This window comes from Rattus norvegicus, chromosome 1 (assembly GCF_036323735.1).
Source record: "Rattus norvegicus strain BN/NHsdMcwi chromosome 1, GRCr8, whole genome shotgun sequence".
Classification (NCBI taxonomy): Eukaryota; Metazoa; Chordata; class Mammalia; order Rodentia; family Muridae; genus Rattus; species Rattus norvegicus.
The window spans coordinates 147,982,320-148,092,469 of NC_086019.1; the positions used below are offsets into that span (position 1 = coordinate 147,982,320).

A 110,150-nucleotide genomic window follows, 5' to 3' on the forward strand; every position below is an offset into this window, starting at 1 on the left:
TATTGAGTTTTAGTCTGAATGACCTACCTACTGTTGAGAGTGCCATATCAAAATCACCCAAATTATATCAGAATCTATGTTCTTTTTAAGTCATTGGTGTTTGTTTTACGAAACTTAAGAGCTCTATCCAAACTTTAGTGCATATAATTATTACTTTTTTAAAAGATTTATTTATTTATCATATGTAAGTACTTTGTAGCTGTCTTCAGACACACCAGAAGAGGGCATCAAATCTTATTACAGATTGTTGTGAGCCACCATGTGTTTGCTGGGATTTGAACTCAGGACGTCTAAAGAGCCATCTCTCCAGCCTGATTGTTACATTTTATATACTTTTTATTAATCTGTAGTTAAGTGAGTAATCTTTTTATTAATAAGTAGCATCTTAGTTTCTTCTAGTTTTGATTTGACATCTACTTTAGCAATTATCAGAATAACAGTGTCCTATTCACTTCGTAAACTGAGTGGTACCACACAGGTTTGTTCTTGGAGACAAAAGACAGTTGGTTCTTATTTTTCAGTCCAATCAACTAGTCTACCTCTCTGAACTGAGAATTGAAGATAATTTACTTTAGGTAATTGCTAAAATCATTGTTATTTACTATTTCTTTTATTTATTTATTTATTTGTCAAGGTTCTCATTCTGGTGCTAAGGCTAGTAGTCCGGGCTAGTTTCAAAGTTGTGCCTACCTTTCAACCTCAACTTCTTGAGTAGTGGGACTGCGGGCATCATCACTCCTAGCAATTCAGGCTATTATTGAGAGAGGCATACTAATTCCTATAAATGTTGTAGGTGGGATGTTCATTTCCCCCAGTTCAGACTAGGAGTTTGCTTACTTGCTGTATTGGACACAATGGACTGTTCCTTAGTTCTCCTTTGCCTACATATTTCTGTCACGAAATTTACTTTTTACTGTTTGCTTGGCTAGTCTATGTTTCTTCACCTTCTGTGATTCTCCAAGTATACTCTGTAGTGCTGCTAGCTTAGTGGTCATGAATTGCTACTATTTGTCCTTGTTTGAAATGATGGTGTTTTCCCATCTGTTTTAAAAAGCAGTTTTGACAGGTTGGCAGTTATTTCCCTGCAGGACTTAAAACCTATTATTCCATGCTTTCTTGACTTTCAGGATTTTTGTTGAGAGGGTCTGATGTTATTCTGGATACATTTGCTTCTGTGACTTGATACTGTTTTCTTATTTCTTTCCCGTTGTTTCTTTTGTACTTTTGTACAATGTATAATGGAGTTCTCTGGCCAACTGCCGATTCTAAATGCCCCTTGCAATTGTTTTTTTTCTGTAGTATAATTTTTTTCCTGTAATTTCATTAAGCACATCCTCTGTGTTTTCAGTTACTTCAGATCCTTCCAACCCATGGATTCCTAGATTTGGTCTCTTATTTACTCTTGTAAGTTGTGATATGCTTTTATTTTTTGTTTTAAAGCATGTCTTTAATCCCAGCACTTGGGAGGTAGAGGCAGGTGGGACTCTGTGAGTTCTTTTATGTAGTGAGTTCCAGGTCAGTCATGGCTACATAGTAAGATCCTATTTCAAAACAAACAAAAACATTCTCGATTCTCATGCTGACTTTCTCATCTGTTTTGCTTACATCTCTGTTGCTCTTTCCGGGACCTGAAGGCATTTCCTTCCTTCATCTGGTTATCTGTATACTCCCTGAAGACATTAACCATTTTCACATGTAAAATTTTCAAACCTTCATTCAGAATTTTACCTATTCCTCCCCTCCCTCCATGTATATGTGTATGTCAGTGTCATGTAATCCTTGTTGGCTGGCCTTAAACTTACTCTGTATCTGAGGACTATCTTGAATTCTTGAGCCTCCTAACTCCACCTTCTGGGTTTTGAGATTGCAGGTGTGTACCATCAAGTCTAGGAACGTGGCTGGGGATAGAAAGGGCAGGTGCTCTACCAACTGAACTATGTTATCAGCCTGTCAACTCAAAATTACCTTACAGTATTCTGGAAGTCTCATCTGTAAGTCTGCTTTGTTTTATGAAAGTTCAAGGTTTATGTGTCTACTTGCTGTTTGAATACCTAGTCACTTCTCCCCTGCTGGTTGAGAAGGCCCTTCATCTCTTGAGATCAGTTTATTTTGTTACATTGGCCTATTTATGAACTGTTCTATCGGAGATACAGTCTTCCACCAGTGTCAGGTCTTCATTATAGAATCAGTGTGGTTAAATTTTGGAGTCTGTGTCAATTTTCACCTTGCAGTTTAAAAAAAAGTAATTCTGGACCTTTTAAATCATATTAAATCATTTAAATCAAACATAATTTGCTGGGATTCCTGGGACTGCACTGAACTTACCAGCCAGAACAGAGAAGAGATTGAGTCTGCATCAGTGAACATGGACCAGCTCTGTTCCATCTAGCTTTGATTTCTTGTCTTAGTTTTTCCTGACATCAATGTTATTTACTTTACTTAGACCTACAAACAAGTACCCTTTTTGAAGGTAAAGCAAACTTAATTCCTTACTCGAACCGTTCATGTTGGCATGAATACTGGCATGTTTATATACTTTAATCTTAACAGTTGGTTCTAGTTATCAGTTATGCTAATTCTGTTAGATTTTCTAGATAGCATGCAAAATGCAAATGAATACAGGTTCTCTTCTTTCCCATTCTGAGTAGCTTTTCCGAGTCTAATAAATGAGCAATATGAAATAGTATGGAAAGGGGGAGCATTTTTACCTCATTGTGCTTCAGGGGTTAAGTATTCTTTTCTTTTCTCATTACTTAATATATTAGGTAGGCTTGGGATATATTTTCCCTTTTCTTTTTTTTAATCTATAAAGTTCCTTTATTTTTCTGTTTTTTTTTTTTTTTTTGGGACCATGAATGGTTGTTAGATTTTTCTATCTATATCGCCATGATGATGATTTTCTTAGGTTGATGTGCTATCGGATATACAACTAGCCCTGTAGACCAAGACTAAATCCCGCCAGATTATGGTATATAGTTCTTAAAATACATTTTTTTTTCTGGTTGAAGTTTTTGTTAAAGACTTTTGCACTAGCATTTATGAGAAACACAACCTGTCTGACATCTCACAATGTATTTGATAGGATACCTTTAGAAATCATTCTCTCAGGGCTGGAGAGATGTTTCAATGGCTAAGAACACTTGCAGCTCTTACACGGAACTTGAATTTGGTTCCCTGTAATTCCAGTTGCAGAGCACCCAATGCCCTCCCTTGACCTCTGTAGTAGGCTGGCATGAGGTGCTATGGTTTGTACATGCTGGGCCCAGGGAGTGGCACTATTAAGATGTGTGGCCCTTTTGGAGTAGGTTTAGCCTTGTTGGAGTAGGTGTGTCACTGTGGGTGTGGGTTTTAAGATCCTCATCCTAGCTGCCTGGAAACCAGTATTCTGCTAGCAGCCTTCAGATGAAAATGCAGAACTCTCAGGTCAGTCTGTATCACGCCTGCCTGGACACTGTCAAGCTCCCATCTTGATTGAATCTCTGAACCTAAGCCAGCCCCAATTAAATAATTGTCCTTATAAAAGTTACCTTGCTCATGGTGTCTGTTCACAGCAGTAAAATCCTAAGACAGGTACACATACATATGTGCACACAAAATAGCCATAGTTTTGAAATCTCAAAAAAAAAAAAAGCATAAAAGCAAGCATTCATTCTGCCATTACATTGTACAAGAGATTGCAAAAAAAAAAAAAAAAAAAAACCCAAAAAAACCCCCAAAAAAACAAAACAAAAACAACCCAAAAAACCAAAAACCAAAAAACCCCCTTAAGTTTAATTTCTGTTTTAAGTGTTCAGATTCACTAGCTTACTTAACAGGACTTTTCCTTTTATTAATTATACATTCTCTTTAATGTATAAACCCAGTTCTACCTATGACCTTAAGAGTTTGTTCCTGTGGCTGGGTTTTCATCAACTTGACACAAATCAGCATCATCTGGGGAGAGGGAACCTCAGTTGAGAAAATGTCTTCATCAGATAAGCCAGTAGGAAAGTGTGTGTGACATTTTCTTAATTAATGGTGTAGGAGATCCCAGCCCCCATCACATTGTTGTCAGTGCCACCCTTGAGCAGGTGGTCTTGGGTAAAACTGAGCAATCCAGAGGGAACAAGGCAGCTCCTCCATTGTTTCTTCTTCAGTTCTGGACCTTACTGACTCCCTTCAGTCATGGATGGATTGTGATCTGGGACTTATAAGCCAAACCATCCCCTGCCCCAAGTTGCCTTTGGTCATGGTGTTCATCACAGGAGTAAACAAACCAGGATAGGAACTTTTAAGGAACTGGCCAGTTTGTAGGCATAGAACAACATATATATATATATATATATTATATACACACATACATATATACATATATATATATATATATATATATATATACACACACACACACACACTATTCTATATTACCTACCTACCTACCTACCTACCTACCTACCTACCTACCTACCTACCTAAATCTTTCCATGTTCCTGGTATCTATACTGATGGCCCTTCTTCCCTCCTGATAGCAAGCACTGCCCCCTTTTAACATTACAGATTGTTAGTGATCATTGGGAACTCTCAGGGTTTTAGTTGTAAAGGTCTTTCATTGATTATATTCTATTTATCTCATCTACACATTCCTCATTCCACTTGATCTTAAAAAACATTTTTTAAAAGATTTATTTTGTATATATGGATGTGTACCTGGGAATTACAGAGACACTATGTGAGATATGAGAATCCAACCTAGATCTTTAAAAGTAACAAATATTCTTTTTTTTGGTTCTTTTTTTCGGAGCTGGGGACTGAACCCAGGGCCTTGCGCTTCCTAGGCAAGCGCTCTACCACTGAGCTAAATCCCCAGCCCCAGTAACAAATATTCTTAACTGCTGAGCCATCTCTCCATCTTTCTGAATAACCTTAATATCCACACATTAAAAGAGGAAAAGCATAAATCTAAGAAGCTGGTATAAAAAGGATCAAGTACATCGATCCTTTCCTAAAAATCCAAAGAATATTCAGTTAAATTATCTAGAAATTCTACACAAGAATTCTAGCCATTATCAGATTTGTATAAATTATCTTTACATCAGGAAAATGGGGCTCTTGCATTGTATTCTTGGAGTAAAGGAAACATTCATGCAATACAAGTGAACAGCTCGAAAAATTAAGGGACACAGAAACTGCACATCAGCACAGGAAGAACTAGAAATAGCAGAAGTAATTTCTTTTACTATTTAGCACAGTGAAACTGGAGGACTAGAATTTTATCGAAAATAAAAGTAACGCTTAAGCTGATTCAGGATTTTTTTTTTAAGCATCACCCAATTTCAAAATGAGGTCATCAAACATCTTGATAATTAACATTTTCCTTTTTACTACTCATCTTCAGGTAAACAAAACAGGATTAATCATAATCTTTGGTTCATGATACTTTGCATTGGTTCAAAAGCCTGCTTTGGCTTATCAACAAAAAAAGACTAGCAGGTCTTGAACCTGCTAGCTCAAAAGCTGGGGCTGCCACTGCCACTCCCCAACCCCGCTGCCTCTCATCTAAGGACAGTGCTTCAGTATCGCACTGGCACCCTTCTCCCTGCACTGGGGCATGCCAGCTAAGTGTCCTCTACTGAGCTGCTCTCCAGCTCCTATTTTGCACTCTGCACGGAACTCACATTCTACCCACTACTTCTTCAGTGAGGACTCAGGTTATTTCTAGAGTTTAAGTTTATCTTAACGCACATGTAAGTTTTTCTTGTGCATGTAGTGAAACTTCTAGAGTACAGGATGTATGAAAAGCACAACTTTAAAAGGTACCCCACAAACTGACCAAGAGTCTTCACAAACAGCTGCCACTGCTTAGGCTTCAAACTTTTTGGGCAAGTGGTTGGGTATAAAGTTGTTATTCCCTTGTGGTCTTGATTTGCACTATATATAGATTCTTCCACTGTGTAACCTGCCTTCCCATGTTTCTGCTGGTGAGTACCTCCAGGTCTGTTAGAAGGTTTTACTCTCTCGAGTTGTAAAATGTTGCTTTAGATTTAACATTTTCCCTAGTGTGAAAGCATTGCTTCCCTTTTTCTACAATAACCACTGTTAATCCAACTCTATTTGTCTCCTTCCCCTGAAGCAGCACACTAGCACACTGACACCGAAGCAGAGCTGCTCCTTTTCTAGAGATCTAGTGCATCTCATTGCAATCTCAAGGTAACTGGTGCAGATCTGACACTACCGCAGGAGGTTATCTTCCGGTGTTTCAGTTGACTGGTGTAAAACTGTGACAACTGGTATTATCTTGCTGCCTTTATTGTGTCTACTGATCTCATTCTCGATTTATTAAGGTTTGCCATTTTTTAAAACAAATCATAAAATGTTCAGATATTGAGTGCTTCTTCTGGCTCATGGCGTTTTGCTCCAGTGGTTAGGATATAGAACAGCACCATTCTAAATATAAACAGGAAAATGGGGCAGCGTGTCTGTTCCTCACTATGAAATAGTCTCCACTTTTTGGGAGATTTTTCTTTTTTTGGAATGATAGAGCTTTTTACATAGTATCAGTTTAAAGGCATTTCTTCCTACAGTTTTGTTTCTTAACTATACGTGTGTGTGTGTGTGTGTGTGTGTGTGTGTGTGTGTGTGTGTGTGTGTGCCTACCCTTGAGTGTGGTAGAGGTCAGATGACAACTCTGGAGTTCGGTTCTGAAATCAGGCTCTTTTGGCAAGCACTCTCACACTTAGCTATGTCACTGCCCCCCCAAGGATATAGGTCTGTAGAGTGCTGGCCTAGTGTGCAGTCTGGACGACATCTCCAGCATTACATACATTTGCATAAATTAAGCATAGTGGCAGATATCCTCAGCTACAGATTAAATCCAAGGCTGGGATACAAGACTCTTCAACACCCTCTCCCCCTCTTTATGGTTTTTGATATAGAATTTCTCTGTGTAGCCCTGGTTATCCTGGAAGTCACTCTATAGATCAAGCTGGCCTTGAACTTAGAGAGATCTACCTGCCTCTGCCTCCCAAGTGCTGGGATTAAAGGCCTGGACCACTAACCAGCTAATAAATCTCTTTCTAATCCTGTTATTTTACTAATTACAAATAAGATCTATTTTTATTTTCCTTTCAGGATAAAGTCTCACTGTATATAGCTCTGGTCTGTAGCTTACTGTATATACAGGCCTGATTAGCCTTGGGCTTGCAGTGATCTATCTGGTAAGTGCTGGAATTGCAGGCACATACCACCATGCCTGGATTATTCTATCTCAATCTACTGAGACACACTGTGGTTAATCCTCATTTAAATTTATTCATGTGATCAGAATATATACTTTTAACACTAAATCATATTATATATATGTTATTAAAATTAAACATTTTTCCATCAAGAAATTTGTACTGTAAAGTACAACCATTGTTATTTTTAAGCAGGCTAACTTCTAGAAAAGTTTGGAAGCCAGAGGACAAATAGGTCTTTGTAGGGTCTTTCTAGTACATAATTCTCCTACTGACACAATTTGAATGCCTCTAATCCTACAAAGTAAAGAAGCTCATTAGATTTTAATTTGGTGTAAAAGAGTGCAGGACAGTCAGATGAGGGTCAAAGTATATCACATCCAAGTTACTTGGCTTTGAAACTATTCTAATGTCTTCACTCACAGGAATATAATTTGTCATAACACCTAAGTCATAACTAGAGGTGAGACAAGTAATAGTGGTGCTCTTACCATATTAGGAAAGCAAAGCCCTAAAAGATTTAACAAGACAAATAACTACCAGAAAGAAGAGGGAAAAGTAGCACTTTTTTTTTCTGGTTTTCCTTTTTATTTAATCAAAGACTGGTGAATAAACATAAATACCGCACAATGACCAGATCATTCTTCATACTGTGCACACACAGACCAATGAACAGTAATCGCAAAGAAACTTGCAGTCAGCAGTGAAATGCACTCAGCTTTTCTTTCCCTTGTTTAAAAAAAAAAGGAACCGAAAGCCACAAATTTAGAATCTCGTCAGCACATATTCTGCTGTGACAAATGATTCAAACATAAATAGTGGATGTAAAGAAACTATATGCTAACATATGTATAACCTTTGTTAATGAAAAACCAAACAAACAGAAGCAGCCGTAATGATTAAGATACATTCAGTTACTGATAACTAGTTGTACCCAGAAGGGCCTTATCAAAAGGGAATCGTGCTGCAGAGAAAAGCTATATATACATACACAATGAGAAATAAACTGCAAGATCAACGCATGCATGTTTAATACTGGAAAAAAATCACAGCCCTCCAGAATTTCTCCACATTTGTTATAAAAGCCCTCTGCACTCAACTAAAATTAAAATGATCTTAAAAGTATAATACTTCTTTTCAGCCACAGAAACTGCAATGGAAATAAATGTTCAGAGTCATTTTCAAAACAAAAACAAAAATCTATTCTTCTGATGACATGCATGATTCAACGGTCTATGCAAGATACGGTGCTCTACATTCCCAAGGACTAGGAAAAAAAACCTCAAGTCAATGTTTAGTTTGCAGATAGTCAAAGGATTTTGTATTCCAGCAGGAGTTCAAATCTTCTGGATCTTTTCACCAACAACTACTGGATTTTCTTTTCTGATTTTCTCAGCAGCATCAGCTTTGTAATTGTAAGAGCAATTGTGAACATCTGAGTAACGGTGCACACCACAGTAAACATTTCCACACCGGCATTCAAACCCTGGAAATGGATGAATATGTGTACAGCATGGGTTAGACAGGAGCGTGAGATATTAAGTTCTTCCCACAGTTAATGCTAAGTAACCCTGTCTCTAAGTCTCTGAAGAATACTGTAAAGTTTCAAGAGCTTCATTCTCAACTCATTATCAGATAGCTTCCTGTCTTGCTCCCATCTACATATACTTATTTGTACGAGGGCAAGGCTGATTTTTTCTCCAAGCTGGTTTCTTCACTTGTGATATGCTCAGTTTCTTCCTAGGAAAAGGCTGCTAAACTGAAAATGGATCATTTTTAAACTGAAAATACACAATGTAGAAACAAGCCTACTGTCAGAACAACTGTAACATTTAATTGACAGCAGACCAGTGACTCCAGAGACGTGCTGCTGAGTGACCTTTAATTTCCCCCTCTGCTAAGCTCTCAGGAGCTCTCTAAGTGAACAGTTCTGTCTGGGGAGATGAAGAAGACCCTTGAAGCAGATTTCTGTGGGCCAATATCCTCAGAATCAGAGACAATTCACTAAGCTTCTCTAAGTCTCACATATGCACTTTTTAAGGGGTCATGAATTACTCTAAGGACCAGGTGAGTGTCCAATATACAAAAACACCCAATAAAAGCTACTTAATTTTAGGGCTATGCCCTGTGAGCTCAGAAACTCAGAGTGACAGTGATTGCTTTTATGTTAGTGTGCATTTGGGAAAACAGAGCTCAGGAATAATCAATATCTAATCAACAATTGACATTCACTGTCTTTACCACATTTTTAACTTTAAAAACATATTCTGAAACTAATAGAAAATTGAAGCAATCAAAAGCTAAATTAGATGAAAACTAAGTCCTAAGCCTTGTGATCAGGAAGTCTGAAACTTCATGAAACTTTTAAATGATGTCTTTGATATTAAATATGTACATCTTAAATTAAATATATATTGAAGGAATGGGGAAGTTTAGGTTATCTTTGACATCATACTTTAATCTCCTCCCTCAATGCCAACTCATGTTTCAGCAAGAAGTAGATCCTAAGGTATCATTTTTTTTTCTTCTATTTTTGCGAGAGAGGTGGTCATGTAGCATATGTTGGCCTTGAACTTCTGATTCTGCCCCCAATTCTCAAGTGTTGGGATTATAAGCATATGCTACAATGAAGCATACTTTTCACTCAAAATCTTACTGTGCTCTGTTCATACACCTGATTTTTATACCTGTATTTGGTACTATGCCAAAATAAATAATAAAAAAAATCAGCAAAACTATTTTTAGTTGCACCACTTTCCAGTGAATCCCAGAGAATCCCAGGCTTACGCTGGCCATATCCATAGCGCTGATGTCAGAGTGGAGGGTGCACTCCCCTTGACAGGCCTCTACTTCCCTTTGTTTATATAAACTGACCACAGAACTCCTGTCCCTGAATGTCCAGGGCAGTCTGACTGAGTTTAATGGACATTCTTTGGATAGTTCCCCCTTAACAATTATGACAGCTGAGTTACCAATAATATATATACCAGTGGTGGCTTCTATACAGCACCAGGCTGCTTTGCTTTTACCTCAATGACCATGCGTGGTCTATGATTAGCACCACTTTATAGGAAACACCTCACAGTTCACCAAAGGCCCCCAAAATACCATCCCCTTGAAGGCAAGAGATGCACCTTTGCCCTTTTCCAGCATTCACAATAGCTTTACTTGTCAGATACTCTACAACCCAACTGAAGTAAATTTTTAAAAGCTTAAAAAAAAAAAAGAAAAGCAGACAATCCTAAAACTGACATGTACCTAATTCCAATGCTCACAGAGGCAGCAGCTATCTTAACTGGTCAAAAACAGTGTGCATAAGTTATTCCAAAGCGTGATCTTAACTTTAAATCATCCAAAGAGGCCCTTACCAGTAAGTCCCACTTTCTTCCTGCACATGAAACAGCGATTCTTTTTTTGTTTTGGTTTTTCAAGAGACTTGCTTTGCTCTTCAGATGGCTGCTGTGTCGTATCTGATACTGAAGCTGACAAAAACAGGAAGGTGGCAAATTTAGCTACTTAGTAAGATTTGGAGTTTGGGTGGTGGTTAACTCACATCCCATATTATCCTATGCATCTGTAATTTAAAGACTATCTGAGGAACTGATTTATAGGTAGAAAAGATACTCAATAATTTTCCACTATTTACAAAACAAGACCATCTGATCATTAAACGTTATGTGTACAAACAGGTAGAAGGTAATCTGTAATAGACAAATGGTGCTTCTAAACACTTGCTTACAGATTTTCTTCTTTTGGTGGGAAGGGAGAGAGACAGAGAAAGACTGCCTGACACCCAGGAACTCTGAGGGAATGTACAAGAAGAAAACAGCCATATGAAAACTTCTTAACACTGCTCACAGTCTTCTAAATAGACTTCTCAGAAAACAGGAATACTAATGTTCTTAGAATGTTTCACATTTTTACGTGAAGTCACTTAAGCCAAGTGTTGTGGCACATGCCTATAATTCAGTACCCAGAGGATTGCTGTTTGAGCCTTGTTTACAGGATAAGTAAAGTCCAGGCAAAGCAACAGAATGAAAATCTTTCTCAACACTATCCCTAGTCCCAAAAGCTTTTAAGATACTAGAAAAAAGAATCAGATACATGGAAACTTTAAAATGATGAAATTATGATGAAAACTTAAAAACAATACATTTTCTGCCTAAAATCAAGAGCAGATGCACTAAGACTCAGGTTGAATGGTTGCTACTAAACCCTGTAGATGTGTCCTTTCCTGTTACTTGTCACTCTGGCCCTCCTAAGTGCCCCAGAGACAGAGTCTATAACCTACTTGGAAACTGTAAAAGGCCTTCAAATGGTTTAAGTTCAACTCGCCCATTTTGTCATAACCAGGGCCTCCCAGGAGTCACTGCTCTTCCAACTATACTGGGAAGAGCAAAAGGCTTTCCCATTTCAGCTATGTGTGTTCTTCAATGTCAAGATCTAATACCCTTCCCTCATCAACACTCTGGGCAGCTTTCTACTCTATTACCCCTGCTATTGGCACCAACCCAACCCTCTCTCTATTTGTCTGCTGCAGTTCACACTCTGATGGCTCCCCACCATTCCCCATTTTAAGGTCCAAGGACTTTCACCATTCCTGTCACTCTCTCTGGCCACATTAGATCATTCCTTAAGCTGCCATTGCTTGAGCCATGGGAGGGCTGGAGTTCCTATGATACCTCTCTCTCACCTGTAAGATCTTGTGAGGTCCTTGTTGTGCATGATCTTTAGCTACTAACTCCATTTTGTCTTTCCTGTTTCAGCTGCTGTAACCCACAGTTTCAGAATAAGAAACCCTCTCCTGAGCTCCTGTGGTATTTTCTAACCTGGCGTAACTGGATTCTGTGAAGGCAGGAACCTGTCTCATCATTCTTGTTACCAGAGCCTACCCTGCTGCTACTGCCACTCAAGGAATAACTGTTGGTGGATCAGTATTAGATCACTTACCTACTATATCTATGAAGGACACTCCCACAGCCACAGTACAGCTCCTCTTAGAGAAGCTACTTACAGCAGATACTCAAATACAAGAGTGGATTATAACCTGCTTATGTTAACTCATCTAGTATTTAAAAATATGACACAAACAAACGCCATAAATTGTAAGTGAATGGATGGTAAGGAAGAATTTTGCATACAAAGCCTCTACTAGACAAATGAAAACAAGGCCAGAGAAATTTCTATTAATATACATCCTTATTTCTTACTTATGGATTTTGAGACAGGGTCTTAATTCTGTGGCCCAAGCAGGCCCCAAATTCACGGTAATCTTCTTGATTCAACCAAGTGCTTGGATTACAGGTATGAGTTACAATATCTGGCTATACTGTGTTTTCAAACAAAATAGGTACACAAACTTTTTATTTTCTATAAACAAGTGCCCCTAGAATGTGAGCTTACTATGGACAAAGAGTGAATATCTTGTTTAAATCACCGTCTTTAGAAAATTATTAGGTAAAGCTTGACTCTGTAAACAAACTCAAAAATAATTATTTAAACTATATTCAGAAATAAGGCTGAATATTGTCTTTAAAACTTGTAAGCTACAATATCTAATCTGTTCTCTATAAAATGTGGTAGTCAAAAAATTAATTCTCAAATGTCAATAACAAATGGCAGATTGTAAACAAAATTGGTTTAATTACTGAGACAAATATTAGAAGTATCTGGAAATGAAGAAGAGTAAAAATTCATGTTCTCACTCTGAACACAAGTGGTATCACACACGTCAACAGTAAATCTGCCCTTAGCCTGAATACCTAAGACCAATCACCAGGGCAGATGCAACTTTGAAGGTAAAGACTGGACAGCTGTGTGGAAATGCTCGTAGCTAGAACTCGCATTTAGACTGCTGAGTCCTGGATATAGCACCAAGAGATGATGGGAGGGAACATCTGCTCAAGCCCAACTCTTAGTACAACCTTAAACAAGCAACAGCTAAGTTTAAATAAATTCACAAGTCAGAAATCTGTGAAAGACAGATTCCAAGACATTACTGTTTCCTTGGGTTATAGTTAAGATATAAGACCAGAGAATGCCTTATCCAATTCTGTTTATATTGAAGAACTAGTCAATCATGAATAGAGAGCTATGTAGTAGGCAAAGAAGCCAAAGAACCATAGTCTTTCTGAGTTTAAAGCCAAAGTCAGGACAGTTTCTTCAGAACGAGATAGGTTTTCATATAGGAAAGTGAGAATTAAAATTACACCACCAACTGTTAGTAATTAAGAACACGTGACTGTCTAGTCACACCCACTGGCCATACAGGTCTGTGGAGGAGGCCAATGTAACAATGTAAAAGAGGAGAAATAAACTGTAGTATGCTTTCTAGCTGAATTGCTAACTGGAATCCTGCTAGACACAGTGTACTGGCCATTATTGTTAAGATACTTCAAAAAAGCACTAGACAGGTAGGAGTGGTTTTACTACCCACATGGAGGATCACATTCAAGAGGAACAAGGCCCTCTGCTCTGGGTCCTGTAAACAGAAAAAGAATAGAAATGTAATAGTAAGTACATAATACAATTTAAACCCTAATTCTCTTTGGGGTATATTCATAAACACAATGAAAAACTAAGCTGAACTTAAAATGACATTGGTAGGTAACCGCAAACACTATCTTAGTATGTTTACTTTCTCTTGGTAGGATACAGTACCTCTATATAATAGGATGTATTTTTCCTCAGACAATCTTGGCAGTTCTCAAGAATTAGACAAAGCTTTTTTGGCACTGAACATTTTCAGGACCCAAGCACGTAAGAGAACTTGACCATAGAATTCCAACCCAGTGAAGGGCCAGAAGAGTGTTTCTGAGGAGCTCAATCATTCGGTTTACTTCTGCTATGCATCTAGTGAAGACATAGAACAAATGCTCCCGAGGCATTCACTGCAGATAGTTACAACCAACTAATCTTAATTTTTTTAAATCTGGATCTCATTTTCCTAGATGTGGGTTTAAACTGAGTAAAATGTAAGTTCTTCCTAGTTTAAAAATCCTATGTAAAATAAGAAAAAAAGTTAACTTCCATGAGAAAAATCACATTAGCACTGAGACTAGCATTCAAGAGAAAAGCGTGCCTCGTCTATTATTTTCTAGGAATACCATTAATTCTAGGCCTGGCAAGACAGCTCAGTGGGGAAGGCACTTACTGGCACACCTGATGCCCTGGGTACAAAAGGAAAAAAGAAAAAAAAAGCCACACAATGAAAGGACAGAACAACGCCAGCAAGCTCCTCACCAAACAAGGGTGTGCTTCATTCTCTTCAGAACTCTAAGTGAAGATGAGTTCACCTGGCAATTATCCTTAACTCTTTGAGAAAGTCTAGTTGCTTTTCAAATCATCTACAGTATTCAGAATTCCCATAATGTGTAAGTGTCCTAGTTTGCACACAGTAAACAATGCTTGTTATTGCTACTGCCTGCAGCACTCTGCTGGGGCACGTGTTAATTCATTATGGGTTTGCTTTTGCAGTTCCCTGGTGACTACTGATGCAGAGAATTGGTTCATTTGCTGACAGTCACTTTGTACATCTTCTGTGGAAAAATATCTATTCAGACCCTTTGCCTATTTTTCTTTCCTTTAAAAACATCTTATTAATTCTTTGAGAATTTCCAAAGCTCTATTAAACATTTTTATTAGATTCATAAATTTTTAAAGATTCATAGAATTTATGTGAGTGTTTTGCCTACATGTATTATGTACCACATGCATGTTTGTGCCTTTCCAGCTAGAACTGGAATTTTGGATGGTTGCCAAGCAAGCACCATGTGGCAACCCTTTTTTTCACTGGATTGTGTTATTCTGCTTTCTTTCATTCTTTCTTTCCTTATTTTTATAGCCACCACAGATTAAAACTATGAGCCCATGCATGCTGCCCAAATGCTTTATCGTCTAGGAAATTTTATTTCTTGTTTATCCATCTTTATTAAATGGGTGATGTAAAACATTCTCTGTACTGCTTTTCCATTCTTTTCATGAAAACAAAATCATCCATTTATCCTCTTTGGTTGCTATTGCTTTAGGTGTCTTATCTATGAAACTTCTAATCTAAGGCCACAAAATTTACACTTGCCTTAAGAGTTTTTACAGTTTCAGTTCTTATATTTATGTAGGTTTTGGATACGTTGTGGGTGAACTTTTACATTTCTTTATGAATTCATTCTTTAATCAGGCTTTCATTTTCTTACTGGATGACCTTAGACTTTAATATAGACTGCCCTTAAGCTTTTGAGTGTATTTCTGGACTATCAATGCCATTCCACTGGTCTATTTGAGTCCCTTCACAACAGCACTTTACTCTAGATTACTGTATCTTTTAATAAAGCCTGAAGTTGGGAACTATTAAGTACTGTAACTTTTTCAAGACTGTCTTGGCTGTTTTCAACCATTCTTTAAAATCAGATGAAATCCCTGATTTCTACGCCATTTAAGCTTTCCTAAATAGTAGTCCCAATTTAGCTAACAGTTCCCCCACCTGCCATGACCTACTGATCTAACAACTCTCCCTAAGAATCCTGGTTCTCCCTGCCTTATTCTTTTTTTTTTTTTCTTTTTTCTTTTTTTTTCGGAGCTGGGGACCAAACCCAGGGCCTTGTGCTTGCTAGCAAGCACTCTACCACTGAGCTAAATCCCCAACCCCCCTGCCTTATTCTTGACAGCCCAACCTTCCAAAAAGCGGATTTATTCTACACTAAAAAGGTCTACAGTCATCTTTTATCCTAAGTCTCCTTTAACTCCCAGATCAATTGAACAACAATACATAAAACAAGAATATCCTTTATTGGTTGTACAACAGTCGAATAATTTTAAATTTCCCGCTAGGTGGGCATGATTCAAAAATAGTGAAAATGCAGAGGTGAAAAAATGTCAGGGAAGGATAAAGATATGAAGCCAGGAGCTCTACATCTCAACCCCATCTTCTTTTCAGCCTGCAACACCCAAGACCTGGGAGGGCTGTAAGGGTAACCAAAGTTCAGCTCTATCTTCAAGGAAGCCAATCCAGTTCAGCATTGTTGAATATACCAAGATGCATATATAGTTTGTCTTTAAGCTAGTTTTTGTAAACTGGAAATCTTAGATTGTTTTAAGAGCTTGAGAAACTGCTTGCTATTTTTTAAATTTTTTTTAAAAAGATAATTAGATAACATACAGCAATAGGCTAAATTTTCATTTAAGCATGAGAATTAGAGCCAAGATGCCAAACGAAAGCATCACCACCTACCTGGAGGCATCATACCATAATAGATATTACTAACAGATGAAATGCTATTCTGAAAGCCCCAGTGACACTGGAATACACATGGATAACAGGCAGCTTGTCTAACCAGCTGACCCTACCTACTTGGGGAACAAAGAGGACTGGACATGCCAGCAAGATGCACACAGTGAATCCCAGCTCACAAGCATCTCACTGTCTTGTGGAGGGAACACGGTCACAGTTGGTGCCGGGGTTCCAGCTCCCTGGATCATGTGCCTGTGCTGCAGAGGCCTTTCTGTTTTTTTTCAGTCACTCAAAAGATGAAATGATGAAGCATCATTCTCTGCTTTGTTCAACAGGCAAATCATGTGTAGGGCGTGTGTACTTTTAAGTATCTATATACAGAGGAGCATATTTACATTTGTGTTGACAAAACAAAGAAAATATTTTAAATTTAAAAACAAGTTAAATGTTTTTAAGGAGGTTATTCAGGGATATAGCTGTAGGTCAAGGGTTTGTTCTGTAAACATGAGGATCCGCCTCAGTCCCCCAGAACCTACACTTATGAAACAGCTGGGTCCACTGGCACATCCTTGTCCACTTGTCACTTTAGACAACTTGGTAAACTCTGGCTATGTGATAATGAGAACAGTGGATGGCATCTGAGGAAGACGCTCTCATGCTCCAGCTTCCATGCCTACACTAACTCACACAGACATCAGAGGATGCTACTGAGAGCCTTCACAAGCTGAAAACTAAGTCTTTCTTAACTGTGGGTGAAACTGAAACTTACATCTGATTTGTTGAAGATTCTGCTATGCTGAAGTTTGAATGCTGTCTTTAATGAACTTAAAAGTTAATACTTATCCAAATGTCATTCAAAGCATTCTTATAAAAAGAGTGTCTAACTTTGAAAAACATTCTGCGGTCTTTCTAATGACATAACGACTATCCCGGTTAATGCACTCAGGGTGAGCTGGAGGAAAACTTTGATGTTCTCCATACATCAGAATGGTGTAACGTACCTACATTATTGCACTATTAACTCACCTACCTTTATCAACTATTCAACTCCCATTGCATCTTTAATCTTTGTTCATTTTGTTCATTTTGTTTTGTTTTTCTAAGACCAGGTCTCACTATGTCCTGGAACTTGCCATGCAGAACAGACTGGCCTTGAATTCACAGAAATATGCCTGCCACTGCAGGGATCAAAGGCATGTGCCATCACACCCTTTAATTTTATGATTCTTTTCGCACACAGCACAGTTCTGTTTAAGACACATATAACTCTCCCGAGTGAGTGGCAGCTTTGTTCTTTTTCTTCTCTGCTAACCTCCCTCTCAAAACTGTTTGCTCCTGGGATCTCCACTTGGTTGTGTCTGTGGCCTGAAACTAATCAGGATCCAGATGGCTGTTTTCTGTTCCTTACCTTCCTGCTTTGCTTTTAAACTCTATTCTCACTTTAACAGCCTATACCAGACCATCTAAAATTCAGCAACAATCTTCTTCACTTTCCTTTTACCTACCTACGCCTTCCAAATATTCTCTCAAATTTTACATTTACCATCTCTGCCTCACTCAAGGACATTTTTCTGTAATAGGCTACAGAGATGGCTGAGTGTTCAGAAGCACACACTGCTCCTGCAGAGGACCCACATTCAATTCCTAGCACCCACAGTGAGCGGCTCACAACTGTATGCAACTTCAGCTCTGGGAGGACCAGATGCCTCTGGTACCTGTACTCACATGCTATGGTCATACACATAAAAATACATATTTAGAAAACCCTTTTCTGTAACTAATACCTTTCTGTTAGCCTCTCCGTCAAAAGCAATAACATCACTGTCACTGTAATAAAGCTAAGCTTTGTTAGCACTGTTACTCTTTATAACTAGTAGATAACCTAACATTTCCCCTTTTCTGAATCTAACATAACCTACCATCCTTACTTTCCTTAAACTTTTCTACTTACAAAAATACTGTACACTAATTATACTTTATGAATTTATAGTAATATGTGAGTTAGATCAAAATATTTATGCTGGTCACATAGTATATTCACTTCCTACTTCAAAATCTGCACAAATAGGAAAATATGGTCAAGGGCTGACTAGGCAAGAAATAAAGGATATCTATATTATTTAATATAAAATTCAATGACCAAGTTGAATATTTCAGATCATCTGTCAACAAAATGCCTTTAACATTCACGATGCAGAAGTCAAGGTATTGTCTTTTTAGACCCTGCCACGGTGTCGCACAGCCCTGAACTTATCTTTGCATAGTAAGCTCCCTTGGCTGACAGGATAATAAAGCCTAGCAGAGATCAGGAGCCTCGTAAATGCCTCCCCATTGCAAATGCCTTCAGATACATTTCTCAGAGTTCTTGGGTCACTTGAATCCATGAAACCAGGATGAAAGCATGGGGTGTCACACTGTGAATGCAAGTAGCTGGATGTGACCACCGCACTGTAGTTCACATGGGGAGAGGAGTGCCTGGGACCAATAAGAAAAGCCTCTTGGATAATCAGTCAAAGCCAAAATCAGCAAGGTTCCTGCAAACCAGTAGTCCCAGTGCTTCGAAAGGAGAGTTTTGGTATTTAACTATTTAACACAACTGAACATAATAATATAATACTTCTATTTGGTCACTTGAATTACATTTTTCAAGCATATTTGAACCTTTACTCTGATCTAATTATGTAAGTGGAAAAATGAATCCCAACATTCTAGTCAATTAAGTATTTGAGAATATAAAATACACTTCTCATAATAAAACTAACAAAGCATATACGAAGTCCCCACATCTATGCTAGTACCTGGCCTACAGAACTCAAGTGTTAAACACACACATGCTATCATATGCAAACCTTGCAGGTCTTCTGTCTCGGATACTGCTTTGTCCACTGATGTACTGTCCACTTGGGAAGGTGCTACAGATTCTGATAAAAGTGACTGATTTGATACAGGGCTAGAAAAGCAAAAGATATATTTTTAACATAAAGTTTTTTAAAATTAGTTTCCTAATTTTAAAGATAGGGGCAGTATTCTGTTGTCCAGGATGGTGTTAAACTCAAGCTCTTGCCTCCTTTACGTAAGTGCTACTGCACTTAATATTTCAGTCTGAATAGATCTTCTAAGTACACGTACAAACTAGAAGGACACAGTTAAGTACCACTTCTTCTAGAACACAGACACACGTGAACCTAACATAATCATAGGGCTTGGTAACTACAGGCTAATTAGGGACAAAAGGTTATGTTCTGGAAACCAAAGCAATAGTGCATTGTTTTTGTTTTTTTTTAATACATTCCAAATATCTCATGAATGCTCTAAATGAAAACTAACGAGATGCAGCCTTGCTTTAGAAACTTTAAAACATTGTAAATGAACACCTACAATGAATTTTTAAAAAGAAAGCACAGTGCAAAAACTTAATTAGCCTACTTTATAACAGAAAATGGAAATAAGTCTGTCCTTCCTTCCTCCCTTCCTTCCTTCCTTTTCCTTCCTTCTTTCCTCTTCCTTCCTTCTTTCCTTCCTTCCTTCCTTCCTTCCATGCCTAAGGAGAGCCTAAAACTGCATAGTTCAGCCTAGCCTTGAATCCCAGTCTTCTTGCCTCTGTTTCTGAGGCAAGTCTGAGATTATACAGGCATGCACCATGACTTTCAGAACTTAAAACACGTATTTCTGCATGTATCTCTCTACCTCTAACTTTAGAGCTAAAAGCAAAAATATATTATAATAAAACGGAAAAATTAGTATTGCTTCATGATAAAAACAAAGAATCCGAGGCAATCCTCTTCTGATTCAGGGCACTAATATCTGCAGACCGAGGACTGCAGTGTGAAGAACGAACTTCAGAAGCAGACCAGTGTGCAGTGTGAGAATAAAGGAAAAGACGTCTGAAAGGGGCACTGAAGGCTTGCAAGAGCTCTCGTTCAACAACAAAGAACAGTACAGAGCATCTTGCAGCTAGTGAGTAGCGAGCAGTCAGATAGGGTTCTAGGCCAGCAAATCCTGCAATAGCTTTAAAGTGTTCCTTAGTGAAGTGATTACAAACTATCTTAAGATCAATACTCTTTAGTTTCAGGTATCTTTCAGAAAGTAACCTTACCCTGGCTGCATAGATGAAGACGTAGAATCTAGCGCCGACTGAGCGTCTGGGACACTGCCATCTGCGCACTGTACTGGTAAGGATTCAGACAGACTGCTGACAGAAGCTGCTGCAATACAACCACATTGCAGGTTAATATTCTGAGAAAAGCAAAGGAAGACCAATTCCCCACAAAACACAGTACATAGGTTTCCCTTCTTTAGTATGTCCTACTTGGTTTTTAATTTTGTTTTAGTGATATGAATGTAGCACTCTATACATGACAGACAGTGAAAGGAAGTATTACATATACCCCATGTGTTGTCATGAACACTGCTGTGCTTTAACTGGATTACTTACCAGGTGGGCTTATTCTACCATTGCTACTGTTCTGTCTTTGAAGATGTTCTTTATAGCATACTGAGCACATGCCATTTGTACGAGGGTTTCCATAAAATCCGCAGCCAGTGGAGCAAAGCATAGGTGCTTGGCTGTGATTAGTTTCTTGCGCCATGTTCTTCTGTTGCACACCTGAAATTGGCACAGAATTAGTAAAGAATCCCAACACTAGACTTCAGTGTTACATTATCCAAATCTGCCTTCTATAATGAAGGGAAAACCATCGACATGCTCTTTCTCTAACTATGCTATGCTATCCCTTGACACAGGGCGAAGGTAAAGAGCAAAGGACACTTGGTGAACTCCTACTTCAAGTTACTCTCTGTAAGCAGGTCTGTGCTGGCTCAGAAAGTATACAACTTCCCCAGAGGAAGCAACCTTTACCACCCCAAAGTTAACTTTAGTGTGGACTCTTAAAATAACACTTTATGTTTTGCTATAAGTTATAACTATGCAATTTCTAAATATTTAAAGTTTTGTTCAAGTCTGCCTTAACTTGTGATTTATTATGTTTAAAGATTACCACCTAATATAATTTTTGTTCTGGTGAATATGGAGAACTGGGCAGAATATGTTGGTGAAAGGAGAAATGGGAGTTAATCATTTTGGAAGGTAATTTAGCAGTTCACCTCAAGAGTCCTGTAGAAGACAAATACTGCTCTCTGAACCAGCCCTCTGTTTCATTAAGCATGATAAGCTACAGAATATCTATAGTATAATCAGAAAAAGAACAAAGAATACACAAAGATGTGGATCGTGGCATGTTTATAATGTAATTAAGAAAAATGTTTACTTTTTAAAGCATTTATAATTTTAAAGAGTAAAATTAAAATCTACTGGGACAGAGACATTAGTCACTGCATGCTGGGACTCAGGAAGTATTTGGGAACCACTTGAAGGTGATAATCAAAGCAGATGGAAGAATTTCACATGGTTTTTCTCCCAGAAAGCAACTGGTGACTTGGCACAAACAACCCATGGCAGCAAACAGTAATAGCTGGCTTATTAAAAAGAACATCTTCTAAAAGAAGGTTATTACAGACCAAAAAATAATAGATACTCGAAATAGAAAATGCTTTGTTACTGAAATTGCCTTGACTTGGTTAAACACCAAAGAAAAGCATTCACTGTTCACAAGGACGAGAGTTTTCTCCCTCTGAACGATTTGAAGATTGTTGAAGGTAAAGATATATCAAATTTAATAATCAATAATCACAAGGCCCTTTGTCTAGGTTACAAAAAGAGGCTGCAGACTTAATATCCACCATTAAAAGCAATGTCCCAGATCACCATGGTAGAGCACTCTTTAATCACAACACTCAGAGGCAGAAACCGGCAGATCTCTGAGATACAGTCTAGCCTGATCTACATAGCAAGTTCTAGGCCAGTCATTGTTACACAGTAAGATCCTATCTCAAAACAAAATAATGAAGGAAAAATAAGAAAGAAAGAAAAGATCTCGCTGGGTGTGGACAAGGTAATGCATACCTGTAAATACAGCACTTGGAAGGCTGAGTCAAGAGGATCCCTAGTCACTGATCTAAACTATACGGAGTTCCAGGCCAGCCTGGGCTATCTAGGAAGACTCTGAATAAAAACAGAAAAACAAAAGCATAAACTTCAAATAATGGAAAAGGTCTCTATGCACCAGTGTAAGAAAATGCTAGGGTGGTGAGCCAGAGTGGGAGGGTGGGTGGAGGAAGCACCCTCATAAAAACAGGGGAAGGAGGGATGGAATAGGGAGTTTGGGGAGGGAAATCCAGAAAGCAGATAACATTTGAAATGTAAATAAATAAAATATCCATAACAAATAATACAAAATACTTCGGTGTAACTCTAACCAAGCAAGTGAAAGGTCTGTATGTGTATGACAAGAACTTCAAGTTTTGAAGAAACAAATTCAAGATCTCAGAAGATGGAAAAACCTCCAGTGCTCATGGATTGGCAGGATTAATATTGTAAAAATGACCATCTTGCCAAAAGCAATCTACAGATTCAATGCAATCCCCATCAAAATCCCAAATTAATTCTTCATAGAGTTACAAAGAGCAATTTGCAAATTCATTTGGAACAACAAAAAACCCAGGATAGCAAAAACTACCCTCACAGATAAAAGAACTTTTATCTCTCTTTCTCTCTGTGAGTGTGTGTGTGAGAGAGTGACTCTGTCTTCTTTCTGTGTGAGAGTCTCTCTCTCTGTCTCTCTCTTTCTGTGAGTGTGTGAGATTCTCTGTGTATGTGAATCTCTCTCTCTCTCTCTCTCTCTCTCTCTCTCTCTCTCTCTCTCTCTCTCTCTCTCTCTCTCTCTCTCTCTCTCCCCCTGACCTCAAGCTGTATTACAGAGCAATAGTGGTACAGAGAGAGGCAGGTAGATCAATGGAATAGAATTGAAGACCCAGAAATGAACCCACACACCTATGGTCACTTGATCTTTGAACAAAGGAGCTAAAACCATCCAGTAGAAAAAAGCATTTTCAACAAATGGTGCTGGTTCAACTGGAGGTCAGCATGTAGAAGAATGCAAATAGATCTATTCTTAGTGCTCTGTACAAAGCTTAAGTCCAAGTGTATCAAGGACCTCCACATAAAACCAGATTCCTCATAAAACTGCAAAGCTTCTGTAAGGCAAAGGACACTGGCATTAGGACGAAACGGCAACCAACAGATTAGGAAAAGATCTTTATCAATCCTCCATCAGAGACGGGGCTAATATCCAATATATACAAAGAACTCAAGAAGTTGGACTCCAGAGAATCAAAAAACTCTATTAAAAATGGGGTATACAGCTAAACAAAGAATTCTCAGCTGTGGACTATCGAATAGCTGAGAAGTATCTAAAGAAATGTTCAACATCCTTAGTCATCAGGGAAATTCAAATCAAAACAACCCTGAGATTTCACCTCACACCAGTCAGAATAGCTAAGATCAAAAACTCAGGTGACAACAGATGCTGGCGAGGATGTGGAGAAAGAGGACCACTTCTTCATTGTTGATGGGTTGCAAACTGGTATAACCACTCTGGAAATCAGTCTGGAGGTTCCTCAGAAAATTGGGACATAGTACTACCTGAGGACCCAGATATACAACTCTTGGGCATATACCCAAAAGATGCCCCAACATATAACAAAGACACATGCTCCACTATGTTCATAGCAGCCTATTTATAACAGCCAGAAGCTGGAAAGAACCCAGATGTCCTTCAACAGAGGAATGGATACAGAGAATGTGGTACATCTACACAATGGAATATTACTCAGCTATCAAAAACAGTGACTTCATGAAATTCATTGGCAAATGGATGGAACTAAAAAATATCATCCTGAGTGAGATAACCCAATCACAAAAAAATACACACACGGTATGCACTCATTGATTAAGTGGATATTAGCCCCAAAGCTCAAATTAGCCAAGATACAATACACAGACCATATGAAACTCAAAGAAGGATGACCAAAGTGCAGATGCTTCAGTTCTTCTTAGAAGAGAGAACAAAAATATCCATAGGAGGAGATACGGAGACAAAATTTGGGGCAGAGACTGAAGGAATGACCATTCAGAGCCTGCCCCACCTGGGATCCAGCCCATATACACACAGCCACCAAATCCAGACAATATTGCTGATGCCAACAAGTGTATGCTGACAGGAGTCTGATATAGCTGTCTCTTGAGAGGCTATGCCAGAGCACGACAAATACAGAGGTGAATGTTCACAGCCAACCACTGAACTGAGAACAGGGTCCCCATTGGAGGAGTTAGAGAAAGGATTGAAGGAGCTGAAGGGGTTTGCAACCTGATAACAACAACAATACCAACCAACCAGAGCTCTTAGGGACTATACCATCATCCAGAGAGTTCAAATGGATAGACCCATGGCTCCAGCTGCATATATAGCAGAGGATGGCCTTGTTGGGCACCAAAGGAAGGTGAAGCCCTTGGCCCTCCCAAGGCTTGAACCACGCCCCCAACCCCAGTGTAGGGGAATGTCAGGGCAGGGAAGCAGGAAGGGGTGGGTGGCCAGGTGGGGGAAAGGGTATAACATTTGAAATGTAAATTTAAAAAAATCCAATAAAAAAAGAGAAAATATCCAATAAAAATGATTGTTTAAATAATAAAATAAAATAAAATAAAAAAACAAAGATATCATGAATTTTGCAGGCAAATGAATGGATCTTGAGAATATCATTCGAAAGAGAAAAAAGAAAAGAAAGAAAGAAAAAGAGAAGAAAAGGTCTCAAACTATTAAGGGATGCTACTTCACACCTTTACCTGGGAATACAATCTAAGATTCTGACAAGCTTATTTTTCACTCCATGACAGGTTCTCTCAGAATCCCATCCTTGTCAGAGAGTGGGGGGTGAGGTGAAGAGGGAGAGACAGAAACAGACGGAGGGGGGAGGGGTGGTGGCAGCGCAGACAGAGACAGAGAGAATATCATGTGTTGTATCAGTCATCTCTCTCCTGCAGTCCTATATATTCATGTCAAATTAAAAAGCAATTACAATGTAGAGAAGTAGTATGATGGCAAGATGTTCCTGATGGACATTAGTCTATTCTCTTTTGAGTGTGTATGTGTTAATATGTGTGTAGGTGCACGCTCATTTTGTATGTACATCTGTGTTTAGGCTAGAGGTTAAAACTAGAATGAGTTGTTTTCCTCAGTCACCTTCAACCCTACACTTAGAAGCAGTTCCTCACTAAACCTGGAGCTCACCAATACAGCTAGACTGGCTGGCTGGCCAATGCCAGGGACCCTTCTGGTTTTTCGTTCCTAGCACTGGGATTACATAGGATGCAAGTTGCAGTGTTTTGCTTTTTATGTGACTGCAGAGGATCTCAACTCAGATTCTAATGCTTGTGTATCAGACACTTTATCCACTGAACCATCTCCCTAGCCTTATGTTCTTTGTGTTTGTCTAGTTTTTTAAAATCAGCGTGACTGCTAACCATGATAAAGATAATTAAGTAACGGAGCTGGGATTCATCCACATAGTCTGGCTATAGTCCAGGTTCTAAGCTAGCAGTTTTAAAAGTATGGTCCATGAGCTGGTATGGAGGTCGACACTATACTCAAAACAACATTAACAAGTTACCTGCCTTAAAACAAAACAAAACCCATACTCTGAAGGATCCTTTGTAGTGGTGCAAAAGCAGTGTTTTTCAGCCAGAGGCTTTCAATGAGCCGAACAGGCAGTGGAACAATGTACTAGCAGACGTCATGTTACACCCAGAGCAAAAAGCAATTTATTTGTTAAATCTTGCACAAGATTTTTTTTTTCTTTTTTTAAGAATAGATTTTCTGAGGGGTTGGGGATTTAGCTCAGTGGTAGAGCGCTTGCCTAGGAAGCGCAAGGCCCTGGGTTCGGTCCCCAGCTCCGAAAAAAAGAACCAAAAAAAAAAAAAAAAAAAAAAAAAGAATAGATTTTCTGGTGTCACCTATTTGCATTTTGGAGAACTGTATCTTAGAAAAAATGGTTGTGCAACTATTTGAATTGTAAGGTGACTGAATTACCCTTTTAATGAACAACTTTATTTAAAAGAATGACTGGCACACTGGTTATTAAGACTTGAGTCTGACATTTTCTAAAAACAAGGGACATGTAGGATACCTGTCACTTTAAACAACCAACTGTAAGTAGCCACTACAAGGATAGAATTCAGTCATTCAGACAGAAAGGGCTTAAACAAGTCTCCAATATTTTGAGTGTTTTAGTGATATTATTGGCATTAACTGAATGACACCGATCCAACATTTAAAGACCTCCTTAAATCAGTGAATCAAGTACCCAACGTATGTCAGTATAAAAATCATTCATGAACAAAAGAACCATTCAAATGGAAAGACACACCAACAAAAAGACAAAGAGGTTTTACATGCTACCAGAGTCTAAGCTGCAATCATCCCTAAAGAAACTATCAACTGTCAAATTTTGGTGTAGTATTAAAGAACACCATCTTTTATAAAGCTGGGAAGGTTATTAAAACATTCTTTTTTCAACTCCAAGAGCCCAGATTTTCTTTACAGCACTGTATATATTAAATTCAAAGCAACCACTAAGATCTTATTTTATTAAGCCTTTTATCACTAAGAAATGTGTAGGGAGGGGCAGGTTCACTTTCCACTAAAACATTTAAAATAAGTTAGTATTAAATTTTTTCCCTCAGTTTTACCTGTCATATGCTAAAAAGCACTAAATATAATATTTAAAACAAAATCTCTTCACGTTATTCATTAATTTTAGAAAGCGTTAAGATTTTGGTACCAACATTCTGAGAATTCATTGCTGCATGCAAAATGTACATTTCTCAACACAGGCTAAGGCAGTTCAAGAGAGCTAACAGACTTTTTTTTTTTTTATTTGTGAAAAGAGGCACAAAACTGACTTATACAGTATTACCTCTGGACTTAAAATTTTATATAAGTGGAGACCACTTGGGGATGGGGAGAGCACCTAGTAAGATTCCCTGGGATAATAGAGAAAAGACAATGTAAAAATACAGGTTCAACCTGTTACTGTACCATGCCACTAAGCAGCAGATTAAAGTAAGATACAATAAAGGAGTTCCCCCTACCCCAATATAGATAAACATGCCAGTATAACTGAAAGCCACAACATCCAAAAAAGAGAGATGTCATTCTATGAATACTTCAGGCAAACACAGAGATAAAAGTGAAATATGACCATCAAGCTTTTCTGCTACAATTAACCTCAAAACTAACATTAAAACTCAATGCCATCTAACTGTAGCTACTTCCAAAGCCAAACTATCCTGCACAGTAGCAAACAGTAATTTTTCAGAATTTAGGAGACACAGGGGATTGATTATAAAATGATTCATCTTACTTATTCATTTTCAAAACATTGAAAACATACCTTTGGTAAAGATTCAAAATGACCACAAAAAAACCAAAAACCAAACTAAATCAAACCAAACCAACCAACCAAACAAACAAACAAACAAAAAAAGAAAAACCAGCCCAAAACCAAAACCAACCCCCCCAAAAAAAACCCTAAAAAACAAAAACAACCCCAAAACCACAAAGGGTAACAATTTCTATGAAGGCAGTGGCACAGCAAGGGTACTGGGGAAAAACCCCAGGTCAGCCCCTCCTGCCATTTCTGATAGGTGAACAACTTGCAGGACATAAATCTGGCACTGAAATGATCAGGGAATAAAATGGGTAAGGGAAGAGAAGGAAGATCAATTCTTCATACTGCACTGTGGGACTCCACCGCTGCAAATCCAAGCTCTTAGAGCAGTGAAAGCCAGGCACAGGAGTGAATACTGCCTAGCACAGTGTAGTCATAAAACAGCTCATGAACTGAATCCAACGTGCTGAACTGACTTGTCCCAGTCAAAAATCACAACCTATGTTCTCTAATACTTCATGGTGATTCAGAATTTACTGGGGAACTGTTGTTTTGTCCTTATGCCATTTATTTCTACACAAATTTTCAAGATGTCACTATGAGACCCCAGTTTAAGGGAGTTCTTTATGTCTTTCTTGAAGTCCATCATCATGATCAAATGTGATTTAAAATCTAGATCTTGCTTTTCAAAAATATGGAACGCTTCACGAATTTGTATGTCATCTTTGCGCAGGGGCCATGCTAATCTTCTCTGTATCGTTCCAATTTTAGTATATGTGCTGCAGAAGCGAGCACGAGACCCCAGTTTAAAAATGGACCAAAGTCATATAACTGGTGAACCATCAAGTCAGTCTTTTAATATTAAAAAATTAGGATGACAGCCTGTTGTATTTAAAACAATTTTGAGACATTCATGAATTTTTATTATTTGCATTTAAAAATGAGCTTAAACTTTACTCAATTGTTCAATCTTAAGATAATATGCAACTTTAATTAGCTGTAACCTACTGTACTCAAAATAATTAATTTTTCCATTTTGTCTTTTTCCCTAACGAAGTCCTTATCTATATAAATATTCAAGATTGTATAATCTGAGAATGCAAAAAAATTCATTACAAATTAAATTCCTACAAAAGAACAACAGTGAACAAAGGCAAGAGACAATTCTAAGGACATGCCTTTGTTTCATTTCCTAGAGTGAGCTCACCAGTTCCAGTGAGTTCTTTTGGGAATCTCGGGCTATTTTACTTCCCATGCTAATGCTGAGTTTTGTCCCTTCAAGCAGGTGGGAGTGAGGAGCCTAGAGATCGACTTCTATGGATACAACAGCTGTACTATGTTTAATTTTTCTGTTTTACTACCTTGCTTCCAGTTCTACTGACTTCAGCTCTCCTGGAACACCTAGTTTGAGTTATTGTACAGTAACTGTCCTTGAAGAGTACTCAACCAAGCATTCATGTTCTGCATAATGTATCCAGCTCAGTCTACTTTCCACACAAAGTATACTGTGTAAAATGAGAATAGTCTTGGAGTCAGTTAGCAACAGTGAAATTCCCAACTTGGTCCTTTTCTTGTCTGTAAGAGTTTGGACATTGTCACTATCCTACCCTAGGGTTGATGCTCTAAGAATACATGGATTACCTGTCCAACACATGAAATGATGCATCCAGTGCCAATCATACAAGTAAAGCTCAATCACTGCTCTAACTCAGCTGTGCCTAGAGGGAGAAGCCAGTCCTTTGCTCCATCTAGACTGCTCATTCCTAGCTCTTGCTTCTCCTTTTCTGTAGATGTTGTCTGCTGTGGCATCTGCCCAACAGTCCTATCTATTTCAGGAAGTCAGTTTCTTTTGCATTCCTTAGAAAGCTGCTTGTGGCACTCTTTAGGATGTTTAAATCTGACCACAGGCAACCTTGCGACTCACATCCCAGCTATATGAAGCTTCTTCAAATCTCTTTTATGCCAATATGAATCTTATGAAATATTTATTGACTAACCACATCTCATTATTATGAAAGTAATATGGAAATGCTACTCAGAACAGATGCTTAAAGTGGTTATAAAATGCATGCATACACACCCCTATTGTTTTCCTGCCTTCTTCTAAAGGAAGAAATAGTTTACAGTGAGTAGTCAGTCCAGAGAAACTGTAAATTTAATCTTACTCAACCCTGTTTCTGGTTGGCCAGCAGATATCAAAATTATTTAGCTATTAATCGTCAAAAATTGGTGAATTCCACACGAAAATTTCAGGTTTCCAAGTAAAATAGGAAAAACTCACAGAGTGAGCTTATGTTCTAAAAATTGAAGCTAGCTAGGCAGGCTTAACTCTTTAGGATGACCTATGTCTGCTCACTAGCTCATCAGTCTTATTGTTTGTCAGATCACACACACTCACACACCACACACACACACACACACACACACACACACAAACTTTATTAGTTCTTTGAGAATTTTGTACAGTGTTTTGATAATATTCACCTTCTTCCCCAACTCTTCTGAAGTCCACCCCAACTCAACTTTGTGTCACTCCCCAACCTCACCAAGGCCAATTTGTGCTGGCCAAACAGTCTTGGATGTGTGAACATTCACTGGAACATGGTCAACTCACCGGAGGCTATACACATACTCTTTGGGTACTTCCTCTCCTAGCAATAGTTTAAAAAAAAATTATAGACACACCTAGATAAATGCACATGTAAGATGTGTGCCTGGTGCTTGTAGAGGCCAGAAGGGCATTGGATTCCTTGGACCTGGGGTTACAGATGGTTACACACATACACATGCACAGGCACACACACAGGCACACACACAGGGGGCGGGGATTGATATACTGAGATATTCTTCAGGATATCCAAGAAGGTCACAAAGCAAATAGAAAACACACCTTGACAGAAAACACTTGGGAGGAAAGCTGCTCACTCAGATGAAAGAACAGGGACAGGTTAAAGTTCCTACTGTACTGTAGGCTTGGTAACTCTGCATAGCAGTCCCCAGATCCCTAAGTCGAGTTGTCTTTCCTGCTGTTGCTTGCACTGAAAAACAAAAAGGCCATTGAGTCTACTACCTAACATATGGTAAGATCTCTGGGAATATTTTCCTAGCAAATATAAAGCATAGCATTCCTACATGTAATTACATCAGTGTTAGACATGTTCTAGTATAAATCCCACTTATCTAGCTACTGCTACAGGGAAATTTCCACAGGCCTGGATGATAAATCTCATTAAAAAGGGCCACTATAGCTGGACATAATGATATACCTCTACTTCCAGCTCTGCAAGTTCAAGGCAAATAGCAGGGGACAAGGTGGGGAAGTGTCCAGTTATGTACATGCCTGAGTACATGCTATACTCAGTAGCTTTTCTGGCTCTTAAACTGTAAAGGAATTATATAACACCTAATATTATGAAATTCAACTATGCTCTTTATGTAATTGTGGTGTATTTATTCTCATCTCTACGCAGAATGTTCCATGGTGTAAAGGACTATCTAATATTGATGGGAATTTTCTTAAACTTTCTTGTCTAGGACTTCTAGAAACATAGCTGTTGGGAATATTATTTATGTTACTTCTGGCTACAATGCATCCATACTTAGCCTGAGTACGTACCGAAGAGTGGGAATGTTGTATCACAGAGAATGTGGACTTTCAACTTCAGCAGAGACCACTAACAGCTTCCCAAAGCGGTTACCTATCTTCACACATCCCTCAAGTAAAAGCCCCCAGGATATCCCTAGCGTACTCATCCTCAGTGCTGTCTGTCTCCTGTATTGGGCTGTATGTCCAATACAAAGATGTCCATACCCTATTCTCTGAAGCTCTAAGTATTTTCTCAAACAGAGGAAGAATGTGAGGAGATCTCACCCTGGATTAATCAGGTGAGTCCTGAAAGACAGGCAGAGCAAGCTTTGAGATGTTCAGCAACAGCTTCATTTCTGATTTCTGGACTCTAAAATCAAGAGAATGATTTTCTTTGCTTTTTACAACCTGGATTGTATTAGCTGGCCTCAGAAGCCCCGAGAAATTAACCCTTCTATTTAAATACTGGGTGTCTCCATGTCTTAACTCAGCACCACCTTGTAGCTTCACCATCACTGGATGCTCTGACTACTGAATATCCTCTTCTGTCTTCACTGCCTGTTTTCTGTTGTATGATTCTTTTGCTTATTTTGCCCACTATGTGCCTTGTGTCTTGTCCATTTTAAGTGAGGTTTGACTCTACAAGCTGATGTTCTAAATGTATGTTCCCTGGCTGGTAGCACTGTTTTGGGAGGCTGCAGAACCTTTAGGCAGTATGGCTTAGCTGGAGAAATGGTTCCTTGGGGACAGGCCTTTGAAGGTAATACCAAGCCTCTGGTTTCAGGCTTATACGTTTTGCTTCCTGGTCCATTGTGATATGAGGGGACTATAACACACTCTTCTAATCCCATGAACTTCCCTATCATCATGGACTGAGGTGCCCTGAAACTATGAGCCAAAACAAATTTTCCTCCTGAAAGTTTCTCTATCAGATATCTCACCATAGTGATACTAAGTTACGTTAACAATGTCTGTATTTAGTTGGGTAGTATTTAATAACCTACTGCCTATTCCAAGATCATGAAGACATTGCATACTTCTAGACTTGGCTATTTTATCTTTCACTGGCAATTTATCTGGATTTAACATTTTTTTTAAAATGTGGGATAATGCAAGATTATGTTCTTCTCGTTTATAATTAACCCAAAGACTATCCTTTGCTTACTGCAGGTCATGTTTATCCATATGCTTGTTACTGTGGGGAAGCTGGCTGCTGCATCATAAAGGCTCGTTGGTAAGCAGCTGAGAGCTCCATTCAATAGTTAGCTAGCTATGTGCTCTCAAAACTGAACTTGGTTCTGCACCAATTGTCTTCAAAAAAGTCAGTGCTTATCTACATAAAGTCACTCAATATCCTTACACAAGAGTCAGAGCTCCCCAGCGGCTGCCTCATTCACAGAGGTTCACCTGTTTCTCAAAACATCCTTGCCCCACAAAACCCCAAATATAAAGAACGGTCTGTAATACACAAGACCCATACCCATAAGCCCTTTCATTTCCTCCTCTTTGACCTTAAAGCTTCTAAACCATCCAACCGCCACTTCCATGTAGTCATTTAGTATGCAGGTAGCCTCATCTCCTGCTTCTATATCCCTTTAAGAAGATCTCTTCACCTCCTTCATCTCTGAAACCACTTTAAGTAAATCTTTAACTTAGTTTACCACCTTTACGAATGACTGCCTTGCTTAAGTTCTTTAGTTCAGTAACATCTTTCTTGAAACCTCTCAGAATTTTATACAATGATTTTTATATAAGTAGCTCATTTTATTACAGATAAAAATACTTAGGATTCAACCTAATCTCTCAAGCTACTGGCTACAGCCTATTCTCTAAACCATGTATGCAAAGCCTACCTGTGGAGTACTGGGGACCCTTACTGACTTTAAGGAGGTCAAAACTACTTTCAATAATTTATAGTCCTATTATGTACCTGCACTTCTAGGTACTGGAAAGCTGAAGGAAGAGATCACTTCCATTGAAATTCAAAGCCACCCTACACAATATAGTGAAACCCCCACTTCAAAAAAGCACCCAGTGCAGAAGCACAGAGACAGAATTAACAATACTAGGAAGACCGAGGCAAGAAGATCAGACAGCAAGTTCCAGGACGGCCAGTGCTACACCTACCTTGTCTCAAAAAATAAAACAAAGAATTTGTCTTTTTCAATCTGTTGGCATATAAATCAGCAGTATAAAAAAGAGGATAAAACAGCTGATATCTTAGAGGTGGCACTGAATTGTGTCAGAAGTTGTTATACACTTTATTATTATACATTAAACATGAAAGACAACAGTTCTTTTTGAAAATTCATTTTATATTTTAAGGCTCTCATATAGCCTAGGCTGGCCTACGTAGCTATTTGGCTAAATTTTTATCTAAACCCTCTACCTCTCAAGTGCTAAGATTACAGACATGTGCTACTACTTACAAACTATTGCTGGTGATGGAACCCTGGGCAATCATTCTACCAACTCGGCTACCTCTAAAACTCCTGGGAAGGTCTTTATCTCTTCTTAAAAGTTAATCTTATAGAGGTTAGAGGGATGGGTAGCTATGTGAGCATGTTGCTCAGAGGAAAACCATTACATAAAATCATAACCAATCAAAACGCAGAGTCATGAAGTCCCACTGGATGTATCTACAAAACATTCCTGCACCCAGGAGTATTCTGCTCAAGGAGTATTGCAGAAGAGGAGGCAGAAAGACTGTAAGAGCAAGAGGATCATGGAGGTTGTCCTTTCTTCTAGTAATATCAAACCCATAAAGTCTTACCAACATGAATGGAAGAAAGTCCATAAGGCCTTAATCCTACACAATCTTTTAAGTTCTTTTGTATTAGTTCTCAACTAAGAAATGATGGCAGCAGGACTAATAGTCTTCCCCAGGGCAAAACACACCAACTGACTACTGGATACCATATGATTAGTCCTAAAATCATACATATAAGTAACATCATATACACTGAGCATGTTATATTTAGGCATGAATATACATGAATATGTGTGTGTACATGCAGGTAATGAAGACACCATGAATTTGAAAGAGTGTATGGGGGAGTAATATGGGAGTTTGGAGGGAGGAAAGGAAATGGAGAAATGACATAATTATATTATAATCTCAACATTAAAAGGGAAAAAAGTATACTGCTCTCTTTTTTAAAGGCTTATTTACTTTATGTATATGGGTGCTTTTCCTGGAAGTATGTCTGAATACCACATGCATGTCTGGTGCCATGATATCAGAAGAGAATGTTGGATCTCCTGGAACTAGAGTTCAAGATGGCTGTGAGCCTATGTGATGGTTTAAGTGAGAATCACCCCCATAAGCTCATATTTGAAAGCTTAATCACCAAGGAGTAGAACTATGTGAAAAGATTAGGAGGTGGAAAGAAGTATGTCACTGGGGATGGTCTTTCAGGGTTGGAAAGCCCACAACAGGCCCAATCTATCTGTCTCTATCTCTTTCTCAGACTTTGGATCAGCTACTCCTCTAGTACCATGTATCCCTTTTATGCCTCCATGCTTCAAACCACAACAATGCAAGAAACCTTGGAAAGTGTAAGGAAGCCCCCAATATAATGCTTTCTTTAAGTGTTGCCTTGGTCATGGTATCACTTTATAACAATACAACAGTGACTAGGATAGCTGCCATGTGGGTGCTAGAAACTGATTCTGAGTCTTTGCAAGAGCAGAAGGTACCCTTAACTGCTGAGCTATCCCTCTATTCCCAAATATTAGTTCCTAATGAAACAATACAATTATTAATTTTATTTAATCTTTTTACAGAGTCTGCCAAAGTTTATTCCTCTTTGAACCTTTCTGGGGTCATGGCACCCTAGAATAAAGCCTTCTTCGTGGTAGTTTCCTGTCCATATGATACCAATGGAAGTCTCTTTGAACTTTTCATGGCTCTCATTTCAGAGAACAGGCCTGCTTGCTGAGGAAACAGACTCCTACAAACCCAGAGGCAGACTGTTACAGCTACAGCTGCTGTAATCAGGAGCAGTGCCTTCAGGATCAACTGAAAGTTGAATGATGGACAAATAACCTGTCTTTGAGGATAGAAAAGAGAAAAATCAGATTTAATACACAAAGCATTTTTCTTTTCTTCTCAGAGTTGTATTTTCGATTTTCTAGAATAGGGTTGGCAAACTTTTCCTCTAAGCACCAATAATAAATACTGGGCTTTGTGAACTATACGGTCTCTTGGGCAATTCTCAAGTTCTACATTGGTAATGAAAAGAAACCATATACAAATGTTAACAAATGAGTGTACTTACAATAAAAGGTGACTGAGAAGGATGGGTTAGTGGGCCAGGGTTTGCCAATTCCTGCTTCAGGTTCAGTGCACCTAGCAGGTACTCAAGTAAAGGATGAATACATGAATGCTTTCAAAACTTCTTTGGTTAGAAATGTTAATAGAAAAAACACAGCAAGACTTCTTGACAGCAAATCAGTTTTTCTTTTGTTATAGCTTTATTCAAGGATGATACTCTGACCTGTGCTGTCTACTGTTCTGCTGGTTACTGTAATAGAAGTTTTATGCCACAGCTTCTGCTCACAAGAGTCAATGAATGAGCTGAGAGTGTAGCTCTATGGTAGATCAATGGCTGGCACGGATTCAATCCATAGGTACAAGGACACAAACATGAATGTCTGATTTTCATGTATCTACAGAGACACAGCCATCTACCTTCAAAATCAAAGCAGCTATAAAACCAGTGCTAACAAGTACTCAACAAATTTTAGAAATATAATCATTCTAACTTCAGAGTTTATTTTAAAGACCAAAATGAAGAGCAATGGCTGAAAAGAGTGGTAGAGTTCTTGTTAACCTGCACAAGGCCTTGGATTTAATCCCTAGCACCACAAAATAATCGGGCAAATAACAAAACGCATGGCATTGCGAAAGCTAGTTTTTCTCCCAGTGAAGATGCAGTCACTTGAAGTAAGGGATAACAAACATCCTAGAAAGAAACCTGTCTACAGTTCACAGCACAACAACTATATATAAAGGGTCACCTTTGTGTACAAGGCAACACAGTGAGGAGAACAATGAGCTCGGCTTCATTCTAACGCAGCTTGATTATGACGCTGCCTTTTTAGTGCTTAGTCCAAGCCCTTCACACAGAGGTAGGTGTGATACCTGTTTTTCTACCCCACGGATTCTGAGGAAGAGCCCATTAAATAATGACTATGAAAACACAATGTAACATTTTTTGATATTTGGTCAAACCCCCTCACCCCCAAGCCCCAGCTCAGGACCGAACCCAGAGTGCTCTACCACTGAGCTAAATCCCCAACCCCAGCACATAAAACTGTACAAAACGCCCATCAGAACTGGATGACTTGTACATCAACAACTGCAGTTCATAATTAGAGGGAGGGGTGCAGTCGTTACTCCAAGATCATTTATCTGTAGCCCAAGGTTCAACAAGGACACTGCCTCAAGGCCTGTTTACCACATAATAGATCACTTGTTAGGAATTAGTTGAAAATGCTTCACCTCTACCTGAGATACCACCACTTTCTCAATTAGGAGGCAGGAAATGTTACAACCAAAGGTCATAAAATGATGTGTCAATTATTTGACTAACGCAAACTTGTTTATAGTGAGCATTTGCCATTGCAGAAGGTTAAAATCACGCACAGACACACTCCACACAACAGCATTTCAGTAAATGGCCAAAGAGTTCCATAGGTTATATTGCCCGGTAATCCCATTACCGCCTCAGTTTTCACTAGTATATGCTTATGTGTGTCCGCAGCTAACAAATGCATGACTGCACTCTTCCTGGGGAAGAATTCTATGCACTTGGAATATCAAATGCTGGAAATAAGCTTAGAAAACAGAATAAGGTAACATTGTGAAAAGCTTATTATCTGTGCCAAGGAAGAGTTTGCTGTTAAATAACAAGCAAACAAGGAAGTCTCCAAACTTGTAATTGGAAGGAGTCCTAAAAGTATTACTCACTACACACTACCATTTAACTTACATGTTTCATAATTGTTTTGAAGAGAGTTCGCAGGAATAAAAATGAATATTGCATGACATGAAAAGTAAATAAAAATGGCTATCAATGGAAAAACGAAATTAACTTGGTTAACTTGACTGGATTTAGAAATCACCCTGGACATATATACCTCTCAGTGTACCTATGAGGGTGTTTTCAGTAGAAGGAAGATGTACCATCAAAGTGGGCAGAGCCATCACACGGACTGGCATCCTGGACTGCATAAAAAGGGAAAAAATAAAACTAAACAAACAAAGGAAAAACAACAAAACAAAATCCAGAGCACCAGCACTACTGGCTCTCTGCTTACCTACTATGGATACAATGTGATAGCTGCCCTTCTCTCCTGCCCTCCTAACTGTACACACACACACACACACACACACACACACACACACACACACACACACACACACACACACACTCTACTGGTAGTACTAAGTAGACTCACTGGCTCTTTGGGTTTATAAAAAATAAAAGGCACAAGAGAGAGATGGTTCATCATTAAAAGCATGTACTGTTCTTCCATTCAGTTCCCAGCAGCTCCACCAGACAGCTCACTATTGCCTGTAACTACAGCTCCAGGGACTGCAATACTCTACGGTTTCTGGGCATCTGTGAGCACATGCACATTCCCATCTTCCTCCTCACACACACTTAAAAATAAATCAGTGGCAGGGCACATGAAATTGGAGGGAATAGTTATAGAGAATGGAAGAAACTGGAAGGGAGTATGGGAAGATTTGATAACTTACATTCTTAAAATATTAAAATGTATTTGTGGTGGTTTGAATGAAGATGGCTCCCATAGGCTCATAGGGAGTGGCATTACTAGGAGGTAATGCTTTGCTGAAGGAAGTGTGTCACTGGGAATGGGCTTTGGGTTTCAAAAGTTCAAGCCATCACAATGTCTTCCTGCTACCTACCCATCTGGATATAAAACTCTCAGCTACCTCTCCAGTACCATGTCTGCCTGCATGCTGCCATGCTTCTACTATGACAATAATGAACCAGTCCTCCAAATGTAAGCAAGCCCCAATTAAATACTACCTTTTGTAAGAGCCTCATGGTGTTTCATCACAGTAATAGTACCTAACTAGGCAGTATATATGTATTTGTGAGAGAGAGAGAGAGAGAGAGAGAGACAGACAGACAGACAGACAGACAGACACAGAGAGAAGCGTGTGCCATAGCACGTGTGTGGAGGTCAGATGTGTAGAGGTCTTAGGAATCAGTTTTCTCATTGTACCATGTGAATCCTGGAGATCAAATGTAAGTTGTCAGGCTTGGCAGCAAGTGTTTTTAACTGCTAAGCATCACAGCTGCCCAAGGATTTTTCCCCCTCTTCACAAAAGTGAGAAAAATCAACCAATATACTGTCACTAAATAAAATTACATAAGTCAATATGATCTGCTTACTAATTTGAAACTAGTTGGTATTATTCCTCCCACCAATTAGTACAACTAATATGAGTACTTGAATACTTAATTGGCACAATATTCTAAAAAAACTAAATTACTCAGGAGAAACAAACTTTAAGCTTCACCTGGATAATGTAGGAGACCTCCTACAATCTGTAAGTAGAAAAAATATGATATCATGAATAACATCTATAAAAGGAAACACGGGACTCAGTGCTTGTTTTCTGATACCATTTTTCAATTTCCTATGTACAGTATCATATAGTTTCAGATAATAGCCCATCTACTAGAAGCCAGTTACAAACTTAAAAATTAAAAACAAAAAAATACACAACAATGTACATAGTTTTTGTGAATCTTATCACAGGTAATTCTTCCTTAGGTTTATGTGATACAAGTATGTTTTTGTTCCATCAAGTACCCAGCTGGAGGAAAAGGGTGCAGAAAACAAAAACAAAAACAAAAACAAAAAACAAAAACAAAATGCTGAAGGGGCAGAGTGTACCGCAAATCTGCCCCAACAGGTCCTTTTTGGTATTTTCACAATTCAGAAATTTCCAATTTCTAGGAATGATTTTATTTGAACAAAGGAGTTCAAATGGCTAAAATGTATTTGGAAACACTATTCTATATCCCTAAGAGCCAACCTGGATGTGGCTACCCTTCATTTTCATACAATCCAGAATGTAGTCAATAACAACCTCAGTAGCTGTACTAATGCCTGCTTACCTACCAATTTCAACTTTAACAACTACTACTGCAGGGCTGGGGAGAGGGCTCGGAAGTTACAGGCATGGTACACTGCTTTTTCGGAAGTTATAGGCATGGTACACTGCTTTTGCAGAGGACCCAAGTTCAGTTTCCAGCACCACATCAGGCAAGACAAACAGGAATGGCACCATCAAGAAACATCAGACAATATGGACACTGCACCCGGTGTTATCCTATAAAACAGCACTGTCTTAAACAGTGAGTCACTAATCACCGTGTGATTCTAGATCAAGTGTGAAATGGGGGGTACTGGCAGCAGAATACTGGTTCAGAACGGGAGGACAGATGAGTAAAGCTCATCACTCACTGACTTGGGGTGATTTACGGTACCTTAGCTGAAAAAGTTCATCATTTCTGAATTCTTAATTATCGGGTTGATGAGGGATGTCTCAGTGGGTAAAGGAGCTTGTAGCCAACCTGGTTTGATCACCATAAACTCACGCATGCACACATGCACACCTTCAAAGTCTATTTTTGGGGGCTGGGACTATAGCTGTGAAAAGAGTACATGCCTAGCATGAATGATCAATCTCCAGGTTCAATTCCCAGCATGACAAAAACCAAAGAAAACTAAACTATCACTTTGAGGGTTCATATCTCCTAGTATTATTCTCCTCAAAGAAGAAACAGAAACAGAGGCTTCATAGTATTAATGGTAATCATTTGCAAGTGCTGTGAGTCACTGAACTTTACCATTGTGTTAGGTGGGAATTATCATAGTGTTAAGGAGAAGTTAAGTGATTCCTCAATATCATCAGGCTATTAAAAGTAATACCTAGGATGTGAAACCAGGACAGACTGACTATAGTATTGGCGCTTAACCATGACCATTTGTTCTCATGTAGCCAGAACTCCATCATAACCATACTGTACACTAAATGCAAAAGCAAATACATCTGGGTAGTAGAGACCAGGCTCAGCAAGCCTATACACCTTCCTGGTAAGGTAAATAAAGGGCAGGGGAGAGAGAACAACATTCATATCATTGGCACCAACCTCTGGTTGAAACAGATTGTATGGCTCTTTAGTTCTGCCCTGCATACCTGGATAAGAGAACTACAGAACAGACTCACTCCAGAGTGGCAGGAGGCGGAGGGAAACCTGCCACCAATTTCCCTAGTTACTTTGTTACAACATGCTTTCTAGTTAGTTGGTCCGATTCTTCTTTCTCCCTATCTGACTTTAGAGACCACACCCCAAAGCCTTCTTTGACCTTGAATTTTCTTTATTTTTGACTCTAAAAAGATAGGAACAAGTATAGGATTCTTGATTTTCCCTCCTTTTTCTTTTAAAAGTGCAGCACCAAACAATTTGTCATAGTTTTACTAGTTAAGTGCCAAACAACTGGCTAAAGAGATTAATAGGCCAGAGCATCAATACAGTGAGGCTTGTCATTCTTAACCAAGGGATTATAATATCTCTCCTTTGAAGCGTCTCAGACACTTATCTGTGTATCACCTGACCAACCAATGAAAAAGAGAACCAGCAAAGGAATTATGCATATTCAGAATGCATTTATCACTGCTTTCTGTGTCTTCTAGTTCACTGCTTTGAAGGATAGTCCATTTGTGACATTAAAGAGAAAGCGACTTGTCTTAGATACAAATACACTAAGCAAACAACCACTGATACTCTTTGCCTCACCCACAGTTAAACACTGAGTCTGTGGACAGGCTGATCACTCTGCTCAATCCCTGCATACTTCTAGAAATCCATCCACACACACACCACACATTCTTCTGAAGAGAGAGGAATCCAAATTAGAGCTTCATTCCTAAAATCCATCATCAACAACAAGAAAGGGAAAAAAAAATTGTCTTTCCTAGAGGATTCTTGAGGTGATAACTCTTAGCAAAGGAGAAAAAACCTTTTCCCCATTTCTACGATTTTAACTTGTCCAAGTACTTTCATAATAAAATATAATAAAACATTTCAAACTGCACTAAAGAAATAAGTATCCCTTTAGTTTGAGGTAATGCTCTTTCTATATTACTAAATTATAAGGAAAAAGTTCCACATGAATATCACCTAGTTCCTAAAATAAATTTTATAGTTGGCTGAAATTAACTGTAAAATAAACATCAATCTAAAAAACAACATCTTTCTCTTCACAAGAAAATTACCATGCAGATGCTAACTTAGAATAAGTTCTTAAAGACGTATGGTCACTAGCACCGTGTTACTGCTAACAGTATCTAATGACTAAATACCACCCACGCCACCCCTCACATCCTACCCACCAGGAACAAGAGGCCTTCAAGTCTTAGCATGCTGACTTAGCTGTAGCTTCACAAACTTTAGATTTTTTTTTTAAATTAAGTTTTATGTCCACTTATATAAGGTTACAGGCTTAGGTCTCTACTCACACAGTTGAGGTTGATGAGCAAACAGCTGTCCTGTGTCTTGAGACAGACATTAGCTTCCTGCCTTCCCTATCCTCATAAGCAGCTACTTAAAGTTTGACTTTTACGCAAGAAAACATTTTAAAGCCTTCAGTGTTTTACTGCAGCAGACTTCAGATTCATTCCTGTAACACATTTAACATGAAACAGAGTTGAGACAGTTAAAACTTATAATGTAAATTAACATTTTAATCATTAAAAGTTAAAGGAATGCTTTCATTATTTCAGTGACACAAAAGGAGGTGTTGACAGTAATGAAGGAATGTAGTTAATACATAATCCTAACCTAGCAATTCTTCTTCTACACAGGGCCATAGACTATGTGAGCAAGAGTTACTTTTTATAATCGTTTGACTCAAAGTTGGTTAACTAACTAGGTATTCTTCAATTTTTCTGAAGCTTAGCAATTTATTTGAGTAACTGCCACATCAGTTTATTTAGAATAACTTTTCTACAAGTGGTCAAGGGCCTTCAAGGCTCCAAGGACAGCTCGTAAGAGACACCTAGTCTTATTCTTAGAGCAGGAATTACTACTTTTGTGCCTGACATGTGCCATGAAGACCTGCAGCACACACAGGCCCCAGTTTCTGTCCTACAGTACCACCACTGCTGCAGATGAATAAGCTGGGAGGAGAAGACTTCTCTGGAAAAGAAGACTGCATTTCTGTAAGAAACATGTAATCCTACTCAAACCGAACCACTAAAATAAACACAAGAAAATCACAATGTTTACAGATTAGGAGGTAATTACAGTAAAGATAAAATCCTATCTCCATTTCACTAATGTATACATAGGCAGTCAGAATGACAATTTGCCCTGCAGAAACAAATTGACATTACTTTAAAATTTGATGCAAGAGTACTAGTAAGTTAAATCATCGGGGAAGGACTCTTCCAGCTTGATTCCTAGAACTTACTGATCAAAAGAACCCATTCAAGTTGTCCTTGGGTCTCCACATGCATGCTCCGCCCATGCTTCCCACAATAAATAAATGAATGTAAGAAAACAAGCAGAGTATTTGGAATGTGGAATTAATTATTGCCCACATCACCACCCAATTTATGTTTTAAATTCTAGCCTTACTCTCCATCCAGCAGGGAATGAAGGCAGATGCAGAGACCCATAGCTAAACATCAGGCTGTGGAAGAGTGGGGAACGAATTGGGCAAACCTGACGGAGGGAGTCAAGGACACCAGGAGAAGACCTACAGGATCACCTAGGATCACCTAATTAGGGGATAACAGAACATGCAATCAGGGAGAATGCTGGATGAACCTAGACCCCCGACACATTTGTGGCAAATGTACAACTTGGTCTGCATGTAGGTTGTCCCTTAACATGTAGAGCTGGAGTTGTCTAGGTCTCAGTTCCTTGTCACTGAATCCTCTTTCCCCTACCTGTCTGCCTGTTTGGGCCTCAGTGAGAAAGGATATGCCCAGTACTGCTGAGACCAGATGTCCTAGGATAGGATGGTACCCAAGGGGAGGGTTCCCTTCTTTAAAGAGGAGAAGGCAATGGGGAAAGGGATTTGCAAGGGTGGGACTGGGGAGAGATGAGGGTGGGGGACTGTGACCAGGATATAAATTGAATAAAAAAATAAACAAAATTACTAATTACAGTACAAAAAAAAAATCCTGGCTATGACAGAGAGTTACACACATGAACAGACTTTAGGCTCAATGCTTTTCTTTCTTATTGGCAATAAACTTTAGGCAAAATAAATTTCAATAAAATTGTCCTTGAAAGTCCAGATAACTATCCTTTATCTATATGTTCAGAGACTTTAACATACCTATACTGTTCTCATTATCTATAATAAAGTTTAGGACATGTTTTTACTATTTCATGAATATAAGATAAATACTTAACAGATACAGCATGATTTAAAAAAAACACAAGCAATAACTTTCAAGGTTGGTAATTTTTACAACTATTTTAAATACCTTACATTATTTAATGCTAAAATACTGCACATATGCTATGCTGTAAAGACTAAATGAGTTTATTCAAAACAAATATTTATTTATAATCTACATATATAATAACACAAAATATCTAAGAAATAATTCAAGATTTCACAAAGTTTGTATGCAAGTTCCTAGGAAACCTTTTACACAAGAGCTTTGCAGATACCCTCCAACCTCTTTCCTATAAGCATTTGTTCATCACACACTCTTTGCAGACTATGGAGCTGAGGCTGGCTTTTTGTCTCCTAAACTCATTACTCTTTAGCCTCAGGCTTGATTAGATGACAGGCCACAGTGATCCACTGTATTTACAGCAAGCCACTTCTGGAATTATCATATAGTCAAGTACAACACTAGTAAATAAATTAGCTTTATCAGGAACATGAAAGGATGGCTATAAATTCAGAAAGATATCTCTTTGGAATAACAATTATGGGAAACTGGAGGAGCAACCTCAAGAAAAGAAAATGGAACACAACTGAAGTACTGTTAAAGAGAAAGGAAAAGAGTAGATTTATCTTGGAGGGTGCAAAAGTGCTTAAAATAAACTGAACAAGTTGAACGAGACAGGTCCCTGTTCAACACTAAACTCTTTAAAGCAAAGGGACACAGCAGCTGAAACAGGTTCTGTTTTGCAGTTCACACAATTAAAGACTTGAGACTAGTCACCCGAGTCACTACAACTACGGTTAATGATTCAGGCAAAATTATCAGAAGGGTTAACAACTCGTGGATGAAGGTTATAATGAGGGCTGCTACACCAAGTATCAAGGTGCATCTCCACAGGTGACTTATTTGAATTTTGAAGAAGAGGACCCCAGCAGATGTCATACTAATGAGACAACGAAAGTTTACTCCTGACAAAGAAAGACGCAGGTGGATACATGCCTCCTGATATGATACAATGAGAAACTCATACCATTGCTATTTCCTAACCTCAGTCATGAACACACTGATGAAACCAATCTGATGAATATTTCACAAAATGTTTGCCACCCATTTTAAACATGTCAATGCCTGTAAAAAACAAATAAAAATTAAGGAAATGTCTGTCCCTAAGAACACGAGTGAGGACAAAAGAGATGTGACAGAAAATGTCCAGGTTAGATTTCCTGGACTGAAACAGACAACCTAATGAACATTTACTGGGGCTGGGAATATGGGGTCTATACATCTAGCATCTAGGTTCGTATGGGTTGCACAATTGCACATACAGTACACATATATGGAAACCAGGAGACAACTTCAGAAGTCATTCTTTAGGAGACATCCACCTTATCCTCTGAGGCAGTTGGTTTCCCTGATGTGGGGCCCATTAAAGGAGGCTGTCAGGCCAAAAAAGCATAGGGATCCCCTGTCTGGCTTCCCAGCACTGTGCTCCACTGTTTCCTGTTATTTTTGGTTTCAGGGTAGTTTGGTGTTTGTTTGCATGGAGGCATTCAACCGTCATGAGTTTCAAGCCAGTTTGTGCTTAAGAGTGAGAACGGATCTCAAAATTCAAAATGAATGAATGAATGAAGCAAGCAAGCAAGCAAGAACAACAACAGCAACCAAAATAAACAGTATTGAGAAAACCAGTAAAGGCAGTTGGAGAATATTGGTTTTATATTTTCTTAATTCGGTAAAGATCTTATAAAATACAATATCCTTGTTTTAGGTGTTTATGATAACATTCATATGCTAAAAAAAACACATAGTAAAAGAATACAATATAATGCACATAAGTCAATTCTCAAGGCAGGAAAAACACTAATTGTTGGTACAAAATACTTGCTGTTCAAGAACAGGACTTGAGTTAGACCCTATAATCCATGCAAACCAACCAACCATCCCCAAACCAAAAATAACAGAAAACAGTGGAGCACAGTGCTGGAAAGCCAGATGGGATCCCTATGATCCCTATGCTTCCCTGGCCTGACAGCCTCCTTTAGTGGGCTGGCCTCACGTCAGGGAAACCAACTGCCTCAGAGGGTAAGGTAGATGTTTGTCTAAAGAATGACTTCTGAAGTTGTCTCCTGGTCTCCACATATGTAGACTGACAGACAGACAGACAGACGCGCACACACACACACACACACACACACACACACACACACACACACACACACACATTGTGCAGCATACACAACCACAGAAACCAGCAACTAGAATCAACTATTCTGACTAGAATAATACAATAATACTTTGGACAAAATATTATGGGAGGTCAGACTCTGCTAAGTGGCATGCAGTAATTATTTACAAGGTTGCTGTAATTTTCTATAAGCTTAAATTTCAGAATATTTAAGAAACAGTGGAAAGTGATATTCTAATAATTCCAAGAATCTAGTAAAAACAAAACCAGATTTCCTATCTTCCAACTGTAACCAAACTCATCTAAGTTGAGCTGACTTATGATCATCATTCACAGTTGAGTTACTGGAAACGAAAGGTCCTACATTACTGATACATGCCACATAATGATGACAAGCTATGATGCACAGATTTGGAATTTCCTTCCTTCCTTCCTCCCTTCCTTCCTTCCTTCTTTCCTCCCTTCTCCTTCTTCCTTCCACTCCCTCCTTCCTTCCTTCCTTCCTCCCTTCCTTCTCTTCCTCCCTTCCTTCTTTCTCTTCCTTCCGTCCTTCCTTCCTGTACTGGTGCAACCTTTCCCATACCTCACCACAGTTCAAGAGGTAAACCTCTCTACCAATGCACTGCCTTTCATAATCTGTAAGCATGCCTCCTTGCTAAAAACTCCAAATTCAGCTAATTTCTGTTTTTTCCAGGTAGTAAGAGAATATCAAAGCAACAGCTAATGATCAATCAAGAGCACCAATGGAAAATATTAAGACACACCTTCTACCTAACAAACAATGCTGTATTGATACCAGTAAGGACCAAGGAATACACATGCACTACAGTGCATCCTGTATCTGGAAAAGACAAAGAATGCTAATCATTGACATCAAAACACTAGTGACAAATCACAATCATTTCGTGACATAAAAGAAAGAGTGTAAGTAAAGGAGGGCAGAGTGGGTGGTATATCCTAGTGGTAGTGTGCTGCTTTACCAGATTGCAGATTCAACACTCAGCAAAGATAATATGACCACACTGCTCATAATTCCTTTCCCTTAAAACTTCTGTGAGAGGCCTAAAATAGCAGTCTCTGAACTTGGAAAACCTCACAAACACAGTAGACGGGAGTGTGGTAAACTGTGTACCCTGCTCTGTTTCATAGAGGAAAGAAAGGCAAAAACTGGAGATCACTAAGCTAACAAGACTGGGGAAGCATTCAGCTTCTTGGGCTAAACTAGATCCAGCTTTCACCAGGCCATGTAGTACCTCAGCTGCTTTTAGGCCTCTGCTTTACAGCTATGTTATGCCTTCTTTTAGGCAGGTCTATAACAGACTGACTTATATTGTGTCCATAGCATACAACATTACCAGTTCTTACAGAATACTCTGTAACAAAGCTTTTTTATTCCCATCCTAAATTTAATGACCATTTCCTTGATTGCAGTAGGTAGATGTTGACATAAAAGAATCAGAATAAATACACCATGAATAAAATCAGATAGTTTAAACCTAACATTAATTTAACCCATTTAATTAAGTTAAAACACACACACACACACACACACACACACACACACACACACACACACACACACACCACAGTTTCTTCTCCAGGTATGAAGGGTCAGACCTGTATATCCAAAGCACTAAGAGGCTAAGACAAAATCCAGTCCAGCTCTGCCACTATGTCCTTTGGGGCTAAGATGGGTGGCCTGTGCCTAAGCTGAGAGTCAACCTGAAGAAGATCAAGGTCTCTCAGGGAGCTGAGAGCTTAACAGTACTGCATGCACAATGCTTAGAGTCCTGCTGGTTGAGCTTCCAACTAGAAATAAGCCATTTCCAAGCTCAAATCCTGTCTTTACTCTGAAGACTGCAGAGAGAAAGTTCATTGAGGAATGTCTTCAAACTCACATTCCCAAAATATCTGCCTCCTGTCTCAAGAAAACTCTTCTGTATTTAAATGACTGAGATATTTAGGGCTCTTCCATGGCTTGTTCTAATAGCCAAAATTCTATACAAACTAGTGATTTTCTATATTTAGGGCTCTTCCATGGCTTGTTCTAATAGCCAAAATTCTATACAAACTAGTGATTTTCTATCTAAAATAGGGAAGTGGAGTGAAAGAATCAAGTTTTCAGCAACAAAAGCCTTAGTCTTCTGGCGGAAGTATTTTATAATAAGGAAGAGCAGAAGAATCACCAAACACACTAAAATGCGTTTACTTCCCAAGAGCAATGCTGGCGCTGCTGTGTCACTTTACTCATACGTTTATAGTTAGGGGGGAAATACTTTTATCAAAATAAAAGTGTGCTTATAAAATGTTGTTCCTAAGACTTTAATGCTATGACAAGCTTTGTTCTTATGAATTTATAATTACATAAAAACAAAGTAGAAAATTGGGAAGAGATAGAACTTTACTAATCAATGTTTTACTTTCTAAAGGAGAAGGTCTTCATTTCTAAATGAGAAGATTGTTTTATCTTTAATACTAAACTTTAAAATCAATATGTTTTGCCAATGTGGATGGGAGAAATCTCACAATTCCCCAGCCCTAATTGAAAAGCTACAGGTAATTACGGACTGAGAAAGACTCTATCTGCTTAAGGGACAAGGCCCTGACAGTGGATCTAGATCTAGTTCCAAAGAGTCAGTCCAAAACACATATACATGAGTTAAACACTAAATGAACTCAGCAGGTTAGATTTATAAATTTATGTGTAAATAACAATAACAGTCAAAGAATAAGAGGCCTTGAATTTGAGAAAGAGGGAAAAAAATCGAAGGAAGAAGAGGGGGGAAGGAAATATGTAAATACAGTACTCATTTAAAATTTTCAAAATACATTTTTTTGAGAAAAGAAACTGAGGCTGTTTCTTAAGAACATGTATTTGAAAGGAGTAAGGATACATGTTTAATTAGGTGATTCCATCTTTTACATGAAACAAACTGAATTTTGAATTCTTACATTTTACAATTATATTTGAATCTTAAATATGTCTTTTAAAAAGTTCAAAATGTGACTTACACAGAGAACATTGCAAATGGTTAAAAGAAAGAGATATGAAAATTTTACAACAGTTGGTTTTTAAAAGAGTCCAAAAATTATTCTCAATGCTGTTGTAAGTATATTAATATTGCCTAGATACATACATACCAGGTCCATCATCTTCCCCAACACAAATCACTCATTATGTAAGATGTGCAGTCTTGAAGTAAATAGACTGCAAGAACAATCCAGCTGTGTGAACAATAAGCCCCCACCTAAGTCTTAACCAATTAGGATACCAGATAAATTTTAAACTCTACCACTTACCTAACAGCAACAACAGAGGGCAGAAACAGCTCTTCAATACCTTGGTCAGGTTTCTTAAAAGCTTCTAACAATTACTAAACTTTTTTTACCTATAAGTCCCCTGACCAATCATCATGGCTAATAGTTACCTCACAAATGCTGTGCGCTGGTAGTGGATAAATACATGTGAAGAAAAGTAAATATACAGAATCATAGACATTTCCCAAAAAGAAAGCAGTGGTCAATAGGCTATATTCTACTCTATTCAATTCAACCCACTACACTGTGCCTGTCTTGTTCATCACTCTGTGGCATTTCTAGCCTATCAGTTTAAAATAGGCATTTTAGCAGACACATTAGAAGGCTTGTGTGACAAAGTAATGCTTAACTTACATTCTTTCCCTTTACATATCAAGTACACTAAATACAATCACTCTCACAAAACTCAAGTTACCAATGTCCTTGCTACCATTAATTTTTGTAGGGTCAGTGACAAAATGATGTAACAGTGCAGCATACACTAACCTGGTGTAAATCATCTCCTTTCTTCTGGATTATTAAATAATCAGCAGAAAGTTAAACTATGATAGTCTAAAATGTAGTACAGTAGATGATAAGTCCTTGATGTGCAAGATTTTTCTTGTCTATCCTATATGCCCTTCAAGAATTTAATAGTATCCAAAGCCATTTAAGGAAAGAAATTAACATAAATTACAAGTGGGGTCAAGGCAGTCTTTCCTTTCCAGCCCATTACACTGTACCATGTGTCAAGTATTTTCACTATTTTTAATGCTAAAGTCATTACCACTTTTACCAATATCGAAGCTTTCCTTAACCAGGAGAAAAAGTAGAAATACATTAATTCTGAAACTACTTAACAGTCAATCAGACTGATTGTACACTAATCTGACCTCTATACTGCATGGTCACAACCTTGACAACTCAAGTTCCTGAAGTAGGAGACCAGACATGTCTAACTCTGTCACCCCCAAGCCAGGCTTTTCTCTTTTGTTTGTTTGTGGCTTGAAAACCCACAAAATGAACTGTAAGGTACTAAGTTTTCTCAAGTCAGTTAGCACCAAATTTCTACTTCTCTAGCACAGGGCTCAGTAATAGCTCTTTAGTGGTCTTAAAGTTGAAATCCATTAGACTCCAGCATAAATACAATGAAGCTACAGTCCCAAGGCCTACCTTTAAATTGGCTAGAACCAAAGGTTAAAGAGTGCGTAAAAAGTGTTTGCTGCACAAGTCTCAAGACTGAGTTTAATCCCTGAAACCCAGATTTTAAAAGTTGGATATAACAGCATATACCTATAATCCCAGCACTCCTATGGAAGTATATGGACCAGCAAGCCTGGAATAGAGTGGCAGAAACAAGGGAGACTGCTTCAAGAAGGTGGACAAGAACCAACTCCTCCCAAAAGGTCTTGACCTCTGCACACAGCTGCCCACCAATAAATAAGTGAAAACAAAAGTCAAAACAAAGATTTTTATTTAAAATAAATTAGAATGGGAGTCAAAGTTTCAAGAGGTAAAATCTAAAACACTGGGAATCTTCTGCAATGATTGCTAAACATCTTTTGCTATGCGACGTTAAGATGGGAATCTCAAAGCCCAGAATCAAAAGCATCAGAGATGTAAATCCCTTACCAACCCTATTCCTAAAGAACTGGTTTTGGGAAACCATTCAAATCCAGCACTTCCCAGCTAGTTCTCAGGGGTGCTTAAGACTCTTCATGAATCATAAAGGGAAAGGTAATGTTTACCACAGAATGCAGTAAGTATAAATTTACAGTAGAAATGAAAATGCTTTTGAATTATTATAAAGGTGTTACCTTCGAAATATTTCAGTTCACAAACAGGCCAAAGTGTACACTTCCAAAAATATCCTTCTTTGATATCTTGGTATAATCTTAGTTTGTGAAACAATACAGGAACTTATTCCTTTGGTAATCCTTAGTTTGAGAAACAATATACAAACAGAGCAGCAGTGGTTCACTGCGTAAAAGCATGTGTTGCACAAGCCTGCAGATGCAAGTTTGGTAGACAGAGAGAACTGATTATCTTTTGAGAGTTCTCTCCTGCCTCCACACACATGGTATTCAGGCACCCACCCTTACACACATCACACACAAAATAATAAATGAAATGTAAAACAAACATACTTATGTATATGTAATATATAAAAACTGTTGTTTGCTGAATGTTGGCTCACACTATCAGGGAGGCTAGCTAGACTGAGGCAGGAAGTTGCAAAAGTTTGTAGCCAGTTTGGGCTACACAGTGAAATTCTGTCTTAAAAACAAAACAAAAAACAACAACAACAAAAAAACCAACACAAAACACAAGAAGAAAGAAAGAGTAGAAGAAACCCACATTTAGTGACTTGGGAATCCAACTTTTCGTTGTTTTTGATATGTCTCGCTAAGTACCATAGGATGGCCCTGAACTACTAAACCATTGTAAATTATTGTAAAGGTGTTAAATACAAAATATTTCAGTCTACAAACAGGCCAAAGTGTACACCTCCAAAAGATATCGTTCAGAGTACTGAGATAGGAATGCAATTACCAGGGCTAGCTAATGACTGCTTTTAAGACTTGTTTCTTTTTTTGAGTTTTGAGTCATTGCATTCCCAAAAGAATTCTGGAAAGGTGGTGTTGGTGAGGAACCCCACTGTAAACTTTAGAGAAACAGTATTTGCAATTTTAGTACTAATAAATGCTTTTGATTAGGTAACTATAACAAAGTGTGTTGGGGCTGACATGTAGCTCACATGGTAACATGTCTAACCAGCAGACATAAAACCCTGAGCTCAACCCCAAGCAAAACAAACTGGGCAGTGTAACACACTTGAAACCCCAGAACTTCGGAAGGTGGGCCAAAAGCTCAATGTCATTCCTGGGCTAGACAGCAAGTTTGAGGGCACATAAGAGTCTACCTTGAAAACTAAGTTATTAATTAGTTATCAATAGCTAGTAGGGACCAAGAGTAGTGTTTATCACCAACTTACTATTTAACTAAATCTTTATGGTAATACTCAAATTAACAATACTCAAATTTAAAGGGAAGTTGGATAAAAATTCAAGGAGGTGGAGATTAAAGCCTGTGTGAAGAATTTATCAAGATGGGCTATGCAGGAGTACTAGGTTATAATGGTCTATTTCTTACCTTTTGTTCTAAACTGCTGGACACTTATTGTAACATTAAATAAAAAGGGCACAGGGAATTCTAATTCCAATATTATAGAGGAAAATGTTGCTTTCAAACCTCACAAAATCAAGAGAGGAAAAGGTAAAAGGAAAAATGGCCATAATTTATATTTTCATATGAAACCTAATTTGTACAACTATGGGACACTAATACATTTTAAACTCATGCAACAAGACAAAAAAAAAAGTTTGAGAGTCAGTGACAGTGCAGCATGGCTGTGACCCCTAAAACCAAGTAAAGATGCAGGAATAGAAGTCAATTCCACAAAGTTGTCCTCTGTCTTCCACATATATGCTATACAGAATAATAGCACAAGCTTTATCTTCATTAATGTAAGTATTCATGTACACGAAGAGGTAAAAAAGGATGGCCAATGACTTGGCAAAAGGAAGAAAAGTCAAATGTAAGCCAATGAATGAGCATAAAGGTGTCCAAAATAGTGTAAGCCATTTTCAGGCTCAGAAGTTGTCAAAAAAAGAAAAAAAATCAAAGTCCCCCCACCTCTTTGGATGTGTATGTATATGGTGTACGTTCAAGTGTTAGTGCATGTGCATGTTTGGTGATGGATACATGTGTGCATCTGTGTACACATCACACATGGAGGCCAAAGCCCGACACTGAATGCTTCCTTTCATCATTTTCCACCTTAGTATTAAGGCAAAACCCAGGGCTTGCCTATTTGGGTAGTTTGGCTAGTCAGCTTACCTCAGGGATTGCATCTCGGTCTCCAGAGCACTGTGGCTACAGGTGGCCTGCTGCACCTTGTAATATTATGTGGTACTTGAACATCAGATTTCTGGTTCTCCTGCTTGAGAAGGAAGTGCTTTTTCCTCTCCAATCCAGAAAAAAACAGGAGTTTGTATAGAGAACCCCTAGGCCTCCTCTGTCACAATGCTCTCCTTACATGAAAGGACTTAAGAACAAAGAAAAGTTAAGATTCTTGGGCAAAATAGATGAAGCAAGGAAACAGATGTCCAAGAAACTGTTACAGACTATAAAAGTCTCCTGCAAATAGCGCCATTGTGAAATCTGCTGCCCAGAAGAAGGTAGGTGGTAGTTTTAGTACAAATACAAAAGAACTCTCTGAGAGCCTCCTCTGTAAAGGTAATATAACTAGACACCTTCTCAAAATCATCTAAAGTTTGAGGAAACACAATTTTTAGGATGCTACATTTAAGTCTCGGGTCCATATTTAGCTCATTGCACTTATGAAAATGTCTATTGTGTAACATAACCAGCAAAGCCAGTACTCTCTGGCTTCACTTCACTTTTGGTCCTACTTCTACGGTTAAGTGGAAAAGCTGTGGTACACACACACACACACACACACACACACACACACACACACACACACACACACACCCCTACCTACCTACCTACCTATCTTAGGGAGAAAAAAATTAGCTTCATTCACTCTCTCTGCCCTAATTATTTCCAAAGGCGAGAATTATGCCCATGCTTTTCTCCCACACTGGGAGAAGAAACCAGAAGGTCTGCTACACTGAGAAGGCAGCCTGAGGCTGGGAGTTCCTAGGGTACTCCACTCTCTCAGCTCTTTCTTTGGTTGGCATAATAAATCAGAATTTCATGGAATAAAATTATAAAAGGACTGTGCTCAGATTATTTCAAGATACTCACACTTTGCAGAAATGAGAACTTCTATCTTTAAGTCATTTCTTGTCCTGCTTTTTGTCTTTCTGAACTTTAAAATCACCTCCCATGAAGTCCATCAGAAGGGTGGCTTGCCCCAGTCAGAAATCACCTTCAGATCAAGTGAGGATGTAAAGGATTTGTCTCAGGGCTTTACTGCTGTGATGAACACCATGGCCAAAAGCAAGGTGCAGAGGGAAGGTTTATCTCACTTCACTGTTCAACACTGAAGTCAGGGCAGAAACTCAAACAAGAGTCAGGAGCTGATGATACAGAGGCCATGGAAGGATACTGCTTACAGGTTTGTTCCCCATGGCTTTCTCAGCCTGCCTTCTTATAGCACCTAGCCAAGGGTAGCATCACCCAACAACAGGCAGGTTTTCCCACAACAATCACTAATTTAAAAAATTGTCCTAAAATTTTGTCTATTCAGCCTGAACTTTAGGGAACCATTTTCTCAATTGAGGCTCCCTGCTCTCAGATGACTCTAGCTTGTGTTAAACTAACGTAAAAACTAGTCAACACATGATGAAATAAGCAGATTTCCTGAGGTCATGATTTTAGAAAAATTCTCAGTTCAGCTAGAGTCAATCAGTGGCACAGTACTTCCTCTCAGCATGTACAAGTCCCTGGGTTCCATCCACAACAATCCAAAAAGGTGGAATAAAAATGCTGAGCTTGTAGAACATGCTAGCTAAGGGTACAGCTATCTTACCTACTTTCTGTTTACCTGGAGGAATATTATTTAATAATCTTTCATCTCTTCGAGGTCCTAACAAACAGCAAGGTAGTATCCAAGTATTTACTTTTAGTACAAAATCATCTTTCCTCTTTTATCAACCAACATTATCCCTTCTCTCAGTATTAACATGCAAAGGTTCTGGCCAGTATGAAATACTCTTCCAACCATAACTTATTTTAAGGAATACCATAAATCTAGATCAAATGACCACACAGTAGTGAGCTGGAGTATCATTCTCTCTGTACTGACAAGTACTCTCAATTATTTAGTGCTTTCTCTGAAAAAGTTAAGGTACTGAAAACGCAAAATAGCTTCTAATCTGTCACCTAAATAGCTTCTGTAAATGATTTGTTTGTAGTCTGAGAAAATTTCTACACTATCAGGAACAAACTTTCAAACTCAGGAATGAAATCATTTGCTAATATTAATGGTTATACTAAGGATGTAATTAAATATGTATTAAAAGCAGAATGTTTCTTATTAAGAAGAATGAATCAACTATATTGAAGACAAATCAGTAACGTTAAATGTTAATTTTTTTATCTTTATTAACTTGAGTATTTCTTATTTACATTTCGATTGTTATTCCCCTTCCCGGTTTCCGGGCCAACATCCCCCTAACCCCTTCCCCCCCCTTCTATATGGGCTTCCCCTCCCCATCGTCCCCCCATTACCACCCTCCCCCCAACAATCACGTTCACTGGGGGTTCAGTCTTGGCAGGACCAAGGGCTTAAATGTTAATTTTTTAATCTAAAATATTTCACTTGATTTTCAAAGAAACTCTGCATATAAAAAACATTGTGTTATCTAAATGAAGCTCTTTTATTTTCTTTTAAGGGACATTTAGTTACTCTAAGAAAATTATTCCAATTGTTATAACAAAATGTGGGTCTATTAAGGACCTACAGTGAGTGCCTTCTTTCTCTAGCATTTTCCTCGTCATCATTCTCTGACATAAAATCACCTGACATTTAGGACAACATTAATGTTCAATAGTGAAATCTTTCTGAGCCTACCTCTAATTCCTGAAATAGGGTCTACAGTGGGACTACATTGTCCATCTCAGCTTTGAACTCCTGGACTCATCCCTGTTTCACCTCCCAAGTCAGAGCCTAGAAAACCATCATCCCAACTCACTTTGGCTTGCCAAACAGAGTCAAAGATATAATGAGAACACCTTCTAAATCAAAATCTACTGAAGTGTAACCCAACATCAAAGAATACTTCAGTGGAGACCCAAAAACTTTTGAAGGTGAGTAGGGTTTAAGGAGAGGGGAAGTTATGGGGATATGGGAAAGAAAAGGACTTCCTCACTCTAGGGACTATGTGAAATCTATTGTCAGCTGAGAATCAAGAATTCCATCACACAGAACAAAATTTGCTGTGCAGACAACATTCATTTTACAGAGATATTTTCAAATAATGTTAAAGCAGTAATCACAGAGCCAGACTTAAAGTCTGGAAATTGAGGATCTCAGGTATAGTCTTACTCTACTCTTGGATATTTTCTGGAACTCTCACAAAGACTATTAACTTTTGTTTATAGTGAAGATGTCCATGATTTAGAATGTGACCTTATCGACTCTAAGCCTGTCTTTTACCTCAGGAATTTTCCTGTATGTAGGTATTACATTTATTTGGTGTGTAGATAGATGCACATTCATGTGAAGTCAGAGGACTTGTTCGCTTTCTACCATGTGGGTCCTGAAAAGCAAACTCAGATCAGCAGCCTTAGGAAGCACCTCCACCATTTGGCCCCTCATTTGCATTTCTCAGCAACCCTTTGAAGACCACAGCTCTGAAACTCAGAGTTACATGTATGATTACTGCGAACACAATAAAGCGCAGCTTTACTGGAAGAAGCTCATACATACACCTAGGTATGATTTATTCTTTCCCTTAGTGCCTCTCTTTCTCTGCCCTTAAAAATCACATTAAAAAACAAAACAAAACAACAACAAAAAACAAAACCAAAAAAATCCTTTGAACAAACTCCATGTCAGCTTCATATTGGTCCATCCTCAAATTTTTTACTGCAGTCAAGGCTCCAGCCTTGCCTGACTGTTATATGAAAAGAACTCAGAAATGACGTCCTCTGGCAGGGATGCAGGCTGTGGAAGGACTCAGCTCTACCATAGGGGCAGCCTAATGAGTCTGGCCATGCTCCATGTTTCAGTGAGCACAGAGGTAAATAAATTGGATTTTCTTTTTTTATTCTTAATTTTACTTTTTGAGGAGGAGGTCACAAAGGTAGGATACAGACATGAAAGGACTGGGAAGTAATTGTGATTATGGTATGAAACCCCTAGATAATTGATGAAAGTATGATGTAGAAAAACAAACAAACAAAAACTTCAAACCAAGAAAACAAACAAACAATTCAGACAGCTATAGGTAGCAGGGAGCTGTCTATACCTCTTGCCACCATTGACAGGTCTAGCAAAGGAGCATCTCAATTGTGGGTGCTGTTCTAGGAATATGGCTTTATATTTTATGAATGCAAAAATAAAAAATAAAATAAAAAGGTATATATAAGTGTTCTAAGAAAAACAAGAAGACATAGTGTCTAGAATTGGAGAGATGGCTCAAAGTTTAAGAGCATAAGAGCACATACTGCTCTTTGCAGACAGACCAAGTTCAACACCCACATGGCAGATCCAGGGGATCCAATGCCCTTTTCTGACCTTGATACCACGTATGCACATGTTACACAAATATATGAAAACAAAATACTCATATACATAAACAAACAAGACTGCTGTCCAAAGAGATACAACTCCTAGAACTTAAAAAAATAAAATAAAATGCCCCATTCACCTGCTACTTGTCATTTTATGCTCCTACTCTCTGGTTTGAGCATTCTAACTAGCAGCTGGGAACAAATATCACTCTAATACAGCTTTCCTTTCTCCAGGTTCTTTTTTGGGGGCCTGGGGTGTATGGTTGAGAGAGGGTCTCTCACTACATAACACCGGAATTACAGGTGTATCTCCATGTCTGTCTGGCTGGGTTTTCTCTGTTTACTGGAAGTTCACTTAGGTATCATATTGCCTCTGCCAGTAAAAAGACAATGGGGTAGAACAGACCAAAGAAGCTGCCAGTGAACTCATAGCAGGACAAGATTAGAACAGAAGAGGACTTTCATGATAAATGCTTTGCCTGAATTGTCCCCTCTAATCACAATGTCCTTTGGAGGTAGAAACTTCACAGGTGAGGAAATTAGAGAACTCATAGAACTGGCTCACGTCTCACACCTGGCAAGTCACTGAGTAGACTGTTTGCTGTCCCTGTAACAAAATACAAGCATACTTTACATAGCGGCTACTTTGCTTGTTGTTTTAAGTCCAACAGTCCAAGAGTGGGTGACCCCAGAGGTTTGACCTCTGGTGAGAGCCTCATGGCAGATGGCACAGCAATTGGCAGGAACAATGCAGAAAAAAAAAATCACATGATGAGACAGGAAGCCAGATTATGAAGCCATGGTTGCTCTTTTAGAACTACCACCCTCAGAGGACTTCACTCCCATGGACCAATTCACTCCCTTCTGACCTAATTATGACCTCAGTGGCCCAATTACTTTGTACAAACCCCTCATTTGTAAAGAATCTAACACTTCTCAGTATGGTACACTTAAAAGTTTCTCACATTTGAACCTCTGTAGAACTCAAGCAATAGTCCAACCAATGCAGGGGTAAAGCAATGATCTGAACCCAGAGATTCCATCTAAATGATCAAACAACTACGGAATGAGACACAGATACTGATACATGCTATGGTCACTACTAATTATTCATTTCAAGAGACATCTCACTGAAGACCAAGTATTAAGCATACCTGGATTGATTGTAGACACACACACACACACACACACACACACACACACACACACACACACACACCCACTCACCCAATGAGCATGTGTGTGCACATAAGCATTGGTTCTAATTCTTGCTCTACCAGTTAATAGATAAGCAACCTAAAAAAAAGTTCCAGAGCTGTGTAATTTGAATAATAGCCACAATTATCTTCTGATCAGAAAGCAAACCACAATACAATATGAAAAGCAAAAACAGACCAACCAACCAAACAAACCAAATAAACCTAACCAAGGAAGGGAAGCTGCAGAATATAATGACTTGCTAAGTCACAGGAGAGATTATTTTGTTTATGATGGATGTTGTCTGGTTACTATTTTAAAGCAAAACAGACATTCTGGACTTAAGAAAGTACAATGCTATGATTCAACGGAGTATAAGGAGAGTCACAGTGGCCTGCTACTGTTGATGTATAAATATCTACAGGCTGGATTCTAGCTGGCCAAAAGAGCAAAAAAACACAGTTCAAGCCTTTAAACTGACTAGAGTTCCAATTAGTCAAAAGGAGATCAGGTAAAAAGCAGAGCTTAGGCAGCTACAAGGAAGACTTTTATAGTCACTTTAACAGACTAGACACTTTCACAGCTATACAAATGTCATATTAACCCAAAGGAAATACCTAGAAGTAGAGAATAATTTCAACTCAACATATATTTAAATGTGGAATATGACGAGGCAAATATAAGTACTGCATGGTCACTATTGTACTATGCTTTAGCATAAAGGCAATATACCGAATTACCACCATCTTGTATGATGAGTGAAGAAAAGAAGTTGTAAAATCTGAGTATCTTTCTGTCAGGAATATATGAAAAGTCTATTCACACCAAGCAGAACTATGTAAAGGTGATTGAGGCAAGAGATAGGGTATTTAGAAAGAATGTATGTATGTAATTCATTGACCAAACGTTTAACACACACACACACACACACACGCACACACACACACACACACACACACACACACACACAGAGAGAGAGAGAGAGAGAAAGAGAGAGAGAGAGAGAGAATAAATGAGAAAGCCCAAGACCAGAGTGCAGCTCTTACAAAATACTTAGGCAATAAAGGAACCTAGACACATGTTGTCAAATACAGTTATCAATGAGCCACATAGAGTTTTGCAGATTTTTAATTTAATTTTAATTAATTTAAATTTAAGCTATTACTATTTACTCTGTTAAACAACTCTGGCCTATTGTACATGTAAAGAAAATTTCCTTAGCCAGTAGGAATGGGTATTTTCCATCAATAAAAGGGATGAAGATAAGTTACAGGTATTGAATTAGGAAGGCAGGGGTCAGAAAGGTGAGAAAAATCCATGATAATCTGGACAGTAGCTATGAAATGAGAGACATTACAGAGGTCAAAGTCTTTCAAATCAGCAGTAGCTAAAATGAGCCACACAGAAAGACAGGAAAAGCAGGACCAAGAATGAAGTGTGAATTATAAAGTTCATAGTGTAACTTTTATTTATTCTTTGACCATTTCACACATATGTATTGTGGTCAGAATGCCCCCCTTCTCTTTCTGGTCAAAATCTTGCTCCCCTATTTAGATACTTTCTTATTCCCAATATATCTCCCTCCTACTTTCAGATCCATGTCAAATAATAAATAAATAAATAAATAAATAAATAAATAAATAAATAAGTAAGTAAGTAAGTAAAAGATATTGTTGGGGTTCTTGACAAAGCTTGACAAGATAGGTAAAACTATTCAAAAATTTCAACTCATGGATTTTGACAGCTTAATCTCACTAAGAGAATATTCTGTTCAAAGGAAGCACAAAGCTCTTAACTTGCTGAGAAATGATCCCCATGTGCACACATACTGAATATGACACAGCAAGCCAAACTGGAACAGAGGACAGAACATAAGAGCAGACTAGGGCCAGCAGAGCTCCTGAACACTTCCCACAACTTCTGCACAGAAGTCGGAAATAAAATCAAAACAAAATTTTACCTTTAGTAAAATATCTAAAAATTACAGAAAAAAAAAACCCAAAAAACAAAAACCATAAACATATGCAAATTGCCTCTGCTAGCTGGGGTTTAGAAGCAGAATAGATGGCAGAACTACTCCCAGCCTTACAAGCTAAGAGTACAGGGAAGAGATGTGATTTAAGAGGAATCAGAAGCTAAAGGAAAGGATGAGGCAAGAATTTGAGTATCAGTAGAATGAGGACTAGAAAGACAGGAGACTATACCTAACCAGAGGTAGGGTAGTAGGACTTGCTATGAACATTGTTAATAGTTAGGAAATACGAATTAGCATCACAGTGAGTTATCTGCTCTATATCCACTAGGAAAATTAAAATTTTTAATCTGATTATACCAACTACTAATGAGGAGCAACAATTTCAATGAATTACTAATGCGAGTTAAAGAAAAACAGTTTAATAATTTCTCACTGATTTATCATATGACCAAGCAATTCCACTTGTAAAAACAAAGCTTTGTGCTTAACAGACTTTGCTGTTAACAATTAAATGCTAATAATCCTTAAAGAGGATCTAGGTTGGGTTCCCAGCACCCACAAGGAGGCTCCATGTACAACTCCAGTTCTAGGGAATCTAGAACTTCTGAACTTCTCAGGCACATGCACCACATATACATGCAGGCAAAACACAGATAAAATTAAATTAAATTAAAAAGTGAGATTCAGGGGCTGGCTGGTCATGTAGCTAGGGCAGAGACCTTCCCCAGCAGGCTCAAAGTCCTGTGCTTAGATTAGCAGCACTGCAAAAACAGAACAAATGTGTCTGTTCCAGCATCCAGTAGAGGAGTTGCAATCAATGAACCAATCCTGCTAATCCTGTTCTCACTGCTTTTCTGCATAGATGCTCTCACAGCTAACTATGGCTCACACCATCCGTTACCCTAGGACCCCAGGAGCCTCTTCCCTGTGCCAAGAATTGCTTGAGTGAGGCAAGCTACTAAGCAAGTGTAATACAGATGGCATCTGAAAATCAACAAGACATTAGATGGAATAAGCTAAAACAAGCTATTTTTCCCCCAAAACACAATCTATTCTTTTCTCCATTTAAGGTGAAAAAGAGCATCTGATTCATAAGTCAAACTGTGAAAAAGAGGAGATTCCCTGATACCCAGCAGTGGCAAATTGATATAAAAAGGTTGGATTTTTTGTTTTCTAATTTTCTGGTCATCTTGGCTAAAAAGCCATCCTCCTCTGCTGAGATGCTACAACAGTAGCTTAAAGCCACAATTTGGTATACATACTACTGACAGAATGAGAAATAACTGTATCTTCCAAAGTCACCACAAAACATGCCCTTCCTTAGGAAACCTTAGCAATTTGCAAGTGTAAGGTGAAGAGTGTGACAACCTAAGATCTCTGGAACTACTCAGTCAAATCTGCTACTGAGCGCATTATGGGGCAGCCTGCAATCTTATCACTCAGAGGAGAACAAGGCAGCAGCATTAAGTTTTCCTTTTTAATAAAAGTCTGAGAATAATTTTCCTTATAAAATATATTTTTTACAAAATTATGTTAACTATATGCTTCAAGAAACTTGCTAAAGTATTTTACTTATCTACATGAAATTCTTTCCAAATTACATATCTGATGTAATTTGTTATTCTATAACATCGATTTATTACAACATAAATGCTATCATATTGTTATCACATATATTGTTATCTTGCAATTTTTACTACTAAAAACTAGCTAAACATTATTTTGGATAGTAAACATGCTATTTTAAAATTTTGGAGAGCAGTATGATAGCTTCTGTTTCAAAAAAAATTAAGGAGTAAGTAAAAGCAAAACCCCTTTGGCTTTCATAGTGGACATTTACTGTAACTACCTTTATTTTCAATAGTAATTAAAAATCCCTCCCTTTAAAAGAAATAAATACTAGCTACTTACCTTTTCTTTCAAAACTAAGAAGGAAAGAAAAGCTATTTTTTGTTGTTCCTCAATGAAGGACCTTTGCCTTAAATACATACACTATAGGGTAGATGACACAGTGTGGTAAAAGGAAAAGAAATATTTGAAATGAAAATTATTCTATTTGTTTGGAGTGCCTCCATCTTTAAAGTGATATTGTTTATAGCAATGTCTTATTTGATAGAGAATTGGTAGGAAGCCTCATCTACCCCACAGTACATTACCCAGGAAAAGCTATTTGCCTTGTGTTTCGAGGCAGACACTATGCACACCTGGGTGCATGATAAACCAGTACGCAACCCCCCCCCCCCCCCATCAGCTTCAGAGACGGTCATTAGCATTTCCACAGCTCAGGTAAAGGGCTTTCACACTCTGCCTAATCTTTTTAGTTTTTATTAAATGTGTGGAATTCAACAGTTTACGAATTCAAAACAGGCCACATATGGAAAACTATCTTTACACCTTTCCTATGTCTCTCTTTTTTCCCTTTCTTTCTTCTTCTTATATCATGGGGATATTAAAATGTCATGTCTTTTTGGGAAATGTTCCTCCAAAAAATGTCAAAAATGCCTTTTTTGAAAATATTTGTTTTCTTTAAAGCATTTTTAGGCTTGAGATGTTTTGAGCCTTTCCTAAAGGATATAGAGCCGTATGTAGCTAGTTGAAGGATAAAGTAAAGTAGTGTGGAGGAAAAAACTGTGGACAGGTGCATGTACATGCTCTAGAAGGAGATACTCAGCAAGGCATGGTGTCTCACATCTCTAACCCCAAGCACTCAGGAGGCCAAGGGAGGAGGACTGTTCAGATACCCTGGGCTACAATGAGAGCCTAAGTCAAAACAAGAGAACACAGCTTAGTGGTGGGAAAGTATTTTGGTTTCGATTCCATAGTGCTACTTACTAACTAAGGCAACTAGCTAACCTTTCTAAATATCCCATGGCTTTAAAAGTTGTTTAGAGACTACCAGAGAGAATATTTAACCCAGAATTATCTGTTGTTATTATTATTCCTAAGTAGTTATAGCTCCAAAGGCAAGAGGGAACTGATTCCCTGCTAGACAAGATTGTACAGTCAACAGTATATTCTGACTGCAAAGAATGATGGAGAGGTTGGTTAGGTAGCTGTTCTAATAACATGCAAATATCAATGTGGCTGGTGCTAGAGAGGTAAGGAAAATAGGTGGACCTATTCTACCACAGGTTTACTGTTAAACTTTGCGATTAACTGGGTAAAATAAATGATCAGAATGACATCCAGGGTCTATCTAGCACAGGTGGTACATTTGGTGAGCTGGATGACAAGGGGCCTCAAGGACGTATGCACGCATGGGCATGTACACAGTGTTTTAAGACTCAGATCTTGGAACCAAAGACAGAAAGGACTGGGGCTAGAATGAGTAAAGTGTTAAGGATCCTAGGAAGCTCTATTACCTACTTGATGGTTAAAAAAAGACACATTTGCAAAGGACACAGAAGTTCACAAATAGTTCAGATAGTGTCATTAAACTCATGGGAAGGTTTCAAAGCTGTCAGGAGTGCTAAACGTTACTAAGGAAGTAAGTACAGGACAAAACTCCAGGAGGGGACTAGATTCAAGTGCCTGCATAGAGCAGAAGGGAAATGAGAGGAACAGAAGAATCTGCTCTCATCTACCAAAGCACTAGCCACAAAACTGCTTCAAGTGAAGTCTAATACATCCAAACTAAGAAAAGCACATTCATCAGGCAGACTCAGTTATCAGCTCATAAATCAATACAGCCTATGTTACCAACAACAAGCTTACCTCCTAAAACATAGTCACCTAGGAAAGGCATTTCAAAACTCTAAAATCAATACACAGCAAAGAAATCTAGTAATTATCAAGTTTCTAGGTTGCCTCAAGTTTTATTAACTTACTACCCACTAAAAATTTTCCTTATATCGAGAAAAAACATTACATTTTTAATAATTTTTTCTTCCATCCTAAAAGGATAAAATATGACTATTGGCTTTTTAGATCATTCCCCAACATCTAAGTCAATGCAAGAATTCTCTTCTCTGTGGTCAGAGAATTTTACTCTTCCTCTGAAGCTACTGAATGAAGAGGACAGTCCCTACTTGTCAACCAATGGAGCAGAGATGCAGGAGAGAAACTGAAAAACAGTCCAAGGTAATCATTTCTCAAAGTTTCAGTGTTCCCCGGAGCACATAAATGAGTAAATCCTTACCTTAGTAACTATTAAAATGTAATCAACAGGCAGTGCTTAAATGGCTGCTAGTAAAATTATTATGTATATAATTATGTTCATCTCTACTTAATGTGGTATGGTTGAATTTTAAGAAAATCAAACATTTTCTCCAGTTCAGAATAAGGGAAATATTTATGATAGAAATACAATTTAAAGTTTTTTTTCTACTATTCCAAACCTGAAAATAAATAAAAAATGTCTGGGGGAAAAAAAACCATTCACCAACCATAACAAAAAAAGGTGGCATTGACACCCCCCCCATCCTCACACCAGCACACTTTCTGGAAACAAACATCAAGACAAGAGTACCACTAGCAGCTGTGAAAATAATAATACTAAGTTATCAGTAAACTATGAGAAAAATTTACAGAAAACTCAGTTTGTATACAATGCAAAATGAAACTGGCTAAGTCAGGCTTATATGTGTGTGTGCGCGCTCGAGTACTGCTATCGTTATCCTTATTAAGTAAGTTAGTAATTTTGCCTCAAAACAACTTTCTTCTTTATTCTGCAACATTGGTCCACCAGCTCCTAAGGCAGATATAAACTATGACACCTAGAGACAAGCTCCTGATAGCAAGAATCAGTACCATTCAGAAAACAAAGCCTGCCTTAAGCACAGGCATGTCTGAAGCCACTGTGTGCGTCCAATATCTCCTTTACCTTTCACTGAGAACCTGTAAGTGCTGGAGAAGTGCTGAGACATTACTTTAAAACCTGGAACTATACAGTATAGTTCTTCTTATGTACTGTTAAAGTTCTCCAAGTACGGAAACACAGTGACAAAGGCTATTATTTACTTATTACAAGTTCAGAAACAGGTAACAATTGCTCTCCTCAAGACCTTCTCTAAAAATCTACCTGGTGTATTTTCTGAGAAGAAAACGGTCGTTTTGGTATAAGCTTACAGAAGCAGCACATACTCAGGAGATCTGGCACGAACAAAGCCAGTATGAAATATTAAGCTCTGAACATGCTGAGAGCAATACTCATAATAAATAAATAAAACAGCCAACTGAGATATACAATTGCTCACTAAAGTGGGTAAAAACGCTTCCAATTTCTTTCAGCTAATTTTAATATCAAGAAAATGGGTTTAGATTCATCTCCATCTTGAAAAATGGAGTTTAAAATAGGCTATTTGCTTAGACAAAACCTAGCCAACAACTGAGCGCTCCAAAGGCACAATATAACAAAAAATTAAGGGGCTACTCTCAGGGAGCTCTGAAGATGTCCTGTGGGCAGCAATAAAAAAAAAAAAGCAAAATCTTCCTGGAAAGCAATTTAGCCAGTGAGTGTTGACATCCATTATCTATGTAAGCCTACTCCACAGGAGACTTTTTCCTAAGTAAATTATTATTTTGCAAAAAGTAAAGTATGGTAGTATACACAGATATACAGTCATCGCGATACACTTAAAATAATGAAAAATGAAGAACAATCTAAAGGAAAAGACAAAAAGACTAGAGTAACACCATACCAACTGAGGACCACACAGCTATCAGAACTAAAACAGTTTTACATGAGGTACCCAGTACATAATTATTCACAATTATTGTAAAATGAAGAAATAAAAGCTACAGAAGTAGAGGGAAAACGAGGCCATGCATTGTACTGTGCGCATACATGTGACTTCCTGATTGTACTACAGTATTGTTTTAGCAATAGACACAGGAGAAAAGCATTGATTTTTAAACGTTTCCAGTGATCTGGAACAAACAGCAGAGCAAACACAAACACTGGCTGGGAGGGTTGGGCTAGCACCTGTGCTGATTAAAAGGAACTTTTTATACCTTGATTCCTGAGAGCAAAGGGCACAAGAGGAAAGAAAAATAAAATACCGGGGTGTACTTTGAATTATTTAGGTAAAAAAGGTTAATAGATCCACAGATACTTTTGATACAAGTTTTGATAGCCCACCTACAGCTGTTAAAATAAAACACTATTCATTTCCTGTTTTAAAGGGATACTAATTATTACCTTCAGCCTTCAAAAAATGAATTCTAAAAAAAGAAGTTTTATTTTACTATATGTAACATCTATCAATGACCTTTGTACCGACATAGCTAAAATTGTGAGACACTAAAATGTCAACATACTGCTAAATTTAAAATGAACTGGAGTTAAAGGGGGAGTGGTATGCTAAGTAGAAAAAAAAATCAAACAGTTGGCATTTCAATTTTTTAAAGAACAAATTTCTCATTCTCTTAGCAAATTAACAGTTTAGATTTAAGGAAAATGACATCAAATAGACCTCCTTAAGATGTCATTTATAAAAACTGACAAATGACTGCTTCAACATCTGATTCAAAAGAAAAGCCTGTTAGTGAAGATGATTTTGATTCAAAGGTTTTTATTGGCACTCACATTCTAAACTAAAAATAATAATAAAGTCAAGTTTGATGCTCTGAGCACCTATTTCCTGTTCAAACAGCCCTTTTGTTCTGCTTCCCTGCTTAATTTTAATGTTCAGTTTGCATCAGAAAATAGAAACAATGACAAAGCCGAGTATACACAAAAGCATAAAGGAGCCAAAGTATAAAATATAAGATTATTAAAAGATTAGAACAAAAATCCTACCAACAAAACCTCCACAATTTTCTGTTTGCTTCACCTCAGATTAACTTCACTTGAAGCTGTACTCCAAAGCAACCAAACCTGAATACCAAGCTCCACCTCCCGCAATTCTAGTGGCCAGAGAGTCAAATCTCCTCCCTGTTAGTGAGGCTGATGACTGTGATTGGATACGACTAATATCCATTATTTTAAAGAACTTTTCCTCGCTAGCAGGTTAGGTTAAACACACTAAACCCCTGGCTAAGCTGGTTTCTTAAAGAAACAGGCTGTAATGTTTCAGTTTTCCCATCATAAGCAAGTTGCTTTCTTTTGTTTGGGTTAAAGTACAATGAAAATTCACAGAAGCAACTTTCATTTACTTGGGGATAAGCTGTGTTAGATACATGCTTTTAATATAAATGATGTGGCATTTTTACAGAGCCACGGATATAAAGTTATACTTTAAACAGATTTTTCCCTCTTAACAGACTTCACATTTTATCTGAAAAATCTTAAAGATCTACTCAAAAATCCATTACAAAATTCTGCTAAGAACAAACTGCGTGTTCTCTAAGACCTAGTTAGAGGACCATTAATTTAAGGGGGGAAAAAAAAAAGAAAAGAAAAGAAACAGCATTTAAAAAGCATACCCTAAATGCTAAACACTCACTTCTAAGCTAAACCCTAAATGCTAAAGACTCACTTCTAAGCTATCTGTCAAATTTGCTGACACAGTCTCAGGTATCACAGCACACTATAAAGTTCTCAGTGACCCAAAAGACTGCTATCTCTGGTTAAAACTGACTATTCAGGGCAAAAGGAAAGCTAAAGACAGGAGGCAATTTGTATAATGGCACTTTCAGGAACAAAGTTAATTTATTTCACAATGTTGAAGATCTAACCCAGAGCTTCAAATATACTAGATAAGCCCCCTGCCGTGATTCCCAGGTAGAAAGCTTAGGGAGGTTTACATAAACCCCTCTCCAGTGTTGGTCTGACTTTTTTTTTTGTTTGTTTGTTTGGAACAGAGTCCTTATTACATAGCTCAGACTGGTCCAGAAAGTCACTAGGTAGTCTTCTAAGCAGTAGGCTGCTTTAGACTTCCAAGAGTTGGGAAGGAAAGAAATTATTATTACCAAATGTAGATGAAATATGTGTTCCCTTTAAACTATCCAAGAAACTGTGCATAATGGTATTTTTACTAGACTCTTAAGAGACATACACGGGGCTGGGGATTTAGCTCAGTGGTAGAGCGCTTACCTAGGAAGCGCAAGGCCCTGGGTTCGGTCCCCAGCTCCGAAAAAAAGAACCACAAAAAAAAAAAAAAAAAAAGAGACATACACTACAGAGATTGACTTTTAAAGAAAAAAAGACCTGGTGTCACTTATACATAGCTACCTTTGTTGTATTTTATGGTTTAATTAGAATTGCTTATATTTTAGTAGCTTAGCCCAAACTTTATTCTGACATTTTAAGTATTACTTGATTCAATGACTACCATTTAAAACTTAGTAAAATACATTTTTCACGTCTACCAATACTTTAACTATAGCTGGTAAAAAAAAAAACCAAACATATATATATATAAAATATATACATATACTATATATATGTGGCATATTAGAGGGGATTCTTTGAATTTTTGTTTGTTTGTTTGTTTTGTTTTATGAGACAAAGTGAAGCTGGCCTAGAACTCCACCTCCTACCTCTATCTCCTGAGTTCTAGGATCGAAAGCAAGTGGCATCATGCCTGCTACAGCAGTGGGTCTTAAAATGTTTTCAATAAGCTTAAGTATTAAAATATTTTAAGTTTAAATTTGCAGTTTTCAAAGTTCAAAATCTTTCAACAATTTTTTCTTAGAGGAAAATTGTATGTTAGAACAGAAAGCCAACAAAATTGTTTTGAATACAAAAAGAAGTCTCTGTAACAAACTGAAAATTCACATAATTGCAACTAGACATGAATATGGAGCAATACCCCAGTGAAGCCCAAACGGCTGCATATTCTGTTATGCCCTTTACGTGGACAAACTGAAAGAGCCAATTCAGAGGCCTAGTCCCAAGATCCTTTGCAACAACTCATTGCTTTGAATGCCTAGCACTTCATGAGTCAAGTTCAGGTTTTCTTCCTAGCATGTGACACTCTTGCAAAACAACACTGGAAGAGAAGTACAGGCACAATCAGGAAAACGAACACATCTAATTTACAGTGCAGACTGAGGAAGACAGATCAAAACTTACAAGTTAGAGGGGAAAAAGTAAGAAACTGGCAAGCAGGATCAGATTGGTAAGACAGCTCCAGCAAGCAAAGGAGGCACCTGCCCCCAAGACTGCCCACCAGAGTCTGATCCCCATCTGATCCCCAGGATCTACATGGTGGAAGGAAAGAACTGGCTCTTACAAGTAGTACTCTGCCTCCATACGTGCAAAGTAAGATATACACACACATGCACAAAAAGACTAACTTTTTTATTTTTATTTATTCTTTTTACAATTGGGCAAGAATGGAATTAGTAGACAATTGTGAACATCAAACAAAGTACTGCTCTGGGACAATTTTCACTTCAAAGTGAACTACTTGTTAAAAAGACACTAATCATATGTTAGCACAGCACTAATACTAACACTAGTCTATTACCAAAACAACAGAGGGGAGATGTGAGCTAACTGTGTTGGTACATGCCTGTAATCCCAACACCAGAGAGACCGAGGCAAGAGGATAACCACATGTGTAAAGTCAGCCTTGACTACATACCAAGATTCTATCTCAAAACCACAAAAACAAAAAAGAAGAGAAATGTAGACTTGGTGACCAAGAAGAGAAAGAACATCAAAGTGATAATCATCATTTTAGGTACATGATTCCAATTAAGGTATTTTATGCTGTCTAAAAGCAGATGGTCTCAAAAACAAGTGCAAGGAAGCCATACTAAACTCGGAAACTATGTAGTCTACACTACATGACGACAATATTATATGGTTAGAACAAAGAGTCTGCATGACGCTCTTGAGAAACTTTGTGTGTGACCACGCCATTTTCTAAATATCAAGTAGTCAGAGAATATTACTGTATATTCTTTATAGGAGTCCAGACATCTTCCCAAACCTAACCAGCTCAAAACAAAAAACAACAAAAAAAGTAAACTAATAAGCCACCAATCAACAAAATAAACAACTTAGTGAGACCTGTTTTGATGAAAATAATCCTACACAGGGCTGGGGATGGGGTGGGGAAAGGCTAAAAGCACAGTTGGAAAGTACTTGCTCACTGTGCACAAAGCCCTGACATTGATTCCCAGAACCACAAGAATTTGATTTCCAGCACTATATATGAGGCATGCTGATAATCCTCCACTCAGAAGGTAGAAACAGGAAGATGAGAAGTTCATGGTTATCATTGGCTATTAATATACAGTGTTAGGCTTGCCCATACTACAAGAGACATCGATCGTTACAGAACAAAACAAAAGCAAGTAAACAGACAAAAAAACCTCAAATGCATTATATCCATTGTTGTTCTTGAAAAAGCACTCCCTGGACAGAACTGGTGATGTATAAAGTCAGGGAAAAGAAGACCACCCTTGACTTAAGTGTAACATGCTGGGATCTGTGAGAATAGAGCCTGAAATCAACTATCCAAGTGATAAGGAAAACGATTTTCAAAATATACTCCTCTGGTAGACACATATTACCTCCAGCAGTGAGGGATGTGCTTTAATTTGCAACTCTTGGTGTGGTTTATCTTCTTACTGGGGGTAGAGGAGAGCACAAAGTGTGTATGCTTAGAGGTTGGCCATGGCCCATTCAACCATAGACTGCACACAAAGGAAACATTAAGAAAATTAAGGCAAACTACTGATAGGAAAGAATAAACCAAGCTGATAGAAATGAACTCTTTAACAAGAGTCAGTAACTTGCTTTGTTTTAGGTCTGTAAAAGGATTAAACAAGGTCACCAATAAACACAAATTAAATGGGGATCGAAATAAGAAGACAAAATGTAAGGTAAAGGAAAAGCATTCATGTATTAGGATATACTATCCAAGTTAGAGGCAAACAATATTTAATAAACAGGAGCGTGCACAATTAATGTCCCATGGGTCTAGATGAAACTGCTAGATGGAGAAAAATAATTATTTTTTGTTTTCTTGTACCTACTTTGTTGCTTAGACCAGAAAAAATAAGTAAAAGATTAAAAGACAAATATCAATTATCAGATAGCTATAAAAAAGGACTATTTTTTTAATAATTAATTTCTGAAAAGTACTACGTCTGCTGCCACATATCTGTTTCTAGAGAGGATCCAAACTCAGTTTCCAGTACCCACAATTGGGGGGCTCACAAATGCCTTTAACTACAGCTCCAGAGGAGCTAACATCCACTTCCAGAGTCCATGCGTACCTGCACTCACACACTTACAACCCCCTCCCCACCTGCTGCACACATATGCACATAATTAGACAATAAGGTAAAGCTTAAAAAAAGAAAAGAAAAAGAAGAGTCCCTTGTCTGCCAACTTTCTGCCTCACTACTCTCTGAACATCATCCTGGGTACCACTCCCTGCTGAGGATGCCAAGGTCAACAGAATTAACACAGTCTTTACCTCTTTAGAAACTTGTGTCAAGAATGAGAACAAGTCCAAATAAAAGCAACGAGAGCATGCATTTTCAATGTTTTATGAGTCAAAGATTAAAATATAAAAACTGTAACTACATTTTTAAAATACATTATTAATCAGTGCATACTTTTCTGTTTCTTTGTTTGTAGATAAGTCTTTCTGGGTAGTACTGATTGTCCTGGCACTTACTGTGTAGACCAGGCTGGCCTTGTAAAGATCTGCCTGCCTGTGCCTTTGTGTGCTGGGGATTAAAATCATGTGCCATCACATAGTTTTTTAAACTTTCATTGTTTGAAAGCAAATGTCAATTTTGTATTTCAATTCTGACTTGCCACATTTTTTTTTTTTTTTTTTTTTTTTTTTTTTGCAGAGCTGGGAACCGAACCCAGGGCCTTGCGCTTCCTAGGCAAGCGCTCTACCACTGAGCTAAATCCCCAACCCAACTTGCCACATTTTAATAGCTGGGCATGGCTATTTTAATTAAAATAATGTGGCCATAAGTTCACATGCTTATAAAATTTTATTAATGCAGAAAACTCCCTATCTCTCCTATTCAAAGGCTACTGAGAATCTACAATGTGACCAATACAAATGAGGGACTACAGTTTAATATTATGTCATTTTAACTGCTTAAACAGCCAGAGGGGCTGGTAGTTAGACCAGCAAGCACAGCACTGGTGGAAGAAACAAACACTAGTGCCATGCTTGATTAATGGTCTCCAACTGCTAACTGAATTCAAAAGAAATTCCTACTCTGAATAAGCCACACAACCAACAGAAAAATTAAGGCCTATTTACTATAACAGGAAAGAGTTCTCAAGAAAATCACCATGAAGCAAAGATTGCATGGGTAGAGGTCTGAGTAGGAAAACAAAATAAAACAGACAACAACTAGACAGTTCATTTAGAAAAGTACCCAGGGCCAAAATAACATCCTTGATTAATGGAGTTCTCCAAAAGAACCGAGCTTGCCCACTCACCCCTCAACCAACAGACTCCTGACAATCTAAATTTTCCCTCAAGTGCTAAGTCAAGCCAAATACTGTATCTGTTACACTAGCCATTCCTCTACTTGGGGATTCCTGAAACTCCTTCTCAGACTCAGACTAGAACCACAGGACAGGCTTTAGGGCAGAGCTGCAGGATCAAGGTGGTTACCAAAAAAATAAAAATAAATAAAAATAAATAAATAAATAAATAAATAAATAAAATAAATAGAGTTTGTCATCAGTTTTAAAATGTTTGCAAGGTACAATGACAGTGCTCAAGAGGATGAGGCAGGAGGATTGTAAATTTGAGTCCAACCCGGGTTCCACGGCAGGGAGCAGGTCTTAAAGGGAGAATTTTTAAAAAGTTTCATCATATTGGTGAAACTAAGCAACTACCAAAGCCAGGTTAGTACCAATGATCAACTTTTACCCAATTAGTACCTATCATTTCTTTCTTTCTAAATACTTTAAAATCTAAGATGTCCTTTGTGTTGCTTTAATTCCTGCCATTCTTATACTTACAAACTCCAGGAAAGCAAGGGACACATCCTGGTCATAGCAGTACTTTTGACACTTAACACAGAGTCTGGTGTGTATCAGGTGCTCGAGTGTGGAAAGGGAGAAAGTGCAGGTACAGGAACTTTCTAAACACAGGACTCGGTATAAGTCCAGGGAAAGACTTTGACCACGGAGTCAGACCCAGAGTCTGACACTCAACAACCAAGTTTTTGGAGGGAGAGGTAGTATTAGAACAAAACCAGTAGTACTGAATAAACAAAACAAAATCAAGTATATATTCATTTTAACATGTAAATAAAGGTGTTTTATTATGTCTGGAGGTCAGAAGACAATTCTTTAGTGTTAGTTCTTTCCTTCTATTTTTACATGGAAACTGATGATGAATTCAGGTCACCACTTTCTTTTTTTTTTTTTTTTTCCGGAGCTGGGGACCGAACCCAGGGCCTTGCGCTTCCTAGGTAAGCGCTCTACCACTGAGCTAAATCCCCAGCCCCAGGTCACCACTTTCTGTGGCCTGACCCCACAGTCATATTTTTGATAGAATTGTAATAACTAGTTAAACTAGTTGTTTCAATATACATTTATGTAAAAAACGTATCTCAGGGCAACAGAAATATGGATGAAAAAAGGGAAACTTTAAAAAGGTATTAGAGAGATAACTGAGACGTGAAGAGCCAATACTGCTCTTACAGAAGATCTGAGTTCAGTTTCTGGCATACACGCCCATACTGGGCAGCTCATAACCATCGGTAACTCCAGCTCCATGGGAAGGCAATGCCTTTGGCCTCCAATGACATCTGCACAGTCATGCACATCCCCCTCCCCCCAGATAAAAAAATGTAATAAAAATAAATACTAAATACTTGAAAAGAATGGAAAGTTATCTGGGAACAAGAGTACTTTAATATAAAAGTAGAGTAAAGCCATAAAAATGTAAGGGTTGCACTGGCAAGATGGCTCAGTGAAAAAGTGTTTGCTATATTAGCCTAAAAGCCTGCCTGAGTTTGATTTCTCAAATCCACAGAATCATATTCTGAACTCCATAAATGTTTTATACCATCCATGTATGTATGCACCGACCACCCACAACATAAACAATAATAATTTCTTTTAATATAAGTACTGGGCTGGAGAGATGGATCGTTGGCTAGGAATGTTTACTGCTCTTTCAGAGGACTTGATTTTGGATCCCAACAGCCACATTACACAGCTTACAACTTGACTATAACTCTAGCTTCAAGGGGTTCAATACTCATTTCTGGACTCCTAAGGAACTAGTGTTCACTGCATGTATACATGTGTACACACACACACACACACACACACACACACACACACACACACATACTTTTCAAACAAAATAAATTCCTAAAAGCTAAGTATTAACCAAGATATTTAAAAAAAAAATCAATGAAGGAAATGGGTTAGGAGAAAAGAGAAAGGAGGAAGGCCTTTAAGCAAATACAAGGGAAATGAAGAGCCAGGAAAAATATTTGCAATACAGAGCAAAGGACTGCTATCCTAGACAGATAAAAGGCACAATAAAAAAGATCTTACAAGTATAAACACTGAATCATGGCCAATCTGAGCTAGGGTACACTGCAGGTAGATGGTACACGCCAGCTCCAAAAGTGTAAAATATCCCATAAATAATCTCTCTCGTTCATCACATACGGAAAGCACTGCGCCACAGGTCAAATGAAAATACATTCTACTGCCTTTCTCTTGACCTGTGGCAACGGAACATTTTAAATTAACATGGCTCTGATTTGCATTCATTTCTATTGGTACAACCAGTGCAGGTTATATAAACCACAGTAAAACTCTGAATTTTATCTCATGGGTCGAAAAGTCACTGAAGGACTTTGAGCCTAGAACTACCATAATCTATAAACACATTCAGAACTGGCAAGATGGCTTAAGAGGGTAAAAGTTATTGCTGTGCAAGCCTGAGACCTGAGTTTAATCCCAAGAACCAAGAACCCATGTAAAGATGGAAAGGGAGAAACTACAAAGTGGTCCTGACCTCTACACACACACACACACACACACACACACACACACACACACACACACACACACACAGAGAGAGAGAGAGAGAGAGAGAGAGAGAGAGGAGAGAATTTAAAAAAATCAATTAATTAAATACATTTAAACATCTTCTAGACACTGGAGGAGTCAGAGCAGACTATAGGGAGCAAAACCTGAAGGAAGGGTAACAATTAGATGACTACTATTGTCATCTTCTATAAAACAAAGAGGTTGAGACATTACATTTGGAGTAAGTTTCAAAAGTGGAACCAACCTATCTACATTTAGAACTCTTAGAACACCTAGACTCACATTATCCTGCCTCAGTCTCTGGAGTAGCTAGGACTACAGTGGCATACACACAAACACACACAAAACAACACGTACACTTTGATAAAAATTTTTAAGAAAAAATTTGCAAGGCTTATAAAGATTTTAAAATGGTCATATGCTTTGATTCAGCATTTGTACCAAGACTGAGTCCTAAAGAAACATGCAATAGCTTAGGAGGTACAAAATACACAGAAGACCACAGGTATGCTTGACAAAATGTTAATTAACAATGCTTATCTGTGGGAGTACTTGTGTTCCTATTCATCTTCTGTGGGGGAAATCCCCAAACTCTTTGCCACTGCCATTATAATAAAATACAAAACCAAGTTTTAAAAGCAGAATCAATTACCATAGAAAAACAAAAAAGTGTCTGCAAGCAACAAACATCAAAAATGTCCCCTCAGCCAGATGTGATAGCACGTGTCTTTAATCTTATCACTGGAGGCAGTGATGGGGAATCTCTATGAGTTCCAGGCCAGTCTGGTCTAGAGAGAGTTCTAGGCTTTATAGTGAGACCCTATCTAAAAAATAAAAAAAAGCTCCTCTTTCATGCCTTCAACAAGCAAATTATTCAAAGCAAACACACACACACACACACACACACACACACACACACACACACACCACCACCACCATCATCATCATCACCACCATCACCACCACCACCACCACCACCATCATCATCATCATCTTTGGGAAATAAAGGAAATACTGCTCTGTAAATTGTCTGGAGCAAACCATGGGACATTCTCAAACCTAAAAAAATACTTCAATATGTGGTTGACAAGTTCTGAAATGCTTACTACGCTCATATAGCCTTCTCAAAAGTGGCAGAGAGACATGTGGGTCCCAATGTTTCCCTTAAAGGATCTGCCCTCTGGCAGACTCCCTCCAACAAAGACTGTGCCAACTAGGCAGAGAAAGCTTACTACGAGTTTCTTTTGCAAAAGTGTTTTAAGGCAAAGAAGAGTCCTCAATAATCTGCCAAAGGCTGCAGGGAGGGGAGGAGTGGTGAACAGAAAGGGTACTTTACAAAACATCTATCCAGTGTTTTCTCACACTTGCTGGTTTTGCTCTGAAAAGAACCAAATAGTGCCAGCCTTTCCACAACTGGTTTGAAGGGATTCAGTGTAGAGAGAGATTAACAGTAATCTTAGTTCCTCACGCAAACACAGCAACTAGGAACCAGTAACAAGAACAATGAGTCTTACTGATTAAAGGAAGCAAAATTGTAACGTTTTCATTTCTATTTTACTACTGATTGCCTACAACTTTCTCCCAGAATCCACAGTATTTACTTTTAGATAGACAACCTGTGCAACAACAGCTGCAAGAAGACAAGCTCCCAGAGTACACTTGCTAGACCCAAAACAACACTATCAAAACAGCAGAGGTTAAGAGAGGAACACAGAAATAAAAAAAACAAAAAAAACAAAAAAAAACAAAAAAATTTAAAAAAAAACAACACTGAAATGTATGAACCACAACCATATACTGTCTGTCCAAAGTTCAAAGTAAAAGGAACCTAGAATGACACTGTTTGAAGAGATTAGTGTGTGACAAAACTAAATTTTAAAAGGTCAGAGAACGATCAAATCCACCAAGTCTAGAATGTTTATTTACCTCAGTAAGAAATGGTAAACTGGGTTAGGCCAGATAAGAAACTCACGAGCACATACAAGTTTGGGTAATGTTATTGTTCTGGCCTTGGAGTGAGGAGTCTGAAATTTTCTTTATGTTTTCTCTTCTTATAGTACATTGTGTTGTTTACTCTCCCGGAACCAACCATTTCTTTGAAAACTTTGTGATATAACTCACATTTAATAAACTGTACCGATTTAAGATCCAGTGAGTTTTGACATTATCACAGGAAAGTATGGCTGCAGAATAATAGAGCAATCGAGCCCAAAATTTTCCTACCTGTGCCTATTACTCCTCTTACATGTTTTTTAAATGTTAAAAAAGAGAAGGAAAATTAAGACAACCTCTTTCCTCCATTTAAATGTTCACGGTTTACAAAAAAAAAAAAAAATTGCCCCCGCAGGCCTGGAGATAATACATAAAACAGCAATTGCCATAAAATACTTCATAAATAATCTCAAAAGCCTACGTAGCGTTTTAATTAGGAAAAGAATAATTTCGAATATAGTTTGAAAGTGGCGTTTAATTTCGTTTGTTCAGAGCCACTAAGTGCTGACTACCAAGCTAATTAGCATGCACGGCTTGGAGGTGACCCCAAGGCCCCAGTTCCCACAACCGCCTGACAACTCTGGATGATGATAGCAAATCACTGAGCTTTGATAGAGTTAAATTGACTTCAGATGCCACATTCAGTGGAGCTTGTTTACGCATCAAACAGTGAGGAAACTTGAAAACGCTCTCGGAGGAGCAGAGAGCTTGGAATCCCGGAGACTCCCATCTGAACCTTCCCTAGCCTCAGCCTACAAAAGGGACGTGGGGGACGCAGCTCGGCGTGCGGCAGCCGCTCCGGACTGGCCCCAGGCGCGCCCACCCAGACCCCGAGCTCGGCGCGCGCCCGGGGAACCCGGGACCGCGCCCCACCGGGACCGCGCCCTCCGCTCGCCGCCGCGAGGCCACCTGCTGCGCCGCCCGCCGCTTCCGGCTCCCAGGCCGCCCGGAGGCTGCGCCCACCGCTGCCCGCGCTCCTCACCTGGCGGCGGCCCTCTCCGCCGGACGCGCTGCCGCCGCCGCCTCTCGCCGCCGCTGAGTGAGGACAGGTGAGGCCGCCGAACCCCCACTCGCTCCCGGCCCGCCGCCGCCGGCCCTCCGTCCGCTGTTTATTAAACTTTTCTGTTTGGCTGCTCGGCCTGTGACGCGGCCTCAAGGGAGCGCCCGCGATTGGCTCTCAACGCGCGCTGACGCGGCAGTCCCAGCCCGCTGCCTAATTATGACCGGCCCGGGCGGGGCCACGGGCCGGAGGCGGTGTGGGGGCGGGGCCGGAGCTCGGAGAGTGCTATTATTGGTCAAGGCATCGGGGGGGCGTGGCACAGAGGCGCTGCTCTTCTCTCGGCCACGCCCCTGCCCTCGGAGGTCTGTGGGCTGCGTTAGCTTTCTGTTGTCGCCTCAGGCACTGGAGGGTCCGGTGCAGACTTGAGGAGATCTGATGACGTAGCTCGGAGCTCTGCAGCCTCCCAGGAAGAGACAGCCCTTGTCTAGAGCTGGTGTTCCACCTGCGTTATTATGAGAGACCATATAGATTGAGCTTCTATTGCCCAGGCCCTAGGAGACCTGGTGGGCCAGTGCAAAGTGCAAGGTCTGAACTCTACCCTGTCCTGAGCCACGATTTACAGTGAGTGAGACATGAGACGTGTGTGTGCTCGCTTTTGTAATGCATACCTACACTCCTGGGCTTGCGAAGCCCCCTAAACCTTCTCGCGGAAGTGTAGATTCTAGTCCAGCAGCCCTGCACAGGTCGCGCGGGGGAAGTGGGAGGGCAGGCAAGCGTGGTGTGAAGAGCAGCTCTCTTGAGATTTCCCCAGCTGAAACGGGAGTGCCAACAGTCCTGTCTTTATTTGAAATTATGTTATTTTGCTAGTCGTGGGGTTGTGTATTAATTTTGGCGTTTTAAAATGTTTTTCTTAGTTACTGTGCCCCACTACCTATTTGCCTGAAATTCCTGCCCTATTTTTACAGTAATAGGGGCTCATGGTCGCAGGACTGGAATAAAGCTGAGCACGTGTGGTTTGGGCTGCTTTGTATAGTCCTGTAGAATAAGGAGGAGACAGTTGGAATAGAGGACCTGATGGAGGTCAGGTAGAATTCTTTGAGAAACAGGTGGCGTTTGAGAATTTCGGATGACTTCATGGAAAACTAAAGTATGTGTTCCTAAAGAGGGCTTGAGAGGAAAACACAGTGCTCTTGTGAGGTGACAGACACGTTTCTGGGGCAGGATATTCTAAAATAAGTCACCAAAGTGAAGCCTGGTCAGCCATCGTGGCCCAGGCCTTTATACTTCCAACATGGGGAGGCAAAGACAAACATACCTCTGTGAGTTCGAGGTCAACCTGGTGTTTATAGCAAGTTCTAGATGGGCCAGGGCTACTTAGTGAAACCCAATGCCAAATAAATATAAATTTAAGCCTGCTGTGTGAAATCAGAGCAGAACAGAAGGGCCCTTAACCAGGGCCTAAGGGTGTTCTTGAGACACATTCAAGTTCCATTCAAACTTTATATTTAGGGCTGGAGCAATGGTTCAGTGGTTAAGAGTACCTACTGGTCTTGCAGTGGTCCTAGGTTGGGTTCCCAGCCTCATGGTGGCTCACAACTGTCAAAACACTCATACACTTGAAAATAAATTTTTAAAGCCAGGTATGGAGACTCATGCCTTTAATCCCAGCACTAGGGAGGCAGAAGCAGGGGGATCTCAGTGAGATCGAGGCCCATCTGATCTACATAGTGAGTTCCCAGACAAACAAGGCTATGTACAAAACCAAAAACCAATGTGTACACACACACATACACACACACACACACACACACACACACACACACACACACACACACAGAGTTACACTTAAAAACAGTGGGCTAAAACATCAAGAGGATTTTGCCTAAGAAGATGATCTTTAATGGTGGAGACAAGGCTGTAAAATAGACTGGGGACTGTTTTGGTTTCAATTATGGCAGGCCTAAAAGGTCAAAGTGAATAGTTACTTTGGTTAGTAAGAAATGAAATCTTCTTAGAACTATGAAGGGAAGGGAAGGAAAGTGTATTAGTCAGGGTTCTCTAGAGTCACAGAACTTATGGGTAGTCTCTATATAGTAAGGGAATTTGTTGATGACTTACAGTCTGTAGTCCAACTCCCTAACAGCAGTCAGCAACAGCTGTGAATGGAAGCCCAAGGATCTAGCAGTCACTCAGTCCCACAAGGCAAGCAGGTGAAGAAGAGAGAGTCTTCTTTCTTCCAATGTCTTTATGTAGTCTACAGCAGAAGGTGTGGCCCAGATTAAAGATGTGTACCACCACACCTGGATCTGGGACTTAATGTCATCTGGGACAGAAAGGATGGTTGGATCCTAATAGCTGAAAGATATTGCAAGTGTCAGGAGTCATTTTGCAGCCTGGAATTCTTTTAGGGTTCACTACTTCCTGGCCATTGAGTAGGAAAATTATATGAGAAAAATGTAGTATTTTGTCTGGGATTTAAATTGTTGCTCAGGCACTTTTTGACTTCCTACATTGAGCTAGTTCTAATCTTTCTAGGTCCTCAGTTTTCTGAAGGAAGCAACGATTTCCCACCTCTATAGAGTTAATTCTAATGGAGGACATGCAAATAAACCTAATAGCAAACATCTGTATGCTGTGAATTATAAGGTGATACGTGACCTAGATGGAGAAGGGAACTATAAACAGAGGCTTGAGGGCTGTTGGACCAAGCACAGTAGTCAGGATAGGCCTCATGGGGAAGAGGAAGTTTAAATAAAATTATAAGTGGTGAGTGTATCCTGGTGAAGATTCTGGTGTGAGAGATTGATAAGCACCATTCTCAAGTCAGAAACACAGAAAAGGCTTATGTTATGGATCCTGTGATCTCGGAAGTTGAGGAAGTTGTGAATTAGGTGGACCCGTGAGGTAGTATAAATACTGTGGCTCGTACTGTAGGTTAAGTGAACCAGCACAGGGTTTTAAACAGAAAAGTAACATGGAACACCATAGATTTTAAAACATAATTCTATGTCGAATGTTGTCTCAAGAACACCAGTGTTAGCAGCAGAACCTCTCTATGGAAGGTTCTGTCTGACTCCATGTAAGAGATAATGGTGACTTGCACCTGGGAGGCAACAAGGATGGCCACAGGAAGGGACCAAATTCGGGATACATTTAATGGTAGAGCCAGCTGTGTTTTCTGACAGGATGGTACATTTTCACTCTACATGGAATGTAAAGGGAAAGAGAAATGAATCAGGTGAAATTGAGTTTTGGCTTGTGCAACTGAGAGGCAGATAGAAGAAGACAGAGCTTTTGTGTTTTGCAGACATTACATTGGGCATTGCCACACATCCAAGTAAAATGGTTGCATGTCTGACACTAGGGTTCACAGCAGAGTCAGAGAGATTTCTAAGTCATTAGAATATAGAAGTTAAGCCACGGGAGTGATATGGAAAAATGACTGTGGAGAAAAGCAAGGGATGAGCCCTAGGCTCAGATTTGAGAGTTCACAGACAAGAGCAGAAAGAAGGCAAACACAAAAGAGAAAACAAAAGCATGATGGGACGAGTGATTTAAAAACCAAGTAATAGCAAGAGTAATAGCAATTCTAAATACAGATGGCCTGGCTGTTAGTCTTAGCAACATGGAAACTGTCTTAGGGGATACAGTTTAGTGTAAACAGAACCGGATTGGGGTGGTAATAAAACCTTGTTAGGTCTGGGGGGGTGGAAATGTAATATAATAATATATGCAAAAGACCTTCCTTAATTGGCAAGGATGTGAGAAAAACATTTTTAATTATTAAAACTACATATATGCATTTATGGTGTGTGGAGATCAGAAGGCAACTTGCTGGAATTGGTTCTCTCCTTCCTTCATGTAGGTGCTGAAATTCACTGGCTTGGCAGCAAGGGTCTTTCCCTGATGAGCCATTGCTGTCTTTGAGCACATTTTAAAGAATCTGTTCCTTTTAAATCTTATGTGTGTCTTTCTTCATTCCAGATCTTGCCAAGTTAGTCATTGAACTGACCCTGGCATCTAACATAGTTGTTAATCATGTAGATTTGTTATGAATTTTCAGAACCTATCTTTATGTGACCATTCCAAATCCATCCCAAGAGACTGAGAAGTGACAGACTCGGGAACCACTGCCCCTTGTTGGCAGGATTAAAAGTGACCATTACATGTGGCTTTCTTACAACTTGTCATGGGTGCTGAGATCCAGAAATAAGAAAAGCCCAGCCCTATATGATTTGCATATGGAAGAGGAGACTGAGGTGGCTATCAGTACACATTTACCACATCCTGACATTCTAGTAGACAATATACCTGTGCATAGATCAAGGCACAGACCATAGCAGCCTCTTTGTGTTACCTCTTCCTGTTCATCCTCTTTCCAGGTCCAGACCAGAGTGCTCAGGATGTTCTCATCACAGCTGCTCCATTATCCACGTTTCAGTTTTTCCTCCACTACCTGTTGTCCCTAACAACTTTACCTAATAGAGAATATTATTGTTAGAAACTCGTCCTTTTTCATTTTAATTTTCACTATTTTATTGAGATTTAATATAATCTACTAGCTTAGAAGATATGACCCAATACTTTTTGTTACATTTGTAATTGTACAAATATTACCACAGTCAATTCTGAAACATTCTATCACACATATACTCATAGCACCAGAAAAAGAAATTGTATGCCTTTTAGGACTCACTCCCCATTATCATCTGGATATACAGTATTCCTCATAGGCTCATAGACTGAGGACTAGGTACCCAGCTCCCCAGCTGGCAACCTCCTTTCGGGAGGTTCTGGAATATTTAGGGGAAGGAACCCAGCCAGAAGAGGTAGAAGAGGTGGGAGGTCCTTGAGGGTGCCCTACCCTCTACCCCCCTTCATGTCTTTCTCTGATTTGTGCCCACACTGAGGATGAAGCTGCTCCACATGTTCCCACCACCATGTCATTTGGTTCCAGTTCACAGGAACTGGACTCTTTGAAACTATGAGTCAAATTAAAGTCTTTGTTCTTGAGCGCTTTATGTCATGTATTTTGGCCATAGCAATGAACAGCAATATAATCCTTCTTTCCAAATATTTCCCACACTCCAGCCTTACTCAACTACTAACCTACTTTCTGTCCTCACACGTTTGCTTTTCTGGGTATTTCAGAAACAAAGACGCGTAACATGATATGTGGCTGCTTTCACTCAGGATGGTGTTTGCAAGGTCCATTCATGCTTTGCATAAGTGCTGAATGTCCTTTTTAATGCTGAGCAATATCTCATTGTATTGATGTGCCACGCTTTATTTACCCACTAGTCAGCATACATTTGAGTTGCTTCTTTCCATTTGGAATCAAAATAAATAGTGCCACTTCGAGTATTTCTATTTAAGTTTTACTGGGATCATTTATGCACTTCTCTCTCCCCATGAGACAGTAGCCCTGGGTATCCCTGGCTGTCCTGAAACTTGCTCTGTAAAACCAGCTTCCCCTCAAACTCAAAGATCCACCTGCCTCCAGACTGTTGGGATTAAAAGTGTATGCCTCCAACTGCCTGACTATGCCTTTCTCTTGAGTGTAGGAGTCAAAATCATGGGTCATATGCTAAGATTTTTTCTTTTTATTAAAGCTAGATTTTCTTTCTCAAATACGATATAATAAGTACAGTTTCCCCTTCCTAGCTACTCCTACTTACTAACTCCCCTTGCATCCAGATCCATCCCTATCTGTATCTCATTAGAAAACAAACAGGCTTCTAAGGGGTAATAAGATAAAGTACTTAATAAAAAGGTAAATACTAACAAATTGGAATTGGACAAAACAAACAAACAGAAAGAAAAGAGCCCGCGTAAAGGCACAAGAATCAGAGACCCACTCATTGGCACACTCTGAGGGAATCCCATAAGCACAGTAAACTGGAAGCCCATATGTATATATGCAGTGCTGACCTATGCAGGGGCTGAGAATGCTGCTCAGTGAGCTCAAAGGGGCTTAGTGCTGATTTAGAGGACCTTGTTTTCTTGGTATTCTCCATCCCTGCTGGCTCTTAGAGTCTTTCTCCCTCCTCTTCCACACAGATCCCTGAGCTCTGAAGGGAGGGATTTGGAGAGACATTGGCATCCCATGTTGACTGAGTATTTCAAGTTCTTTCATTCCCTACACAATGTCTGTATTTGTCCGCAGGAGGAAACTTCTCTGAGCAAGGCATTGATCTGTGGATATAACAGAATGTCATTAGGAGTTATTTTATTGTTACTTTTTTCTGTCTTTTGTTTATTTGTTTGAATGGCAGTATTTGTTTTTTCTAGGTCTGTGGACTAGGTCTAGGCACAAGTCCATAGTCATATAAGCAGTGTCCGTTATGGATTCTATCTTGTGGAGTGGGACTTTAGACAAATAAAGTATTGGTTAGTTATTGTAGTGGTTTGAATAAAAGTGGCCCCCCATAGACTTATATTTGAGTGCTTGGTCACCTGGGAGTGGCACTGTTAGAAGGTGTGGCCTTGTTGGAGAAAGTATATCATTCATTGTAGGGTGGGCTTTGGGGTTTCAAATGCTCAAGCCAAGCCTAGTTTCTCTTTCTTTTCCTGATGACTGCCAATCCAGATGTAGAACTCTCAGCTCTTACTCTAGCTTGCACCATGTCTGCTTGTTTGCCACCTTGCTTCCTCCCATGATGGTAATGGACTAAAGCTCTGAACCTGTTAGCCAGCCTCAATTAAATATTTTCTTTTATAAGAACTGTCACCATGGTCTTGATGTTTTGCATAGCAATAGTGTGTGTGTGTGTGTGTGTGTGTGTGTGTGTGTGTGTGGTGTATATATGTATATATATGTGTGTGTATATGTATATATGTATATGAGACTTGTACTGTTCTAGGTTTCCATATATCCCTCAATGTTACTTAATTTTACTTTCCTGTATTCCTCCCTTGTCCCACTTCTCCCTCCCCTCTTGATCCTTACATTCCAGCCCCCCTTTCCATACCTAGTCCATCTTCCTTTGTTCATGAGATCCATTTCCCCTACCTAACTTCTTTGGTTCAATGCATTGTGGCTTGATTATCTTTAACTTAACAGCTAATATCTACATATAAGTGAATAAATGTCATTATTTGCTCACTTGGGATGATTTTTTTCTGCTTTCATCCATTTACATGCAGATTTTATGTTGTCTTTTTTTTGTAATAGCTGAGTAATACTAAATTGTGCGAAAGTACCACATTTTCTTTATCATTCATGTGTTGAGGGATATTGAGATTGTTTCAATTTTCTGGTTAATAAGAATAGAAAAGCAGTGAATATAGATAATAAATTATCTCTATAGTGGGATATAGAGTCCCTTGGGTATATATGTAAGAGTGGTATCCTTGAATCTTGAGGTAGATTATTTTCACTTCTTTTAGGAAAGTCCACAGGTTCCCAGCAGGTTCTTGCCAGCATTAGCTGTCATTTGTTTTATTAAACTTTCCTATTCTGGCAGGTGTCATATGGAATCTCAAAGAAGTTTTGATTTGTATTTCCATAATGACTAAGGAAGTTGGACATTTCTTTAAGTGTTTCTCAGCCATTTGGGTTTCCTCTTTTGAGAATTCTCTGTTAAGATCTGTACTCCAGGATTTATTGAATTATTTTCTTGATATCTAGTTTCTTGAGTTGTTTATACTTTTTGGATATTAACACTCCATCAGATGTGTATTGATAAAAAAAAATCATTCCCCATTCTCAAGGGGACTGCCTTGTCTGATTGATGGTATCCTTTGCCTTACAGAAGCTTCTCAGCCTCCTGAAGTCCCATTCATTAACTGTTGGTCTTAGTGCCTGTGCTAATGGTTTTCTGTTCAGAAAGTCTTCTCCTGTGCCAGTGAGTTAAGGTTATTCCCCACTTTCTCTTCTGTTAGGTTCAGGTTGGTTTAATGTTGAGGTCTTTGATCCCTTTGGATTGAGTTTTGTTCAGGGTGGTAAGTATGGAGCTCTTTGGATTCTTCAACATGTAGCCATCCAGTTTGACCACCAATGGTTGAAGCTGCTTTTTCCCCATTGTCTATTTCTGACTTCTTTAACAAAAAAACCGGGTGTTCATAAGCATATGGATTTATGTCTGTGTCTTCAATCTCATTGTACTGATCAATGTTTCTGTTCTTGTGCTGATACACTGCTGTTTTATTACTATTGAAATCAGAGATACTGTTGTCCTTACGTTTCTTAGTTGTTCAGGATTGCTTTTACCTATCCTGTGTTTCTTGTGTTTGAAGCTGAAAATTGTCCTTTAAAGATGTGCGAAGAATTGCGCTGAAATTTTGATTGGGATTACATTGAATCTGTAGATTGCGTTTGGTAGGATGTCTATTTGCACTATACATACATACATACATATGTACATACGTACATACATGCATAATTTGGTTTTTCAAGACAGTGTTTCTCTGTGTAGCCTTGATTGTCCTGGAACTTGCTCTGTAGACTAGGACATTTAACTATATTAATACTCCTGATCCATGAACATGAGAAATCTTTCTGTCTTCTGAAATGTTCTTCATCATCTTAAAGTTTTCATCATACTTGATTTTCATTTCACTTGATCATTTTCACTTGATTAGTTAGAGTTACCCCAACATATTTCATATTATTTGAGTCTATTGTGAAAGGTGTTGGTTCCCTGATTTCTTTCTTAGTCTGTCATTTGTTTATAGGAAGACTACTGGTTCTTTGAGGTAATTTTCTGTGCTGCCACTTTGCTTACAGTATTTCTTTGCTGTAGGAGTTCTTTAATGGAATTTTTAGGCTCACTTAGGTATATACATCATGGCACCTGCAAGTAAAGATGGTTAATTTCTTTCTTTCTAATTTATATCCCTTTGATCCCCCTCAGTCATCTTATTGCTATAGCTAAGACTTCAGGTGCTATATTAGACAGGTGTGGAGTGGACAGACTTGTCTTATTCCTGATATAAGTGGAATTGTTTTGAGTTTCTTTCCATTTAAGTTGATGGTGGCTATGGTTGTGCTGTAATTTATGCCTTTAGTATTTGAGGGATGTCCCTCATATCCCTAATCTCTCCAGGACTTTTATCATGAAGCTGTGTTGGATTTTGTCAAAGACCTTTTCTGCATATAATGAAATGCTCCTGTGATTTTTGTCTGTCAGTTTGTTTATAGGGTAGATTACATTTATCAACTTGCATATCTTCAACCATCCCAGCATCTCTAGGATGACGCTTACTTCACCATGGGATGATCTTTTTGATGTGTTCTTGGGTTCAGTTTGCAATATTTTATTGAGAATTTTTTATCTATATTCATAAGGGAAATTGGTCTGTAATTCTCTTTCTTTTTTGATCTATTTTAAGTTTCATTCATAAAATGAATTTGGTAATAATGTTCCTCCTCTTTCCATTTTGCAGTATAATTTGAGAAGTATTGCTGTTAACTCTTCTTTGAAAGTCTAATAGAATTCTGGACAAAAATCACCTGGCCTAGGAATTTCCTTTGCTTGGGAGGCTTTCCGTTATTACTGCATTTTCACCAGGGGTTATGGATTTGTTTTACCTGATATATTTATAGATTTCCTTACCTGATCTTGATTTAACTTCAGTTAGTGGAATATATCTAGAAATTTATCTATTTCTTTTAGATTTCTCAATTGGGTGGAGTGCAGGTTTTCAACGTATGTCATATGATTCTCTGGATTTCCTCCGTGTATTGTCATGTACCACTTTTCATTTCTGGTTTTGTTAATTTGGATATTCTCTCTCTGCCTTGTAGTTAATTTAGATAAGGGTTTGTCAATCTTGCTGAATTTCTTAAACAACCAACTCTTCATTTCCTTGATTTTTTTGTGTTGTTTTGTTGTTTCTATTTTATTGATTTCTGCCCCGAGTTTGATTATTTCTGGCCATCTCCTTTTGAGTGTGATTTTATTTTTCTTTTTGTTCTAGAGATTTCAGGTGTGCTGTTAAATTACTAGTATGAGCTCTCTCCAGGGTTTTGGTTTGTCTGTTTGTTTTTATGTAGGCACTTAGTGCTATGGGATTGCTTTATTTGTTTATTTATTTATTTATTTATTTATTTACATCCCAAATGCTGCCCTCTCCTGATCCCCCCCCACACACACAAGAACTTGATCTTTATAGTGTCCCATTAGTTTGGGTGTGCTGTGTAGTTAACTATCTGTTTTTCTGGCCAGAATTGCCTGAAGTTTCCCAGGGAATGCCCACTGGAGTTGGGGGCTTGGATAAAGCAATGAATCAAGGAAAGAATGTTTGGAGGGAAAGAGCCACTGGACATGGGGGCTGGTGGTACAGCAAGGATTCTGCTGCAGCAGTGGGGATGAGACTGGGGGATTAGATTAAGAGACACTGAGGGAGAGGTAAAGATCTGCATTTAGCCTACCTGCTTTTGTTTTTTAATAAGTTTGTTTTTAATCATTTAAGAACTACCAGGATGATTTCCATAAGGACCAAACTGTTGTAAATCGGGCACATTCTGCCAGCCTGCCTTTCAGTAACTCATTGGACTTATGTCATTACCCACCACCACCAGATGTGGCCCATTGCCACTGTCTCTAGGAGTTGTGAAGCAACATGTGTGCTCAGTAAGAGGTCCTTACCACCCCAGATCACTCTCTGTTTTGCTCATTCTCTCACTCTTCCTGTCTCCCTGTCTGTCTCTCTGTCTCTCAGGTCCCCATCTGAGATGATCTTTTGAACTCCCCCCCCCCCCAACAAACTTGGTCTCTTAGCAGCACACTCTGGCCTCCATCCACCAAGGACACTGACTTAGTTTGGGTTTTACTGCTGTAAACAGACACATGACCAAGGGAACTCTTATAGAGGACAACATTTAATTGGGGATGACTTAAAGGTTTGGAGTTTCAGTCCATTGTCATCATAGCAGGAAGCACTGCAGCATCCAGGCAGGCATGGTGCTGGAGGAGCTGAGAGTTCTACATCTTCATCCAAAGGAAGCCAGGAACAGACTGTCCTTAGGCGGGTAAGAGAAGGGTCTCAAAGCCCATCCCCACAGTGACTCACTTCCTCCAGCAAGGCCATACCTCTTAATAGTGCCACTCCCTGGGCCAAGCATATTCCAGCCACTATTCTGGTTGCCATGAAGTGATATCATATTATTGTAGCTTTGCTTAGCCTTTCTCTAGTGAGTAATGATGCTCAGTATCTTTTCACATCTTTATGGATTATTGTTAACCCCTTCAGAGAAATGTCTTTTCAGATTGTGCTCCTTTTTAAGTTAGATCGTGTCAGGCTGTTTTGTTTTGAGACAAGGCATCTTGTATCCCTAGCTGTCCTTGTAGCCAGGGATGATCTTGTACTTCTGATCCTGATACTGGGATCATAAGGCTGGCTATTAATACCCAATGTATATGATGCTGGTGGTCAAACCTAGGGTTCTGTACATGCTAGTTAAGCACTTTACCAGTTGGAGTTATATCCCTAGGTCTTCAAGGTTATGGTTATCATTGTGTAAGGGTCCAAGAGTCACTAAAAGAAGAACCCAGACTCAGTATCAAAGACAAAGTGTTTATTCTGCAGAAGCAGCCAGCATGTGGGGTGTCAACCATCCAAGCAAGATGGCAACTGTGAGGGAAGCTCACAGGCCCCTTTTAAAGCCAGTTAGGGGCTTTCCAGTTGTTGTGGGTCACCTTCATCAGGATAGGTTGAGCTTATGGTATGAGATAATTATGTATTCTTGATTGGCTCAAACCTCAAGGAAGAGAGGATTACCTTATAGGGACTCTTTTTTTTTTTTTATCTGTTTTAATCCCCTGGCCAAATGTTGAGCAGTTGCTGATTGGCTATGGTTTTTCTGAGAAGTCTAGGCTGTTCTTCTGAGAAATTTTCCTTTCTAGAAAAAAAAAAAAAAACCTAACATGGCTGCCTGTTCTAAAATGGAGCAAGTTAGGTCCTTTCGTTCCCCACTTGAGTAAGGGTCCATCTCAAATCTTTGAGTGGAGTGTATGGGCTAGTATTGGGACCTTAGGATCATGAATTGAACAATGGGAACTTGTTTCATAACAAATCTTATTAGGGCATTAATAATGCAGGACCCATATGTCAGAGTAAGTATGCATAGGACCAGGGGTCTGACTAAAGTGGAAACAAGCGTCATGAGCCATGGAGACCAGTTGAAGAAGGACTTACACCAGTTCTAGGCCTGTTGTCTGTTGTCTTTCTTTCTATCTTGTAGCCTTTTACCAACCAAAGGTATTGATTCTCTTATGAGCCCTGAGTGATTGGTGTAGAAGCAGTGTCAGACATAACGCACTTTGCTCTAAGAATAGGAGGTCCAGTCCTCCCTGATTTTGTGGGACCACCTCAGCTAAGGAAATTAAAGAGCTTCTGGGTGGGATATAAAGTTTTCCAATTCAGACAAGTCAGCATCTATGGCAGAAGCACAAGACAGACGCAGATTCAAGAGGCAGGGAGATGAACCCCTCTTTTGGAAACCAGGAGTTCAGTCATGTTCAAGGGCACTTCTTGTGTAAATGGGGCTGGACAGGGAGGAGTGTGCCCCGAGCGTAGTTTCAGCCTGTGCTGTCCTTTAGAAAAGCTTTTTCCTGGCCTACCTTGCAATTTCACTTCCATAAATGCTTTCTGTCACAGGTCTCAAACTCTCTGATCTCAAAATCCCCTTACATTCCTAAACATTAAGAGCTGAAAACCAACAACCCCACTTTATGTATATGGATATCTATCAATTCGATTTCAAATATTAATTAATTGAAAAGTAAAGATAGCCTATTTACACGTTCACATAAGGAACATTCTTAAATGAAAAATAACTATGGCTTTCTAGACTATGGTGATAGGAAGAATGCCATTGTGTTGGAGCATCTCTTCTTCTTTTCCATATTCTGTCTAACACAAGACAGCTTGGCTTTTATATTATTAATTGATTAAGTAATTTTCAGCTGCCATCTCTATCTGCTGCCTGGGCTGGTCTGGATTTCCTGGGCTCTAGTGACCATCGTGCTTCTCTCCAGCCAGCAATTTCTGGTATCCTTCTCTTATGGTGTCACATACCACGTAGCCTCTGATAATCACCACTGAATAGCTGGAGATGAAAAGAGCAAAAAATGACTTGACATTATAATGAAAATAACTGTGAACTTTAAAAAAATAGACTTCTCTGTAGTCCAAGAGATGGCTTCACCATTAAGAGCCCTTGTTGCTCTCGCAGAGGACCCTGGTATTATCCTCACCATCTACATGGTGGCTCACAACTGTCCATAACTGCAGGTCCCGGGGATCTGATGCTCTGCTATGACCTATGATGGTATCAGGCATTCATGTGGTGCACAGTCATACATGGGAGCAAAATACACACGTAGAATAAATTATAAAAAGAAAATACTATAGATTTCGGCCTCGGTTAACCTTTAACAGCCAATTTTCATGCCTCTACCTCCCATGTGTTGCAATTAAGCATGAGTCACCTCATTCAGCTAACTTTGATCTTTCAAAGACACCTCTCCCCCATAACCCCTAGTATTTGTGGCTCACACTTTGAGGGCCACTAGTTTAAATTGCCACCATGTTGACATACTGCTTTGAAACAGTTGAGCAATATATTTAAATAAGGTGCTCATACCTACCCTTTGCCACTCATCATTCTCTAAATGTTGCTCTTTTTTTTTTTTTTTTTTTTTATTAACTTGAGTATTTCTTATATACATTTCGAGTGTTATTCCCTTTCCCGGTTTCCGGGCAAACATCCTCCTCCCCCCTCCCCTTCCTTATGGGTGTTCCCCTCCCAACCCTCCCCCCATTGCCGCCCTCCCCCCATAGACTAGTTCACTGGGGGTTCAGTCTTAGCAGGACCCAGGGCTTCCCCTTCCACTGGTGCTCTTACTAGGATATTCATTGCTACCTATGGGGTCAGAGTCCAGGGTCAGTCCATGTATAGTCTTTAGGTAGTGGCTTAGTCCCTGGAAGCTCTGGTTGCTTGGCATTGTTGTACTTTTGGGGTCTCGAGCCCCTTCAAGCTCTTCCAGTTCTTTCTCTGATTCCTTCAATAGGGGACCTATTCTCAGTTCAGTGGTTTGCTGCTGGCATTCGCCTCTATATTTGCTGTATTCTGGCTGTGTCTCTCAGGAGCGATCTACATCCGGCTCCTGTCGGTCTGCACTTCTTTGCTTCATCCATCTTGTCTAATTGGGTGGCTGTATATGTATGGGCCACATGTGGGGCAGGCTCTGAATGGGTGTTCCTTCAGTCTCTGTTTTAATCTTTGCCTCTCCCTTCCCTGCCAAGGGTATTCTTTTTCCTCATTTAAAGAAGGAGTGAAGCATTCACATTTTGATCATCCATCTTGAGTTTCGTTTGTTCTAGGGATCTAGGGTAATTCAAGCATTTGGGCTAATAGCCACTTATCAATGAGTGCATACCATGTATGTCTTTCTGTTATTGGGTTAGCTCACTCAGGATGATATTTTCCAGTTCCAACCATTTGCCTACGAATTTCATAAACTCGTTGTTTTTGATAGCTGAGTAATATTCCATTGTGTAGATGTACCACATTTTCTGTATCCATTCCTCTGTTGAAGGGCATCTGGGTTCTTTCCATTTTCTGGCTATTATAAATAAGGCTGCGATGAACATAGTGGAGCACGTGTCTCTTTTATATGTTGAGGCATCTTTTGGGTATATGCCCAAGAGAGGTATAGCTGGATCCTCAGGCAGTTCAATGTCCAATTTTCTGAGGAACCTCCAGACTGATTTCCAGAATGGTTTTACCAGTCTGCAATCCCACCAACAATGGAGGAGTGTTCCTCTTTCTCCACATCCTCGCCAGCATCTGCTGTCACCTGAGTTTTTGATCTTAGCCAATCGCACTGGTGTGAGGTGAAATCTCAGGGTTGTTTTGATTTGCATTTCCCTTATGACTAAAGATGTTGAACATTTCTTTAGGTGTTTCTCAGCCATTCGGCATTCCTCAGCTGTGAATTCTTTGTTTAGCTCTGAACCCCATTTTTTAATAGGGTTATTTGTTTCCCTGCGGTCTAACTTCTTGAGTTCTTTGTATATTTTGGAAATAAGGCCTCTATCTGTTGTAGGATTGGTAAAGATCTTTTCCCAATCTGTTGGTTGCCGTTTTGTCCTAACCACAGTGTCCTTTGCCTTACAGAAGCTTTGCAGTTTTATGAGATCCCATTTGTCGATTCTTGATCTTAGAGCATAAGCCATTGGTGTTTTGTTCAGGAAATTTTTTCCAGTGCCCATGTGTTCCAGATGCTTCCCTAGTTTTTCTTCTATTAGTTTGAGTGTGTCTGGTTTGATGTGGAGGTCCTTGATCCACTTGGACTTAAGCTTTGTACAGGGTGATAAGCATGGATCGATCTGCATTCTTCTACATGTTGCCCTCCAGTTGAACCAGCACCATTTGCTGAAAATGCTATCTTTTTTCCATTGGATGGTTTTGGCTCCTTTGTCAAAAATCAAGTGACCATAGGTGTGTGGGTTCATTTCTGGGTCTTCAATTCTACTCCATTGGTCTATCTGTCTGTCTCTGTACCAATACCATGCAGTTTTTATCACTATTGCTCTGTAATACTGCTTGAGTTCAGGGATAGTGATTCCCCCTGAAGTCCTTTTATTGTTGAGGATAGCTTTAGCTATCCTGGGTTTTTTGTTATTCCAGATGAATTTGCAAATTGTTCTGTCTAACTCTTTGAAGAATTGGATTGGTATTTTGATGGGGATTGCATTGAATCTGTAGATTGCTTTTGGTAAAATGGCCATTTTTACCATATTAATCCTGCCAATCCATGAGCATGGGAGATCTTTCCATCTTCTGAGGTCTTCTTCAATTTCTTTCCTCAGTGTCTTGAAGTTCTTATTGTACAGATCTTTTACTTGCTTGGTTAAAATCACACCGAGGTACTTTATATTATTTGGGTCTATTATGAAGGGTGTCGTTTCCCTAATTTCTTTCTCGGCTTGTTTCTCTTTTGTATAGAGGAAGGCAACTGATTTATTTGAGTTAATTTTATACCCAGCCACTTTGCTGAAGTTGTTTATCAGCTTTAGTAGTTCTCTGGTGGAACTTTTGGGATCACTTAAATATACTATCATGTCATCTGCAAATAGTGATATTTTGACCTCTTCTTTTCCGATCTGTATCCCTTTGATCTCCTTTTGTTGTCTGATTGCTCTGGCTAGAACTTAAAGAACTATATTGAATAAGTAGGGAGAGAGTGGGCAGCCTTGTCTAGTCCCTGATTTTAGTGGGATTGCTTCAAGTTTCTCTCCATTTAGTTTAATGTTAGCAACTGGTTTGCTGTATATGGCTTTTACTATGTTTAGGTATGGGCCTTGAATTCCTATTCTTTCCAGGACTTTTATCATGAAGGGGTGTTGAATTTTGTCAAATGCTTTCTCAGCATCTAATGAAATGATCATGTGGTTCTGTTCTTTCAGTTTGTTTATATAATGGATCACGTTGATGGTTTTCCGTATATTAAACCATCCCTGCATGCCTGGGATGAAGCCTACTTGATCATGGTGGATGATTGTTTTGATGTGCTCTTGAATTCGGTTTGCCAGAATTTTATTGAGTATTTTTGCGTCGATATTCATAAGGGAAATTGGTCTGAAGTTCTCTTTCTTTGTTGTGTCTTTGTGTGGTTTAGGTATAAGAGTAATTGTGGCTTCATAGAAGGAATTCGGTAGGGCTCCATCTGTTTCAATTTTGTGGAATAGTTTGGATAATATTGGTATGAGGTCTTCTATGAAGGTTTGATAGAATTCTGCACTAAACCCGTCTGGACCTGGGCTCTTTTTGGTTGGGAGACCTTTAATGACTGCTTCTATTTCCTTAGGAGTTATGGGGTTGTTTAACTGGTTTATCTGTTCCTGATTTAACTTCGATACCTGGTATCTGTCTAGGAAATTGTCCATTTCCTGAAGATTTTCAAATTTTGTTGAATATAGGTTTTTATAGTAAGATCTGATGATTTTTTGAATTTCCTCCGAATCTGTAGTTATGTCTCCCTTTTCATTTCTGATTTTGTTAATTTGGACACACTCTCTGTGTCCTCTCGTTAGTCTGGCTAAGGGTTTATCTATCTTGTTGATTTTCTCAAAGAACCAACTTTTGGTTCTGTTGATTCTTTCTATGGTCCTTTTTGTTTCTACTTGGTTGATTTCAGCTCTGAGTTTGATTATTTCCTGCCTTCTACTCCTCCTGGGTGTATTTGCTTCTTTTTGTTCTAGAGCTTTTAGGTGTGCTGTCAAGCTGCTGACATATGCTCTTTCCTGTTTCTTTCTGCAGGCACTCAGCGCTATGAGTTTTCCTCTTAGCACAGCTTTCATTGTGTCCCATAAGTTTGAGTATGTTGTATCTTCATTTTCATTAAATTCTAAAAAGTTTTTAATTTCTTTCTTTATTTCTTCCTTGACCATGTTATCATTGAGTAGAGCATTGTTCAATTTCCACGTATATGTGGGCATTCTTCCCTTATTGTTATTGAAGACCAGTTTTAGGCTGTGGTGGTCCGATAGCACGCATGGGATTATTTCTATCTTTCTGTACCTGTTGAGGCCCGTTTTTTGACCAATTATATGGTCAATTTTGGAGAAAGTACCATGAGGAGCTGAGAAGAAGGTATATCCTTTTGCTTTAGGATAGAATGTTCTATAAATATCCGTTAAGTCCATTTGGCTCATGACTTCTCTTAGTCTGTCTACATCACTGTTTAATTTCTGTTTCCATGATCTGTCCATTGATGAGAGTGGGGTGTTGAAATCTCCCACTATTATTGTGTGAGGTGCAATGTGTGTTTTGAGCTTTAGTAAGGTTTCTTTTACGTATGTAGGTGCCCTTGTATTTGGGGCATAGATATTTAGGATTGAGAGTTCATCTTGGTTGATTTTTCCTTTGATGAATATGAAGTGTCCTTCCTTATCTTTTTTGATGACTTTTAGTTGGAAATTGATTTTATTTGATATTAGAATGGCTACTCCAGCTTGCTTCTTCTGACCATTTGCTTGGAAAGTTGTTTTCCAGCCTTTCACTCTGAGGTAGTGTCTGTCTTTGTCTCTGAGGTGTGTTTCCTGTAGGCAGCAGAATGCAGGGTCCTCGTTGCGTATCCAGTTTGTTAATCTATGTCTTTTTATTGGGGAGTTGAGGCCATTGATATTGAGAGATATTAAGGAATAGTGATTATTGCTTCCCGTTATATTCATATTTGATGTGAGGTTATGTTTGTGTGCTTTCATTCTCTTTGTTTTGTTGCCAAGACGATTAGTTTCTTGCTTCTTCTAGGGTATAGCTTGCCTCCTTATGTTGGGCTTTACCATTTATTATCCTTTGTAGTGCTGGATTTGTAGAAAGATATTGTGTAAATTTGGTTTTGTCATGGAATATCTTGGTTTCTCCATCAATGTTAATTGAGAGTTTTGCTGGATACAGTAATCTGGGCTGGCATTTGTGTTCTCTTAGGGTCTGTATAACATCAGTCCAGGATCTTCTGGCCTTCATAGTTTCTGGCGAGAAGTCTGGTGTGATTCTGATAGGTCTCCCTTTATATGTTACTTGACCTTTTTCCCTTACTGCTTTTAATATTCTTTCTTTATTTTGTGCGTTTGGTGTTTTGACAATTATGTGACGGGAGGTGTTTCTTTTCTGGTCCAATCTATTTGGAGTTCTGTAGGCTTCCTGTATGTCTATGGGTATCTCTTTTTTTAGGTTAGGGAAGTTTTCTTCTATGATTTTGTTGAAGATATTTACTGGTCCTTTGAGCTGGGAGTCTTCACTCTCTTCTATACCTATTATCCTTAGGTTTGATCTTCTCATTGAGTCCTGGATTTCCTGTATGTTTTGGACCAGTAGCTTTTTCCGCTTTACATTATCTTTGACAGTTGAGTCAATGATTTCTATGGAATCTTCTGCTCCTGAGATTCTCTCTTCCATCTCTTGTATTCTGTTGGTGAAGCTTGTATCTACAGCTCCTTGTCTCTTCTTTTGGTTTTCTATATCCAGGGTTGTTTCCATGTGTTCTTCCTTGATTGCTTCTATTTCCATTTTTAATTCCTTCAACTGTTTGATTGTGTTTTCCTGGAATTCTTTCAGGGATTTTTGCGATTCCTCTCTGTAGGCTTTTACTTGTTTATTAATGTTTTCCTGTGCTTCCCTAAGTGTGTTCAGGTCTTTCCTGAAGTCCTCCAGCATCATGAGCAAATATGATTTTGAAACTAGATCTTGCTTTTCTGGTGTGTTTGGATATTCCATGTTTGTTTTGGTGGGAGAATTGGGCTCCGATGATGGCATGTAGTCTTGGTTTCTGTTGCTTGGGTTCCTGCGCTTGCCTCTCGCCATCAGATTATCTCTAGTGTTACTTTGTTCTGCTATTTCTGACAGTGGCTAGACTGTCCTATAAGCCTGTGTGTCAGGAGTGCTGTTGACCTGTTTTCCTCTCTTTCAGTCAGTTATGGGGACAGAGTGTTCTGCTTTCGGGCGTGTAGTTTTTCCTCTCTACAGGTCTTCAGCTGTTCCTGTGGGCCTGTGTCTTGAGTTCACCAGGCAGCTTTCTTGCAGCAGAAAATTTGGTCTTACCTGTGGTCCCGAGGCTCAGGTTTGCTCGTGGGGTGCTGTCCAGGGGCTCTCTGCAGGGGCAGCAACCAGGAAGACCTGTGCCGCCCCTTCCGGGAGCTTCAGTGCACCAGGGTTCCAGATGGTCTTTGGCTTTTTCCTCTGGCGTCCGAGATGTGTGTGCAGGGAGCAGTCTCTTCTGGTTTCCCAGGCCTGTCTGCCTCTCTGAAGGTTTAGCTCTCCCTCCCACGGGATTTGGGTGCAGAGAACTGTTTATCCGGTCTGTTTCCTTCAGGGTCCGGCGGTGTCTCTGGCAGGGGTCCTGCCGCTCCTGGGCCCTCCCCCACGGGAGGCCAGAGGCCTTATACAGTTTCCTCTTGGGCCAGGGATGTGGGCAGGGGTGAGCAGTGTTGGTGGTCTCTTCCGCTCTGCAGCCTCAGGAGTGCCCACCTGACCAGGCGGTTGGGTCTCTCTCTCACCGGGTCTGGGAGCAGAGAGCTGCTGCGGGCCGGGATCCGCGGGTGTGGGACTTCCGGTAAACACAGAACGTGCCCGGTTCTAGAGAAATTCTGCTTCCGTGTGTCCCAAGCTCACCAGGCAGCTTTCTTGCAGCAGAAAATTTGGTCTTACCTGTGGTCCCGAGGCTCAAGTTCGCTCGTGGGGTGCTGCCCAGGGGCTCTCTGCAGCGGCAGCAACCAGGAAGACCTGTGCCGCCCCTTCCAGGAGCTTCAGTGCACCAGGGTTCCAGATGGTCTTTGGCTTTTTCCTCTGGCGTCCGAGATGTGTGTGCAGGGAGCAGTCTCTTCTGGTTTCCCAGGCCTGTCTGCCTCTCTGAAGGTTTAGCTCTCCCTCCCACGGGATTTGGGTGCAGAGAGCTGTTTATCCGGTCTGTTTCCTTCAGGGTCCGGCGGTGTCTCTCAATGTTGCTCTTTTTTATAACTTTGCATATTCCCACCAAACTTCTGTGCTTTTCTCTAAACCCAGTGTAAACACTTGCTCCTTGATGAAGACTTCCCTGGCTTCTATAGACAAAATTAAGGTTCTTCACTTGTTTTCACATTTTATTTTTTGTTCTTGGTGTTTTTATCACCACATATCAATCGTAGATGATAGTGGGTTTCATTGTGACATTTGCATATATGTGTTTAATGTATTGCCATCATAGTCACCCTCTCCAATTACGCTGTTGTCCTCCTCCTACTCTTACTGATTTCCTTCTTTCTTTCCCCAGCTAACCCCTTCCACTTTCAGGTGAGTTTTTTTGTTTGTTTTTGTAATGTGATCAGTTTTACTAGGGTTAGTTATAGAAGTGTATTAGGGTTCTCTAGAGTCACAGAACTATGGAATATCTCTCTATATTGAGGGATTTTATTGTGATGACTCAACAGTCTATAATCCTATTAACCCAACAATGGGCTGCTGTGAATGGAAAGTCCAAGAATCTAGCAGTTGCTCAGTCCCACAAGGCTAGTTGTTTCAGTGGGTATTCTGTAGAATTAGGTTCTAACAAAGGTTCTGGCAAGTAAGTGCAAGTAGTCGAAGAAGGGTGAGCCTTCTTCCAGTGTCCTTGTAGGCTTTCACCAGAAGCTGTGGCCCAGATTAAAGGTACATACCACCACTCCTAGATTTGGGACTTGCTTTCTCTCAGGTTGTCCTGGAACTCAGAGATCTCCTTGTCTCAATCTCCTGGGATTAAAGGTGTGTATTACCTTGCCTGGGCCTAAGCTTTTTATAGCTACTATGCCTCAAAATCTCCATGCTAAGATCCAGGTCAGAAACTTGTGTCTTCCAGCCTCAAGATCTGGATCACAGGTATATCTTCCAATTCTGGATTGTAGTTCATTCCAGGTATAGTCAAGTTGACAACCAGGAATAACCATTACAAGAAGCATGAACACCTTATGCTATGCCTTTGGAGAAAGTGTTTCTTTAAGTCCTAGGGCCAATGAAATACCTCAGTCAGTAAATGCTTCTTACTGTGTAAGATTGAAGACATGAGTTCCATCCCTAGAGCCCATATAAAGGTAGAAGAAGAGAACCAACTTCACAAAGGTGTCTTCTGATCTTCATGAATGCACAGTAGTATACATGCACCCACACCAATCTTGAACCTACACTCAAACACAATAATAATAAAATACAATTTTAAATGAATGTCTTTCCCTCTACCATTAATTGTTAATGCTATGTGAACCATCAGATAGGGCTGTGGCCTCAGGAGCCCTCACCCACTCCACCCAGGATATTGATAGTCCAGCTCATCTTTAGGTGATCACAGCTTTAGTGAGTTTAAGAGTACAACAGCCATACTGTACGGAGAAGTCAGCCCTCCACCTTTCTTCCCCCTTTCCTCCAGCTCTTACCTTTATTCACCTGATATTCTGATCCTTGGAGGGGATGTATAGTAATTACTTTTCTGTTGCTATCTGGTGATAGAAGGCCATGTCCAAAGGCACTTATGGCTTACATTTCTAGAGAAAGAGTCCATAAGAACAGGAGAGGCATGGCAGCAAGCAGCTGACATGACAGCATGCACAGGAAGCTGAGAGATCACATACTCAACACAAACCAAAACGGAGGTAGAACAGGTGAAGCTAAAATCTCTCCAAGTCCATCACAAGTAACTCCACCAACCAGGGAATACATGTTCAAGTATCTGTGTCTTTGCAGGACATTTCTCATTAAAATCATTATAGAGTGATATAGATATCCCATTTATGACTGAGTTTTCAGCGGTCACTTATTATCATCACTTTGACCAGTTATGAGTCTCTGCAGTTACCACTGACACTGCTAAAAGAAGCTTCTCTGACCAAAGCCTATAGAAATACTAATCTATATGGACATAAATACAGATAAATCTAGAAGGCAAGTTGATGGGCACATCATGTCCATTTAGCAAAACAACAGCAGTAACTTCCTCATGACTTACGACCCCCCCCCCCACCATAAGGTCTTCAGTACAAGGAAGGCATGGGTTCTCTCCTGTGGAGTGGTCATCAATCCAAGTAGAACGTGTTTGGTTTCCCCTATAACAGACTTGCCACTGTTGCATCAGCAGGCACAACCTTCCTGGTCAGTTGGTAAAGTTGTACTCCAAAGTCCACATCTGAATGAGACTGTTGATGACAAGTCACCCTGAGTAGTCTACAAAGCACCATCCAGCATGATGAGGGCTAGCCAGCAGGGCAGAAGTTTCCAGTTCCAGCCTGATTGTCCTCACTTTATTTTTTTAGGCAGTAGTGCTTACTCAGTTAAATAAAAATTGTCAGTATATTTGTCACCTTGCTAATGTAGCAGAAACTGCTTTCTAAAGTTTGATGAGTTTTTGGTTGTGAAGTAATGATAGAGATTTGGTCCCTTTCCAAGTCTCTAGTCAACTGTACTAACAGGTGTCTCGGTTAGCATGGTCTTGTGTAAGAACTTCAGCATATTTTAGCATTTTTCTGTCTTGAGCTTCAAAGTTGGCATTCTGGCCTTGGTATTCTGCTTCAGCCATTTTCCCCATATCACCCATGACAGTTTAATCATGTTCTTAATTCCTCTCCACCATTACTATCCATTGTTCTTCTGTGTCTTATGTGACTATTTCATCTGTTTATATTTCTAGGTTAACTTCAGAAAAATGTTTGAAAGCAAGGGATGATATCATGTGCCTGTTATCCAGGCACTTGGGAGATGGAGTCAGGAAGGTGAGGAGAAGCTATGTGACAAGTTTGAGGCCAGCCTGGGCTATGTGGGACACTATGTTGTACCTCCTGGGGGTAGGGGTAGGGGTGGGAGTGGGAGGACCCAAATAAATAAACAAAGAATAATTTTGAGTCTTCTGAGATTGCATTTACTGAAATCAAATTAGGGAGCAGGGAGGAATAGTTATAACTCCACAAAATGTCAGCTTCTGTCAGCTGGTGTGATGGCATACTCTATGATCTCAGCACTCTAGAGCACAGGCAGATGGATCTCTGTGTTTTAGAGGGCAGCCTGATCTACAAAGGGAGTTCTAGGACAGGCAGGCTATGTGGAGAGACCCTGTCTCAAAATGAAATAAAATAAAATAAAATAATAAATAAATTTCTACTTCATGGCCAGGCCTGGGGATGTACAACTGTAATCCCAGCATCTAGGAGGCTGAGGCAGGAGGACTGTGAGTTGGAGGGCTGAGTGGGCTATATACAGAGTGAAACATGCTTCAACAAAAGAAGAAATCTGCTCTTTTTTCTCAGAAGGTATTCAGATTTTTAAATAAAATGTTTCTCAAGCATTTTTATTTCCCTGATAATAATTCAGTGACACATTAAAGAGAACAATTTGTGAATGGTATATTTTTTATTAATAATTCACTTATATGCTTATCTTGTTTTGTTCTAGTACTGTGGTTTAAGTAGGACTTTACTCTTGCTGGGCTAACACCCTGCTACAGAACTACATCCCTAGCCCTCTTTTAAAAAGTAATGTATTGTTATTAAATAGACCACTGTGTACAAGTGGAGGTCAGAGGTCAGTTTCATGGAGTTAGTTCTCTCCTTCTACTTTGTGTTGTTACTGTGATTGAGCTCAGGTCACCAGCCTCGCAGAGCAGATACCTTTACCTGAGCTATCTTGTTGCTCCTCCCCCCCTTTAATTTGGAGGTAGTTAGGAATGGTTTTGAGACTACTTGCAGGAATGCCCGTGGCCTGGTGCAGGTGCCCATAGATAATTTTTTAAAATTTGTGTGTTTATTATTTCTATCCTTCCTAGTACACCTATAGTCAGTCTTCTCAATAGTTACTCTGTCCACTTGTAAAATTGGTTTCCAATGTTATTCATGATAAATTTTTCAATCCCTGTTTGATTTGGGTATGGTAAGAATTTTTTTACTCCATATATTTTGTTTATTGTTTCTTGTGTTTTTCTTTTTGGTTGGTTTGGGGTTTTAGGGACAGAGTTTCATGTAGACTAGACTGCCTAAAACATACTATATAGTCAAAGTTGACCATAAACTTACGATTCTCCTGTCTCTAACTCCTAAGTGCGGAGTTGACTGGTATGCAACATCACACCCAGCTTCTCTCTGTGTTTAGCAATGTCTTTTGTTGTTAAGATAGCGTCTTCCTCTAAGTCCAGGCTGGCTTTGGAATTAGTCTTCTTCTGCCTCAGTCTCTCTAGTCTTAGGGTTGAAAATATGTATTGGCCCACCTGGCTATCAATTTTGATAATGTGGATACTAATTAAGATATCACTAGTATTACTGAGATTTAAAATGTGGTTGTTAATGTAGTTTTGTATTCTCAGAACTCCAGGGCTAGTATGAGTTACTATCAGCACTAAGACATAAAAGTGTCTGCCAAGAATTTGGCTTTAACCCTACCACATAATGACAAGAACCATGACTAAGAAATTCCATTTAGGTAAGAAATTCCTAGATTACCAAGAACTTGTCTGTGGACTTTGGACCCCTGTGTTTGAACTCTGTAAATAAATACAGTAACTCCTGGCCTTGCCATACACTTTGTCTCTGAGATAATGTGTTCTTGTGTAGCACAGGTTGGGTTTGAAATTGTGGCAATCTTCTTGCTTCAGCCTCTAGAGGAGTAGTTCTCAATTTTCCCAATGTTGTGACCCTCTAATATAGTCCCTTATGTTGTGGTGACCTTCAACCAAAAAATTATTTTCATTGCTACATTATAACTAATTTTGCTACTGTTTTAATTATGATGTAAACATCTGTGTTTACCACTGTCTTAGGTGACCCCTGTGAAAGGGTCATTCCACCCTCAAAGGGCTTCAACCCATAGGTTGAGAACCACTGCTGTAGAGTGTGGTGATTATAAGGATGTCCTATTGTGCTTAATATATCCTTTTAAAATATAACAATATATATGAAGACAGCATGTGTCAATTGGAAGAAAGAGGAGAGCTGTAGCTAATTCAGTTTCATCTCAGGATGGGCAGGGTCAGTGCTGGAGTAGATAAATGCTCTAGACAGCCTAAATTGTCCAGTTTCAATTTTCTAAGGCTCTCCTAGTGATTACATGCCTAATTTATTTAACAGACTTTTGTTGCTGTGAGTTAATATAATTGGGCCATGTTTTAGCCTTAGTTATATTTCTCATTTTTAATTTATAAATTGGAACCTGTATTTATCCGTCGGTTTTATAAACTTGGCATAAATGAGTGTGCTGATGAGAAATGGATCTAATAACGAGGACAATAGTCTGATGTATTTACATAAAGGCAGGAAATGCTGCTCCATGGAGCTTCTGTAGTCACCAGCCAGGCCCAGCAAGTGGTCGTGTTAATCATCCTCAACACAACAAAGCCCTGCTGCACCCTCTCTAGTTGTGACCATTACCAGTTTTAATAGGGGTTTAGAGATGACCTGTTTCTTATTATGTTATCTCTTCTACTTTTTTATGGCTTCTAATTGATTTTTGTACTACTTAATTTTACTTTCTTCTTAAAGGTTTCACCAGAACATGTTCTCCCATTCCCCATTTTTGGAGGACAATATCTCACTGTATTGGCTGGCCTGGAGCTGGCAATTTAGACCAAGATGGTCTTGAACTCATAAAGATCTACCTGTCTTGGCCTTCTTAGTACTATGATTAAAGGTATATCCACTGATCATTTCTCTTGAGATGATAAAATAAAAGTTCTTTTTTTCTTACAGCCTCATTTATAAAGTCATTCAGAATGTGAATCTGTCTCTTTTGCGTGAACCCCCATGAAGATCTTTGACTTTCATGTTGCCTTCCCCCCCTTTCCTAACTTCATGTCATCTGTATTTTCAGAATTGTATTTCTTCTCGTATGTACCTCCCTGAACCAAATCTCATTGGACAAAAGCCTTCAAAGTACCTAGCATTATATGCCACATAAACATAGTTGGCAACCCTATGTAAGAGATGTGCAGATCTTTATGGGGATTCCCCCCAACAATTGGAGTGGGGGACTGTCCTTGAATCTGTTAGCTGTATGTGGATCTCATTCCCCTAACTGGACTGTTTTATCTGGCCTCAGTAGGAGAGGATGTGCCTAGTCCTGGAGTGACTTGATGTGACAGGTTGGGGTAATATGGACGTTTGTGGTCTCAATCTTCTCAGAGGAGAAAAGGAAGGGTGAGGGAGGAGTTGTGTATACGTGGGGGACTGGGAGGAGTGGGAGGGCTGTGATTGGGATGTAAAGTGAGTTAATAAATTACTGAAAAAGAAAAGATAGTTGTAGACACTAGGGGTGACCTGAGATACTGTCATTTCTGTAGCACTCCACTACATGAAAAACAATACACCACTTAGCTTGCCTAACTTCAGATGAATGTAGATCTTATCAAGCTGATAATTAAGAATAATCTTCATACTAAGTGTGTATATGTGTGCGTGTATGTGTTTGTGGTCTGTGTGCATGCAAGTATGGATGTACATATGTGCTCATAAGTGTGTGCCTGCCAGAAGTTGACATGAGGCTCCTTCACAATTGCACTCACCTTACCTTTGAGACACTGAACCCTGAAGTCACCAATTAGCTGCACTTTAAGGACAATGAGCTCCAGGGAATCTACCTGTCACCACTCCAAGCCCAGGGGTTACAGATATGTGTGTCCAACTTTGGAGGTCTAAACTCCAGCATAGTAGACATCTTAATTGATTTAGCCATCTCCATAGCTTAGCTCTTGATTTTTATTAATTAATTTATGAATTTATTTATTCACTTTACATATCAATACCAACTGTTCTCTCCTCACAGTACCCCCTCACACAGATTCTTCCCCCATCCCCCCCGATCTGGTATTTCCCCCAATTCCACTTACCAAGTCACTGCAGGACTAGATGCTTCCTCTCCCACTGAGGTCAGACAAGGTAGCCCAGTTAGGGGAACAGGATCCGTAGGCAGGCAACAGAGTCAGGGACAGCCCCAACTCCAATTGTTGGAGAACCAGCTGAACTACTGCTACATATGTGTAGGGGTCCTAGGTCCAGCCCATGCTCACTCTTCAGTTGGTGATTCAGTCTCTGGGAGCCCCAAGGGTCCAAGTTAGTTGACTAAGTTGGTCTCCCTGTGGAGTTCCTGTCCTCTTAGCCCCTGCCTTTCTAAAAGTAGTTTTATAGCTTATTCAAAATGGTATCTAGCCAAATAGCACCCACATGTATCATGATTTATTTTAATATTCTATCACAATTAGAAAAACATTGCCGGGATTGGGGATTTAGCTCAGTGGTAGAGCGCTTGCCTAGGAAGCGCAAGGCCCTGGGTTCGATCCCCAGCTCCAAAAAAAAAAGAAAAACATTGCCAATTAGATAGATGTGTTGAGTGGTAAAAACTGATACTATACTAATTGGCTAGTCTAAATCAAGCCCTAAGTCTGTTTGTATTCTTTTGTTTATATTATAAATATTTTTTATATTCATCATATTTTTGATAAAGCCATCTCAGTACTCACACAAATATAATCAACCATTTTTGATAGAAGTACCTGCTGGAGAAGTGGTCCAAGTCTTTGGAAGACCAGAAGATTGTGAGTGAATCCCAGTCATAGGATGGTTAGAGTTTGCTTTTGCTTTTGATTGTGACTATGCCCTGATATTTTTCCCTCTTGAAGTAAGAAAGTATTTTAGTGGACTCCACAGTTAAGAGACTTTGAATTTCAAAAGACTTTGGATTTTAAAAGATATTGGATATTTTAAAGGGATTGAACTTTTAATATGTAAAGACTGTGAGACTCAAAATTATTTAGATCTTTGGGATGAATAAGAAAGTAAGGGTTGAGGCTTAATAGTGATGTATTTATGTGTCAGGTTGACAAGGGATCCATTGTACTTGCTGGTTTTGTGTGTCAACTTGACACAAGCTGAAGTTATCACAGAAAAAGGAGCCTCAATTGAGGAAATGCCTCCATGAGACCCAGCTGTAAGGCATTTTCTCAACTAGTGGTCAAGGGAGTAGGACCCAGCCCATCGTGGGTGTTGCCATCCCTAGGCTGGTAGTCTTGAGGTTCTATAAGAGGGCAAGCTGAGCAAGCCAGGGGAAGCAAGCCAGTAAGAAACATCCCTCCATGGCTTCTGAATCAGCTCCTGCTTCCTAACCTGCTTGAGTTCCAGTCCTGACTTCTTTTGGTGATGAACAGTAACATGAAAGTGTAAGCTGAATAAACCCTTTCCTCCCCAACTTGCTTCCTGGTCATGATGTTTGTGCAGCAAACCCTGCACTAAGACAGACCTATGTGTAAAGCTCATTACATACAATTCTAGAAGAAAAAAGCATAAAGGAAATCATTTAAAGATGGCTTTGCTGATGGACTTAGATATAACACCCAAAGCAAAATCCATATATAAAATTAGATAAGTTGGACTTCATTAGCTTTTGCTTTACAAATAAAGAAATAAGCCACAGATCTGGAGAAAAGATTGGCAAAACACATTGATAAAGGGCTTGTACCCAAATATACAAATAAATCAACGATAAGTGAATGTCCAACTGGATTTTATATTTTCCTCCAATGAGATCAATATCCAACTTTATGCAAAAATGTGTACAGGTGGCATATAAGTATGTAAAAGAATTTCCAACACAATTTTTCATTAGGGAAATGGAAATGCAAACAATTGCAAAGTACATGTCTGTCATTGCAGCACTTGGGAGGCAGAGACAAGAAGCTTAGGAGTTCAAAGCCAGTCTTGGCTACGTATTAAATTTGAGGCTGGTCTGGGGCTACATGAAACTGTCTCAGGAAGAAAAACAACAACAAACCAAGAGTAACCAGGCCAGAGTAATGGAGTAAAGAGGAGAAAGGAGCATACTACCAAGCCGACAACTGGGATCACTGGGCCCCATCGAGCGGAAGAAGAGAACTGACTCCCAAAAGTTTATCTTTGGGCTTCCACATGCTTGCTGTAGTATATGTGTGCCCTCCTAAATAAGTGCAACATAATATAAAATTATAAATAAATAAATAAAGCAGTCATAGCCATCACCACAGCAATCATTGAGATGACATGGTGGAATGATACAGAGTTGAGGCCTCCCTGGGATACAGCATTCCTGTCTCAAACACACACACACACACACACACACACACACACACACACACACATATATATCCATAAGTAAACATGAAATAATATGAGGTACTGCTGTGTACCTGTTAGAATGACTAAAATGACACATAGGGAACTAGTTTATTTTCAGATTCAAGACTCGTCGTTTACTTATGTCAAATATAGATACAGATGAACATATAGGGATATTCATATATCTTTATGTGTCTCCATATATGTATAGTGAGTATGTTCATTAGCATACACATATTTTCTTGCTCTCTTACCTGAGAAGACCTAAAGTCATCACACCCTGATAACCAATAGGACAGATAGTCCCAATACTTAGTTTCTAGTGCTTTCCCCAAGAAAGAAAGCAAGAAGACAAGGCTCTTTAAAGCTTGAGGCCAGAAGTATACAGAGTACATGTAGATTATCTTGAATTGTCAGAAAGTAAAGCTACTTACAAAATCCCTATCTTAGTGGAGTGTTGAAGAAACACAGGGAATAACTGAAAGAGTCATAAGTAGCTAAGACAAGGCTACTTTGACTAACAAATTGAATAATATAGACTTGAATTAGAATCAAAATGTGAAATATCCACAAGTCCACACTAATAAAAATAAATGATTAAATAAATAAATGATGGAAAATGGACAAATATCCTATGCAAACATTCGAAACCAGTTATAAAGATATTTGATTGTTAAGCTCAAGCTGGGAGAAAATTTCCTGAACAAAACACCAATGGCTTTTGCTCTAAGATCAAGAATTGACAAATGGGATCTCATAAAACTGCAAAGCTTCTGTAAGGCAAAGGACACTGTTGTTAGGACAAAACGGCAACCAACAGATTGGGAAAAGATCTTTAACAATTCTACACCTGATAGAAGGCTTATATCCAAAATATACAAAGTACTCACGAAGTTAGACCGCAGGGAGACAAATAACTCTATTAAAAAATGGGGTTCAGAGCTAAACAAAGAATTCACAGCTGAGGAATGTCGAATGGCCGAGAAGCATCTAAAGAAATGTTCAACATCTTTAGTCATAAGGGAAATACAAATCAAAACAACCCTGAGATTCCACCTCACACCAGTGAGAATGGCTAAGATAAAAAACTCAGGTGATGGCAGATGCTGGCGAGGATGTGGAGAAAGAGGAACACTCTTCCATTGGTGGGATTGCAGACTGCTACAACCATTGTGGAAATCAGTCTGGAGGTTCCTCAGAAAATTGGACATTGAACTACCTGAGGACCCAGCTATACCTCTCTTGGGCATATACCCAAAAGATGCCCCAACATACAACAAAGACACGTGCTCCACTATGTTCATAGCAGCCTTATTTATAATAGCCAGAAGCTGAAAGAACCCAGATGCCCTTCAACAGAGGAATGGATACAGAAAATGTGGTACATCTACACAATGGAATATTACTCAGCTATCAAAAACAATGACTTTATGAAATTCATAGGCAAATGGATGGAACTGGAAAATATTATCCTGAGTGAGGTAACCCAATCACCCTAGATTCACAGAACACATGAAACTCAAGAAGGATGACCAAAATGCAAATGCTTCACTCCTTCTTTAAAAGGGGAACAAGAATACCCTTGGGAGGGAATAGGGAGGCAAAGTTTAGAACAGAGGCAGAAGGAACACCCATTCAGAGCCTGCCCCACATGTGGCCCATACATATACAGTCACCAAACTAGATAAGATGGATGAAGCAAAGAAGTGCAGGTTGACGGGAACCGGACGTAGATCTCTCCTGAGAGACACAGTCAGAATATGGCAAATACATAGGCGAATGCCAGCAGCAAACCTCTGAACTGAGAATGGAACCCCGTTGAAGGAATCAGAGAAAGGACTGAAAGAGCTTAAAGGGGCTTGAGAACCCATATGAATAACAATGCCAACCAACCAGAGCTTCCAGGGACTAAGCCACTACCCAAA

The 110,150-nt window shown here is 39.1% G+C and overlaps 1 protein-coding gene, 2 long non-coding RNA genes and 1 other non-coding gene across 27 annotated transcripts; 2 read left to right on the forward strand and 2 right to left on the reverse strand.

Annotated features, from left to right (window-relative positions):
• Positions 1–7,779: 7,779 nt before the first annotated feature.
• On the reverse strand, positions 7,780–78,902 carry Zfand6 (zinc finger AN1-type containing 6). 24 transcript variants are annotated; one of them, XM_063284837.1, is made up of 9 exons: positions 78,634–78,794; positions 41,943–42,103; positions 30,674–30,821; positions 20,876–21,046; positions 20,537–20,642; positions 19,290–19,390; positions 13,651–13,695; positions 10,583–10,696; positions 7,780–8,700 (listed from the first exon to the last, which is right to left on the reverse strand). In XM_063284837.1, exons 4-9 carry the CDS (start codon positions 21,027–21,029, stop codon positions 8,552–8,554), a joined length of 669 nt encoding a protein of 222 aa, XP_063140907.1. In that variant the 5' UTR covers positions 21,030–21,046; positions 30,674–30,821; positions 41,943–42,103; positions 78,634–78,794; the 3' UTR covers positions 7,780–8,551. The 24 variants fall into 24 exon arrangements, with proteins under 24 accessions (XP_063140907.1, XP_006229561.1, XP_038961673.1 ...); XM_006229499.4 differs by having other exon boundaries at positions 20,537–20,645; XM_039105745.2 differs by lacking the exon at positions 78,634–78,794 and adding an exon at positions 67,497–68,097 and having other exon boundaries at positions 20,537–20,645.
• Positions 28,472–28,578, reverse strand: Rnu6-891 (RNA, U6 small nuclear 891). The gene has a single exon (XR_005499928.1). It is a non-coding gene; the product is annotated as a U6 spliceosomal RNA (small nuclear RNA).
• LOC134485144 (uncharacterized) lies at positions 31,141–35,566 on the forward strand. Its single transcript, XR_010063094.1, has 3 exons — positions 31,141–31,668; positions 32,540–32,603; positions 33,312–35,566. It is a non-coding gene; the product is annotated as an uncharacterized LOC134485144 (long non-coding RNA).
• Positions 78,903–79,031: 129 nt separating the features above from the next.
• LOC134485145 (uncharacterized) lies at positions 79,032–91,214 on the forward strand. Its single transcript, XR_010063095.1, has 2 exons — positions 79,032–79,272; positions 83,034–91,214. It is a non-coding gene; the product is annotated as an uncharacterized LOC134485145 (long non-coding RNA).
• The last annotated feature ends 18,936 nt before the right edge of the window (positions 91,215–110,150 follow it).

Bases quoted from the DNA above. Each gene is read 5' to 3' on its own strand.
- Zfand6 (XM_039105750.2), bottom strand. From the start codon at position 21,029: ATGGCGCAAGAAACTAATCACAGCCAAGCACCTATGCTTTGCTCCACT. The intron at 19,391-20,536 runs GTAAGGTTACTT...TTGCTTTTCTAG, and splicing joins TCTTCATCTATGCAGCCAGG to CCCTGTATCAAATCAGTCAC. The intron at 10,697-13,650 runs GTGGGTAGTAAA...TGTTTTTGTCAG, and splicing joins TCTTGAATGTGATCCTCCAT to CTTCAGTATCAGATACGACA.